Source organism: Scyliorhinus canicula, chromosome 9, assembly GCF_902713615.1.
Source record: "Scyliorhinus canicula chromosome 9, sScyCan1.1, whole genome shotgun sequence".
Classification (NCBI taxonomy): Eukaryota; Metazoa; Chordata; class Chondrichthyes; order Carcharhiniformes; family Scyliorhinidae; genus Scyliorhinus; species Scyliorhinus canicula.
This window is the reverse complement of record NC_052154.1, coordinates 118814817-118958995: the sequence shown is the minus strand read 5'-3', so window position 1 is coordinate 118958995 and position 144179 is coordinate 118814817.

The following is a 144179-nucleotide window of genomic DNA, read 5'->3' as shown; positions in this document are numbered from 1 at the left end:
AAGTCATTTCAAAACACATATTCAGCATGACACAGCATAATTCATTTCAAGACAGTACAACATTAAGATACACAATTTAACATAAACACAAAAACCATGATAAAACAAACACTTTTCACCAAGCTAATAAATACATATCTCAAGACAGTGTCCAAAGACAGGGCAGGCTCCATGGCAATGGCACAGTAACCTAAAGGTGTTATTGTCCTCAGCAAGAATCCAGTTCAAGCTTGCGATAACAGCACAGAATCGCATTCCAGAATACATACAAGAATTCATTTATGAAAAATTTCAAGTTAATGTTGCACGTTAAAGACAGACAGCTAATCATCAAATCAAACTTGTTTGATTCTAACACAAACAAATTAGGATTTCATAGGGGTGTAGCTAGATGGCTAAAGACAGATATGATTTAGTATAACCGTGATAGATCGTACGGCCATTTTCCATTCATGAATCAATCTATACTTTGACTTTACTATTTGCTGTCTTTCTGTGATTCATATTTCACTTTCTGACTGACTTTTGAAGTTATTGCAAGCTGTTTGCCATAAGCAAGAAAATTATTTCTGTATTATCTGAAAGTTAAATTGTCTACAAGATTGCTTCTCTTGAGTCCTTTGCTAGCTGGACTTATTAGAGAATAAGACTTTAAATGATTCTCAATTGTAATCAATAAAGACAAATAAAACGATTCTTATTTGCACCTGAGAAGTGTTAACTCAAATTTTTACTGAGTTTTAGTGATCGCAACTGCTCCTAAATCTGCATGATGGTAGATCTCTACAATTTGATACAAGACTTGATAAATGCATAAATATGCCCAAGTAGAAAGCCTATTGTAGCCATCTGGGATGACCACTTACAAAGTAAATATGGATACTTGCAAAGACTCAAGGGAAATATGGCCAATACAGAATTCAGGCAAACCCAGAGCCTAAATGTATATTTGCTAACAGAGAATCAAACAGTATCGAAACCCCTAGCCGATTTGCATTCTTATGGCCCATTTTTCCAGGACAAAGAACTGGTACTCAGGTATCAGATACAATTCCAGACACATTGGCACCACTCTCTTCACCCAGGATGCCCAAACAGCCAAGGTCAATGACTTCTCAGGACACACCCAGCCATCAAGACACCTGCCCCTTTATTGGCTCAAATCGAAGGCTGTAATCAAAGCCTGCCGAATTATTGGGTCCAAAGCTAAGGACCCCCCAAAAGAGCATGAAACCCCAAAGGATAAAGAGAGACACTGCCATGTGTTTGATCTCTTTTGGCCCTGACACACCGGCACTCTTCGGCCCGGCCTATACCTGAAGCCAACTGCAGCACCACAACCAGAAGCAAGTTCAAGATTAACGATCGCTACCAGACAGATAAGCTCAGCAGAACCAAAGTTACTTCTCCAGACCCAGCCACTCCAGATCCGAACAAAGGCCTTGTTCCTCTGTCAAAGCCAGGTGCCTGAAGTTAAGTACAGGTTGTTGTAGTGTTAGGTATAATTTAGCTTGTAGTGTTTTTATGTTGCATGTGTGAGTTAATCTTGTGTGTAAATAAACTATTATTGATCTTGAACTAACTGACTGGTTGTTGGATCTTTGATCGATACCCTGTTGAACCTTGTGGTGGTATCATCTGATACCTGGTGACTCTGAAAATCAATATCACTCAGTATTAAAAAGGGCAACCTCATTGCCTTCTCCAAGCTAAATTGGCAACATTATATTACCCTTCATTCCTTGCAATTTCTAAATTATGTGAAAAATTTAACTTTTCTTGCAAAAGACAGCACAAAAACTAATAACAGTTCTTCATTTTCCAAGCTGTGCTTCTATTTCTATTTGTAGGTAAAGTTGCCATTATCCCAGATAACCTGATGTGCCATCAATTGCACGAGAGACGAGTTGCTTTACAAAAGTTAGGCTTTAATAAACTAGAACTTAGCCCTGCGGTTGCCAATAAAATGGACGACCGCCGGGCGTTTGACTATTTATACCTCGACAAGGAGGCGTAGTTAACTCAGCCTCTCAACCAATCAGTCGAGAGGCACATGACCGACCAGGGCCAATGGTAAGCCGTGTTCTGCCCCAATGGCAGACAGGTATGCAAATCATATGACCACATTCACCCCTTGCGGAGAAAGAAGCCGGGCGGGGGGGGTATCAACGAGAGCCGGGGCGGGGGGGGGGGGGGGGGGGGGGGGGGGGGGGGAGAGAACTGGTGATATGAGTAGCAGCCGGGAGGACAAAAATGTTCTCTCCTTTCTTTTATCAAATTTGGGGGGCTTCCCACTGGCCCAGACAATAAGCAATATTACACAAAGTCCCAACAAAGTCCATGGAACTGTTGAAATTTAGATCGATTCGATCTGTCTTTTCGTGGCCCGTGACGTTCTGGCAGACCGCCGCAATGGAGGAGGTGACGTCAGGTCGGCCGATGGTGGTGGTTCCGCTGACATCCTGGAGTCCGGGAGCGATGGTCCTTGAATAGTCTCCGTCACCTGAGCTGGCTGTGGAGACGCCATGGATGGGGAAGGGGGAACCTGAGTGGGGCGCTGGGAGGAAAAAAACAAGGGGGGGGTCTGTGGTGGAGGGGGGCAAGGCCGCACGCCGGCGGGTGCCAGGTCCCGGAGGGAGACCGTGTCCCCCCGACCGTCGGGGTACTCCACATACGCATACTGCGGGTTAGCGTGGAGTAACTGGACTTGTTCCATCAACGGGTCGGACTTGTGCACCTGGACATGCTTCCGGAGCAAGATGGGTCTGGGGGTGACCAGCCACATCGGGAGAGGTGATCTGGAGGATGACTTCCTGGGGAAAACAAGAAGATGTTCATGAGGTGTCTGATTAGTTGTGGTACAAAGGAGTGAGTGGATAGAATGTAGGGCATCGGGGATAATCTCTTGCCATCGGGAAATAGGGAGATCTCTGGACCGGAGGGCCAGTAGTATGGTCTTCCAGATGGTACCATTCTCCCGCTCGACCTGTCCGTTACCCCGGGGGTTATAGCTGGTCGTCCTGTTAGAGGCAATGCCCCTGTTGAGCAGGAATTGATGCAGCTCGTCGCTCATAAAGGAGGACCCCCGATCGCTGTGTATGTACGTGGGGTAGCCGAACAGGGAGAAGATGGAGAGGAGGGCCTTAATGACGGCCGATGTGGTCATGTCGGGGCAGGGAATGGCGAAGGGGAAGCAGGAGAATTCGTCAATTACCGCCAGGAAGTAAATGTTGCAGTTGTTAGGGGGAAGGGGCCCCTTGAAGTCAATGCTGAGACGTTCGAAGGGGCGGGATGCTTTGATCAGGTATGCGAGCTCGGGGCGGTAGAAGTGCGGTTTGCACTCTGCGCAGATGTGGCAGTCACGGGTTACTGTCCTGACTTCCGCGATGGAGAAAGGCAGGTTGCGGGCCTTAATGAAATGGTAGAGGCGGGTCACCCCTGGATGGTAGAGGTCCGCGTGGAGGAGCGGAGGCGGTCTATCTGCGCGCTGGCGCAGGTACCGCGGGACAGGGCATCAGGAGGCTCATTGACCTTCCCAGGACGATACAAGATCTCATAGTTGTACGTGGACAACTCGATCCGCCACCGTAAGATCTTGTCATTTTTGATCTTGCCCCTTTGTGCATTATCAAACATGAAGGCTACTGACCGTTGGTCTGTGAGGAGGGTAAACCTCCTGCCGGCCAAATAGTGCCTCCAATGTCGCACCGCTTCGACTATGGCCTAGGCTTCCTTTTCCACAGAGGGGTGGCGGAGTTCGGAAGCCTGGAGAGTTCTGGAGAAGAAGGCCACGGGTCTGCCCGCTTGGTTCAGGGTGGCCGCCAGAGCAACTTCTGATGCGTCGCTCTCGACCTGGAAGGGGAGGGACTCGTCAATGGTGTGCATCGTGGCCTTTGCGATGTCCGCTTTGATGCGGCTAAAGGCCTGGCAGGCCTCTGTCGATGGCGGGAAGGTCGTGGTTTGAATGAGGGGACGGGCCTTGTCAGCGTAGTTGGGAACCCATTGGGCGTAGTAAGCGAAGAAACCCGGGCAGCGTTTGAGGGATCTGAGGGTATTGGGGAGAGGGAGTTCCATTAGGGGGCGCATGCGTTCGGGGTCGGGGCCTATCACTCCTTTACGCACTACGTAGCCGAGGATGGCGAGACAGTCGGTGTTAAACACGCACTTATCTTTATTGTATGTGAGGTTAAGGAGTTTTGCGGTTTGGAGGAATTGCTGGAGGTTGGCGTCATGGTCCTGCTGATCGTGGCCGCAGATGGTGACATTATCAAGATACGGGAACAAAGAACAAAGAACAAAGAAAATTATAGCACAGGAACAGGCCCTTCGGCCCTCCCAGCCTGCGCCGATCCAGATCCTTTATCTAGACCTGTCTCCTATTTTCCAAGGTCTACTTCCCTCTGTTCCCGCCCGTTCATATACCTGCCTCTTAAATGATGCTATCGTGCCCGCCTCTACCACCTCCGCTGGTAAAGCGTTCCAGGCACCCACCACCCTCTGTGTAAAAAACTTTCCACGCACATCTCCCTTAAACTTTCCCCCTCTCACCTTGAAATCGTGACCCGTTGTAACTGACACCCCCACTCTTGGGAAAAGCTTGTTGCTATCCACCCTGTCCATACCTCTCATAATTTTGTAGACCTCAATCAGGTCCCTCCTCAACCTCCGTCTTTCCAACGAAAACAATCCTAATCTACTCAACCTTTCTTCATAGCTAGCACCCTCCATACCAGGCAACATCCTGGTGAACCTCCTCTGCACCCTCTCCAAAGCATCCACATCCTTCTGGTAATGTGGCGACCAGAACTGCACGCAGTATTCCAAATGTGGCCGAACCAAAGTCCTATACAACTGTAACATGACATGCCAACTCTTGTACTCAATACCCCGTCCGATGAAGGCAAGCATGCTGTATGCCTTCTTGACCACTCTATCAACCTGCGTTGCCACCTTCAGGGTACAATGGACCTGAACTCCCAGATCTCTCTGTACATCAATTTTCCTCAAGACCCTTCCATTGACCATATAGTCCGCTCTTGAATTTGATCTTCCAAAATGCATCACCTCGCATTTGCCTGGATTGAACTCCATCTGCCATTTCTCTGCCCAACTCTCCAATCTATCTATATTTTGTTGTATTCTCTGACAGTCCTCCTCGCTATCTGCAACTCCACCAATCTTAGTATCATCTGCAAACTTGCTAATCAGACCACCTATACCTTCCTCCAGGTCATTTATATAGATCACAAACAGCAGTGGTCCGAGCACGGATCCCTGTGGAACACCACTAATCACCCTTCTCCATTTTGAGACACTCCCTTCCACCACTACTCTCTGTCTCCTGTTGCCCAGCCAGTTCTTTATCCATCTAGCTAGTACACCCTGAACCCCATACGACTTCACTTTTTCCATCAACCTGCCATGGGAAACCTTATCAAACGCCTTACTAAAGTCCATGTATATGACATCTACAGCCCTTCCCTCATCAATTAACTTTGTCACTTCCTCAAAGAATTCTATTAGGTTTGTAAGACATGACCTTCCCTGCACAAAACCATGCTGCCTATCACTGATAAGTCTATTTTCTTCCAGCTGTGAATAGATCCTATCCCTCAGTATCTTCTCCAACAGTTTGCCTACCACTGACATCAAACTCACAGGTCTATAATTCCCTGGATTATCCCTGCTACCCTTCTTAAACAAAGGGACAACATTAGCAATTCTCCAGTCCTCCGGGACCTCACCCGTGCTCAAGGATGCTGCAAAGATGTCTGTTAAGGCCCCAGCTATTTCAACCCTCGCTTCCGTCAGTAACCTGGGATAGATCCCATCCGGTCCTGGGGACTTGTCCACCTTAATGTCTTTTAGAATACCCAAAACTTCCCCCTTCCGTATGACAACTTGACCTAGAGTATTTAAACATCCATCCCTAGCCTCAACATCCGTCTTGTCCCTCTCCTTTGTGAATACCGATGCAAAGTACTCATTAAGAATCTCACCCATTTCCTCTGAGTCCACGCATAAATTCCCTCTTTTGTCTTTGAGTGGGCCAATCCTTTCTCTAGTTACCCTCTTGCTCCTTACATACGAATAAAAGGCTTTGGGATTTTCCTTAACCCTGTTAGCCAAAGATATTTCATGACCCCTTTTAGCCCTCTTTATTGCGCGTTTGAGATTCGTCCTACTTTTCCGATATTCCCCCAAAGCTTCATCAGTTTTGAGTTGCCTCGATCCTATGTATGCTTCCTTTTTCATCTTAGCTAGTCTCACAATTTCACCCGTCATCCATGGTTCCCTAATCTTGCCATTTCTATCTTTCATTTTCACAGGAACATGTCTGTCCTGCACCCTAATCAACCTTTCCTTAAAAGACTCCCACATTTCAAATGTGGATTTACCCTTAAACAGCTGCTCCCAATCAACATTCCCTAGCTCCTGCCGAATTTTGTTATACTCTGCCTTTCCCCAATTTAGTACTCTTCCTTTCGGACCACTCTTGTCCTTGTCCATGAGTATTCTAAAACTTACGGAATTGTGATCACTATTCCCAAAGTAATCATCGACTGAAACATCAACCACCTGGCCGGATCATTCCCCAATACCAGGTCCAGTATGGCCCCTTCCCGAGTTGGACTCTTTACATACTGCTCTAAAAAACTCTCCTGGATGCTCCTTACAAACTCTGCTCCATCTACGCCTCCAACACTACACGAATCCCATTCAATGTTGGGGAAGTTAAAATCTCCCATCACAACCACTCTACTGCTCCTACATTTTTCTATAATCTGTCTGCATATTTGTACCTCTACTTCATGCTCGCTTTTGGGAGGTCTGTAGTAAAGTCCCAACAATGTTACTGCACCCTTCCTATTTCTCAGCTCCACCCATATTGCCTCAGTGCTCGAATCCTCCATCGTGCCCTCCTTAATCACAGCTGTGATATCATCTCTGACGAGTAATGCAACTCCTCCACCCCTTCTACCTCCCTCTCTATCCCTCCTGAAGCATCTATGCCCTGGGATATTCAGTTGCCAGTGTTGCCCTTCCCTCAACCAAGTCTCAGTAATACCAATAACATCATATTCCCAGGTACTGATCCAAGCCCTAAATTCATCTGCCTTACCTGCTACACTTCTCGCATTAAAACAAATGCACCTCAGACCACCTGTCCTTTTGCGTTCATCATCTCTTCCATGTCTACTCTTCCCCTTAGTCACATTGAGTTTATTGCCTTGTACCTTACTGGCTTTAGTTGCTGCTTCTTTACTGACCTCTAACGTCCTAATCTGGATCCCATCCCCCTGCCACATTAGTTTAAAACCTCCCCAACAGTGTTAGCAAAAGCACCCCCTACGACATTGGTTCCAGTCCTGCCCAGGTGTAGACCATCCGGTTTGTAATGGTCCCACCGCCCCAGAACCGGTTCCAATGTCCCAAAAATCTGAACCCCTCCCTCCTGCACCATCTCTCAAGCCACGTATTCATTCTGACTATTCTTGAATTTCTACTCTGACTGTCCCGTGGCACTGATAGCAATCCTGAGATTACTACCTGTGAGGTCCTACTTTTTAACCTTCTCCTAACTCCCTAAATTCTGATTGTAGGACCTCGTCCCTTTTTTTACCTATATCGTTGGTGCCTATATGCACCACGACAACTGGCTGTTCACCCTCCCCCTTCAGTATGTCCTGCAGCCGATCTGAGACATCCCTGACCCGAGCACCCGGGAGGCAACATACCATTCGGGAAGGTAGCCCGTAATCCGTACTTGTCGACAATTCGGTCCATCTCCCGTTGGAAGACCGAGACCCCATTTGTGACACCAAATGGAACCCTAAGGAAGTGGTAGAGGCGCCCATCTGCCTCAAACGCGGTGTTTTTGCGGTCACTCGCGCGGAGGGGAAGCTGGTGATAAGCGGACTTAAGGTCCACAGTGGAGAAGACCTTGTATTTCGCGATATCGTTTACCATGGTGGAAATACGGGGGAGAGGATACGTGTCCAGTTGCGTAAACCGGTTGATGGTCTGGCTATAGTCGATGACCATCCGGTTTTTCTCCCCAATTCGGACCACCAGCACTTGGGCTCGCCAGGAACTGTTGCTGGCCTCAATGACCCCTTCCGTCAGCAACCTCTGGACCTCGGACCTGATGAAGGTCCGGTCCTGGGCGCTGAACCGTCTGCTCCGTGTCGCGACGGGTTTGCAATCGGGGGTGAGATTAGCAAACAAGGAGGGGGGTCCACTTTGAGGGACGCAAGGCTGCAGACAGTGAGGGGGGTATAGGGCCGCCGAATTGGAAGGTCAAGCTCTGCAGGTTGCATTGGAAGTCCAGTCCTAGGAGTGCCGGTGCGCAAAGGTCAGGGAGGACAAGGAATTTATAATTTTTTAAAACCTTCCCTTGGACCGTGAGGTCTGCGATGCAGCACCCGGTGATGTGGACGGAGTGCGAACCTGAGGCTAACCCGATTTTGTGTTTTACAGGATGGACAGGGAGCACGCAGCGTCTTACTGTGGCAGGGTGAACGAAGCTTTCCGTGCTCCCGGAGTCCAGCAGGCAGCCCGTCTCATGGCCGTTGAGGTAGATGAGCGTCGTCGTTTTGGCGAGCGTGTGTGGACGTGACTGGTCGAGCTGAATGGCCGCGAGCCGTGGAGAAAATCCGTATTCGTCGTCGTCGTCCTAGTAGATGCTGGAAGAACCTTGCGTGCCAGTCCCGGAAGGTGGTGCCCAGGATCCGCATTTGGAGTCGGCACCCCAAGATGGCGACGGCCAGGACCCGCACGTGGAGTCGGGGCCCCAAGATGGCGGCGCCCAGGTCCCGCACGTGGAGTCAGCGCCCCAAGATGGCGGCCCCCAGGACCCGCACGTGGAGTCGGCACCCCAAGATGGCAGCGCCCAGGACCCACACGTGGAGTCGGCGCCCCAAGATGGCGGCGCCCGTGGGGCCCTCGTGGTTGCTGGGGGCGGGGCTAGCGGTGCCGGCGGGCCGATTGGAGCGGCTGCGAGCGGGGGAAGCGAGGCGCGCAGGCCAGGCGCGGGGGCCCGGGGGCGGCGAGCTGAGAGGAGCGCGGTGCGCTGGAGGGGCCCCGAGGAGAGAGAGAGGCGAGCAGGCCAGGCGCGGGGGCCCGGCGGCGGGGGTGTTGCGCGGCGGTCAGGAGGGGACCGGGAGGGCCCGGAGGAGCGAGAGGGGCGTGCAGGTCGGGCGCCGGGGCCCGGGGGTGGGGGGGGGGAGTGTTGCGCGGCGGTTAGGAGGGGACCGGGAGGGCCCGGAGAAGCGAGAGAGGCACGCAGGTCGGGTGCCGGAGCCCGGGGGGGAAAGAGAGGCGCGGCGACCAGGAGGGGACCGGGAGGAGATAGAGAGTCGCGCAGGCCGGGCGCAGGGGCCCGGGGGCGGGGGGGGAGAGAGTTGCGCGGTGGCTAGGAGGTGACCGAGAGGGCCAGGAGGAGCGAGGGAGGCGCACAGGCCGGGCGCAGGGGCCCAGGGGCGGGGGGGGAGAGTCGTGCGGCGCTCTGGAGGGGACTGAGAGGGCCTGGAGGAGAGAGAGAGGCGCACAGGCCGGGCGCAGGGGCCCGCGGGCGGGGGGGGAGAATGTTGCATGGCGTCCAGAGGACCCGCAGCCACCATTTTGGCCTGGCAGACAGTGGAGAAGTGGCCCTTCTTCCCACAGCTCTTACAGAGGGCGGGGCGGGCTAGGCAGCGCGGGCGAGGGTGTTTCACGAACCCGCAAAAGTAGCAGCGGGGCCCCTTGGCCTTGTCTGGGCGTCCCGCGGCGCAGGCCTGAGGGACGTCGGGAGCGGCAGATGGCGGTGGGGAAGCGTGCCAGGTGGCCCGGCTGGGGTCATAGGCGCGGACGTTTTGATCGGCGACCTCCAGGGAGGTGGAGAGAGTCCGTGCCTCAGTTAAGCTGAGGTCGTCTCTCTCCAGCATCCGCTGGCGGATAGCGGGGGACTGCATCCCAGCCACGTAAGCGTCTCTGATCAGTAGTTCCATGTGCTCCGTAGCTGAGACTGCGAGGCAGGAGCAATTCCTCCCCAGGATAGCGAGGGCCTGGTAATATTGGTTTAGTGACTCACCGGGGAGCTGTTGTCTGGTGGCCAGCAGATGTCGGGCGAATACCCTGTTGACTGGTTTAATGAATTGTCCATTCAGCTTTAGTATTGCTGCATCATAATCCTTTTCCTCCTTGATTATCGCGTAGGCGTCGATACCCACGCTGGAGTGGAGGACGTGCAGCTTCTGTGCCCCGGTGAGGGGGCTGGTTGCAGATTCCAGGTATCCTTCGAGGCATGTCAGCCAATGTTGAAAAAGTTCTGCAGAGTTCGGAGTTTGCGGGCTTATGCGGAGGCATTCGGGCTTGATCCGGAACTCCATCTTCAAAAATCTAGTTTATTAAATTGATGTGCCATCAATTGCACGAGAGACGAGTTGCTTTACAAAAGTTAGGCTTTAATAAACTAGAACTTAGCCCTGCGGTTGTCTACAATAAAATGGACGACCGCCGGGCGTTTGACTATTTATACCTCGGCAAGGAGGCGTGGTTAACTCAGCCTCTCGACCAATCGGTCGAGAGGCACATGACCGACCAGGGCCAATGGTAAGCCGTGTTCTGCCCCAATGGCAGACAGGTATGCAAATCATATCACTACATAACCAAAGGCAGCTTTCCCCTTTGATAGGGAGAACTGACTAGTGGTTATTTAATCTGAGGATCAAAACATCTCAGGCAAGGGGCAAGGTTGAGAAGGTGGGGCCTTCGTGAGTAACCTTAATATCAACTGATAGCAAAATGCATTCATTTACAACGCACAAAAGTTAATTTTCCTGTGCACCAAGGCTCGGTAAGGCATGCTACATCATTAAAGCACATTTAAACACACTGTAACCTTTGCTCTGTGCAAATATCAAATGTAAACTTCAAAAGCTAACAACACTCATCAGAGCCACTCGATCTTTACATGCACCTGGCTGTTCCCACTAAGAATTTGGGAGCAATTATTTCTTGCATTGCTGACTTTAAGCAGAGCAAATATTGCGCAGACGTCTGAGGCAACATATTAACAAAAATCTCTTGTTTTGACTCCGTACCAGCTTTCTGTCACAGTAACTGCTTTCTTTGCTGTGCAAATTGTGGCTTTAACGAAATTGTCTGAGCTTTAGGAAATGATTGCTCTTTTTATTTTGGCCATTGCAATCCCAGCTCGCCCTGCTAAAGCTGAACTTTAACTTAACTGTGCACAGGATTTTGTGTCTGATAATGTGTAGAAAGTCAGTTGATTTTCACAAGATGCGTGCCAATGGATAACTCACTCCTTTTTGATTATTTCTGAAGTTCCTTTGTCTGTTTAAAAACAGAGAAACCTATCTCACACTTCCTGGTTTCTTTCAATCCTCAGGATTATTTTTGCATGGGCAGATGTTCTAGCCTTCGCCTTTGCTGATTGCTCGTAGGTGGGTCCTATTGGGGTGGAGGTCAGATTCTCCCCCCGTGCCTCAGTGTGGCTGGGGATCGAATGGCGTTCCTGGGCGGGATTCTCCGAGCCCCGTGCTGGGCTGGAGAATCGCCGCAACCGCGCCACGCGCCCCAACGCCTGCACGTGATTCTCCGAGGAGCGGAGAATCAACGCCATTTACACCGGCGTGTTTGGCGCAGCGCCAGTCGCAGGCCGCTATCCGCGGCCAGGCCGTCGATTCTCCGGCCTTGATCGGCCGAGCGGCCATGCGGAAACGGCACTGTCCCGCCGGCACTGCTTGTAGCCGGCGGGAACTCTGCACCCAGGGTCGGTGGGCGGCCTGTAGGGGTGTGGGGGAGGGGGGCTCCTTCACCGGGGGGGGCCTCCGATGGGGTCTGGCCCACGATCTGGGCCCACCGATCGGCGGGCTGGCTTCTCCAGTCCCGGCACCATTTTGTTATGCGACCGGCCCCTGAACCCCACGTCATGTTGCGTTGGGGCTGGCGTGTTGAGGAAGTCCCCTACGCATGCACGGGTTCGCGCGGCGACACTGCGCATGCGTGCATTGGCGCAGCACCCAGTTGGTGCCGGAAAGGGAAGCTGGAGCGGCATGAACCGCTCCAGTGCCATGCTGGCCCTATGGGGGCCAGAATCGGTAGTACCCGCGCCCGTTTTGCGCCGTCTCATGATGGCGCGGACACTCTGTCTCCATTTTGGAGAATCCCGCCCACTGTATTTGGAGAAGGTGAAATTTGTTTTGGGGGGGGGGGGGGGAGTGAGGGGTTCCACAAGAGATAGGGTTCATTTGTATCACATTTTAAAGAGCTGGCGACCATCAACTGTGAAGAGAGAGGAGGGGGTAAAGTGGGACTTTTGTTTTAGGTTAATGGGGGGTGGAGGCTGCTGTTGGGGCTTGTGTTGCTTTTGCTTTGTTATGTTGTGTATTTAAAAATTTAAAATATTTAAAAAACGTGAATAAAAATATTTTCTAAAAAATAATTATTTAACTCTTCAACTTTTGCTTTTGTTCGCTTTTTCTCTACCTCCAACCCAACAGGCTCCCTCCACCTGTTTGGGTTATATCTTCCCATGTTGAGGAAGTATAAAAGCCAATAGATACAAGAATTGGGGAGGTGTATAAAAGGGTTTGTCGGCGCATTATCATTAATTTCACGAGGCTGCTCAAGGTCAAGATGTAACCCAAATTTCAGTGTTTTTTTTTACGACACTCGATTTCTCTATCCCTGTTCTCTACTCGGCCAATCCAAAGTTCCGAGAGACAAATTTCTCTCTGATCGCGTGTCAATTTAATTCTTAAGGCTAACCTCGCAAGACTCAGCACATATTGACCCTAGCTAACTGATTGAAGGTCAGTTCCTCCATCCAACTCAAAATGCTGGTTGCCCATTGAGGCAAATTATGGGAGGGAAGTACATTTCCACAGAAACAAATGATATTGAAATTTTTGTTGGCATTCAGATTTTGAAAATATCTCTCCCCTGTGCTACTCTTTGTCATTAAGCAGAATGAAACAGGGAACAAAACAACAAGCAGTAATATGTGTAATAAGTGGTCAGAGGTGGAGTTGGCACATCATTTGGGACATTCTTGAACATCCAGACAAAGTTGCATGACTTGCCAACCAAAGGATCTGGCAGAAAAATGAGTGGCAACTTCAAAATGCCTGACACAGCTGGCACCACGACACAATCAAAAAAAGCTGACAGACTAAAGAAATAGCCTAATTATGGGCATTTGCATGATGACATGGAGTAAGACTGGAAATGCACTGGGACATGGTTAAAACTATGGGCGTGATTTAATGCAAAATGTTCAAAGTATAATTCTGGGTTCGATTGGCAGGGTATTTTTCGACGGCCACAATGGCGAGATCACAGCCCATATTTAATGGCACAGTGCAAAAAGGAGCCTCCATGTGCTTCTCTCTATTACTGGCTGTCTTGCTGTCTGATTTGCCAGACTCGTGCTTCAACGTCTCACCGCTAACAAGGGGGAGCTGCTTTTGAATGCTCCCTCACCACTCACTCTCAATCAAGACACAAGCATGGCAAAGGTCTCTGAATTAACAATCCAGTGACAATACCTCTATGCCACCACCTCCCCTCAACCCATAGATCACTGGCTGAAAACTCGCACCCTCACCACATCTGAACTACATGCTTGCCCCTCAGAAACCTCCGACACTCATCAGGATCCACCAGCACAACCCTTCATGTCCAGGTGTGGCGCCCGCACATGCCACCTGCTACAGATGGTCCCTCAGCCCATCAAGCATACAGCTCACAGCTCACAATGCTCTCTCTTTGTCACCGCAGGAGAAGATAGCCCATAATAAGCGGAAAGGGCCAAGATGGGGGGGGGGAAGGTGGGGGGGGGCAGAATACCAGAGATTTGAGTCCTCATCCCCTATGAGAAACAGGCTCTGGAAATTACGGGATTGACTGAGGAGAGAGCAGTCACCGACAGCAAGATTAGCCTGCGCTGCTGAGGTGAGGATCCATTGCCCCCCCATCAGGGAGGAGGAAGCACTGGAGGCCAGCCTGGGACCTGCCAACAAGGAGATGACTGCAGTCTCCAGTTCTTCTGCATTCCCCCTCCTGACATCAGTACATCTCAAGGGCAGCACACAGAACAGGGAGGCACGACGATGCCAGTGACACCTGTAACTCGGCCAGGGCCCCCTTCGGCTCCAGGTCCTCCAGAGGACGTCCGCTAAGGGCATCAAGGCCGCAGGGCACAGAAAACAGCAGGCTGTTTGCAGCTGTGATGTGCATTCTGGGGCCACACCTAGACATTGTACTGGACCACGAAAGATCAAGAAGAGAGAGGATCACTGAGTGGGTGCTATCTGTAGCTAGGGGAAATGGAAAGGTCAATTGTTCACCACTAAAACATGCGACACCTGATACATGTGAAACATCTGTCAGGTTAATCTTCACAGTAGGCTGGCCTGCACTCCCACCCCCTGTTGCCCTCTGCTCCCCCGCCCCCTGGGCACAATGGTCCAAGATGAAACACTCCTGATTCAGACCCTATTCAGAGGATGGGTGTGAGCGTGCTGTCAGCAGAAAGGCAAGAGTCAGACTTAAATTGAGGAACACCAGAGCTTTCCTCACAGCGAGTGAACAATTCTCTCCTTGTGTAGTGAGGAGGGCAATGGAGGGGGAGGAAGGAGGGAAATGGGGGGAAGGAGGGATTGGGGGGGAGGGGGGAGCTGACAGACAAAGCTTCATCCTATGAACATTGGTTGAGGATGAGGGCCTTCCTGGGCATGCTGGCCCCTTGACGCCGCCTGTCCTCCACCCTCAGGCACTTCCTACGGGTCCTCCCTGACCTCATCCTCCATCCCCTCCTGGTCCTCCTCCTCTTCCTCACGCTTGGCTGCATGTCCTTCCTCCTCCTCCAGAATGTCACCCCCCTGCTCTGGCAGAGACGGGAGACCCTTTGGGGGGTGTACTGCAGGACACCACCAGATCGGTCCAGGCATCGGAACCGCATTTTGAGCAGTCTGATGCATCGGTCAGTGACAGCACAGCTGGCAGCGTGGGCATCGTTATATCGGGTGTTCTGCCTCAGTCTCCGACCTCCGCAAGAGCATCATCAGCCAGGACATCAGCGGGTGCCCCTTATCCCCCAACAGTCACTCCGCCATCCAGGAGTGGTCCTCAAAGATGCTGGGGATCTCCGAATATCCCAGGATGTGGCTGCCATGCACATGGTCTGGGAAGCATGCACACACATGCATGATCCAGAGGTGGTAGTCGCACACAATTTGAACATTGAGGGAGTGGAACCCCTTTCTGTTAATGAAGGGTACTCCCTTATACCCGGTGTGCGCAACACAACATGCATGCCATCAATTAGCCCCTGGACATGGGGCATCCCGGCAATGATGGAGAATCCTGCTGCCTCGGCATCATGTTGGGCCTGGTCAATGTTAAAGTTTATATAGTTTGCTGTCCAACAATCAGGGCATCCCTGACCACACAGATGCACTTGTGAGCTGCAGCTTGTGGGTTGCATAGATGTTCAGGGGATGTGGCACAGGTGCTGCACTCATTGTTGAGACAGAGTGTCCTGTGGCACATGCTGTCCGTCATCTCCTCGAAAGACCAATGATGCCTGTACAGCTTGAGCCATCATTGGCGTCCCCCTCTGGGTTCCTCCTCGGCCTGATGGCCGGACGGGTCTTCAGGGTGTGCAGCGGCCCCCTGCACATGGTATGTTGCTTCCAGCCTATGCCGACGCTGCTGCCTACCCTGGTGCCACCTGCCGGCGAGAGCAGCTTCGGCGGCACTGAAATTCCCATATCTGTAAGAAATTGGAGGAAAGAGACCAACAATTAGTTAGGGCTCCCACCCTGGGACCCTCAAAACCCCACCCTTAAGTGTCCTGCCTTTTCTCAGAGTGACACTCATCGAGCCAGTTGTACTGGAAAATCGTGCTCTGCACACTCACCTCTGACCACAGCTGGAACCCCTAGACCCCATACCTCTGCTGGGGACACTAGGAAGGCTGTGCTCAGGTGCCCTCTCCTGATCCACACACTTACCCTCTGGTTACTAGGATATCCCCAGTGCCGAAGCCCAGCTCTTGAATGTTTGATTGTTGGCTGCTGCCTCTATGGTGCCTACACTTCTAGAGTTCAGGCAAATTGTTCAGGCTTCCAAGTTTGATTGAAATGTGATGAAATAATCATTGTCTGAGACATGCCGGGATTCTCCGACCCGGCGCCAGGTCGGAGAATCGGCAGGGGGGGGGGGGGGGGGGCGCGCGAATCACAGCAGCCCCCCCCCAGCGATTCTCCGGGCCCCGATGTGGCGAGTGGCCGACAGGTTTGGCCGAGTCCCACCGGCATGGGTTACTCAGGTCCCACATGGTGTGAACTGGAAGGTGCATCTGTGGGGGCTGTCCTGGAGAGGGGGGGGGGGGATCCGACTCCAGGGGGGGCCCCATGGTGGCCTGGCCGCGATCGGGGCCTACCGATCGGCGGGCGGGATTGTTCCTTTGGGGCCTATTTTACTCCGCTCCGGGCCCCTGAAGGACTCCGCCATATTGCCCGGTGGCCGGTGCGGAGAAGGGAACCACCGCACATGTGCCGAAATAAGCCGGCCATAACGCGCATGCGTGGAAATACGCCGGCTGTTCCGCTCCGGCTGGAGTTGCGGGGACCACTCCGGCACTAACCTTGCCCCCTAGGAAGGGGAGCATTCTCCATTATCAGGGACTGTTGACACCGGAGTGGTTGGCGCCGCTTTTCACGCCAGCGTGGGGAAATAGCCCCATTATTGGAGAATCCTGCCCAAGGTGCGTGGACCTATGATCATAGAATCTACAGTGCAGAAGGAGGCCATTCAGCCCATCGAGTCTGCACCGGCTCTTGGAAAGAGCACCCTATCCAAACCCACATCTCCACCTTATCCCCATAACCCAGTAACCCCACCCAACACTAAGGGCAATTTTGGACACTAAGGGCAATTTATCATGGCCAAGCCACCCAACCTGCACATCTTTGGACTATGGGAGGAAACCGGAGTACCCGGAGGAAACCCACGCACACATGGGGAGGATGTGCTGACTCCGCACAGATAGTGACCCAAGCCGGAATCGAACCTGGTACCCTGGAGCTGTTAAGCAATTGTGCTATTCACAATGCTACCGTGCTGTCCATTTTTATTCAAGCCATTTGAGTAATATTTTATTGGCAAAAATGATCAAAAGTAACAAAGATTTGAAAATCAACTATGTGACATTCCACGTTATCACACTAACCATTAAACAAGGAAATGTCACCGTTCCATATTGGTACCGCTACAATGCCAAATCAGCTCATTTTCACAAAGAAAAACATGGTATTCCCCCTCATAGGTTCCTCAACAGAAATGGAGGATACGTCTGAGAATGTGTTAGCCTGTCCAGAGCTTTGTTGTAGAAATGATCTGCCATAGAATCATGGAATTATAGAATTCCTACAGTGCGGAAGGAGGCCATTTGGCCCATCAGGTCAGCACTGGTCCCTGCTCCGATAAAGCACCCTACCTAGGCCCAATCCCCCGCCCTATCCCTGTAACCCCACCTATGCTTTAGATACTAAGGAGCAATTTAGCGTGGCCAATTCACCTAACCTGCACATCTTTGTCCATCAACGTGTTACTTGCAAGATCCACGTATCAGTGCCATTCTCCATCCAGGAGCTGCAGCTGTGCAGGCCCTCCCACACAGCCCAATCTGATCGGAACCAAATCTGGCATCCACATATTCCACTGGCGCTCATGGTGCAGTTGAACATCCTTGACTTTTTTGTATCAATGGTTTTATTGGGTTTTTGAACAAAGTATATTTACCGTTATGTACACAAAGTAGAATACATATATATATATATATGTACATGGAAGAGAAGGAAACATGCACAAAAACAAAGCAAACAACAACAACAAAAAAGTTAGAATAAAATAACTGGTAGGGTATTATGTGCTAGCTCAACAACAACAGCTCTGTCCAATTGGTAATATTGTTTTTAGCACATAGTAGGCATCTGTTTGTGGGGAAGGGGGAAACTGGTGGGGTACATACATATTTGGGTGCCGGGGATGCAATTACAGAACAATTACAGAGGGAAATTCGCGAATGGATCTTGTGTTGGTGTTGTCGCTTGCTTCTCCCGGGTGGGTTTCGCTGTCGTTGTCGTCTCGTGATCACCTCCGCTTCAGCCGTCCGTCCCGTCTTTCGCCCAGATTTGCTTTGTTCTCTGCTCCTGTAGATGCCAAGTTTGTTATTGTTTCCCGTACCCTCCTTCCTGCTGTCATTCCCCTGCCTCCCCCCCCCACCCCACTGGTTCCCCTCTATTGTTCCCAATCTCCTCCCTCTTCTCCCCTCCCCCCCCTTCTGCCCCCTTCCCCCCCCCCCCCCCCCCCCCCCCTTCTCCTGTGGTTCCCACTTTCTTTTCTCTTAGGTTTAGCTGCTATCTCCCCCCCCCCCCCCCTTCCAGGTCTATCCCTCCCTCCCTTGCCTCGGCTACTTTCCTCTGATACTTGGCTACCTGGCTATTCTTCTACATCTTCGTTGGCCACAAACAGGTCCCGGAAAAATTGGGTGAATGGTTCCCATGTTCTGTGGAAGCCATCGTCTGACCCTCGGACGGTGAATTTGATTTTCTCCATTTGGAGAGATTCCGAGAGGTCGGACAGCCAGTCTGCAGCTTTGGGTGGTGCTGCTGACCGCCAGCCGAACAGGATTCTATGGCAGGCGTTCAGGGAGACAAAGGTAAGGGCGTCCGCCCTCCTCTTCAGGAATAGATCTGGCTGGTCTGATACCCTGAAGACCGCCACTTTCGGTCATGGCTCCACCCTCATCCCCACCACTTTGGACATTGCCTCGAAGAAGACTGTCCAGTACCCCACAAGTCTGGGGCAAGACCAGAACATGTGGGTGTGGTTGGCCGGGCCTCCTTGGCACCGTTCACATCTATCATCCACCTCCAGGAAGAAGCTATTCATACGAGTTCTTGTTAAATGGGCTCTATGTACCACTTTTAGTTGTGTCACTCTGAGCCTTGCGCACGTGGAGGTGGAGTTGACCCTATGCAGTTCTTCGCTCCAGAGTCCACACCCTATTGCAATCCCCAGGTCTTCCTCCCATTTCTTTCTTGCTGCGTCCAGTACGGTGTCGTCCCTTTCTACCAGTCGGTCATACATGTCATTACAGTTTCCTCTCTCTAATATGCTTGCATCCAGTAACTTTTCCAGTAATGTCTGCCGTGGCTGTTATGGGTACGTCCTTGTCTCCTTTTGTAGGAAGCTTTTGTGTTGCAGGTACCTTAGCTCGTTCCCCCTGGCTAGCTGGAATTTCTCTGTCAGTTGGTAGAATTGTACGTTTGGGAGGGCTAGCCCCACTCCTGGATTTTGTTTTTTGTCGGACCTTTTTTGGGATCCTAGCATTCTTCCCCCCTATACGAACGCCATGATTAGTTTGTCTGGTGCTTTGAAATAAGCCTTGGAGATGTAGATCGGAATGGATCTATGTAGGAAGTGGTACCTGGGCAGCACATTCATTTTGATCATCTGGACTCTCCCCGCGAGGGTGAGTGGGAGTATGTTCCATCTTTGCAGGTCCTTTTTTACTTCCTCTGTCAGACTGGTGAGGTTCCATTTGTGGATCTCTTTTCAGTCATGGGCTATTTGGATCCCCAGGTAGCGAAATTTGTGTCGGGCTTATTTAAACATCAGTCCCGTTAGTGCTGCCCCCCCGCCCCCCCCCCCCCCCCCCCCCCCCCCCTACTTGTGGGTGTACCGGGAAGATCTAGAGGTTGAATGTCTTGTTAAGAGGAAGAAGGAGACTTATGTAAGGCTGAAGAAACAAGGTTCAGACAGGGCGCTGGAGGGATACAAAATAGCCAGGAGCGAACTGAAGAAAGGGATTAGGAGAGCTAAGAGAGGGCATGAAAAATCTTTGGCAGGTAGGATCAAGGAAAACCCCAAGGCCTTTTACACATATGTGCGAAATATGAGAATGACTAGAGCGAGGGTAGGTCCGATCAAGGACAGTAGCGGGAGATTGTGTATTGAGTCTGAAGAGATAGGAGAGGTCTTGAACAAGTATTTTTCTTCAGTATTTACAAACGAGAGGGGCCATATTGTTGGAGAGGACAGTGTGAAACAGACTGATAAGCTCGAGGAGATACTTGTTAGGAAGGAAGATGTGTTGGGCGTTTTGAAAAACTTGAGGATAGACAAGTCCCCCGGGCCTGACGGGATATATCCAAGGATTCTATGGGAAGCAAGAAATGAAATTGCAGAGCCGTTGGCAATGATCTTTTCGTCCTCGCTGTCAACAGGGGTGGTACCAGAGGATTGGAGAGTGGCGAATGTCGTGCCCCTGTTCAAAAAAGGAAATAGGGAATTACAGGCCAGTTAGTCTTACTTCGGTGGTAGGCAAAGTAATGAAAAGGGTACTGAGGGATAGGATTTCTGAGCATCTGGAAAGACATTGCTTGATTAGGGATAGTCAGCACGGATTTGTGAGGGGTAGGTCTTGCCTTACAAATCTTATTGACTTCTTTGAAGAGGTGACCAAGCATGTGGATGAAGGTAAAGCAGTGGATGTAGTGTACATGGATTTTAGTAAGGCATTTGATAAGGTTCCCCATTGTAGGCTTGTACAGAAAGTAAGGAGGCATGGGGTAGTGGGAAATTTGGCCAGTTGGATAACAAACTGGCTAACCGATAGAAGACAGAGAGTGGTGGTGGATGGTAAATATTCATCCTGGAACCTGGAACAGTCCAAAGATGTGCAGGTTGGGTGGATTGGCCATGATAAATTGCCCTTAGTGTCCAAAATTCTATGATTAACCTGGGACAAAAGTTCGGCACAACATCGTGGGCCGAAGGGCCTGTTCTGTGCTGTATTTCTCTATCTATCTTGCTTTTGCTCATGTTGAGTTTGAAGCCCGAGAAGGCGCCAAACTCTTTCAGGAGCGCGATGATTCCGTCCATGCTGCTTTGTGGGTCTGAAATGTAGAGGAGTAGATCATCTGCATAGAGTGAGACTCTGTGCTCTCTGCCTCCCCTTCGGATCCCCCTCCAGCTTTTTGCTGCTCTGAGAGCAATTGCTAATGGGTCAATCGCTAGAGCGAACAGCAGCAGGGACAGTGGGCATCCTGTCTGGTGCCCCTGTGCAGCTGGAAGTATCGGGAGTTGGTGTTGTTGGTCCGTACGCTCGCGCCATGGGAGCGTTGTATAGGAGTTTTACCCAGGAGGTGAACCTTGTTCCAAGCCTGAACCGCTCCAGTACCTCTATGAGGTATTTCCATTTGACCCTGCGTCTAGGGAGACAATCACCTCTGACCCAGAGGGGGTCATTATCACATTTAGCAGGCACCTGATGTTCCAGGTCAGCTGCCTACCTTTGACAAAACCTGTCTGGTCCTGTGCGACCACCTCTGGTACGCAGTCTTCTAGCCTTTTGGCTAGGATTTTGGCCAGTATTTTCGCATCTGCATTCAGCAATGAGATAGGTCTGTATGACCCACATTCTGTTGGGTCTTTATCTTTCTTAGGTATCAGCGAGATTGAGGCCTGTGCTAGCATAGGTGGCAGTGTGCCCCTCGCTAGCGAGTCTGTGAACATCTCCCGCAGGTGCGGGGTCAGTGCAGTCATAATTTTCTTGTAGAAGTCCACCGGGAACCCGTCTGGTCCCGGCGCCTTCCCCGCCTGCATGGAGCTAATGCTCTCCATGATCTCTCCCAGTGTTAGTGGTCCTTCCAGGCCTTGTTTTCTGCCCTCCCCCAGGACTGGTATGTCCAGTCCATCAAGGAACCGTTTCATCCCAGATTCCCCCATTGTGGGCTCTGAGGTGTACAGTCCTTGGTAGAAGGCCTTGAAGGTTTTGTTAATCTTTTCTGGTTCTGTTTCTAATGTGCCTCTGGTATCCCTGATTTGTGCAATTTCTCTGGTGGCTGCCTCCTTTCTCAGCTGGTGTGCCAACAGGCAGCTGGCTTTGTCTCTATGTTTGTATAGGGTCCCACGTGCCTGGCAGAGTTGGTGCACTGCTTTCCTGGTGGAGAGCAGATCAAAGTTCCTTTGTAGCTCTTTCCTCTCTGCCAGGAGCTCCACGGTCGGGGCCTTGGAGTATTTACGGTCTACTTCCAGTATGGAGTCGACCAGCTGCTGCCAAGCCGCCCTTTCCTCCCTAGCTCTTCGAGCTTTGAAAGCGATAATTTCGACTTCCAGTGTGTTTAATCTGCGGTGACGTGCCAGTTATATGCAGCACTCACCAAACCAGCAACAAAAATGTCAGCAATCTGGGAAAGCATTTCTTCAATGGCGTCATCAGGTGGCCCATTCAGATCAATGTCGCGCACCAGGTCCCGCAGTGTCTTCTTGCCTCAAACCGGATTGCCTTCTGGACCCATACGTTACCCTCAGCCTGGTGTTCCAAGACCTAGGTATCTTGGAAAAAATTGTCCTTCTTTCCTGCCACAGAAAAGGAAGGAAAAGCAGGTTCCAGATATTTGCGACCACCAGCAGGAGAAAGCAGCAAACGCAACCTGGAGCTGTGAAGTGCTCTCACAACTAACAAGGCCAATTCCTCATTAACAATAGCCTTCAGCTGTCAAAGGGAGTTAAAGTAGAATCAAGTACAGGGCTCTATCCTGGAAATGTTTGCTAGGACAGACAGGCAGCAACTTTAAATACATGAAAAAAATGGGAATAGAGAGATACGGACCCCGGAAGTGCAGACGGTTTTAGCTTAGACAGGCATCATGATTGGTGCTACTGTGCTGATCTTTGTATCTTTGTAGCTTTATAATGGTCATTGCCCCTGTTATGGGTATCCACAATACTTAAAGATGGCTTGAAGACTTCACAGATGAAACGCCCATCCTCCCTCTCCCAATCCCCCCCGCTGGCCCCTTGCGTGACCCTGGCCTGGAACGGCTTCAGCGCCCCCGACCATGCCTTGTTCCCCCAGTCCCACAGCAACCCCCCTTCCCTCCCAATTCCAGATTTTTATTGAATACCACCTGCCATCGTGGGATTCGGAGCCTGGTCCCCAGAGCATTATCCTGGGTCTCTGCATCACTCGCCCAGTGATAATACCACTGTTTCCCATTTCTGAATGTTGACTAGACTAGAGGAACCTAATCAGCCTGCTGTGCAACACAGGAAATAGTACTTGCAGTGAGTGACAATAGCAGATGAAATTGACCACCTGCATACAATATTCCTCTATCTCCTATTTTACAGGAGGGGTTGGCCTATTTAAAATAAGTGGTTCATGCTCTCTATTGAAGTCGAAGACAAAGGCAGGTGTTAAGCCTTCATCTGCTGTTACCGTAGACTGGAATTTCAGGCCCATGTTGCTGTTTTGATATTGATTTGAAGGTTTATATTCTTGCACTGAAACTGACTGTTACACATTGCAATTCATTGAATTAAAAAAATGCACGAAAACACAGTTTTCTGGAATGGAGTTGTTCTGCGCCCTCAGTAGACCTGATTAACTACATCCTGTCTTGAGTTTGCAATCTAATCTAATGTTATTGATTATTGATGTCGCTATCAATGTGTCTGTATAGGTTGTCTTTCCCGGGTTATTGCATGTTAGCAAAAGGGTCATCCCAACACAAGCTGATAAACAAACCGCAAGCCATCTTCAAACTTATAGAATGGAGCCTGGCACAAAACTCCCCTTGAACAGGCAGATCATCTGCATTATACATTGTAATAAGCTGCTAAATATAGGGACCTTAGTACAATTCCTTAAGTGAAGCAAAATTCTTCACCATTCTAACCCCTGCTTCCTATTTTATTTCCAAACCTTGGCAATTCTACAAATGCAATCAACAAATGTATTCTACAAATACAAGAACAATCAAGTAAAGCCACTTAATGTATGCATAGCCTCGTTATCTGAAAATAAGCATATGTAACCAGGCTTAAAGAAAGCAAACCTTCAGCTAAGAGAACTGTCAAATGCGTTTCAGAAAGTTTATTTGATGAACATATATAGTAAGCATGTGTGTGAAAGATGTCACAGTCTTCGAGGACTTTAGGCTGCATCCCCTTTTGAGAGGGAGCTGGTGGTAATTTAACCTGAGGGTCACCACACACACCTCAGGCGAGGAGCAAGGTTGAGAAAACGGGGCCTTCAAGAATTACGTCAGCCAACACAGGAATTGAACCCACATTGTTGGCATAGCTCCACATCACATACCAGCCGTCCAGTTAACTGAGCTAATCAACGTTGATTAGCAAGCTAAAATACTACATTTCAGCAGCATCTTATTTCTAACTTCTTTTGCAAGTAAGAAATGCAAAATAAAGTTGACTATATTTGCAACTCTCAGAAACCGTCAGCTCATCTGTTAACATTTCTGCACCGAGTTCACGTACAATCAGCATTGGAAGAAAGTTACATTTGATTGATTGCCTCTAATCTTTCCAATCATTCATCTGATCTAATAGTTGAAAAAAGTGCTGTTTTGTTCCTTGCAAAATCACTGACAGGATGTTGACCATCAGCTTCAAAGGTTAGTGGTTGCCTCATGTGATAGTTTTTACAGTGTTGTAATATGAGATGCACTTGATCGTTTGGAAATCATCAGATCATTGTTGTGACAAACTAGATAATAATCTCGATAATAATCTTTATTATTTTCACTCGTAGGTTTACATTAACACTGCAATGAAGTTACTGTGAAAATCTCCTAGTCACCACACTGTTCGAGTACGCTGGGAGAATTCAGGATGTCCAATTCACCTAACAAGCACATCTTTTGGAATTTGTCAAATAAGGTATCAGATCCTCAGCAGAAACAGCTTCTTGTTGATGGAACGCCTTCCATCTCTGACCTGTGCAAAGAATATCAATGGTCTCCCTGCTTCCAACCCTGTGAGCTGGAGTCTCCGTCCCAGGATGCCCAGAAAGCTTTCCCCGATGGAAAGGAGATTTGGGTGTCGGGGCATAATCAGGAGCAGCGACAGACTCCAACCCGAATGTAATGCTCCAACTACCTCACTGGCAGTATGAACGAGATCCAAGCCACACGCACGTCAGCAGGAGCAATTAGCAGGCCCAGCATCCTATGCTCCACCCTCACGTGATTCCCGGACCCTGTGGCCAGGAATCATGTGGGCACATTTCACTTGTGGTGTCTACAATCGTGGTCCATGGTGTCGGGACCATCCAAGCCGATCTGAGGCCCAATCCCCTTCCGCACGACAAGTCGGCCCCTGAACCCTCGTACCTCCGCACAGCAGCCCCCAACTCTTGGATCACAAAATCACAGAACTTACAGTGGTAAGGGAGACCATTCGGCCCATCGTGCCTGCACTGGCCCTTGGAAAGAGCCCCCTACCCAAGCCCACATCTCCACCCTCCCCATAACCCAGTAAACCCACTCAACCTTTTTGAACACTAAGAGCAATTTAGCATGGCCAATCCACCTAACCTACACGTCTTTGGACTGTGGGAGGAAACCGGAGCACCTGGAAGAAACCCACGCAGACACGGGGAGAACGTGCAGACTCCACACAGACAGTGACCCAAGCCGGGAATCGAACCTGGGACCCTGGAGCTGTGAAACAACTGTGCTAACCACTATGCTACTCAGTTGCCCCCCCATCCCCAAATATTGAGGTGGCCCAACCCGCTCCCCCCCAGGCACTCTGTATTAGGAAGACCCCCTCCCCCCAGAGGGTCACCTCTGATAGGGGGTCTCCCTCAGGGACCACTGTGATAGGGAGACACCCCACTGGGACCCCTGTGAAAGGGACCGATTTGTGGTGCGGGAGGGATGCCGGCCACGGCACCTCGCGATCGGGCCGTCCGCTCAAGATGGCGAAAGAATAGCGGGATTTCCTGAGAATCCCTCGTGTTCCAGGCCATGCATAAATTTGCATGACGTGGATTACTGGATTGCATCCCGCTTCACAACTGCAAGCGGATTGTAAAACTGGTGCAATTCAGCTCCGGCGGGAGAATATAGGGTGGCCTATTCCAGCCGTGCCCGCCTGGTGAGCAGAAATTCCCGCGCGAGGTTAAGGGAACTTTACATGGTCCCCATCCCGTCAGTGACGATATTGTGGCAGCGCGGCCAAAAAATCCAGCCCATAGTCTCCCAAACAGAGAATCCTGCCTTTATTTTCTGCATCTACTTAGCTGATATTAGGATTGGCGAAGAAACAAATTACAAATACAATTACAAGTCGCACTCAAATGGCTTTCCACAGATTGTCATGAGTGACAATGGTCCACATTTCAGTTGTCAGGAATGGAGGGAATTTGCACAGAAGTACGATTTCAAACATATCACATCCAGTCTTTTATATCCACAGTCAAATCTGAGAAAGGTGTACAAATTGTGAAGCAGTTACTAAAATCGATCGACAGCCAGGGTGATAGCACTCAACTTGGGCAGCATGGTAGCACAAGTGGATAGCACTATGGCTTTACAGCGCCAGGGTCCCAGGTTTGATTCCCCGCTGGGTCACTGTCTGTGCGGAGTCTGCACATTCTCCCTGTGTCTGCGTGGGTTTCCTCCAGGTGCTCCGGTTTCCTCCCACAGTTCAAAGACGTGCAAGTTAGATGGATTGGCCATGATAAATTGCCCTTAGTGACCAAAAAGGTTAGGAGGGGTGATTGGGTTAAGGGGATAGGGTGGAAGTGAGGGATTAAGTGGGTCGGTGCAGACTCGATGGGCCGAATGGCCTCCTTCTGCACTGTATGTTCTATGTAAATGTTACGTTCTAGCGCGTTGTAATGATTGAGTCAGTGCACCAGAAAACGTTTACTTCATGACTAGTTCAGATTTATTAAATTACAATAACATGGGAAGGAAATCAATACTAATACCACTAAACTGTTGATAACTGTAATATGCGAGCTGATACAAAACCCGACTATCCACGATGACTCCTAACTCCAGACTCCTGGAGACTGCAGTATCATGTGGTACATCTTTACTGCCACTTGCTGGTTGGATGTCTGACGTATTAACATACAGATTTGCTTTTGCATTTCATTACATCCCCTTTCCTTTAGATTTTAACAAAATTAATCTTTTAAACCAATTATCATACAGATGATATGCATAACAATTCCAATCATTTACAATTTCAATGTCCATTACAGATTCAGTCTGTCCGGCTTCTTTCATTGTCTGATAGACCTTCTAAGCTTTTGTTGATTTGCTGAATCTGTTTGGCATTCAAGTGGTTTGGAAGATGTTTCTAGTGATACTACCTTACTGTGTGTATCTTCAGATTGTTCACTTTCTTCTTGTTTAGGTTGCATTGGTTTGGATAGACAGAGACTGTCACATACATCATCTGCTGGCAATGAAGTAACAGGTTGCTGAATCTTTAACAAAGCTCTCCTGTTCCTTTGGAGTACTTGTCCTTGTTTTGTGATGACATATACGACTTTGGACCTATCTTTTGCATGACTTTCGCACATTTCGACCAGCCATCAGGATCCTCCACCCTAACTGTCATTGTGTTCTAAAGGTTGTAGATACTTGGTTGACCTGTCATAGCATCTCTTCTGCTTCTTCTATTGAGACTTCAGTTGATTTGTTATTTTACGACTGGTTGGCTGATTTGAAAGATATGGCACCATTGTTCTTATCTTTTGATTCATCAATAACTGAGATGGTGATAAACCATTGCTCAATGGTGATGCTCGATAACTGAGCAATGCCAGATGTGCATCACCCTGGCTGTCCATCGATTTTTTTTAGTCACTGCTTCACAATTTGTACACCTTTCTCTGCTTTGACTGGGGATATAAAGGACTGGCTGTGATATGTTTGAAATCGTACTTCTGTGCAAATTCCCTCCATTCCTGACAACTGAAATATGGACCATTGTCACTCATGACAATCTGTGGAAAGCCATTACGAGCAAAGATGTGGGGATGCCAGCGTTGGACTGGGGTGGGCACAGTAAGATGGCTTACAACACCAGCTTAAATGCAACAGGTTTGTTTGGACTCACTAGCTTTTGGAGCGCTGATCCTTCATCAGGTGGATGAAGATGTGGGTTCCACAACCTCATAAAGACTTTGCCTACATATGTGATTATGGAACCCAGCTCTTCATTCACCTGATGAAAGAGCTGCATTACGAGCAAAGATAGCCTTAGTGATGACACACCTGGCTGATGAGCTGGATAACTCAGCGCTTCAGGAAAGTTGGAAAAGTAGTCTATGACCAACAAATATTGTAATTGTAATAATCTTTATTGTTCACAAGTAGGCTTACATTAACATTGCAATTAAGTTACTGTGAAAAGCCCCTAGTTGCCAAATTCCGGCGTCTGTTCGGGTACACAGAGGGAGAATTCAGAATGTCCAAATTACCTAACAACATGTCTTTCGGGACTTGTAGGAGGAAACCGGAACACCCAGAGGAATCCCACGCGGACACGGGGAGAATGTGTAGACTCCACACAGACACTGATCCAAGCCGGGAATTGAACCTGGTACCCTGGCGCCGTGAAGCCATAATGCTAACCACTATGAAATATTATTTTCCTTCAAGATAAAACAAATCTATCCCTACTTTCTGCCATGGAAGTGTCACTATGTCGCCCATCTGCATTGGCTCCTTCATTTGTCCATGTTGAAATTTTTGACATGTCGCACATTCCTCTACCATCCTTTGCATATCCTTGTTGATCCCTGCCCAATATAACATGGCTTGTGCTCTTCTTTTACACTTGTCAATTCCAAGGTGGTCCTCATGCATTTTTTGTAAAATTTCAGCTCGCATAGACTGTGGTATTACTATTGTTTGTTGCCGTAGTAGGAATCCATTAGCTACACTTAGTTCCACTCAAATACTGTGATACTTTGAGATTCTTGATTATCATTTGCAGAACTTCATCCTTTTTGGTTTCCCGATTATTAGCTTTGATTTTTAAATAGACACCGGCAGTGTCTCTTTATCAGATTCACATGCACTTGCACATCTTCTTCAATATGCTTTTCTTCCAGCACAGCTGTAGCGCATGTGCAACTACAATGTGCTCGCCTGGAGTGCAAATGAGATCAAAAGCACTGCTGGATCTTCACCATCATTCTCTGGATACGTGGTGACACCTCACTTCATTGTTTTCTGACAAAGGCTACGAATGGTCTGTGATCTGTTTCTACCAGAAATGTTGGTAGGCCATGCACAATAGCTATGAAACTTTTCCAAGCCATTAACTAGTCTGAGACATTCCTTCTCAATTTGAGCAAACCGACATTCAGAATTGGTCATGGACCTAGATGGATAGGCAACTGGCTTCCAATCCTCTCCATCTTCCTGCTGTAACAACACTGCACCTAACCCATCTTTCGACGTATCCGTCAAAATTTTCGTTTCTTGGTTGGGTCAAAATTTTTTAGCACTGGAGCAGTTGTCAAAGCTGTCTTCAGAGTCAGCCATTCTTGCTCATGCTTCTCTAACCATTCAAAAGTATTCATCTTCTTTCTAACTTCTCTCAGGCATGTTGCCTTGGCTGACAAATTGCCTATAAAGTTGATCATTCCTAATATCCTCAGAACTCCTTTCTTGTTTGTTGGTCGTGGCATTGCCTGTATCTTTACTTGATCGGGTTGTACGCCTTGATCAGACAACTTGTCCCCCAGAAACGTGATTTCTTTAACTCCAAATTGACACTTGGTTTGTTCAACTTGAGCCCATACTTCCTAATACAGCAGAGTAGTTTGATGAGCCTGTCATTGTGTTCTTCCTTCATAGAACCCAGACTATAATAGCATCAACATACACATGAACTTCTTCAATATCTTCCACAATGTGCGCTATTACCTTGTGAAAGATTTCAGATGTGGATATTATCACAAACGGCATTTGAAAAAACAGTAACGCCCAAATGGAGTGTTAAATGTATGCAATTCGTACTCTCCTCATTCAATTTGAGTTGACAAAAACCCTGCGATGCATCCAGTTTACTGAAGCATTTCGCACCTAATATTTCGCTCGTAATTTCTTCACATTTTGGCATCGGATAATGTTCTCGCTTAATGTTGACATTGAAGTCTTTCGGATCCATGCAGATCTTTAAATCATTATTGCGTTTCTTCATGCACACCATTGAATTTACCCAAATTGTTGGTTCTTCTGTTCTGGGCCAGGGTTTAGAGAACCCCTAAGTGTATCATGGAGTTCACCTGACCCACAAATTTTAATGGATTATGGTATGAGGAGCACGCGGCCCACTCTACAGGTGTGGTACAGCAGAAATGGAAAAGTAATTTCTTAAAGAAAAACAATGTTTATTCTATGAACTCAAGTTAACCTTTTTAAAACATACAGTGATCATCTTAGCAACCATTAATTCAAATACAACCCCCAAAGACTACAACACTAAGTAATCCTTTAAGCTTTCCTTTTAACATCCATAAGACTTAAAAACACCTTTTAACAGAAAGCCATCAGGCTTAACTTCACTACTGAGAACAGCTACCATGTTGAAATCAGCGAATGGACATTCATAAGCTTGCAGAGTCATACACATCCTGCTGTGATTGCAGCTTCTCCAAAACTAAAATGAAACCAAACCCACCCTGTCGCAAAAAGCCTAAAGCGAAAGTAAAAAGCTGACAGACAGCCCAGCTCCACCCACTCTCTGACATTACTGCAGTAATAAACACCTATTTCTTAAAGATACTCTCACTACAGATATTTACATACACACCCATTTATAAACACCGATTTCTTAAAGGTACTCTCACATGACACTTCAATTTTCTTAATCACCCCCAGATCCGTCATTCTATCAAGTTCAGCTTTCAGCCAATCCTTTAATGGTGCTGGTACTCTCCTTGGAGTATGTATAATGGGTTGCGCATCATATTTCAGTTGAATTCGATAAGTAAATGGCAAAACAACGAAACCTTGAAAAATTTCTGGAAATGCTTGTACTATTGAATCCACCGATGTACTGTGTGTAGTCAAAATACAATCAGTGCTGTATACTCTTTTGATTAATTCAAGTGTTTCACAAGCTTCCACATCAGTAACAATTCACGATCTGTGGCTACAATTGAAAATTTCACTTTATGGATTCTATCTTTGACCTGAACTTCAAGTTCTCACACGCCTGGACATTAATTCATTGACCATTGTAATGTTTTAATAATACCGGTCTGTTCAAAATCTTGTGTTTAATTCTCATCGCTTCAATATCCAAGATACTCATAAGATTGTCTTTCGCTCCTGTCTCGAGTCTGAGATTTATCAACATTTGATTCATTAGTAAAGCATTTATCCAGTTATTTTATTTATTTATTTATTTATTCATTAAAAATTTTTTTTAGAGTACACAATTATTTTTTTTCCAATTAAGGGGCAATTTAGCATGGCCAATCCACCTAACTTGCACATCTTTGGGTTGTGGGGATGAAACCCACGCAGACATGGGGAGAATGTGCAAACTCCACACGGACAGTGACCCAGGACCGGGATTCGAACCTGGGTCCTCAGCGCTGCAGTCCCAGTGCTAACCACTGTGCCACATGTTGCCCCAGTTATCTTTATTCATAACCAAAACTTCATTATCCTCGCTTCTGATTTTCGTCAAAGACTTTTTACTTTGCTTGGTTACATTGGGCCTGTCTTCATTGGAGGTAACATCTATGAAAAAATGTATCTTCTAAATTAATTTTGTCAACAGCATTTATAGATTTTTGCACTTTGATTGTCTTGCTAGAAAAACACTGCTTAGCAATATGGTTTTTGCCTTTACACGTCGCACAAATTTTGCCAAAGGCAGGACATTGCCTCTGCAAGTGCCTATTTCCACCTGCTTAAACAAAATGGTGGTGTCTGACAATCACTTAAAATGGCCACCACAGTTGAGACCATATTTTCCTTTTGGGTGTGTCTTTTTGCTTCATTCTTGATTTTTGCGCCTAAACTTCTCATGTTTAATGTGTTAATTTGCTGTGCAGCTAACTTGCTGGCATGGCAAATTTTTATTGCATCTTCAAGCTGGAGCTCATTTTCCCTCAAAAGACATTCATGTACTTTATCGCTTTTTATGCCAAATACAATTTGATCTCTGATCATTGATGACTGTAATGTGGCAAAATTACAAGTCTGAGCCTTTAATTTTAAATCTGTGAGAAAACTGTGAATGACTCGTCTGCCTGCTGCGTGCATGTTCTGGAAATGTACATTTCAAAGGTTTTGTTCTTCGGGGTACAATGACCATCAAACTTTTTAACAACGGCATCAAAGTTTTCTCTTGCTTTCAAATACAAATGTATTAAAAATGTTGATTGCCCGTGAACCTACTATAGTGAGCAGCAATGCTAATCTTCGCTCATCATTCTGTGCCTGTAAACTTCGAGTCGCTACATATAAGGTAAAATGCTACTTAAAAGCGTGCCAACTTGCATCTACGTTATCAGTGATATGAAGACTTTATGGTGTTTTCAAACTATTCATCTTGTACTTGGGTGACCAGTTGAGCATTGAGATTAGAATAGAATAGAATAGAATAGAACAGTACAGCACAGAACAGGCCCTTCGTCCCTCGATGTTCTGCCGAGCAATGATTACCCTACTCAAACCCACGTATCCACCCTATACCCGTAACCCATCAACCCCCCCCCTTAACCTTACTTTTTAGGACACTACGGGCAATTTAGCATGGCCAATCCACCTAACCCGCACATCTTTGGACTGTGGGAGGAAACCGGAGCACCTGGAGGAAACCCACGCACACACGGGGAGGACGTGCAGACTCCACACAGACAGTGACCTAGCCGGGAATCGAACCTGGGACCCTGGAGCTGTGAAGCATTTATGCTAACCACCATGCTACCGTGCTGCCCATTGTCATGTTATTCACCCTGCTAACTGATATATACACCTTGACTGTTACTACAGTTGTCACCAGTGGAAAGAGGCAGAGTGCTGATGCCTCGTGTGCTTTATAGTGGGAAACCCCCCTCTAGTGTTCTGCCTGGTGATTGGTTGTGTACTGGGTGTCTGTCACTGCCTGTCTGTATCTCATTATGTGCATGAGTACATATCATGTCAGAGATGTGCTCTTTCAATGCTCTTCATTTGTTAGTAGATTTTCTTGTAGTTCTTTTTCCTAATTCGTCACTTTTGATTTTCAATCAGTACATCTGGTACCATGTTACGTTCTAGTGCATTTCTATCATTGAGTCCGTGCACCAGATAATGTCCAGTTCGTGACTAGTTAAGATTTATTAAATTACAATAATGTGGTAGGAAAACAGTACTAATACTGCTAAACTACGAACTGTTGATAACTATAATATGAGAGTGTCCTGATTCCTTTTTGTCGTTTGTTTATGTTAAGCTGCAGACTGATGTTTGGGGATTTGTGGGAGGATGGGATCGTTGTTATTGATATGGAGATTGACATTGCATTCATTACTGATTTGTGTTTATTATTGGGTGTAAATTTGGGAGAAAATGTGAAAAAGGGGGAGATTAAAATACTTAAAAAAAAACTATAATACAGGCTAATACAAAACATGACTATCCACGACGACTCCTAACTCCAGGCTCCTCAAGGCTGCAGTATCACTTGGTACATCACTACTGCCACCTGCTGGTTGGAGGTCTGACATGTTAACATACAGAATTGCTCATGCATATCATTACATCAAACATGGAATCAACTCCGACAATTGAACTTTACAGGGTCAGCTTAATCGATAATTAAAAGAATTGCAGCCATCCAAGGATTAAAACGTGTTGCACCCAAACACAGCTGGAAGAAGCAAAATGGGAAAGGAAGTGTCTGAGGGCCAATGAAAGGAGCTGCTCTACAAAATGCTAACTGAAGTAATGTCATTTTATAAACAATGTTGGAATTATCCATAGCACTCTATTGTTCTTGGGCAATACTTGAGTTCAGTAATTCAATGTGTACTGGCTGCAGTGATAGTTAAACTGTGCTTTTTTAAATATTATGAAGCAATGGGCGTGATTCAGTGGCCTCCCTGCGCTCAAGTGAGAGCGCTACAAGGCCGGTGAATAGCGGGAGAGGCGAAAAATGAGAACCATGCCGGGCGCCAAACCGTTTGCGATGCAACCGGCCTGCGTAGGCGAAATCAGCATCCTGCCATAGCGTGGCGAGAAATCAATAATCACCACTTGGTTCCATACAATTAACGGGAGCCACTCCATATCCAACGGCCTCCCATGGTCCACCAGCCTACCCAGCAAATGGTCACACTGGTGCCGATTAGTACTCCTTTTTAAAAACGCATGGCTGAAGGCTATTGCTAATAGGGAATTGGCAATCGTGGTTAAGTGAGCACTTCACTCATCCCAAGTGCATTCCCGTGGGTGAGCAAGCTATTTAGCATGTGGGAATCATTTCCCAGCATCCCAATCAGACCGTGATGCCTGGACACTGTGCCTGAACATTATGGGAGGCAAAACCACACACGCAGTAGTCAACATCTGAACATCCCGGGGATGCGTCCCAGCCCTGGGGACATGTCTACAGCCAGAGGATGGTGACTGCAACAGGGAGGGGACCAATGTCCAGTTCACGTAACATCATGTGGGCGTGTCAGGGGCCCCCTCATGGGGGTGTGTGTATGGGCAGGGCATTCCAGGTGTGGCGGAGGGCAATTAATGGGGGAATGGAGATTATCGGGGTGGAAGACATCGCTGGTTGTCAGTCCAACACTCTCTTCCAATTCCTTACACATATTGAACAGTATGGACGATATTCTGGACCCTGCAGAATTTGCCTTACTGGTGCTGCTGGCAGGCTGGGTGGCCAGGCGGCAGAGAAGGTGACGGCAGCAGCAGTGTTGACAGAGGCTCGAAGTGGCAATCCAAGTGCAGGGCCATGCCCATATCCTGAGTGCCCGACTGCCCATCAGGCTGGGGTGAGACCCAGAGGGGGAGGCCCGCGACGGCCCAGGGTGTACAGGTTTCGCTGGTCTTTTGAGCAAATGATGACACTGCCTCATCACGCAAACGGTGCGGCACCTGTGTCAAGTCGTTGCCGACTTGCCAGCATGAGTCGGAGGAGGAGGACATCCACTCTCGGTGGCTGTCATGGTCACCGCAGTCTTGAACCTTTATGCCTCGAGATCACTCCAGGGCTCGAGAAGGGACTCGTGTGACATTTCTCAGGTTGCAGCCCACAGGTGCATCCAACAGGTCATGGATACCCTGTTTGCCCAGACAGGGGAATTATGTAAAGCTTGACATGGATCAAGCCCAACAAGATGCCGGGGCAGGATGATTCTCCACCGTCGCCAGGTAAAGGGGGTAGTAGACGGCACGCATGTCACCTTGTGCTCACCGGGCCGTCCTGGAGTGCCCTACATTAACAGGAAAGTGTTCCACTCCCTGAACATTCAGCCCATTTGTGAACTTAGGATCATGCATGTTCCCAGGGAGTGTGCTCAATGGCTACATCCTGAGGGAGTCAGACATCCCCGGCCTCTTCAAGGACCACCCCGGGATGGCCGGCTGGCTGCTGGGGGGGGGGGGGGGGGGGGGGGGGGGGGGGGGGGGGGGGGTCGGGGGGGGGTAAGAGGTATGACCCGGCTAATGATGGCAGTAGGGAGGCCGGTGACTGATGCAGATCCGAGAAAACGAAGCCCATGAGGCCGTCCGGGCTGTCACTTAGCGGTGCACCGGACTGCTCAAAATGTGGTTCTGATGTCTCGACTGTTCCAGTGGTGTCTTGCATCTCTCTCTCTCTCTCTCTCTCCCCCCCAGCCTCCCCCCCACCCCCCGAGGGCCATCTGCTCTGTGGTGGTCTGCTGACACAGCAGAGGGTCGATGTGCTGGAGGTGGAGGATGAAGAACTTGTAGTCACCTCTGAGGAGGAGGGTAAGGATGAAGATGACGAGGAGGTGCCGGACCAGCAAGGGCCAGAGGATGATCCCGGGGAGAGGTAGAACAGGACCCCCTTGCTTACAGAGATGGGTCATGCTTTGGAGGTCGGCCACATTGGGGAACAAAGTGACAGAGATGTCATACTGGCTGTGTTGAAGGTCTTTTAATGTATCTCACATAAGTGTCTACCACTGCCCCATGGTGCCATCCCACTCACCCCCCCATAGCCTCACACCCCACAACCTTGCCCTCCAGTAGTGCAGCCTACCACCAATCAATATTTTTATTTTATAGGCTACAGCCTAAATCCTGTGTGTAAAAATTTAACTGTCCCTTACATGGTACATTTAATGTTGTCAAATCTAGTTGATGGTTTCTCTTGTACAACTTCCTATCTCCAACCACCCTCCCCTCACACTCTCATCATTTATCATTCGACATGCCATTCTTAAGATGATTTGCCTTCCCACACAACTGGAACACATCTAGACGCTTTTTACATACAGTCAAGAATCAGCCAGTCTGTCAGGTATTAGCTGCGGCTCAGTATTAACACTCTTACTTGCAGCTTCTTGAGATGTATTAGAGCATGGGCCTTACACTAAAAATCTGTCGACCAGCCTGCCCCACACAGCACTGCCCAAAGGCAACTTACATTTTGGGGGGCTGTGCACTCTCCCAGAATCTTTGCAGGGCCCCCATGTCACAGACCATCCTCTGGTGATGTGGTGACCCACCCCACATGATGTCAAGACGCAACCCAAATGACATCAAACCCCACCCCCAATGACTTCACTGCACTTCTGACATCAAACCCCACCCCCTCAGCTGACACAATGTGATCTGCCTTGGCCTCTGCTCTCGCCGGTCCCGTTGCCCATCCCTCCTCACTCACTTTTTTTTATAAATATTTGTATTGAATTTCACAATTGTACACTGTACAGGAGGTGATTGAAATTATTATTATTTACAATTTACAATTTACATATTTTTCCGGCGGGCGATTAGGGAAACAAAAGCAAGGGCATCGGCCCTCTTCCCAATATATAGTTATATAATTCTGGTTGGTCCGATACCCCAAAGACTGCCACTTTCGGGCACAGCGCTACCCTCACCCACACAACCTTAGACATCGCCTCGAAGAAGGCTGTCCAGAAGCCGATAAGCCTGAACAGGCCCAGAACATGTAGGAGTGGTTGGTCGGGAAGAACCTGCTCGTTCGGGTTCTGGTTAGGTGCGCTTTGTGCACCACTTGAAACTGTGTGAGGCTTCGCTTTGCGCAGGAGGAGGTGGAGTTGGCGCTACTTAGTGCTTTGCTCCAGAGTCCCCACCCTGGATTCTGAGAAGACCCCAAACTCTTCCAGAAGCTTCATGATTTCCTTCAAGCTGTTCTGCGGGTCCACGATGTAGGTCATCCGCGTACAGTGAGACTCTGTGCTCTCTGACTCCTCTTCGGATACCCTTCCAACCTCTCACATCTCGCAGGGTGATCACCAGGGGTTCAATTGCCAGGGCGAACAGGAGCGGACACAGCGGGCAATTTTGCCTTGTGCCTCTGTGCAACTGGAAGTATTCAGAGCTGGTGTTGTTGGGCCGAACACTCACCTTGGAGGCGTTGTACAGGAGTTTCACCCATGAGGCGAACCCCGTCCCTGGCCCAAACTGATCCAGTATCTCTATAAGGTTCTCCCATTCGACTAATGTTCTCTCCCTGGATGGGGTCTGTATCATATTCAGCAGCTGTCTGATGTTCGTAGTTAGCTGCCTACCCTTGACAAAGTCCGCCTGTCCCTCTGCGACCACTTCTGGTACGCAGTTCTCCAGTCTCTTGGTCATGACTTTTGCGAATATTTTCGCATCCACGTTAAGCGACGAAATGGGTCTATTTGATGCACATTCCGTCGAGCCTGTATCTTTTTTGGGTATCAGTGATATAGTGGCCTGTGTTAGCGTGGGAGGCAGGGTGCCCCTTGCTAGTGAGTCTGCAAACATCTCCCGTAGGTGTGGGGGCCAGGGCTGCTGGGGATTTTTTATATAAGTCCACGATGAACTCATTGGGTCCCGGCACATTCCCCGCTGCATGTAGCTGATACCCTCCATGACCTTACCCTGTCCTATTGATGCTTCACTCCCCCCGCCTGTCCTCCCCCATGACTGGCATCTCCAGATCATCGATGAACCGTTTTATCCCCGCGATCCTGTCGGGGGGCTCAGAGGCGTACAGTCCCCGGTGGAAGGCCTGAAATGCATATTGACCTTTTTTGGTTTGGCTACCTGTCTGCCTCTGTTGTCTTTTACCTGGGGTATTTCCCGCGTGGTTGCCTGCTTTCTCAGCTGGTGAGCCAACAGGTGGCCAGCCTTCTCTCCGTGTTCATAAAAGGTCCTCTGTGTCTGGCGGAGTTGGGCACTGCCTTCCTGGTGGAGAGCAGGTTCAAGACCATTGGTAGCTTTTCCTCTCCACCAGACGCTCTACGCTCAGGGCCTCAGAGTATCTTCTGTCAGCCTCCAGGATGGAGTCGATCAGTTGTTGCCCATTCGCCCTCTCCTCCATGTCTCTACCTTAATCACTGCCTTCAGTGCCTCCCAGAACATGAAAGGTGAGATTTCCCCATTCTGGTTGTGAGTAACGTACTCGCCTATGGCCTGTGATGTTTTCTGGCAGATGACCTTGTCGGTCAAGAGGTCCGTGTCCAACCTCCATAGGGGCATTGGACATGACCTGTCTCCAACCTCATACCCATGGAATGTGGAGCGTGGTCGGAGATGACTATCACGGAATATTCCTCTCTTACTATTTCTGGAAGAACCGATTTCCCCACTGCAAAGAATTTGATGTGGGTGTATACCTTTTGTATTGGTGAGAAGAACGGGAATTACTTCTCATCTGGGTGCAGGAACAGCCATGGGTCCACAGCCCCCATCTGGGTGCAGGAACAGCCATGGGTCCACAGCCCCCATCTGGGTGCAGGAACTGCCATGGGTCCACAGCCCCCATCTGCGCCATGAACAATCGCAGTTCCCTAGCTATGCCTTTCCTTTTCCCCGTTCTGAGGTTTGATCGGTCTGTCAGTGGGTCTTGTACACAGTTAAAGTACCCCCCCACCCCCATAACCTCACAACTGCATTCCTCTGTGGCGACAAGGCCACAATCCTGTCGCTTTGATCCATTGATGCTTTTTCCAGCTCTAGGAACGTCTTTCCCCGAGATTCCAGTTTCTCACCGTCTGCATGCCGACCACCTACCACCTTGACCACCACCTGGATCTCCACTTTTATCTCTCATCGGCAACAGGTCCTTTATTAGGAAAGTCTTCCTTCCATCTGCAGGCGGCGGGGGGGGGGGGGGGCGGCGGGGGGGGCGCGGAGGCATTGTTCGGATCATCGGATGCAACTGCTCAGCACATCACCATCACCGGAAGTCACCCTCCTCACTCTCAGCCCTGGTCTCAGGTCGAGTTGTCCCGCTGCTGCCTGAACACAACGCTGGTGCGAACCTGGTCCTCGCACCTCCCGACTGCTCACCTCTCACTCAGGTCGCCAGGCCTTGAGACATGATGCCCACGTGTGCTCCTGGCCTCCGGTAGAGTTGCCCCACTGTTCCCTGGAAACCATACCAGCGTTTGCCTGGCCCTTGCACCTCCCGTGTTCTCACCTCTCATTCGGGTGGCCAGGCCTTGAGCCTCGCGCCCATTTGTGCTCCTGACTGGCTGCCTAGTTGGTGCTAGCTTTATCTGAACTGTTCTGATCTGGCCTCTGTTCTTTCTTTAGTTTGTTGGTTGCCCACTCTCCTCAGCTCTGGCCTGGAGGTTGTGAGTTACTCCAGTGCCCCCTTCGACAGCCATTGGCTAGCACATCCTTCGCAGTCCTCTCTGAAGGCCTTACAGGGTCGCACCATGATGGAAGGTCGGCGAGCTCACTTTTGCCTCAGTCTGCTGGGCCCGATTGTCAGAACTCTACTTGCAGCTTCACTAAAGGAATGTCCTGAAACTTCACACCAGACAATCAGGAGATCCATCTGAAATACTCCACCACCTCTCTGCGTCTGGGACAGTGTTTCCCCACTCTCAGGGGACTCCAACAATCAAAGCCTAATGTTGATCTGTATTACCTACTGATAGTCTCAAAATATTTGAATGAACCTATCAGCAAATTCAGAGGTACCTGGCTCTGATTGGTGCTTCCACTCCACAGCCACCTCTCAATATGGAGCTTGCCCACTGGCAGGGTCTCTGCATTGTTGCGCTGTGTGATTCATTGCAATTCTGTCTCTGGCACTGCCCACACGGTTATCAAAACCCGTGATGATGCTTTGGACAATGTGGACCACTTTCCGTATCTTGAGAGCCTAATGTCAACAAGGGCAGACATCGATAATGAGGTTCGACGTCATGTTCAGTGTGCCAGCACAGCCTTTGGTCACTGCAGGAAGAGAATGTTTGAAGACCAGGATCTCAGACCCAACCCCACCCTCCTATATGGCTCAGAGATATGGACTATGTACAACAGGCACCTCAAAACCCTGGAGAAGTATCACCAGCACTGCACCTGCAACATCCTGCAAATCCATTGGCAGGATTGATGGAGCCATCAATTCATGAGACACGTGCTTTCAGATATGAACAGTGGTTTTAATCTACTTACTTCAGAGCCAGCCTGTTACTCGTTGAACTCACGATGAACTCAGGTTAGCTCTGGACACGGTTATTTATACAGCAGTCTAGGGGGAGGAGTCATGGGCGGAGCCAAGGGTGGAGCACTGTACAAACTCCTGAGCATTCCCAGAGCTACTCCCCCTAGTGGTCGGATAATGCTACTGTGCTTACAATAGTATTGGTAAATACAGTGTGATTTACCAAGTTACATTCACCACATTCACCCCCTGCAAAAAAATCAAGTCCGGCGGGGGTGGTGCTCTACAAAGTAAGTCTGTCCGGTGGTCGAACTGTCCGCTGTGATCTGTGGAGCACCGGGGTTGCAGCCTCTTGCGGTGGCTGGATGGGTGTTGTGTGCTGGGGTACAATGGCGGACTCCAGGGAGGGTTGTGTCCGAGCTTCATACTCTGCTGGTTCGACCGGGGACTGGGGGCGCTGGGGGCTCGCCGGCACGGGTGTACGGAACTGGTGGAGCGAGCTTGTGGGCTCGGGAGCGCGAGGGGGCGGCAGCATGGGGTGTAGGGTGAGGGGTCCTTCTGTGGGGGCAGAGGGGGCGCTGGATCCGGTGGGTGCCAGATCCCGGAGGGATACTGTGTCCTGGCGGGCGTCAGGGAACTCGACGAAGGCGTACTGGGGGTTGGAATGGAGCAGGCGCACCTTCTCAACAAGGGGGTCGGTTTTGTGCTCCCTGACGTGTTTCCTCAGGAGTACCGGGCCCGGTGTCCTCAGCCATGCCGGAAGTGAGACCCCCGTGGTAGTGCCCCTGGAAAAAATGAAGAGCCTCTCGTGAGGGGTCTGATTGGTCGCTGTGCATAGGAGGGACCTAACAGCGTGGAGCGCGTCTGGGAGGACTTCCTGCCACTCGGAGACTTGGAGTTTTCTAGACCGGAGGTTCAGTAGGACGGTCTTCCAGACCGTCGCATTCTCCCTCTCCACCTGCCCGTTCCCCCTGGGGTTGTAGCTGGTAGTCCTGCTCGAGGCAATGCCCTTGTCGAGCAGGTACTGACGCAGCTCGTCGCTCACGAACCCCAGTCGCTGTGTCCGTAGCTGGGGAAACCAAACAGGGTGAAGATACTATGCAGGGCCCTAATGGCTGTGTGGGAGGTCATGTCGGGGCACGGGATCGCAAATGGGAAACGGGAGAACTCATCTACGACGTTTAGAAAGTAAACATTCTTGTTAGTTGAGGGGAGTGGCCCTTTGAAATCAATCGCGAGGCGTTCAAAAGGCCTAGAAGCCTTGACCAGGTGGGCCCTGTCTGGTCTATAGAAGTGCGGTTTGCACTCCGCACAGATCGGGCAGTCCCTGGTGACCGCTTTTACCTCCTCGTTGGAGAAAGGCAGGTTTCAGGCTCTGATGTAATGGGCGAGCCGGGTGACCCCCGGGTGGCAGAGGTCGTTGTGGATCACTTTCAGTCGGTCAATCTGCGCGCTGGCGCAAGTCCTGCGTATAGGGCATCCGGAGGCTCGTTGAGCTTCCCGGGTCGATACTTAATATCGTAATTATAGGTAGAGAGTTCGATCCTCCACTGAAGAATCTTATCATTTTTTATTTTGCCCCTTTGTGAGTTATCAAACATAAAGGCAACCGATCGTTGGTCGGTGATGAGGGTCAACCTCCTATCTGCGAGGTAGTGCCTCCAGTAACGAATAGCCTCCACAATGGCTTGTGCTTCTTTCTCGACTGAGGAGTGTCAGAGTTCTGAAGCGGAAAGGGTAGGGGAGAAAAATGCGACTGGTCTCCCTGCCTGATTTAGTGTGGCTACTAGAGCTACCTCTGAGGCGTCGCTCTCAACCTGGAATGGAGTGGATTTATCCACCGCCCACATGGCCGCTTTGGCGATGTCCTCCTTGATGCAGTTGAAGGCCTGGCGTGCCTCAGCTGACATGGGAAATCGTGTGGCCTTAAAGAGTGAGCAGGCTTTGTCCACATATTGAGGGACCCACTGGGCGTAGTAGGGGAAGAAGCCCAAGCACCGTTTGAGGGCCTTGGGGCAATGGGGGAGGGGGAGTTCTAAGATGCGGTCATGCGGTCCGGGTCTGGGCCCAGGACTCCGTTTTCCACGACGTAGCCGAGGATGGCCAGTCTGTTAGTGCGGAAAACGCATTTCTCTTTGTTGTAGGTGATGTTTAATTTCTGTGCCGTCTGGAAAAAACGGTGGAGGTTGGCGTCGTGGTCCTGCTGGTCATAGCTGCAGATGGTGACATTGTCCAAGTACGGAAACGTGGCCCGCAGCCCGTACTGGTCCACCATTCGGTCCATTGCTCGTTGGAACACCGAGACCCCATTAGTGACGCCGAAGGGGACCCAGAGGAAATGGAAGAGGCGGCCATCGGCCCCGAATGCCGTGTAGTGGCGGTCCTCCGGGCGGATTGGGAGCTGGTGGTATGCAGACTTCAGATCCACCGTGGAAAAGAGCCGGTACTGGGCGATCTGGTTTACCATGTCTGCAATCCTGGGGAGGGGATACGTGTCGAGGAGCGTAAATCTATTTATGGTCTGACTATAGTCGACAACCACGCGGAATTTTCCCCCGGTCTTAACGACCACCACCTGAGCTCTCCAGGGACTGTTGCTGGCCTCTATGATCCCCTCACTGAGAAGCCTTCGGACCTCCGATCTGATAAATACCCTATCCTGCAGGCTGTATCGCCCGCTACGAGTGGCTACGGGTTTACAGTCCTTTGTGAGATTGGCGAAGAGAGGAGTTGGGGAGATTCGCAGCGTAGCGAGGCTGCAGATAGTGAGTGGAGGCAGGGGCCTGCCGAAGCTGAGGGTGAGGCTCTTAAGATTACATTGAAAATCTAGGCCTAATAAGAGTGGCGCGCAGAGTTCGGGCAAGACGTAGAGTTGGAACTTTGCATAGCTAGCGCCTCGGATTGAGTGCCGCGGCGGTACGCCCCTGGATCTGGACAGAGTGGGAGCCTGAAGCGAGAGAGATAGTTTGCCGCACGGGGAAAACGGGGAGCGAACAGCGTCTTACCAGATCTGGGTGTATGAAGCTCTCAGTACTCCCGGAGTCGAAAAGGCATGGTGTGCTGTACCCGTTGATTTGGACCTCTGCCATCGAGTTTCGCAGATGCTTCGGGCGCGATTGGTCCAGAGTGACTGCGCTGAGTTGCGGGGAGTCGGCGGCTCGATCAGCTGTGCTGGAGTGGCCCCTTGATGACTGCCCTCTGAGTTCATAGTCGTACTCATCCGATGAGTTGTCCGAGCGTGGAGATGCAGGTCGGACCCGTGGATCGTACGTGGCGGGCGGCGAGGAAGATGGCGTCCAAGATGGTGGCCCCCATGAGTCGCACGTGGCCGGCCGCGTGGTGGAGGTTTTCCAAGATGGCGGCCCCCATGGATTGAACGTGGCGGGAGGGGGCTGGGCATAGGCCGCAGCGTTTCGGGCCCCACAGGCCTGCGGGTGTGGGGAGCGATTACTTTGTGCCGCTGGGGAGTTGGAAGCTGGGGCCCTTTTTGCGAGGCACACTCTCGTGTAGTGGCCTTTCCACCCGCAGCTGCTGCAGGTCGCGTTGCGGGCTGGGCAGTGCTGTTGCGGGTGCTGATTCTGGCCGCAGAAATGGCAGGCTGGAGCAGCATAGTGGCTGGCTGGAGCAGTATAGTGGCTGGCTGGGGCAGCATGGTGGCTGGGCGGCCGCGTGGCACAGGCCTGGGGGAGTCGCTGGTCGGGGGCCCATGATTGGGTCGCAGGGTCCGTGGGGAACGAGGTGAGGCTGCGGAAAGAGACCTCCATTGTGGTAGCAATTTCCGCAGTTGTTTATAAGTCTTGGGGCCCCTTTTCCAGCAGTCGTTGGCGCACATAATTAGACCTGAGGCCCGCTACAAAAACGTCGCGTACAGCAATTTCTCTATGTTCAGCCGCGGTAACCGCTTGATAGTTACAGTCATTTGATAAATTATTGAGCTCTCTTAGAAATTCGGCGAGTGATTCTGTAGGCCGTTGGCGGCGAGTCGTGAACACATGGCGTACGTAAACTTCGTTAATGGGCCTTACATACATCTTATCGAGTATCGCTAGCGCTGCAGTATATGAACCGGCCGAGTTTAGTTGCGTAGAGATTCTGTGGCTCACCCTCCCGTGCAGTAGACTTAACTTCTGTTCCTCAGTTGTTTCGGCTGTGCTTGCTTCTGCCAGGTAGGCCTTAAAACACCGCAGCCAGTGGGAGAAGATTTCTTTTGCCTCTGCATCCTGTGGGTCGAGTTCCAGGCGTCCAGGCTTGAGGGCTGATTCCATGATCGATCCTGACTGTTCTTAAGTAGATTAAATTGATGGAACCATCAATTCACGAGACACGTGCTTTCAGATATGAACAGTGGTTTTAATCTACTTCCTTCAGAGCCAGCCTGTTACCCGTTTAACTCACGATGAACTCAGGCTGGCTCTGGACACGGTTATTTATACAGCAGTCTAGGGGGAGGAGTCGTGGGCGGAGCCAAGGGTGGAGCCCTGTACAAACTCCTGAGCATTCCCAGAGCTACTCCCCCTAGTAGTCGGATAACGCTACTCCGCTTACAATAGTATTGGTAAATGCAGTGTGAATTAACAAGTTACATTCACCACAAGGATCGGCGCACCAACATCTGTGTTTTTGTTCAGGACAACATCCCCAGCATCAAAGCATTAGTAACACTCAATCAGCTCCACTGGCTGAGCCACAACGTCTGCATGCCTGATGCGAGACTCACGAAACAAGCACTCTACTCTGACCTTCAACACAGCAAATCAGCCCCAGGAGGGCAGAGAAAATGCTTCAAGGACACCCCCAAGGCTTCCGTGAACAAATTACCCATCAACACCTTGGAATCCCTGGCCCAAGACCGCCTGAAGTGGAGGAAAAGCATCTGGGAAGAACCGGAACACCTTGAGTTTCATCGCTGTTAGCAAGCTGAAGCCAAGAATCTCCAGCAAAAGGACCATGTGGCGACCTGCACATTCCCCCCACCCAATCCTACAGCCACTGTCTGCGCCACCTGTGACAGAGACTGTAGGTTGCACACTGGACTTGTTAGCCACCTGAGAACTCATTTTTAGTGTCGAAGCCAGTCACTCTCCACTCCCAGGGACTGTCTAAGAAGAACGTTCAAGTCCCACAAAACTAGTTTGACACATTCAGGAACAACATGGAATCATGGAATCATAGAATTTACAATGCAGAAGGAGGCCATTCGGCCCATTCAAGTCTTCACTGGCCCTTGGAAACAGCACCCCACTTAAGCCCACACCTCCACCCTATCCCCGTAACCCAATAGCCCCACCTAACCCTTTGGACACTGGGGCAATTTAGCATGGCCAATCCACCTAACCTGCAGATCTTTGGACTATGGGAGGAAACCGGAGTAGCGGGAGCAAACCATGCAGACACGGGGAGAAAATGCAAACTCCACACAGACAGTCACTCGAAGCCGGAATTGAACCCAGGTCCCTGGAGCTGTGAGCCAGCAGTGTTTACCACTGTGCCACCGTGCCACCCCTTCTTTGGATACCATATTCAATCAGGTTTGACTGCCCTCGCAGGAGGCATTAAAACCGCCATGTAATTATTTCCACGTTCTCCCTGTAGCTGACTCGAACACAGATGATCTGACCATTTACTTCATTGCTGCTTGAGGGACTTTGTACTCCATAAATTGACCACCACATTTACTACATTACATAGGTACCACAAAGCAATTAATGCCCCTATAGGCATCAAAGGTCACATTTATTTTATTTTTAATTCGGGTTATTAGACAAGTGTCTCTTAGCCAGTTTCGGACTACTTAAACTGCCTCTCTCAACTTGACAGCAGAAGAAAAGCCTAGATCAGTGATGTACTGGGTCAATGATTCTGCCATTGACATATGAGAGACAGAGTTAGTAGCATAAATCTGTAGAACACGATATCTTAGTTTTGGTGAATCTGAGAAGAAACAGCACCAAGAGGCGGCTGTACGTTTATATACGTTTTAGGAGGACACAAGAGTAGGTGTACTGTATATCGAGTTCCATTCCTTAAAATTGAACAGACAAATCATCACTTTTTTGAAATGTTATTGAGCAATGCAGTAAAGGGTAGCCTTTGTACTTTATCAGACTGGGCATTAGACATTCCCAGACTTGCTCATGCAGCTCTGTCTGAATCTCGCGCGCCACTCCCACAGCTACTAGAATAAACCATCTGTTTGTTATCAAACGGAAACTCCTTTTTGTTGCCATGGTCCCCACCCACATGCCTCTGAGGGATAAGATTCAATCAAATTCTTCAAATTACACATGAAAGAAAGTTCACATGACAGAAGTAGGTGAACAGAACGTCTTCAATTCCAGTCAGGCGGTGTGGTGGTGGGGGGGGTGGTTGAGCTCTTGCATCATTTTGTGTTATTGCTCATTTTGGTTACATAGAAATATGAGCAGATAAGTAAAACTTCCTGCTGCTGGCGTTAATTATTCCTGTTTAACCGTACCATACACATTTCTGAGGGTGAGTTGCAAAATGCCTTTCTTTTGGCACTGATTGCCTCCTCAGTCGTGAAGCGCAGTTAAATTGTTTCCTGCAGATTCGATTCCTGTAGAAGAAGAACAACAAAGCTCTTACAAACCTCGGCCAACCCCCACACCTTTCCATATCAGCATTTTTTTACAGTGCCCTACCCCTGACAATTGGCAAAACTGCTGAGATGCTCACACAGTGACATCTGTTCCTATTTAAATAATTAACTACCATCGAGGCACCACCCAGTGAAAATGCAGATGTCCCTAACTTTCTACGGAAGGTGTACACTGCTTTTCAACTGGCTTCTGTGAGCTCACCGTAGCAACCGTTGGTTGCCAGCTTATATTTCAAATTCCCCAGGTAAACTCTTGAACTAAGTTGTTACCAAGGCAACGTGCATTGCTCAGCACTTTACTATATTTGCATATAGACGGCGCTGCAATCATACAATCTGTCATGTACCAACATTAATATTCTAGGTGTAAATTCAAATTAATTATTGTCGTTTTTTAAATAAAAACAGAGGAACCCGCGTGACGGTGATTCATGCGGACTCAAAACCTGAGCTCTGTTTTCTCTCCCCACAGTTGCTTTAATTTTCTAGCATTTTTTCTGTTTTTGAAAGCACTGGCTGCAACACATTTGTTAAAGTACCTCTTGTTGCCCATTCTTGCCACAAGTTCTTCCCATAGCCATATAGCAAACTTTTCAGGGCAGGAGGATGCCCTGAACTGCCCCTGGAAGTAAGGGAAGCCAGGGGACTTTGAAGATGATGGCTGTCGCTGCACACTGCACCAAGCTCTAACTCCAGACTTCCTTCCCATATCCATAGAGAATAAATGCGACTGAAATCATTAAGAGCCTGCTCTGTGTCTATCCATCCCAGCATATAAGGTTCAATTGAGGTATGAGAGAAAGTGAACACTCAGTGGCAGCATATGGCCCACCATATTTTGCACTTTGAGAATTCCTGTCCAAGCTTAGTGGATGCTCTTTCAAATTATAGGTCTGATGTGCCAGCTACTGAACTCAGATGTCATGTCCTGCATGGGCTTCCAGGCAATGTGAGCAAGTCAGTGAGCTTGCAAGATGTGCCAAATCATAGTGTAGTCAAGAAGGCATACGGCATGCTTGTCTTCATTGGCCAGGCAATTAGTATAAGAATTGGCAAGTCATGTTGCAGCTGTATAGTGTCTTGTTATGCTCTTGGCGTAGCATAAGCTGCTTCCTTGATGTTCACTCTGACAAAGGAAGGTTCAGACGTGGAGATAACTTCAACGCGTTTATTAAACTATTTACAATTTTCCTACTCGGATTCGCCTCTACTGTTAATCCTTTTATAGCTACTCAGACTGACGAACCAGTCTGCTGCAATCCACGTGGTGGGTGTGATGTTGAATCAACCCTGTGTCTGTACTCACTGAGTGTCTCCACTGGAAGGAGGAAGATCATGTGTGCTGTGTCCTTTATATATGGGTTGGTGTAATCCCCCCCCCCCCCCCCCGTGGTAGTGTCACCTCTGTGTGTATGGTGAATGCCCATTGCTCGTGTCCTATCTTACTGACCTATTAGTTGAGTATCTGTCATGTCTCTGGTGCTCCCTCTAGTGTCTAGCTAGTCTACATGTACTTACATTAACCCCTTGTGTATCTACAGTGATGCATATCACTACATATAGAACTTTAGTTAGGCCACACTTGGAGTATAGTGTTCAATTCTGGTCGCCACACTACCAGAAGGATGTGGAGGCTTTAGAGAGGGTGCAGAAGAGATTTATCAGGATGTTGCCTGGTATGGAGGGCATTAGCTATGAGGAGCGGTTGAATAAACTCGGTTTGTTCTCACTAGAACGACGGAGGTTGAAGGGTTACCTGATAGAGGTCTACAGAATTATGAGGGACATAAACAGAGTGGATAGTCAGAGGCTTTTTCCCAGGGTAGAGGGGTCAATTACTCGGGGGCATAGGGGGGCATAGGTTTAAGGTGCGAGGGGCAAGATTTAGAGAAGATGTACGAGGTAAGTGTTTTACACAAAGGGTAGTGGGTGCCTGGAACTCGCTGCTGGAGGAGGTGGTGGAAGCAGGGACGATAGTGACATTTAAGGAGCATCTTGACAAATACATGAATAGGATGGGAATAGAGGGATACGGACCCAGGAAGTGTAGAAGATTTGAGTTTAAACACGCAGTATGGTCGGCACAGGCTTGGAGGGCCGAAGGGCCTGTTCCTGTGCTGTACTTTTCTTTCTTCTTTGCTCTTTTGATTGTTTGCATGAAGATGTAAGCTAGGTACAAATGGAATCTATGAGCTTCTGATGCATAGTGAGATGCTTAGATCAATATACCACAGATCCCCTTAGGTGAAGCTATAAAGGTCATTTACAATTTTTAAAGGCTATTAAAGGAGAATTTGCATGGCACTCTATTGCTACTTTTATTGAGAATTATGGATTCAAAGAGTTGTGCCTGAAGCTAACATTAATAAATCTATAACTTCTAATTTATTTGCCCTTTATGACTTTCACGTTATACCAGTGACTCAATTTCAAAGTTCTTTATTGGCAGTAAAATACAATAGGACAACATAGGCACAAGTGAAAGGCACTTTGGAAAGTAATTGGCCCAACTCCTCCAATATCTGGATGATTGGAGGTTGGACATAAGTTGGGAGATGCGGGTCAGTACCTTGTGGAAATCCTGGCACACAAACATGTGCTGAAATTGCCTGGGAACTTTAAACTCCTGATGGGCTGATTTGCACCCAGGGAATGCTCCAGGAATGTATCCAATACTGAGCTCAGCATCAGAAATGGGGTTTCCCTGTATACATAGAATTTACAGTGCAGAAGGAGGCCATTCGGCCCATCGAGTCTGCACCAGCTCTTGGAAAGAGCATCCTACCCAAGGTCAACACCTCCACCCTATCCCCATAACCCAGTAACCCCACCCAACACTAAGGGCAATTTTGGACACTAAGGGCAATTTAGCATGGCCAATCCACGTAACCTGCACATCTTTGGACTGTGGGAGGAAACCGGAGCACCAGGAGGAAACCCACGCACACACGGGGAGGATGTGCAGACTCCGCACAGACAGTGACCCAAGCCGGAATCGAACCTGGGACCCTGGAGCTGTGAAGCGATTGTGCTATCTACAATGCTACCGTGCTGCCCAGTGGGCATACATATCCTGGAAATGTTATTATGGTCAATGCTTGGTTATCTCAATGATTAGTCAGTGCAAACTACAACTACAGGGGATGGTTTAGCTCACCAGGCTAAATCACTGGCTTTTAAAGCAGATCAAGCAGGTCAGCAGCACGGTTCGATTCCCGTACCAGCCTCCCCGGACAGGCGCCGGAATGTGGCAACTAGGGACTTTTCACAGTAACTTCATTGAAGCCTACTTGTGACAATAAGTGATTTTCATTTTTTCATTTCATCACTCAACTGACTCCACTACCCCAACTGCCCATATACCACTCCCAATTACCCGATACAAATGCTCGCCAGATCTGACCCGATCATCCTCTCATCCATTCCACTATTCATCCATTCCTCCATTCATCCATTCCTCCATTCATCCATTTAACCATTCATCCATTCCTCCATTCATCCATTTAACCATTCATCCATTCCTCCATTCATCCATTCATCCATTTAACCATTCATCCATTCCTCCATTCATCCATTTAACCATTCATCCATTCCTCCATTCATCCATTCATTCATTTAACCATTCATCCATTCCTCCATTCATCCATTCATCCATTTAACCATTCATCCATTCCTCCATTCATCCTTTTAACCATTCATCCATTCCTCCATTCATCCTCTTACCCACTCATCCATTCCTCCACTCATCCATTCACCCACTCATCCATTCCTCCATTCATCCATTTAACCATTCATCCATTCCTCCACTCATCCTGTTACCCACTCATCCATTCACCCACTCATCCATTCCTCCACTCATCCATTTAACCATTCACCATTCCTCCACTCATCCATTCACCCACTCATCCATTCCTCCACTCGTTCTCTTACCCACTCATCCATTCCTCCACTCATCCATTAAACCATTCATCCATTCCTCCACTCATCCATTCCCCCGCTCATCCTCTTACATACTCCATTACCTCACTAATCCTCTTACGCACTCATCCATTTCCCCACTCATCTATTCCCCCTCTCATCCATTCCCCCACTGCTCCATTCTCCTACTCCTCCATTCTCCCAATTATCCATTCCCCCACTCCTCCATTCCCAGATCAACCATTCCTCCACTCACCACTTACCCACTCATCCGTTCCTTCACTCATCCATTTAACCATTCATCCATTCCTCCACTCATCCATTCCCCCACTCATCCATTCCTCCACTCATCCATTCACCCACTCAACTTCTTACAGACTCATCCATTCCCCCACTCGTCCATTCCCCCACTCATCCATTCCCACGCCCATCCATTCCCCCACTCATCCATTCCCACGCTCATCCATTCCCCCACTCATCCATTCCCATGTTCATCCATTTCCCCACTCATCCTCTTACATACTCCTCCATTACCCCTCTAATCCTGTTATGCACTCATCCATTCCCCCACTCATCCATTCCCCTGCTCCTCCATTCCCCCACTCCTCCATTCCCCCACTCATCCATTCCCCCACTCCTCCATTCCCCCACTCATCCATTCCCCCATTCATCCATTCCCCCACTCCCCCATTCATCCATTCCCCCACTCATCCATTCCCCACTCCCCCATTCCCCCACTCATCCATTCCCCCACTCATCCATTCCCACACTCATCCATTCCCACACTCATCCATTCCCCCACTCCCCCATACCCCCATTCATCCATTCCCACACTCATCCATTCCCCTGCTCCTCCATTCCCCCACTCATTCATTCCCCCACTCATCCATTCCCCCACTCCCCCATACCCCCATTCATCCATTCCCCCACTCATCCATTCCCCCACTCCTCTATTCCCCCACTCATCCATTCCCCCATTCATCCATTCCCCCACACCCCCATTCCCCCACTCATCCATTCCCCCACTCATCCATTCCCCCACTCCTCCATTTCCCCACTCCTCCATTCCTCCACTCCTCCATTCCCCCACTCCTCCATCCCCCCCACTCCTCCATCCCCCCACTCCTCCATTCCCTCACTCCTTCATCCCCCACTCCTCCATCCCCCACTCCTCCATCCCCCAGTCCTTCATCCCCCCCACTCCTCCATTCCCCCGCTCCTCCATTGCCCCGCTCCTCCATTCCCAGCACATCCATTCCCCCACTCCTCCATTCCCCCACTTCTCCATTCCCCCACTCCTCCATTCTCAGCTCATCCATTCCCCCACTCGTCCATTCCCAGCACATCCATTCCCCCACTCATCCATTCCCCCACTCATTCATTCCCCTACTCATCCATTCCCCCACTCATCCATTCCCCCACTCAGCTATTCCACCACTCCTCCATTCCCCCACTCCTCCATCCCCCCACTCCTCCATCCCACCACTCCTCCATTCCCCCACTCCTCCATTCCACCACTCATCCATTCCCCCATTCATCCATTCCCCCACTCCCCCATTCCCCATTCATCCATTCCCCCACTCATCCATTCCCCCACTCCCCCATTCCCCCACTCATCCATTCCCCCACTCATCCATTCCCACACTCATCCATTCCCACACTCATCTATTCCCCCACTCCCCCATACCCCCATTCATCCATTCCCACACTCATCCATTCCCCTGCTCCTCCATTCCCCCACTCATTCATTCCCCCACTCATCCATTCCCCCACTCCCCCATTCCCCCATTCATCCATTCCCCCACTCATCCATTCCCCCACTCCTCCATTCCCCGACTCATCCATTCCCCCATTCATCCATTCCCCACACCCCCATTCCCCCACTCATCCATTCCCCCACTCATCCATTCCCCCACTCCTCCATTTCCCCACTCCTCCATTCCTCCACTCCTCCATTCCCCCACTCCTCCATCCCCCCACTCCTCCATCCCCCCACTCCTCCATTCCCCCACTCCTTCATCCCCCACTCCTCCATCCCCCACTCCTCCATCCCCCCAGTCCTTCATCCCCCCCACTCCTCCATTCCCCCGCTCCTCCATTGCCCCGCTCCTCCATTCCCAGCACATCCATTCCCCCACTCCTCCATTCCCCCACTTCTCCATTCCCCCACTCCTCCATTCTCAGCTCATCCATTCCCCCACTCGTCCATTCCCAGCACATCCATTCCCCCACTCATCCATTCCCTCACTCATTCATTCCCCTACTCATCCATTCCCCCACTCATCCATTCCCCCACTCAGCTATTCCACCACTCCTCCATTCCCCCACTCCTCCATCCCCCCACTCCTCCATCCCACCACTCCTCCATTCCCCCACTCCTCCATTCCACCACTCATCCATTCCACCACTCATCCATTCCACCACTCTTCCATTCCCAGATCGTCCATTCCCCCACTCCTCCATCCCCCCACTCCTCCATTCCCCCACTCCTCCATTCCAACACTCATCCATTCCACCACTCATCCATTCCACCACTCTTCCATTCCCAGATTGTCCATTCCCCCACTCCTCCATTCCCCCGCTCCTCCATTCCCCCACTCCTCCATTCCCCTACTCCTCCATTCCCCCACTCATCCATTCCCCCACTCATCCATTTCCAGCACATCCATTCTCCCACTCCTAAATTCTCAGCTCATCCATTCCCCCACTCCTCCATTCCCCCACTCATCCATTCCCCCACTCCTCCATTCCCCCACTCATCCATTCCCAGCACATCGATTCCCCCACTCATCGATTCCCAGCACATCCATTCCCCCACTCCTCCATTCCGACCTCATCCATTCCCCCACTCATCAATCGGCCTTTCACAATACTCCGGCCCCTCCAAAGCGGCGTACGCGCATAGGACGTCACGGCATGTATTGGCGGCCTCAGGATATTGCCTGAGGCCCACCCCGATGCTCCGCCCCCGACCGGCCAACTGCCCGACGGCTTGAGTCTCTCATGGTCTCACCCGTCAGGAATTTGGCATGGCAGCTGCGGACTCAGTCCAGCACCGCCATAGTCTGGGGGAGGGTTGATCCGCGGGCAGTGGGGACATTATTCAGGGCTGGGAGCACTGTGGGGGGTTGTCCCATGCGCGCGAGCCGGCCAAAGGGGTGGACTATTTCACGGGTCGGCGAGTAGCCGCCACCATGTAGCACGGCGAGGTTGCTGTAGGCTGCCACCGTGTGCGTTCACGGATCCGGCAATTCTTCGAAGCGTATCGGCATCTGGAACCAGGTGCTCTACTCTGCGGTCCTGCTAGACCTCAGCAAAACGGGGAATCAGTTTTGTGGCAGATTTTCCACATCCATGTTTATGAGAGAAATGGGCCTTTAAGACCCACATTCCAGTGAGTCCTCCACTTTTTAGGGATCAACGCGATCAATGACTGCACCAATGTAGCTCCCCCTTTACCACCACCTCACTAAATATACCCAACAAGTTGGGGACCAACTCCATCGCGCAAACTGCTTATAAAATTCCATCGGAAAGCCATCCAGCCCCGGTGCATGCCTTTCCCAACCTCCAAATCCGGGAACACCAACCCATCCAGGAACCGGCCCATATCCACCGCCTCCCCCACCAGCTTGGCCCTATGCAACCCCTTGTAGAAAGCCTTAAGCACCTCGCTTGTATCTCTAGTTCCGACACCACCTTCCCCCTCTCCACCCTCACCTGCAGAATTTCCCTTGATGGTTCCTTATGCTGCAGTAGACAACTCGCCTTCTCCCCATACTCATACTGTACTCCCTTGCCCCACACAGATGTCCCACCGCCCCACCCATCATCAACTGGTCAAACCCCCTCTGCAATTCCTTCCTTTCTGCCAACAACTTCTTCGTGGGGAGCCACCAACTACCTCCTGTCTACCTCAATGATCTCATCCAGTGAGGAATTCCGGTGTTGGCTATGGAACGAGTGTTTGCACATTTTGTGGCTCCCGCTCAAGATGAATTTTGTTGGTCCTTCTCCACCCGTATGGGTTTTTATTTTAGTGCGAATGGTGTGCGAGCGTCCGGGGAAGGCAATACTCCTCCGGTAGGTCGGTGTATGGATCAGAAGATGAGAAGTGCAAGAGAGAGCAGATGGAGCAGGATAGTTTTGTGGTGTTCCACAGGTCAAGGTAGCGGAGGTCAAGGGGGCAGCATTGCCCACCCAGTGGTCGACGGAGCAACTGATGGAGTTTTAAATTAATAAGTTCCAGCAGCAGAGGAAGGAGGCACTGGAAGACCTAGTTAGGGTGGTGGAGGTGCTCAGAGCAGCAATTGAGAAAGTGGGGCAGAGGTCAGAGGCTCTGGGCCTGGCGATACAGGAGGTGGAAGAGGCGGTGAGGGAACATGAGGAGTGGATGGCCTCACTGGTGGCAGTGTTGGGGTTGGTGGTAGACAGCCAGAAGAGGCTGTGACAGAATTTGAGGATAGTTGGGATGCCCGAGGGCATCGAGGGAGCAGAGGCCGCCAAATATGTGGCAAGGATGCTGCAGCAGTTGATTGGGGAGAGGGCCTCTGATCAGCCCCTCGAGGTGGATCGGGCACACAGGGCGCTGAGGAGGCGGCTACAGTTGGGGGAGCCGCCGAGGGAGATGGAGATGCGGTTGCACCGCTTCTTCGCCAAGGAAAAGATTTTGCAGTGGGCGAGGCAGACCAGGAGGTGCACCCAGGAAGGGAGTGAACTGCAGATCTATCAGGACCTGGGTGCAGAGCTGGCAATGAGGAAAGCCATGTTCAAGTGGGTAAAGGCTGCCCTTTTCAAGAAGGGAATGAAGTTTGAAGTTCATACCCTGCCCGCTTGTGGGTGACACACCAGAAACAAGAGTTTTATTTTGACTCGCCGGAGGAGGTGATGGACTTTATGAGAGACCATTGACAGGGAGGAGTGTGAGAACACTCAACTTTGGAGAGGAGCTTTGTGTTTTTGGTAGTATGTTTGGGGTGATAGTCTGGCGTGGGTTTCGATAGGGGACCGGCGATGGTGAGTGTGCCTTTTGTTCTTCTTTGTCTGTTGGTGGTTGAGAAAGGGGCAGGGGGGATTGGAGGGGAATGGGGAGATTAGAGACCTTTGGCATGGGCACCATGACATCTGGGTGGGCTAGTTAACAGAAATGAAGTGAGGGGTCATCAGGAGGAAGGCGTGGGGAGGGTTGGGGGGGGAGTGGCACTGGTTCCTTTGTTTTGGGGGGGATGGGGGGGTTGTTGACATGGGTGTGGTTGGTGTGGCGCAGTGGGGAAGGGAGAGATGGCGGTTGGCATCCGAAGGGGTACGTAATGCAGGTCAGGGGCTGGCCCAAGAAAGGATATGGTTGATCGGCAGGGGAGGGGGGCTGGGAGACCCCCTAACCAGACTGGTCATGTGGAATGTGCGAGGGTTGAATGGGCCGGTTAAACGGTTGTGTGCATCTGAGGAATCTGAAGGCGGATGTGTCGTTTTTATAGGAGACACACCTGAAGTTGGGGATTAGACAAGACTGAGAAAGGCTGCATTAACCTTTCTATAGTCCACTCACAACCATAGAGTCCCGTCCGGTTTCGGTACCATCACTATGGGTGAGCTTCATTAGTTGCAACCCACTTCAATTATGCCATTTTTAAGCATACTCTCAATTTCCTTGTGAACCTGTGCCAATTTTAAAGGGTTAAGTCCATATGGATGTTGTTTAATTGGAAAAGCATTTCCCACATCTACATCACGTATAGGCATTTGAGTACTTCCCAACTTATCTCCATAAACTTGCCCGTGTGATATCAGTAACTCTTTCAGGTCAGTTTATTTTTCCGCTGGAAGGTAACTCAACAATTTATCCTAATTTTTAAGAACATCCTCGTTTTCCAATTTAATTTGAGGGATGTCAAATTCAAAGTCATCTGGACTCGGTTCTTTACTTTGAGTTAGAATCATTAAAACCTCTCCTTCCCTTTCAAAGTACCTTTTAAGCATATTCGCATGACACACTTGGTGAGTCTTCCTTCTATCTGGCGTTCTTACCACATAATTCACCTCACTTAATTTCCTTTCAATCTGATAAAGTCCACAAAACCTTGCTTTTAAAAGTTCACCTTCCACTGATAATAATACTAAAACGTTATCTCCACTGGCAAAACTACGAACTTTTGCTTTCTTATCCGCCACCCGTTTCATCACAGGTTGTGCAACCTTGAAATGTTGTCTCACCAATTCCCCTGCTCTATCTCGTTAATTGTTCCCTAAAATTTGACACATGGTCCAATAATGTAAGTTCTGACTGCTCACTCACCAATTTTTCCTTAATCAATTTAAGTGGTCCTCTTACTTCATGACCAAAAATTAGTTCAAAAGGACAGAATTTTGTTGACTCATTTGGTGCATCCCTGATTGCAAACAGTATGAATGGAATTTGTTTATCCCAATCCTCTGGATAATCTTGACAATAAGCCCTCGACATTGTCTTTAATGTCTGTTGCCACCTTTCTAACGCTCCCTGCGATTCTGGATGGTACGCAGTTGATATAAATTGTTTTATTTCTAAACTATCCATAACTTCTTTGAATAACCTTGAGGTAAAATTTGATCCTTGATCTGATTGTATTTCTATGGGTAGTCCATATCTAGTAAAGAATTTAAGTAACTCCTCCACGATCTTTCATACTGGAATGGCCTCTGGAAACCTAGTAGACACATCCATTATAGTCAAAAGATATTGATTCCCACTTTTTGTTTCAGGAAGCGGTCCGACACAATCAATTAGGACCCTTGTAAAAGGTTCCTCAAATGCTGGAATGGGTATTAAGGGCATTAGTTTTATCACTGCTTGAGGTTTCCCTATCACTTGACATGTGTGACATGATCAACAAAATTTAACTACATCTTTATGTAGTCCAAGCCAATAAAAATGTTTTGTATTTTAGCTTGAATTTTCCTTACTCCTAAATGATTTCCCACTGGTATCTCATGTGTAAACGTAACACCTCCTTTCTATACCCTACTGGCAATACCACTTGATGAACTTCTGCCAACTTTTCATCCTCCTGCATATGTAAAGGTCTACATTTTCTCATCAAGACATCATTTTTATGGTAATAACATTCTAGTATAAACTCAGATTCCTCTTCCGTGTATGTTTTCTGACACATTTGTTTTATTTCTATATCTTTCTGTTGTAACTCCGCCAATTTTCCTGAACTAAAATTATCCGCCTCATCCACCACCTGTTATTGTTCTTTTCCAACCATCTGATCAAAAATCGTTTCTGATAATTGAACTTCAACTTTATCTTCAGTCTTTGATTTCTCCTCTTGTCTTAACCTGTGACTTTGCGACCTTGTTACTATACAATCTGGAAAAATCCCAGGATATTGTCCTTCAACACTTCAGTTGTCTGATTTTCCACTGGCTTATCAACCACAGTCGGCATTACTCCCACCCGCGATCCAGCTATAACATTACCCAAGATAAACTGTATTCCTGGACAAGATCATTTCTCTATTACTCCTACTACCACTTCACCACTCTTCACTGGACTTTCCAACCTTACCTTATATAATGGAACACTACTCTTCTCACCCTGAATTCCACATATTACCAAATTTTCTGGCAATATTCCTCCCAAACTACATAACTCCTCATCTCTTACCATCAAAGATTGACTAGCTCCCGTATCTCTTAAAATTGTGACTTCTTTACTTACTCCTCCTGTTACACCTGAGTAAACTTTACCCACACAAGTAAATTCTTTAAAGTGGTCCGGCACCTTCTAATCAATCACCTCTTGTTCAGGCTGTACTATCTTTTGCACCTCCTTCACTTCACTTGGGTTTTTCTTTACCACTTTCTTTACCACGACTGTGCTCGGGAGGGGACTGGCCCGCAATCGATGCCCACCGATCGTCGGGCCGGTGTCCAAATCGGACGCACTATTTCCCCTCCGCCGCCCCGCAAGATCAAGCCGCCACGTCTTGCGGGCGGCTGAGGGGAAAGATGGCCACTGCGCATGCCTGGGTTCGTGCCGTCAGCGTCATGACGTCAGCCGCGTGTGCGCGGGTTGGAGCCGGCCAACCTGCGCATGCGCGGCTGATGTCATTAGGTGCGCCGGCCACGTTCCAGATACCTCCTCTGATAGTGATGCAAACACTTCACTGGTCCTATCTACCAGCTTTGTTTGAATTAGTAATACCTACATGTCTGTGGCCATTTCATTTGTTTAGCCACCTTCTCAAATGAAATTAAAAAAGCTTCTACCTCCTTCTCATCAAACCTTGGCAATGCTTGGACATATTTAAATAGATCTCCACCAAGCCTTCGACTCTGACGCTCTTTCTTTTAATCCTCATCACTACCCTCAAACTGTACATTTCCCTTTACATCCAGCAATTTTAACTAACTGTCATGTTTCATGGCCATTTTCTCAAGTTCAAACCCTCTCTCTTTTTCCCTTTCCTCTCTCTCTTTTTCCCTGATCTGTACCTCCCTTTCTCTTTCTTGTTGTTGTGCTAGGGCTATTATTTATTTTTCCCTCATTTCATATTCAAGCTGCTTTAATCCTTTTTCATGTTCAAGTTGTTTAATCTGTAACTGAATTTTTGACATTTCTAATTAGTTAGACTGTGTCTCGGGCAATTTTAAATGCTTAGCTACCACTGTAAATACCTCTTCTTTTCGTACGCTGTCAGGTAACATTAACTGCAATGTTTTTTCCAAATCTAAGAGCTCTTTTTAGTCTCTGTTCGTAAGGTACAAACACAAATATGCTCACCCTTCATTGTCTTTAAGTTTACTAAGCCAACCCAATCACGAAAAATAGACTTTTATCCCATGAGCCCCCAATTTATTATGGGCCAGGGTTTAGAGAACACCAAAGTATATCATGGAGTTCACCTAACCCACAACTTTGAACAGAGTTTGGTTCAGGGGATCACAAGGCCCACTTTACAGGTGTGATGCAACAGAGATCTAAAGTATTTTTTAAACAAAAAGAATGTTTATCCTTTGAATTCAGTTAACAATTTATAACACACAGTAAACATCTTACCAACTACCAACACTGATACTCCCCCCAAATACTCTATAGGTAACTCTTAGTAACTTTCTTAACAACATCCATGAGTCAAACCCCTTTTTAACAAAGACAATAGGTTTGCATTCCTTGCAGAAACAGGAAATACTTTGAAATCATCAAGTGAGCTGGGGGCATTCTTTAGAGAGAGAGAGAGAGAGAGACCAAAAACACACCTCCTTGGTTTGAATGCAGCTCTCCAACTGAAAACGAAAACAAGACACAAAGCAGCTTCCAGCTCAAAACGAAAGTAAAAAGAGCGAGGGCCGAGCTCCACCCACACACTGACATCACTGCAGCCACTTGAGAAGACAAACATTTCTTAAAGTGATATTCCCAAGACAGGAGGATGAGTATTTATGGAGATCTCTGTGTGGAGGATGAGTGTTTATGGAGAGCTCTGTTTGGAGGATGAGTGTTTATGGAGAGCTCTGTGTGGAGGATGAGTTTTTATGGAGAGGTCTGTGTAGGGGATGAGTGTCAATGGAGAAATCTGTGTGAAGGATGAGTGTCTGAGGAGAGCTCAATGTCGAGGATGAGGGTTTATGGAGAGGTCTGTGTAGGGGATGAGTGTCTATGGAGAGCTCCCTGTGGAGATTGAGTTTTTATGAAGAGTTCTGTGTGGAGGGTGAGTGTCCATGAAGAGGTCTGTGTGGAGGATGAGTGTCTATGGAGAGCTCCGTGTAGGGATGAATGTTTATGGAGAGCTCCGTGTGAAGGATGAGTGTTTATGGAGAGTTCTGTGTGGAGGATGAGTGTTTATGGAGAGGTCTGTGTAGGGGATGAGTGTTTGTGGAGAGCTCTGTGTGGAAGATGAGTGTTTATGGATAGCTGTGTGTGAAGGATGAGTGTTTATGGAGAGGCCTGTGTGGAGGATGAGGGTTTATGGAGAGCTCCATGTGGAGAATGAGTGTTTATGAAGAGTTCTGTGTGGAGGAAGAGTGTCTACGGAGAGCTCCATGTAGGGGATGAGTCTTTATGGAGACCTCTGAGTGGAGGATGAGCATTTATGGAGAGCTCTGTGTGGAGGATGGGTCTTTATGGAGAGCTCTGTGTGGAGGATGAGTGTTTATGAAGAGGTCAATATGGAGGATGAGTGTTTATGGAGAGCTCTGTGTGGAGGATGAGTCTTTATGGAGAGCTCTGTGTGAAGGATGAGTGTCTATGGAGAGCTCTGTGTGGAGGATGAGTCTTTATGGAGAGCTCTGTGTGAAGGATGAGTGTCTATGGAGAGCTCTGTGTGGAGGATGAGTTTTTATGGAGAGCTCTGTGTGAAGGATGAGTGTCTATGGAGAGCTCTGTGTGGAGGATGAGTTTTTATGGAGAGCTCTGTGTGAAGGATGAGTGTCTATGGAGAGCTCTGTGTGAAGGATGAGGGTTTATGAAGAGTTCTGTGTGGAGGATGAGTGTTTATGGAGAGCTCTGTGTGAAGGATGAGTTTTTATGGAGAGCTCTGTGTGAAGGATGAGGGTTTATGAAGAGTTCTGTGTGGAGGATGAGTGTCTATGGAGAGCTCCGTGTAGGGGATGAGTCTTTATGGAGACCTCTGAGTGGAGGATGAGCATTTATGGAGAAGTCTGTGTGGAGGATGAGTGTTTATGGAGAGCTTCATGTGGAGAATGAGTGTCCATGAAGACCTCTGTGTGGAGTTTGAGTGTTCATGCAGAGCTCCCTGATGAGGATGAGTCTCCATGGAGAGGTCAATGTGGAGTATGAGTGCTTATGGAGAACTCCATGTTGAGGATGAGTGTCAATGGAGAGCTCTGTGTGGAGGATAATTGTCTGTGGAGCGCTCTGTGTGAAGGATGAGTGTCTGAGGAGAACTCCATGTGGAGGATGAGTGCCTATGGAGAGCTCCGTTTAGAGAACTGTGGATGAAAAACTGAACAAACAGCAAAGATCACTTAGTGACAAAAATGTAATGCTTGGGAGAAGGTATGGAGGAGGGTTTCTGATGTGAGGTGTTCCGGAGGGGGAACGCCTCCACCTCGTGTGCGAGCTTGAGGCTGATACAGCTGAAGCTGGTATATAGAGCACACCTTACAAAGACGAGGATGAGCCGGCTCTTTGAGGAGGCAGAAGATGTGTGTGAACGTTGCGGGGGAGGGCCGGCAAACCACGTTCATATGTTTTGGTCCTGTCCAAAGCTGGAGGATTACTGGAAGGAGGTTTTTCGGGTAATCTCTAAAGTGGTGCACGTGAAACTGGACCCGAGCCCTCGGGAGGCCATATTGGGGTTGTCGGACCAGCTGGGGTTGGAAACGGGTGCAGTGGTAGATGTTGTAGCCTTCGACTCGTTGATCGGATCCTGTTCGGGTGGAGATCAACCTCTCCACCCTGTGCCCTGAAATGGCGAGTGGGCCTGCTGGAATTCTTGACTCTTGGGAAGGTCAAATGTGAACTGAATGAAATGAAATGAAAATGACTTATTGTCACGAGTAGGCTTCAATGAAGTTACTGTGAAAAGCCCCTAGTCGCCACATTCCGGCGCCTGTTCAGAGAGGCTGGTACGGGAATTGAACTGTGCTGCTGGCCTGCCTTGGTCTGCTTTAAAAGCCAGCGATTGAGCCCAGTGTGCTAAACCAGCCCCTGAGGGGAAGGATGGAGGGGTTCTACAATTCATGGGCATTATTCATTATGCACTTTCGACAATTGGATCACACCGAACATTAGTGGGGGGGGAGACTGAGAGAGTTGGGGGGAGGGGGACTGTGTGTGTTAATGGTGACTATGGGTGATTCCTGATTCCTTTTTGTCATTTGTTTATATTAACATGCAGACTAATGTTTGGGGGTTTGGTGGGAGGATGGGATTGTCATAATTGATATGGGCATTGACATTGCATTCGTTACTGATTGTTGTTTATTGTTGGGTGTAGATTTGGGAGAAAATGTGAAAAAGGAGGAGAATAAAAATATTTTTAAAAATCCAATGCTCCAATAAGAGGAGCTGCTCAGGACAGAGTACCCTGAGAGAGACTCACGGGAGGGATGATCTAATTCTAAAAACCAGGATGTAGAAGTGGTTTGGGCAGAGTTGAAAAATTATAATGGCAAAAATTTGCTTATGAGGTTGATAGACAGGCCCCCAAACAGTAACCACACAGTATCATAAGGTATAAAGGAAGAAATAATGGGAGGTTGTTATAAATGGATGATGATAATAATGGGGTATTTTAATTTACAGTGTGGAGAAATCAGCTGGGCAAAGGTAGCCTAGATGTGGAATTAATTCAATAATTTTGGGATGGTTTCTTGGAACAGGGCGTTCTACTAGCAGTCAAGGAGCCGGCGAAATTAGACCTGGTATTACATGATGAGATAGGAATTAACTAATGACCTCAAGGTGAAAGCGCTCTGAGGTAGCAGCAATAATAATGTGATTGAATTTTAAATTTGTTTGAAGTTGAGAAGAGTAGGCCTAAGATGCGTATTTTAAACTTAAATGAGGGCAACTATGAGGGCATGGAAGAAGAGTTAGCTAAAGTGAACTGGCGAATGAGGGATAGGTCAGTAGAGAGTCAGTGGCTGCGATTGAAAAGTATATTTCAGAATACATAGAATAGATACATTCCAAAAAGAATGAAAAATTCCATCCCTGGTTAATGATGGTAACAAACTTAAAGAAAAAGCACATAATTGGGAAAAGATGGTAACTGGTCAAAAGATTGGACAGAATATTTTAAAAAATTGCTAAAAGATTATTGAGGAGAGAAACATTAGAGCATGAGAGAAAACTAGCAAGAAATAGAAAGACAGATAGTAAGAGTTTTATAGCTAATATGGGGGAACCTGGAACTTGGGGTCATTGATTAAAAATAAGGGGTTGCTCTTTAAGACAGAAATGAGGAGACATTTTTTCTCTCAGAGGATTGTGAGTCTTTATAATTCTCTTCCTCAAAAGGCGGCGAGAATCGAGTCACTGAATGACTTTAAGGCAGGATGTGGAGATGCCGGCGTTAGACTGGGGTGAGCACAATAAGAAGTCTTACAACACCAGGTTAAAGTCCAACAGGTTTGATTCAAACACGAGCTTTCGGAGCACTGCTCCTTCCTCAGGTGAGAGGAAATTTAAAATTTAAGGCAGGAGTAGAGAGATTCTTGATAAGCAATGGGGTGAATTGTTATGTGGGTGGGTGAGTGTGTGGAGTTGACATTCCAATCAGGTCCACGATGATCTTATTGAATGGCAGAGGGGGTTTAAGGGGCCGAGTTGCCTGCTTCTAATTCTAATTGGTATGTTTGCATTTTCGGATGAGCAAGTTAGTCAGAGAGACGGCTCTGAGGGCAACGGGAAGCAGCATAAAGTCAGTCTCTGAGCAAGCAGTTGAAAGCATGGCAACCATCCCAGTGAAACCTGAATTTGGACATGAGCGTGACTATAAACGCACAATAGAACTAAAGAGAGCTGGATTCAAGGTGCACAGCTGTCTGTCTGACCTGAATGACAAAGGCATTACTGTATTACTTCACAGAAAAAAATGCCAAACCCAATTGCTGCATTGGGATCAGTTTTGGGGATCTGTAGGGACAGAGTGCAGTTTGGAAATCAGGAGCTGGAGAATGATGTTTGAGGTGTAAGGAACGGTGACAGTTTCTTTAATAAATTATACTGTTGTAGGTGGGAGCAGAAGTTTTAATTGTAATGTGGAGTAAGACAAACGAGACCCACTTAACTGTGAATAAAGTTTTGACTCCAACACTATTGATGTGTGGTTCTTCACTAGTAGCTATGAGGGAGTAAGGTTAAGGACATTGTTAACTCAAACTATTAAATGTTGCTGTTCTTATGCATTCTTTTCAAATATGTACTGGCTAGCATGAATGGATTGCACAACTAAGGGTCTCTATTATACTTATGCTGGCAGTTTTGCTCCAATGCTTTCCTTCATGTCAATGAAAAAGTAGTGTGTGTTGCATTATTGTGTTTTTGCTGAGTGCCATGTAGTGTTATGAGTTTGTCAGTGGTATCTCATTCATGAGACCTTGAGACTTTTATGTTTAGACATGAACAGTTTATTGTTTATCTTGAATTATTTGCAGTTCCCAGTTACTGTCATGCATGGTGCTGTCTCCATGCGGGTTGTTTCCAGAATGATCTCTCCGAGTCCATTACAATGCGACCATGTCATACCGTGGGCAGTGCGATTTCAGTCCCACATTAACACTTACTCTGGTGTTCATTCTGTACTTTAAAGAGCTAGTTGCTGTCAGCTGCTGGAGAGGGGTGGGCCTTCTGGTCTGGGGGTTTTGGTGTCTCTTTGGGTTTGTTTTTCTTCTTTTACTGTTTTGTACTTATCAAAAAAGGTTTCATAAAACTATTTTTACAAAAACACTTGCTGCGGTGAGCACCTTTTCATTGCAGGCACATAATACATCCCTCTTAATTCTCAGAAAGTTTCCTCCCTTCCAACAGATTATAACTATTTTCAGTACAATCTTTACTTGCTATCCCTTCTCCCCCATTTCAAGTCTTGGACTTCATAAATTTTGACAATCTTGAGTCTTGACAATTCCTCTGCACCTTGGTCTGTCACATGTGGAAGAATGGTGTGTCTGATACTTTGATACTGATACTTTGCTATCGGCATTTGATTCGCTTCTTGCACTCCTTCAAGTCGTGTTTCTCTTTATTAGCAACTCGCCTGTTTTTTTTTGACACTGTGGCAGTCTGCTGTTCCTTCCAAGGGGAGTGTGCATTCCGTTCATTCCAAGAGTGGCCTTGAATTTTCTTTTTCCATGGTCATAGAAGATCATAGAATTTACAGTGCAGAAGGAGGCCACTCGGCCCATCGAGTCTGCACCGGCTCTTGGAAAGAGCACCCTATCCAAGGTCAACACCTCCACCCTATCCCCATAACCCAGTTACCCCACCCAACACTAAGGGCAATTTTGGACACTAAGGGCAATTTATCATGGCCAATCCACCTAACCAGCTCATCTTTGGACTGTGGGAGGAAACCGGAGCACCCGGAGGAAACCCACGCACACACGGGGAGGATGTGCAGACTCCGCACAGACAGTGACCCAAGCCGGGAATCGAACCTGGGACCCTGGAGCTGTGAAGCAATCGTGCTATCCACATTGCTACCGTGCTGCCCCCAAGTTTCACAGTTTCAGCCAAACATTTGTTTGCCGTTTTATTTTCAGATAGTTTTGCAAGTTTATGAATCATTCATTCAGCTCAATGGTTTTCAGTGCATCTGAGATGTCCAGTGCTTTTTCTCCTACTCATGCTCCACGGTCAGATTTACAGTTTCCAGTCTAATTTCTGTCTTTTCCTTCTCTGTCTGCAGCTTGGAAAATGGCTTCTCCTTTCAGTGTCTTCTTTGCCATTCAGCTGCTTCTTCAGCACTTCAGCCTCTTTCTTGTAGCTTTTGGCTTCCTCCTGGAATATGGAACATGATAGAATTATCTATGCCAGCTGGCTACTCAGTTTGTTCAGTGATGTTAAATTAATGTTGCTCTTCTTCATAATTTTCCCAAAGAATAGTCTTTGTTCTGAGGTATTATCATCATGTGTGAAGGTCATTCAACGGATTTCCTTTCCTTTGTGAAGTTCACTTGCTTCAACTTGAGCATTCCTGTAATTCAGTACAGTCTACTCACGTTTCTCCTACTGCACTTCCATTCTGTTGTTAAAGGCAGTCTTCATTTCTTCATGTTGCTGAATGGTTTCGCAACCCTTTTGCCATTTGATCTTGAAGGACAATCAACTGTTCTTTCAAGAAATTATTTTCTTGTTGAACTCTTGCCAACTCGCTCTGGGTTTCAGCGCATCATTTTGTTGCAATTGATCATTTGAGTACAGCTTTTTCTGAAGTAATATTCAACATCCATTTTAGCTCCTGCTTTTCCATGGCTACATATTGATTCTTCAAGGAATCTTTCAGAGTCACAATGTCTTTGCATGCCTTTTCTGCCTGGCTGTTGTGCCTGGCTGTACATCTTGTTATTTTCCAAACTCCTGGTTTGATTTTCCAACTGTGGAATTGTGGGCCCATATTTCCTCCTGGTAATTTTGGGTCATCTCTGAAATTTGTTGGTTCAAATATTGAGTAGCTTGGTTAATTAAAGACTTTAGTTTATCATGCGTTTTGAAAGATGGAGGGCTCGATCTAACCAAATTGGAACAGAATCCTGTGACGAGCGCATTTAGCTGGGTATTTCCCGGTGGTTGCAGTGGTGATGCCCTGGGAGATGCCCCCAAGTGCCGTTGTGTTTGGTCCTCGTTTGTGGGAACCAGCACTGAATGGCGTTCGTCCAGTCTTCAAGGTGAAGGGGTTATATCGCAACACTTTGGATAAATCATGGGAGAGTATATTAGAGTGAGACTAGCTGTCTCACTCTAATATGCAGATTTGCCCGATAGTGATCCCACCCACAATGGGCAGGATTCAGATCGCGACGTCCTCAAGATTGCATAGATTTCGCGAGGCATGGTGAGCCAAGTAGATCCCAGAAGAGGGATCGCGTGGCATCTACTGGCTGCGCTGCCTTTCGGGCGCAATGTGGCGGCTAGATTGCGCCCACAGACTCAACTGTAATCTTATGCTTCAAATCTTCCTGTTCAGTTCTAATGTGAACATTTTCCTGTAGAACTGCATCATTTACTTTTTGATGTTTAGCTTCTTTTGTGTTAAATCAGACAGTTTTTCTTCATGTACAGCCATCACTGCCATGTGCTGTTACAGTTTGGGTATCATTAATTGAAAAGAGGAGGTGATGGTGCAGTGATATTGTCATTGGATTGGCAATCCAGAGACCCAGAGGGACCCAGAATCAAATCCCATCATGGCAGATGGTGAAATTTGAATTCATTCAAAATATCTGGAATAAAAGTCTAATATGGCCATGAAACCAATATTTAAACATTTTGGTTCACTAATGCCTCTGCTCACTAACTTGGCCTCAGAAATGACCTAACAAGCCACTCAGTTCAAAGGCAGTCAGTGATACTCACATCTCATGAATTAAAAAAAATTCCAATGTACAGTTTCACTCTTTTGACATAAAATTAAAAACATGACTGATGCTTGTTTCACAGATGTTTATATGATTTGTACCAATTACTCATTGAAGATGTTATATGTTGGGAATATGTATTTGGAGTCAGTATGTTGGTAAATCAGTATGCTGGTAAAAGCTGCAATCAATGGAACCACAGGGTTCTTTTATGCTGTTGGCTGGTTTCCACAAAGAATTAGTTCTATATAGATAAAAGCAAATTACTGCGGACGCTGGAATCTGAAATGAAAGGTAAAATGCCGGAAAATGTCAGCAAGTCAGGCAGCATCTGTAGGGAGAGAAAAGAGCTAACGTTTCGAGTCCGACGACTCTTTGTCAAAGCTCTATATAGAAGGCATCTATATCAGTTACCTGTTTTATGCATCCATGTATTGTCAGCTGAGAGAATTGATGGCTTTTCCCTCTTGCAGCATAAAAGTTCAAGCTAGTTGATCAGCCTGAGAGTCACTAACAATACTCCCAGTCTGCAATTTGTCTTATGATTTGGCTTTAAGAGACTCGATCAAGTAAAAATTGGTCTTGAGTCCGAATGCAAAACGGAATGCATCATACTATCTGCCCCTTACACATCACACCCAATAATTAGTTTCACTTCCCTTAACAGCACTGAATAAGAAGTAGAGTGATTAACAGATGGCGGACGCAATACTTCCTAGGGATTTCCACCCAGATATTTTGACTATTTAATTCCTCCAGAGTCAATCTCCCTACACCCAAGGTATGTCAAGGCAGGTGTGTCTTATGACCGTGTATGATTGTGTAAGGATGGGCGTGCTATGATTGCCTCGGGTGTAAACACACCCCTCACCTTCTCCGATCCTGTTTGTTCCCTGCAAAGCTGAGAAATATAGTGATATATATTTAGCAGAAACCCCTTGGCATTAAGCATAACATTGCTGCATTAAACTGTGCTGGGGAAACAGCTCCTGGTGATAGACAGAGATTTGACTAATAGCAAAACATCACTTTGATAGAAAAAATGGAAACAATATATTTTAAAATTACCATAAGGTGGACGGCACAGTGGTTAGCACTACTGCCTCACAGCGCCGAGGACACGGGTTCGATCCCGGCCTCGGGTCACTGACCGTATGAAGTCTGCACATTCTCACCGTGTCTCCATCGGTCTCACCCCCACAACCCAAAAATGTGCATGGTACAAAGAACAAACAAAGAAAATTACAGCACAGGAACAGGCCCTTTGGCCCTCCCAGCCTGCGCCGATCCAGATCCTTTATCTAAACCTGTCGCCTATTTTCCAAGGATCTACTTCCCTCTGTTCCCCACCCGTTCATATATCTGTCTAGATGCATCTTAAAAGAAGATGCTATCTAGCCAGCCTCTACCACTTCCGCTGGCAAAGCGTTCCAGGCACCCACCACCCTCTGCATAAAAAACTTTCCACGCACATCTCCCTTAAACTTTCCCCCTCTCACCTTGAAATCGTGACCCCTTGTAATTGACACCCCCATTCTAGGAAAAAGCTTGTTGCTCTCCACCCTGTCCATACCTCTCATAATTCTGTAGACCTCAATCAGGTCCCCCTCAACCTCTGACTTTCCAACGAAAACAATCCTAATCTACTCAACCTTTCTTCATAGCTTGCACCATCCAGACCAGGCAACATCCTGGTGAACCTCCTTTGCACCCTCTCTAAAGCATCCACATCCTTCTGGTAATGTGGCGACCAGAACTGCACGCAGTATTCCAAATGTGGCCTAACCAAAGTCATATACAACTGTAACATGACCTGCCAATCTTGTAACCAATACCCCGTTCAATGAAGGCAAGCATGCTGTATGCCTTCTTGACCACTCTATCGACCTGCGTTGCCACCTCAGGTTACAATGGACCTGAACTCCCAGATCTCTCTGTACATCAATTTTCCCCAGGACACTTCCATTGACCGTATAGTCCGCTCTTGAATTAGATCTTCCAAAATGCATCACCTCGCATTTGCCTGGATTGAACCCCATCTGCCATTTCTCTGGCCAACTCTCCAATCTATCTATATTTTGCTGTATTCTCTGACAGTCCTCCTTGCTGTCTGCAACTCCACCAATCTTACTATCATCTGCAAACTTGCTAATCAGACCACCTATACCTTCCTCCAGATCATTTATGTATATCCCAAACAACAGTGGTCCGAGCACGGATCCCTGTGGAACACCACTAGTCACCTTTCTCCATTTTGAGATACTCCCTTCCACCACTACTCTATGTCTCCTGTTGCCCAGTCAGTTCTTTATCCATCTAGCTAGTACACCCTGAACCCCATACAACTTCACTTTTTCCATCAACCTGCCATGGGAAACTTTATCAAATGCCTTTCTGAAGTCCATGTATGACATCCACAGCATTTCCCTCAGCAATTAACTTTGTCACTTCCTCAAAGAATTCTATTAGGTTTGTCAGACATGACCTTCCCTTCATAAAACCATGCTGCCTATCACTGATAAGTCTTTTTTCTTCCAAATGTTAGGTGGATTCCAACTGTAGGTGGATTGGTCGTGCTAAATTGCTCTATAATTGAAAAAAAGTTATCAACTAGTGCAGGCAAGCAAACTGTTTTCCCCTTACCTATGCAAAAGAAACTCACCTTAAAATCAAATGACAAAATAGCTGTAGGGCCAGCTCAGTGTGCAAGGTGCTGAAAGATCGTTGCATTCTCCCAGGGTTATAAAAAGGACATTTCATTTAAATATTTTTTGTGTGCTCAATGAAGGGCTGGCAGACTGTCAGCTCCTTGCATCCCTCGTGCTGTCACTCCAGTTTAATGAATGTTCAGTGCCTCAGCAAGCAGTTGGCTTAATAGTTTGCATGACCAACATTGCGGGCCCAGCTTATACAGTCACACAAGCAGCACTGGACAATGCATCAGAGGATTGGCACTACACAGAATTACAAAGTATGGGCAATGTTGGTTTTAATTACAGAACAGTATATTGAATTTAACATGCAGTTAGAGGTCCATGTTATTGTTTGTGGATCGCATGAGCTTCCTCCAACGTTAATTCGTCAGATCTATCTGAATATCCTTCTATTTCCTTCTCCCTCATGTTCTTATCTACAGCTGACCCTTAAATTCATCTATGTTCATCGCCTCAATCACTTCATGTGGTATGGAGTGCCACGTTCTCACCAATCTCGAAGTAAAGAAGCTTTTATTGAATCCCTTATAGGTTTCTTTATGGCCATCCAATATTTATGGACTTAAGTTTTGGACTCACAATTAAATTGGAAATTGTGGAGATTTTCCACAGGGCATTAGGTAGGTTGGGGGGGGGGCAAAATGAAAAAAGGCCCAAATTTGGGCGCCGGGATTGCAATGTTTGATTACATTGTGTCTCTTCCTAATAAGGCAGCTAACACAACAAAGTGATTTCAGCATGCAGCCCAGCACAGGACATGCTGCTGATCAGTCGCACATTCCACAGTGAGCCTATGTGCTTGTCTAGCACAACATACAGCTAGTCTGGACCTTTTAACAGCAGCCTACCCCTCTGAGCGACACTGTACTCATGCATTAGTGGCTGCTATAACTGTCTGTAGAATGAAAGAACAGCAAATGAAGCATCAAACAGAGAAAGGCTCCTAGCGTTTCTGATGTAGTGCTGGAGGCATTGGTGATTGAGATGGAAAGAAGAAAACACAATATGTTGCTGCAGTAGGCCAGGAGTCCGTCTGGGCGGTGATTCTCAAACTTTTAATCAGGGGACCATTGAGCTGGGGCAAAAGTCCATGCACTGCAGCTACTGCTTCTACCCCACTTGTTTTCGCTTGGCACCACAATAAAAAAACACATCAGAATTGTGGGATGTCTGGTGCTTTCCCGATGAGACACCAATGATGTCTGGCTCCAAACCTCACCTCTGGCCAGACTCCAAGTTCAGCTCGTTCCTCCTGTTAGTTTTCAGTCCCTCAAATGGCGGAAATCTAATTTCACTGTTATGTTGTCGGAAATGGCAGCAAAGATTGGGAATGAACACAATGGTCAGAAACATAAAACTTGCTTTTAAGATGGATCTCTCCTTAGCTCTGACCTACCCCTGACCTTCTACTCTGCTCCACCTTCTCCCACTATATAAACCATCATATTTCTACCCTTCTTCAGCTCTGAAAAAGAGCCATATGCACTCAGAATGTTAACTCTGTTTCTCTCTCCACAGATGCTGCTAGACCTGCTGAGTATATCCAGCAGTTTCTCTTTTTTTCACACAGTTTTTACTTGCTCTGATGACAACTCATGCCATGCACATGTTATGGGTCAGGGTTTAGAAACTCTAAAGTATATTATGAAGTCCACCTGACCTAACCTTTATGTTGAATTTGGCTAGGATGAGCACAAGAGCCTTCCCTTCAGGTGTGATTAAACAGTCTTCCTAGACATTTTAATCAAAATAAGCTTTATTCTAAGAACTTATATAAACACACAACAAGATTTTTTATCAATAACAAACATAAAGACACCAAACAGCTATAATAATCTATGTATAACACTTAATGAATCCCCCCTTAACTGTTCCAATTCAAATACAAAATTGCATAAACCAAAAACCCCTTTTCAAGTGTGTGGCCCAGCACTCTGCATTCTCACTGAATAAGACTGGCTTTCCTGAGATTCTAACCCCATCTCACCAGCAGGTTTAAATCCTTCCAGAAAGCAAACTATATCTTTTAAGTAGGTAGCTATAATCAATGTTTTTTTTTACTGGAACAACTCTTTAAAATGAAAATAGAGAGAGACAGGCCAAAACACTTATTTTTTCTGTTTGTAGTCCACAGCAGTTGAAACTGAAAGGGAAAGTAAAACAAACCTCACAGCCACAGCTCAGCTCCACCCATAAAATGACATAATTGAAGCCATGTAATAAGACAAAACCTTTCTTAAAGGGCACTCCCATGACACACATAGGAGCCAGTCTGATTGTATGATGTTGCATGAATGATGGGGATGAGCTTGATACAATCTATAGCTTCCGTTGTGCAGTTGCGCTTCAGTGACTTGCATATTAGATCAGCCCATGCACCACCTGGTGGACGCACGCAGACCATTCACACTTTGAGACCCAAGTTATGCTGACGTACCTTGAGAAGGGAATAGGAGCAGATAACCAGGGAGGCCAATTACTGGAGCTTGGCACAAAGGGCGTAAATGCAGTGCCAAAGAAAATGTCCTTACATTAAAGAGCATCTTTTATCCATCTCCACCAACACCTCCTGCTGCTCAACGTACAGCCCCATCACTCAACGTCGGCAATCGAATATCATGCCTAACATCCAGCTGTTTCACCTTATCCTCACGCACATACCAATGCTGCCTGTCTCTTCACAGTGATGCTGACCCGCTTCACTCTCCTCCCGGTCTGCTTCACAGTGATGCCTACCTGCTACCCTCTCCTCCTGGTCTGCTTCACAGTGATGCTGACCTGCTTCACTCTCCTCCCGGTCTCTTCACAGTGATGCTGACCTGCTTCACTCTCCTCCGGTCTGCTTCACAGTGATGCCTACCTGCTACCCTCTCCTCCTGGTCTGCTTCACAGTGATGCTGACCTGCTTCACTCTCCTCCCGGTCTCTTCACAGTGATGCTGACCTGCTACCCTCTACTCCCGGTCTCTTCACAGTGATGCTGACCTGCTACCCTCTCCTCCTGGTCTGCTTCACAGTGATGCTGACCTGCTACCCTCTCCTCCCGGTCTGCTTCAAAGTGATGCTGACCTGATACTCTCGCCTCCTGGTCTGCTTCACAGTGATGCTGACCTGCTTCACTCACCTCTTGGTCTCTTCACAGTGATGCTGACCTGCTTCACTCTCCTCCCGGTCTGCTTCACAGTGATGCTGTCCTGCTTCACTCTCCTCCCAGTCTGCTTCACAGCGATGCTGACCTGCTTCACTCTCCTGGTCTCTTCACATTGATGCTGACTTGCTTCACTCTCCTCCTGACTGCTTCACAGTGATGCTAACTGATGTATTGCGAGGCAAACAACGAGGCAGTGTTAAATTACAATGGTGATTTGTTTAGCTAAGAAGAACTTTATACATAGAACAGTACAACTACAACACAGGTCCTGTTCCCTCCCTCCCAAGCTAAGTCTGACCAAACCGCAACAGCCCAGTCTGCGCCCAAACACTTGATAGGCTTACGTTCTCCCATTCCGTTCTCGTAGGCTAAGGACCTGTCATGTGGCCCATGAAGAACCATCCCTTAAAGGGTCCAAGCTACCACATTCCTCCCCTCTGTAAGTTCCCTTACATATCCATGAAATACAAAAACAGAACAACTTGTACAAACAAAGGGATCCAACGATCACTCTGCAACCCCTCAGGAGAACCCTGTCCTCAGGATCATCCTTCAGTGGGTTGGTGCAGCCCAAATAGCCCCTTCTTCACTAGAGGGATTTTATGATCTTGGATTCTATGCTGACCTGATTCACTCTCCTGCTGGTGTGTTCCCCGTGATGCTGACCTGCTTCACCCTACTTCCGGTCTCTTCCCCATGATGCTGACCTACTTCACTCTCCTCCCGGTCTGCTTCACAGTAATGCTGACCTGCTTCACTCTCCTCCCAGTCTGTTTCACAGTGATGCTGACCTACTTCACTCTCCTCCCAGTCTGCTTCACAGTGATGCTGTCCTGCTTCACTCTCCTCCTGGTCTGTTTCACAGTGATGCTGACCTGCTTCACTCTCCTCCCAGTCTGCTTCACAGTGATGCTGACCTACTTCACTCTCCTCCCAGTCTGCTTCACAGTGATGCTGTCCTGCTTCACTCTCCTCCTGGTCTGTTTCACAGTGATGCTGACCTGCTTCACTCTCCTCCTGGTCTGCTTCACAGTGATGCTGACCTACTTCACTCTCCTCCCAGTCTGCTTCACAGTGATTCTGACCTACTTCACTCTCCTCCCAGTCTGCTTCACAGTGATTCTGACCTGCTTCACTCTCCTCCCAGTCTCTTCACAGTGATTCTGACCTGCTTCACTCTCCTCCTGGTCTGTTTCACAGTGATGCTGACCTGCTTCACTCTCCTCCCAGTCTCTTCACAGTGATTCTGACCTGCTTCACTCTCCTCCCAGTCTCTTCACAGTGATCCTGACCTGCTTCACTCTCCTCCCAGTCTCTTCACAATGATGCTGACCTGCTTCATACTCTTCCTTGTCTCTTAATAGGATGTCCTACATGAGCGCCATGGATCAGATCTTTGATGCGTTTCACTCTGAGACAAGTAGTTCTCTCACACATCACAAATTTGATAGCATCCATTACATGGGATTACTTTGGCTCTTCGAGTTCTATGCTATGACCACTCTTGTGGAGTTCTGCCTTTTCTCTCAACTCTTTTTACCTTTTATCCACATCTTCATGCTCTAACTCCAGTTCCTTACTTCCTGGTGACCGTTGTACTATTTTTACTGACCTTAGTAGATTTCCTAGCTCCTTCCATTTGTTTCATAGCACTTGTTGTTTTTTTTTTCTTCGGTTTGATATAACTGGGTTGCTTCTAATTTAGATTAGGGACATAAACGTTGACCATGTTTCTGTTTGTTGTAGTTCTTGGCGAAGTTTATCAAACTCTTTTTTTATTCACCCTTATTCTTCTGCAGTGGTTTGACTTACTTTCTGACTGATTGTAGCTTTATCATTTGCTTTTGGTTTATTGCTAAAACTTTCGAAGAATTATCGTTACAATGCAAAAGAATGGGAAGCAAATACGTCTTGCTTACTTTCAGCTCTTCTTTTAGTCAATTACGGTCTTTCGGTACACTCCTTCTGGGGCCGTAGAGAGCTCTCCTTCTGGGGCCCATCTGCGGCCTCCATCTGGGGCTCATCGCTGCCCTCCTTCTGGACAGTCTTTCATTACTTACTCTGAGTCTGGCATTGCCTCTTCCTTGAAGTCTTCTTTGCTTCCTTTGAGGTCTTCATTGCCTCTGTTGCTTATGGACCTCCTTTTCATAGTTGCCCTCCATCTGGGGTCTTCTCTGATTTTCCTGTCCCTTGTCTATTTTTTTGTTGCATTAAATGTTGCGCAATTCTAAATGCATTACCTCTTTAAGGCTGTCAACATTTTTTATTATAAATGTTTTTTTTAATATAAATGTATTTTTATTGGGTTTTTGAACAAGGTATAATTACCGTTATGTACACAGGATAAGAAACATATATATATATATACACACACATATATAGAAGAGAAGGGCACACCCAAACATACCAAAGAGAAGAAAATAGTACATAGTAAAAAAAAAACAATAAAAAATGAAATAGAATTGGTATTGTGCACCAGCTCGACAGCGGCAGCTCTGTACACCTGGGGGGGGGGGGGGGGGGGGGGGATTGGGAAGGCAGATATACATCTGGGTGCCGGGGAGATAATTACAGTGTGCGATACTTGGCTGTGTTTCGTGTCATTGTCACCTGCTTCTCCCGGACGGATCTCACTGCCGTCTCGCGCTCGCCTCCGCTTCTGCTGCTCCTCCCGTCCTCTGTCTTTATTTTCCTTGTTCCCCGCTCCTGGAGATGTCATGCACATTTTGGTATCCCGTGCCTTCCTTCCGGCTCCCATTTCCCTGCCCCCCCCTCCCATCTCGCTGGTTCCCCTCTCTTGTTCCCCCCCCCTCCACAGTTCACCTTTCTTTCCTCAGGTTTAGCTGTAGTTACCTTAGCTCGTTCCCACTGGCAAGCTGAAATTTCTCTGTCAGTTCGTCCAGTGTTGCGATCCTGCCGTCCGTGTATAGGTCCCTGACTGTCAGTGTCCCTCCGTCCTGCCCCCACCTTTTGAAGGTGGCGTCAGTCAGTGCTGGTGTGAACCTATGGTTGTTGCAGATGGGAGCTTTGTCTGACATTTTGGTCAGGCCAAATTGCTGTTGCAGTTGGTTCCAGGATTGGAGGGTGGCTGTCACCACTGGGCTGCTGGAGTGTTTTTTCGGTGGGGATGGGAGTGCTGCCATGGCGAGGGCCCGGAGGGAGGTCCCCACGCAGGAGGTCTCCTCCGCGCGCACCCACTAGGCCTCTGGCTCCTTGATCCATCTCCTTATTCGCTCGGCCGTCACCGCTCAGTGGTCGAATTGTAGGTTTGGGAGGGCTAGCCCCCCACTGGATTTTGTTTTTTGTAGGACCTTCTTTGGGATCCTAGCATAGGATCCCCCCCCCTCCCCCCCCCTCCCCCCCCACCCCATACGAACGCCATGATTAGTTTGTCCAGTGCTTTGAAAAAGGCCTTGGGGATGTAGATCGGAATGGATCTAAACAGGAAGAGGAACCTGGGCAGTACATTCATTTTGATCGTCTGGACTCTCCCCGCGAGGGAGAGTGGGAGTGTGTTCCATCTTTGCAGGTCCTTTTTTACTTCCTCCGTCAGACTGGTGAGGTTCCATTTGTGGATCCCTTTCCAGTCATGGGCGGGTTTACTGGGAGGATCTCGCTTTTGCTCATGTTGAGTTTGTAGCCCGAGAAGGCTCCAAACGCTTTCAGGATGGCAATGATTCCGTCCATGCTGCTCTGTGGGTCCGAGATGTAGAGGAGCAGGTCATCTGCATAGAGTGAGACTCTGTGCTCTCTGCCTCCCTTTCGGATCCCCCTCCAATTTTGTGCTGCCCTGAGCGCGATTGCTAGTGGTTCGATCGCTGGGGCGAACAGCAGCGGGGACAGTGGGCATCCTTGTCTGGTGCCCCTGTGCAGTTGGAAGTTTAGGGAGTTGGTATTGTTGGTCCGTACGCTTGCCATGGGAGCATTGTATAGGAGCTTTACCCAGGAGGTGAACCCTGCTCCAAGCCCGAACCGCTCCAGTACCTCTCTGAGGTATTTCCATTCGACTCTGTCGAAGGCCTTTTCTGCGTCCAGAGAGACGATCACCTCTTGTGTTCTCTCCCCGGAGGGGGTTAGTATCACGTCCAGCAGGCGCCTGATGTTCGAGGTAAGCTGTCTACCTTTGAAGAAGCCCCTCTGGTCCTCTGTGACCACCTCAGGTACACAGTCTTCTAGCCTTTTGGCTAGGATTTTGGCCAGTATTTTGGCATCTGCGTTCAGCAGTGAGATGGGTCTGTATGACCCACATTCCGTTGGGTCTTTGTCTTTCTTAGGTATCGAGATTGAGGCCTGTGCTAACGTGGATGGCAGTGTGCCCCTAGCCAGCGAGTCTGTGAACATCTCCCACAGGTGTGGGGCCAGCACTATCCTATCGCGAATTGTTTGTAGAAGTCCGCCGGGAATCCGTCTGGTCCCGGCGCCTTCCCCGTCTGCATGGACCTAATGCTGTCCATGATCTCTCCCAGTGTTAGTGGTGCTTCCAAGCCCCATTTTCTGCCCTCCCCCACGACTGGAATGTCCAGTCCATCAAGGAACTGTTTCATCCCAGACTCCCCCCTTGGGGGCTCTGAGGTGTTCAGCTCTTGGTAGAAGGCCTTGAAGGTTTTGTTAATCCTCTCTGGTTCTGTTTCCAACGTGCCTCCGGTACCCCTGATTTGTTCAATTTCTCTGGTGGCTGCCTGCTTTCTCAGCTGGTGTGCCAACAGGTGGCTGGCTTTGTCTCTGTGTTCATACAGGGCCCCGCGTGCCTGGCGGAGTTGTTGCACTGCTTTCCTGGTGGAGAGCAGGTCAAAGTTCCTTTGTAGCTCTTTCCTCTCCGCCAGGAGCTCTACGGTCGGGGCCTCGGACCAGTATGGAGTCGACCAGCTGCTGTCTAGCCACCCTTTTCTCCCTATCTCCTCGCGCTTTGAAAGTGATGATTTCCCCTCTCAGTATGGCCTTTAGTGCTTCCCAGAACGTGGAGGGTGAGACCTCCCCGTTTTGGTTGTTCTCCGTGTACTCTGCTATGGCCCGCGCTATCCTTTCGTTGAAGGCCTTGTCAGATAGTAAGGCACTGTCCAACCTTCATGTGGGGCGCTGGGCCCTGCCCATCTCTAGCCGCACGTCCATGTAATGTGGAGCGTGGTCTGATATCACAATTGCGGAGTATTCCACTTTGTCTATCCCTGGACGCACCGTTTTCCCCACCACAAAGAAGTCAATTCTGGTGTATACATTGTGTACTGGGGAGAAGAAAGAGAATTCCTTCTCCCCCAGGTGAGCGAATCTCCAGGGGTCCACTGCTCCCATCTGCTCCATAAAGTGACCGAGTTCCCTTGCCATGCTTGAGGGTTTTCCCCGTTTTGGGGTTTGATCTGTCCGTCTTTGGATCCTGTACACAGTTGAAGTCCCCCCCCCCCATTATTAGTCGATGCGTCGCTATGTCAGGGATTTCTGCCATGGTCTTCTTGATGAAGCTCGTGTCGTCTCAGTTGGGTGCGTACATGTTGACTAGTACCACCGGTGCCCCATTCAGGGGGAATGGGACAACTCATCGCCGCCGACTCATCGCCGCCGACTCATCGCCGCCGACTCATCGCCGCCGACTCATCGCCAGCCCAACTCATCACCAGCCAACTCATCCCCAGCCCAATAAAAACAGTACAGTCAACAGACTTCTTAACAGCGCTCTGGAGTGAATGGAATCTATTTAAACAATTTAAACCTATAGAAAACAAAGGACATTTTAACATTTTTTTCAGTAAATTGACTCTATTTAAACGTGCCCAATATAAAAACGATTGTATTTAACCAGAGACGGACGGAAAACACAATACAAAAAACAGTAACTTACAATTAACAGCGTCGATTTCAATAGAGCCCTACAGTAAACAGTCAACTGTAAACAGTCAACTGACCAAATCTGAACCTAATCAATTTCATATTTGTCGCTCGCATGTTCCATAACCCTGGTGTTTGTCAATTTCAGCTATTCAGACGAAAAGCACAAAATTATATGTGGCAGGTGCGAATATACATATAATTATGTTGTGTAATGGACATAAGTAAGGACAAGCTTTTTTCTACAAAGCACCGTGAGTATTTCGCCAAACCTTGCAGTGTGACAGAAATCTTTATTAAATTCTACCTCTCAAACCAGAAATTTCTCATTGTATCTGATTTGTATTGGAGTGTCTGTCTCAGCCGACCAGTGGTAAAATGCAGTTTAGATGAATTTTTCCGTCCGTCTCTGGTTAAATACAATCGTTTTTATATTGGGCACTTTTTAAATAGAGTCAATTTACTGAAAAATATGTTAAAATGTCCTTTGTTTTCTATAGGTTTAAATTGTTTAAATAGATTCCATTCACTCCAGAGCGCTGTTAAGAAGCCTGGTGTCTGTACTGTTTTTATTGGGCTGGCGATGAGTTGGGCTGGCGATGAGTCGGCGGCGATGAGTCGGCGGCGATGAGTTGTCCTAGACCCCATTCAGGGCCCCACTGGCCATGACGTACCGTCCCCCCGGGTCCGTAACTGTCTTTGTCGCCGTAAACATCGTCCTCTTGCCGATCAATAACGCCACCCCCCTGGCCCTTATCCCATAGCAGGAATGGTAGATTTGTCCCACCCAGCCCTTTCTTACCCGCAGTCGATCCTGCTCTCTCAGGTGTGTCTCTTGGAGGAAGACTATGTCGGCCCTCATATTTCTTAGGTGGGTGAGGACTCTGGATCGCTTCACTGGGCCGTTGAGTCCTCTTACGTTCCAGGTGACTATCCTGGTGGGGGGCTTCTGCCCCCTCGCTCCTGTGGGATTAACCATACTTACCTGGTGGACGTGCCCCTGCCCTCCGGGGTTCCCCTTTGTTAGGGGGCCGTCCAGGATGGCCGCTGTCACTGCTCTCTCCATGCAGTCGGGTCCCTGCCCTCCGGGGTTCCCCTTTGTTAGGGGGCCGTCCAGGATGGCCGCTGTCACTACTCTCTCCATGCAGTCGGGTCCCTGCCCTCCGGGGTTCCCCTTTGTTAGGGGGCCGTCCAGGACGGCCGCTGTCACTGCTCTCTCCATGCACTCGGGTCCCTGCCCTCCAGGGTTTCCCTTTGTTAGGGGGCCGTCCAGGATGGCCGCTGTCACTGCTCTCTCCATGCGGTCGGGTCCCTGCGCTCCGGGGTTCCCCTTTGTTAGGGGGCCGTCCAGGATGGCCGCTGTCACTGCTCTCTCCATGCGGTCGGGCCCCTGCGCTCCGGGGTTTCCCTTTGTTAGGGGGCCGTCCAGGACGGTTACTGTCACTGCTCTCTCCATGCAGTCGGGTCCCTGCCCTCCGGGGTTCCCCTTTGTTAGGGGGCCGTCCAGGATGGCCACTGTCACTGCTCTCTCCATGCGGTCGGGTCCCTGCGCTCCGGGGTTCCCCTTTGTTAGGGGGCCGTCCAGGATGGCCACTGTCACTGCTCTCTCCATGCGGTCGGGTCCCTGCGCTCCGGGGTTTCCCTTTGTCCCGGGGGCACCCGCCATGGCCGCCCACTGTGCGTCCGCCACGCGGGTAGTCCCCTGCACTCTGGGGTCTCCCTTTGCCCAGAGACCGTACTGGGTGGGTGCTTGCAGCGATTCCTTGTTTCGAGCCCTTGGTTGTGGCACTTTGTAGCCCTGTTCCTTTTCTAGCCTCGTTTGTCCCTCCTTCCCTGTGTCTCCCCTCCCCAGTCTCTCGCTCCCTGTGTACCCCCCGCCCCCGGTCTCTCCCTTTTCCCTCCTCCCCCGTATACCCCTCCTTTGTCCCTCTTTCCCCTGTTCCTGTCCCCGTTTGCTCTCCCGACTCTGATGGGTGGTCCCCCCCATCCCCTGCCTGGCGCCTTCCTCCCTGTTGGGGGCGCACTGGCGCCCTACTTTGTTGCGTTCCCCTGGCGCTAGCTTTCCTGCTAATACGGTGGCCCCCCTCTCGGGAGTTACTGTCTCGCTTCTCTCCTGCCTGGCCTCTGCGGCTTTCTGCCCGCTTTTCCCCAATCCTACCCTGCACCCCTCTCGCTTGCTCTCCCTTCTCCACTACTCTTGTTCCCTCGTGCTTGGGCCTGGTCTCCCACCTGGAGCGGTCCCTCGGGCAGTGGTTTGCTCTTTGTTCAGGGTGCTCTTGCCGTGGCGGGGCGGGGGGGCCTGGCATTGCCTCACCCCTCCCCACCCCCCGTCGGCGTGTTGTTGCCCCTTGCCAGGGGCCCCTCATCCCTACCCTCGCTGGTGGTTTTCTAGCCCGTGTTCCTCGACAAACTTGTTTGTCTCAGCGGGGGCTGTAAAGAAGTATTCTCTTTCTTGGTATGTCACCCAGAGTTTCGCTGGGTACAGCATACCAAAACGCACTCTGCTCCTGTGAAGAGCTGCTTTCGCTCTATTGAACTCTGCCCGTCTCCTGGCTAGATCTGCCCCAATATCCTCATAAATTCTAATGGCGTGTCCTTCCCATTTGCAGGCTCTATTTTTCCTGGCCCACCGCAGGATTGTTTCCCTCTTGCGGTGCCGGTGCAGTTTGGCTATGACTGCTCTCGGTTGTTCCCCTGCCTTGGGCTTCGGGCGCAGCGACCGATGTGCTCTGTCCATTTCTGGTGGGTTGGGAAAGGTTTTCCTCCCCACTAAGTTGCCCAGCATCTCGGCCACGTATGCAGTGGGGTTTCTACCCTCGATCCCCTCTGGCAGGCCCACTATCCTGACATTTTGCCTTCTCGAGCGGTTTTCCTGGTCATCTACTCTGCCCTTCAGGCTCCCCTGTGCTGTGCCCAGTCTCGCCACCTCCTTCTCCAGGGCCGTGACCCGGTCGCTCATGTCAGTTGCTGCTTTCTCCAGCTCCTTAATGGTCGCCCCCTGGGCTTCCAGTTTCTCCCCTTGGGCATCCAATTTCTCCTCAAACCTGGCCAGGGCCTGCTGCACCTCTGTCAGGGCCCTGGCCACTGCTGCCTGCACTGCAGCCTCTATGTCTGCCTTGTTTACCTGCTGATGTTCCCTCGGCGCCTCGGTAAAGGCTGCCTTCCAGTTCCAGCTCCCCCCTGGCCTCGAGAGTGCACCTGTCTGTCCAGCTCTTTATGATGTGCCGATACGTCCGTTCTGCCACTTCGTGTGCTGATTCGCTCGTCTGAACTGGCTCGCCCATTGCCCCGTTTGCTTTTGGTGCCCCTTCTCCCTCTGCTTTGGCTCCCTTCTGGCATTTTTTCTCCCCCTTCCCTTTCTTCTTTTCTTCTCCCCTTGTTTTTCTTTTCCCCCCTTTTCCGCCCCCTATTTTTTTTTTGTTTCTTCCCTTTTTCTTCTCTCCTCCCTTCTTTCCTTTACCACTTTATTTTTTCTCTTTTATAAAACTCTGCTCAGGTGGGCTTGTTTTGGGTGAGAGAAAAAGAGTGCAAAAAGAGGAAATAAAAATAATATCCCCCCCCCCTCTCTTTAAAAGTTTTCTTTTCAGAGTTTTGTTTTTGCAAAAGTTCTTTTTTCCTTCCTTTTCCCTCACTCACCCAGGGTCGAGAGAGAGAGAGCGAGAGAGGCCTCTTTGTTCTTGCCTCATGGTGGTCACTGCCGGTTGGGGGGAGGGGGTCGGTCCCCGCTGCTTGGTCCGGGCTGCCGCTCGTTGCACCGTACGCTCTCTTGGTGGGGGTGGTTGGGTCGTTGGTTGCTCCTCCGTTCCCTCCTCTCTGCAGGTTCGGCCCCGCTTCAGTCCGGGCCACTGCTCCGATCCTAGCCTGCGCTCTGGTACCGTGTGTGTGTGTTGGGGGGGGGGGAGGGGGGTTTGTTGTCGCTGCTGCTGCCACCGGATCGCTCCGCTGCCGAGGGCCCGGTTCCCGCTGCCACCGATTTCGCAGGGCTTTGAATTTTTTCCCCCCCTCCTCCCGTTGCGGAGACCCCCTGGAAAAAAGCCCCGACCTCGTTGACCTGCGGGAGCCCCTTTTTTTGTGACCGCTCCGCTCGCCAACCGGAAGTCGACCTCCATCAACATTTTTTTTAACTGCCATTGCTGCCATTTCTCTCTGAATTTATCCCACAAGTTTAGAGTTTCAGCAGGAAACTGCAGCTCCTCCTTTTTGGATCCATTTTATTGCTAACTTTTTGTTTTTTGGGGTGGATGATTTTGTAATATCTCACACAAAGCACATGGGACGGGTTTGATGATAGTGTAGCTCGAGCAGTATACACTGCCCCGTTACTACAGAGCGGGGTCTGTTGTATATAAGGGTAGCCTGGCTGGAACAGGCCTGCAGAGAGAAAGAACCGGTGATGCCTAACTGGCTCCTGTGTGCATGTACATACAGGTTTCTGTTGTGAATAAAACAGCACTTTATTTTTATTTGACTGATTCGTTGCCTTTACTAAAGATTTCTTCAATGATTTCTGCAGCTTTTCCATTTTTTCGAGCTGGCTGGAAAGTCAGGGGCCCACAGAATGGGTAGGGGCATTGTTTTTCAGCAGGTTTCACCTTCTGTTTCTTCTCTCCTTGTTTTAATATGGATTTTTAAAAATCAATTTCACTAGTGGCACCTGTCTGTCCAGTTGGGAGAACTTCATTTAAAAAACTTCTTCACTTATTTCCTTCTCTTTTCTTTTTAGCAGATAGAGGACATTTCTTCTCCCCATAACTCCAGAACATCTCTGCTGGAAATCTCTGAGTGCAGGTATCTCTCTCCCCCTGTACCACCTGCTGGTTCTGTTCAGATCGGGAGACCTGCAATAACTCCCCGAGGCTTCTCTTCGTCTTTTTATCTCGCACGGTGCAGAGGCGGAGAATGTGGCGTCAGACCCGCGATCGGGTCCGACGCCTTCCCACGATTCTCCGCGGACCGGAGAATCGCCGACAGTCACGCGTGCGCAGTCGACGCGGTGCCGGTCGGGGGCCATTGAAAGAGGCCCCCCGATTCTCAGCTGGCAGCTGGCCGAGGTTCCCACCGACGTGGTTCACTCGTGGTTCCAGCTGGTGGGGGCTCGGAGTGGCGGCTGTGGACCCAGTCTATGGCCTCCCTGGTGGGGGGCGGGGGTCCATCACGGGAGGGGGGGCGGCGGCTGGAGGGGGCTCCAGGATGGCTAGGCTCGCAATCGGGAGCCACCAATCGGCAGGGGCACGTGATCTGAGGTGGGGGGGGGCCTATATTGTTGGGGCCGGCTTGTGTGGGTCCCAACCGGCCGGAAGTGTATCGGCAGCCGGAGCTGCGTGGAATACTCCGGGGCTCTACAAGACCCCTTCCAAACGGAGAATCACTCTGGACTTTCTCAGGTGTGGGGACATAGCCCCATTTTCAGAGAATTCCGCTCTCTGCCTTCCAGTTCTTCTTTTTAAATCTGGACCACAGCTCTTTTTCAGCTCAGTACATCTTCTCATTTCAAACAGTCCTGTCCTTTTTCATTTAAGTCTCTCTGCGGCTCAGGTTTTATCCCTTTTGCTCCTGAAGGCAGCATGGTAACATAGTGGTTAGCATAGTTGCTTCACAGCTCCAGAGTTCCAGGTTTGATTCCCGGCATGGATCACTGTGTGGAATCTGCACGTTCTCCCCCTGTCTGCTTGGGTTTCGTCCGGGTGCTCTGGTTTCCTCCCACAGTCCAAAGGTGTGCAGGTTAGGTAGATTGGCCATGCCTAATTGCCCTTAGTGTCTGATGTACCATCAATTGGACGCAAGACACGATGAAGATCCAAACTGTGGCTTTAATCAGCTAGTTGTTAGCCCGGTGGTCGACTACAGAGAAAGGCCGACCGGCGGGAAACCTGGGTACTGGACCAATTGGTGAGCAGTCACATGACTAGTCCCAGCCAATCAGACGAGAGGCACATGACCAGCCAGAGCCAATGGGAAACCAATGCTCTGCAACAATGGCAGTGCTCCCACTCATATCACCACATTCACCCCTTGTGGAGAAAGAAGGCGGGGGGGTGTGTGTGTGAGGGGAAGAGAGAGGGGGGGTCCGAGGATTGGTGGTATGAGTAGAGATAATCGAAGATATGGGCTGCCCACTGGCGCGTGGCAAAATTAACAATACTACATACTACATTAGGATGAAAAAAAAATTACAATAGAGTCCAATAAGGTCCCATGGTTGCATCAGATGGAGACGATCAGCCTGTCGGGTGCCCGTGATGTTCTGCTGGACCATCGCAGTGGAGCCGGTGACGTCAGGCCGATGGTCGTCCTTGCTTCCGGGAGCGTCGGCCATAGATGTGTCTCCATACCCCAGGCCGGTGGTGGAGACGCTGTAATCAGGGAAGCGGGGGTATATGCACTGGGTCGTGGGGGCGCGGGGGGGGGGGGGGGGGGGGGGGGGTGTGTTGATGGAAGAGGAGAAGGCCGCACGCCAGCGGGTGCCAGGTCCTGGAGCGAGACCGTATCCTGCCGACCGTCGGGATACTCCACGTACGCATACTGCGGGTTGGTGTGGAGTAACTGGACTCGCTCAACCAACAGGTCGGACTTGTGCACCCGCACATGTTTCCGGAGCAAGATGGGCCCGGGGGTGGCCAGCCAGGTCAGGAGAGGGGATCCTGAGGACGACTTCCTGGGGAAGACAAGAAGACGTTCATGAGGTGTTTGATTAGTGGTAGTACAGAGGAGAGACCGGATTGAATGGAAGGCGTCGGGGATGACCTCTTGCCAATGGGGGATAGAGAGATCTCTGGACTGTAGGGCCAGCAGGATGGGCTTCCAAATGGTGCCATTCTCCTGCTCGACCTCACCGTTACCCCGGGGGTTATAACTGGTCGTCCTGCTAGAGGCTATGCCCCTGCTGAGCAGGAATTGACGCAGTTCGTCACTCATGAAGGAGGACCCCCGGTCGCTGTGGATGTACGCGGGGTAACCGAACAGGGAGAAGATGGATAGGAGGGCCTTTATGACGGTTGTTGTGGTCATGTCGGGACAGGGAATGGTGAAAGGGAAGCGGGAGTTCTCGTCGATAACACTCAAGAAATATGTGTTACAGTGGTTGGAGGGGAGGGGACCCTTGAAGACTATACTGAGACGTTCAAAGGGGCAGGGATGCCTTGATCAGATGCGCTCGTTTGGGGCGGTAGAAGTGCGGTTTGCACTCGGCGCAGATGTGGCAGTCCCTGGTGATGGTCCTGACTTCCTCAACGGAGTAGGGCAGGTTGCGGGTCTTAATAAAATGGTAAAAACGGGTGACCCCTGGATGGCAGAGGTCCGTGTGGAGGGAGCGGAGGGGGTCAATCTGCGCGCTGGCGCAGGTACCGCGGGATAGGGCATCGGGAGGCTCGTTGAGCTTCCCAGAACAATATAAGATATCGTAGTTGTACGTGGACAACTCGATCCGCCACCGCAAGATCTTGTCGTTCTTGATCTTGCCCCTCTGTGCATTATCAAACATGAAAGCTACTGACCGTTGGTCTGTGAGGAGGGTGAAACCTCCTGCCGGCCAGATAGTGCCTCCAATATCGCACAGCTTCGACTATGGCCTGTGCCTCCTTTTCCACCGTGGAGTGGCGGATTTCGGAAGCGTGGAGGGTTCGTGAGAAGAAGGCCACGGGTCTGCCCGCTTGGTTCAGGGTGGCCGCCAGAGCTACGTCAGACGCGTCGCTCTCGACCTGGAATGGGAGGGACTCGTCGATAGCATGCATCGTGGCCGTTGCGATATCCTCTTTGATGCGGCTAAAGGCATGGCGGGCCTCCATCGACAGGGGAAAGGAGGCGGACTGGATGAGGGGACAGGCTTTGTCGGCGTAATTGGGGACCCACTGGGCGTAATAGGAGAAGAAGCCCAGGCAGCGTTTGAGGGCTTTGAGGGAGTTGGGGAGAGGGAGTTCCATCAGGGGGCGCATGCGTTTGGGGTCGGGGCCTATCACTCCGTTACGCACTACGTAGCCGAGGATGGCTAGACGGTCGGTGCTAAACACGCACTTATCCTTATTGTAGGTTAAATTAAGGAGTTTTGCGGTACAGAGGAATTTTTGAAGGTTGATGTCATGGCCCTGCTGGTCGTGGCCGCAGATGGTGACGTTATCGAGATACGGGAAGGTAGCCCGTAACCCATGCTTGTCGACCATTCGGTCCATTTCCCATTGGAAGACCGAGACCCCATTTGTGACACCGAATGGAATCCTGAGGAAGTGGTAGAGGTGCCCATCTGCCTCGAACGCGGTGTACTTGTGGTCACTTGCGCGGATGGGGAGCTGGTGGTAGGCGGACTTAAGGTCCACCGTGGAAAAGACTGCATTTCGCGATCCTGTTAACCAGGTCGGAAATACGGGGGCGAGGATACGCGTCCAGCTGCGTAAACCTGTTGATGGTCTGACTGTAATCAATGACCATCCGGTTTTTCTTCCCAGTCCAAACTACCAGCACTTGGGCTCGCCAGGGACTGTTGCTGGCCTCGATAACTCCTTCCTTAAGGAGTCGCCTCTGGACCTCGGACCCGATGAAGGTCCGGTCCTGGGCACTGTATCGTCTGCTCCGAGTGGCGACAGGTTTACAATCTGGGGTGAGATTAGCAAACAAGGAAGGGGGGTCCACTTTGAGGGACGCGAGGCTGCAGACAGTAAGGGGGGGAATAGGACCGCCGAATTGGAAGGTTAAGCTCTGCAGGTTGCACTGGAAATCCAGGTCCAAGAGTGCTGGAGCGCATAGACAGGGGAGAATGAGGAGTTTGAAGTTTTTGAAAACCCTCCCTTGGACCGTGAGGTCCGCTATGCAGCACCCGGTGATTTGGACGGAGTGCGAACCCGAGGCCAATTCGATTTTATGCTTAACTGGGTGGATGGGGAGCGCGCAGCGTCTTACCGTGTCGGGGTGGACGAAACTTTCCGTGCTCCCGGAGTCCAGTAGGCATTTCGTCTTGTGTCCATTGAGCTGGATCGTTGTCGTAGTCTTGGCGAGCGTGCGTGGTCACGACTGGTAGAGTGTAATGGAAGCCAGTCGTGGCGAGAGTTCCAGGTCATCCTCGGTGGCAGAGTAATCGCTGGCAGGGCCTTCCGTGTTGGCCCAAGATGGCTGCGCCCAGGCCCCGCATGTGGCGTCCGGACCCAAGATGGCAGCGCCCGTGGGAACCTCGTGGCGGCTGGGGGCAGTGTCAGTGGTGTCTGCGGGCCGGTCGGGGCAGCCGGGAGCGGGGGCAAGGAGGCAGGCCGGAGAGGTTGGTGCTGGGCGCAGAGCCCTGGGGGGGCCCGGGGGGAGCGATCCGCGGTCGCTGCGCAGAACAGCAGCGACCGACATGGTGTGGCAGACCACCGCAGAGTGGCCTTTCTTCCCGCAGCTCTTACACAGTGCGGAGCGGGCCGGGCAGCGCGGGCGGGGGTGTTTAGATAGGCCACAAAAATAGCAGCGGGGCCCGATAGCTTGTCGGAGTGTCCCGCTGCGCAGGCCTGGGGAGGGGGGGGGGGGGCGGGGTCAGCGGAGGACGGGGGTGGCGTGTGCCACGAGGTCCAGGGGGTGCTGCGTGGCTGGGGGCGTATGCGCGGGCATTCAGCTCGGTGACCTCCAGGGAGGTTGCAAGGGTCCGTGCCTCAGCTAGGCTGAGGGCGTTCTTCTCCAGCAATCGTTGGCGGATAGAGGAGGATTGCATGCCGGCAACGTAAGCGTGTCTAATTAAAAGTTCCATGTGCTCAGTCGCCGAAACTTGGGGACAGGCGCACATTCTCCCTAGAGCAGTGAGGGCCTGGTAGAATTCTCGAGTGACTCACCAGGGAACTGCTGTCTAGTCGTCAGGAGATGCCGTGTGTATACTTCGTTGACCGGCCGGAGAAATTGTCCTTTCAGGATATCCATGGCCGTCCTCAATCATTGAATATACCGCCGTGCCCACGCACGAGTGGAGGATGTGGAGTTTCTGCTCCTTGGTGGGTTTGCTGGCTGCAGTTGTCAGATAACTGTTGAAACATGCCTGCCAGTGTTAAAAGATCGCAGACGCATTTGAGGCATGCGGGCTGGTGCGGAGGCAGTCAGGCTTGATGCGTAGCTCCATTCCAAAATTCTAGCTGATTAAATTGATGTACCATCAATTGGACGAGAGACACGATGAATATCCAAATTGTGGCTTTAATCAGCTAGTTGTTAGCCCGGTGGTCGACTGCAGAGAAAGGCCGACCGCCGGGAAACCTCGGAGGCGGGGTCTACTTGCCTCTCAACCAATTGGTGAGCAGTCACATGACTAGTCCCAGCCAATCAGACGAGAGGCAAATGACCAGCCAGAGCCAATGGGAAACCAATGCTCTGCACCAATGGCAGTGCTCCCACTCATATCACCAGTGTCCAAAGAGATTAGGCGGGGTTGCTGGGTTACGGGGATAGGGATGCGTGGGCTTGGGTGGGCGCTTTCCAGGGGCCGGTGAAGAATCGATGGGCCGAATGGCCTCCTTCTGCAATGTAAATTCAAAGAATCTCTTTATTTTAATTTCACTAACTCACTCTGTTCCCATTGGTTCTCAGTAAGGTGGCCCTCTTCTGCTGCACTGACTTAAAGAGGCACACACCACTATCACTACATTTTTCCTTTTAGGCAAAGTTGTGGTCAACTTTGTTTGTTTTTTAAAATATTCTCATCCTCAAAGGCACCTGTTGGAACCAACAATTCTACGGACACGTGCTTGTAGGATTAGAATAGCGGTTTTAATACACTCACAACAGAGCCAGCCGGTTAGCCATTGAACTTTCAGTGAACTGGCTAGTTGACCATGTGGCACTGATCTTTATACAGCAGCTCCAGGGGGAGGAGTCCTGGGCGGAACCAAGGGAGAAGCCCAGTGCAATTCTCGAGCATTCCCAGAGCTACTCCCCCTGGTGGTCAGGTAGTGCAACTGCACTTACAATGTAGGCACATGTATATACAGATTATAATCTGGTGTGAATCACATTCACCACATTCACCCCCTGTGAAAAAAATTGAGTCCAGCGGTAGTGGTGGCTCACACAGTTAGTCTGTCTGGTGGACGAATTGTTCGTTTCGATCTGCGGAGCACCGGGTTTGCAGCCTCTTGCGGTGGCTGGGTGGGTGCTGAGAGCTGGGGTACGATGGCAGACTCCGGGGCGGGTCTCATCCGAACTTTATACACCTCTGGCTCGACCGGAGACTGGGGGCGCTGGGGGCGGGCTGGTTCTGGCGCGTGGAACCAGTGGGGTGAGCTTGCAGAATCGGGGGCGCGAGGGGGCGGCAGCATAGGGAACGGGGTAAGGGGTTCCTCAGTGGGGGTGGGGGGGGCTGGATCCAGCAGGTGCCAGGTCCCGAAGGGATACTGTGTCCTGGCGACCGTCCGGGAACTCCACGAATGCGTACTGGGCGTTGGAATGGAGGAGGTGCACCTTTTCAACAAGGGGGTCAGTTTTGTGCCCCCTGACGTGCTTCCTCAGGAGGACCGGGCATGGTGTCCTCAGCCACGCCAGAAGTGAGACTCCCGTGGTAGTGCCCCTAGAACAATTGAAGAGTCGCCCGTGAGGGGTTTGATTTGTAGCTGTACAGAGGAGGGATCTGATTGCGTGGAGCACCCTGGGAGGACTTCTTGCCATTGGGAGACTTGGAGTTTTCTAGACCGGAGGGTCAGTAGGACGTTCTTCCAGACCGTCGCGTTCTCCCTCTCCACCGGTCCGTTCCCCCTGGGGTTGTAGCTGGTAGTCCTGCTCGAGGCGATGCCCTTGTCGAGCAGGTACTGACGCAGTTCGTCGCTCATAAAGGACGAACCCCGGTCGCTGTGCACGTAGCTGGGGAAACCGAACAGGGTGAAGACACTACGCAGGGCCCTAATGACTGTGCGGGAGGTCATATCAGGGCATGGAATAGCAAAAGGGAATTGGGAGAACTCATCGATGATGTTGAGGAAATAAATGTTCTTGTTAGTGGAGGGGAGTGGCTCTTTGAAATCGATCACAAGGCGTTCAAAGGGCCTAGAAGTCTTGACTGGGTGGGCCCTGTCTGGTCTATAGAAGTGCGGTTTGGACTCCGCACAGATCCGGCAGTCCCTGGTGACCGCTTTTACGTCCTCATTGGAGAAAGGCAGGTTTCGGGCTCTGATGTAGTGGGCGAGCCGGGTGACCCCTGGATGGCAGAGGTCCACATGGATGGCTTTCAGACAGCTGATCTGCGCGCTGGCGCTTGTCCCGCGGGATAGGGCATCCGAGGGCTCGTTGAGCTTCCCCGGTCAATATTTAATATCGTAACTATAGGTGGAGAGTTCGATCCTCCGCCAAAGGATTTTATCATTTTTTATTTTGCCCTTTTGCGAGTTGTCAAACATAAAGGCAACCGATCGTTGGTCGGTGATGAGGGTGAACCTCCTACCTGCGAGGTAGTGCCTCCAGTGATGAACAGCCTCCACGATGGCTTGTGCTTCCTTCTCGACTCAGCAGTGTCGGAGTTCTGAAGTGGATAGGGTACGGGTGAAAAATGCAACGGGCCTCCCTGCCTGATTTAAAGTGGCTGCTAGAGCTACCTCTGAGGCGTCACTCTCAACCTGAAAGGGAGTGGATTCATCCACCGCCCGCATGGCTGCTTTGGCGATGTCCTCCTTGATGCCGTCGAAGGCCTGGCGTGCCTCGGCTGACAGGGGAAATCGTGTGGCCTTAAAGAGTGGGCGGGCTTTGTCCGCATATTGAGGGACCCACTGGGCGTAGTATGAGAAGAACCCCAAGCACCGTTTGAGGGCCTTGGGGCAATGAGGGAGGGGGAGTTCTAAGAGGGGGCGCATGCGGTCCGGGTCTGGGCCCAGGACTCCGTTCTCCATGACATAGCCAAGGATGGCCAGTCTGTTTGTGCGGAAAACGCATTTCACCTTGTTATAAGTGAGATTTAATTTCTGTGCCGTTTGGAGAAAATGGTGGAGGTTGGCGTTGTGGTCCTGCTGGTCATAGCTGCAGATGGTAACATTGTCCAGATACGGAAACGTGGCCCGCAGCCCGTACTGGTCTACCATTCGGTCCATTGCTCGTTGGAACACCGAAACCCCGTTAGTGACGCCGAAGGGAGCCCGGAGGAAATGGAAGAGGCGGCCATCGGCCTCGAATGTCATGTAGTGGCGGTCCTCCGGGCGGATTGGGAGCTGGTGGTGTGCAGACTTCAGATCCACCGTGGAAAATAGCCGATATTGGGCGATCTGATTAACCATGTCTGCAATTCTGGGGAGGGGATACGCATCTGGGAGCGTAAAGCGATTTATGGTCTGGCTATAGTCGACGACCATGCAAAAGTTTTCCCCGGTCTTGACGACCACCACCTGAGCTCTCCAGGGACTATTACTGGCCTCTATGATCCCCTCACTGAGCAGATAAAGACCCTATCCTTTAGGCTGTATCTCCTGCTGCGATTAGCTACTGGCTTGCAATCTGGAGTGAGATTGGTGAAGAGCGGAGGGGGGGAGATGCGCAGCGTGGTTAGGCTGCAGATAGTGAGTGGGGGCAGGGGCCCACCGAAGCTGAGGGTGAGGCTCTTGAGGTTGCGGCCTAATAAGAGTGGCGTGCAGAGGTCGGGCAGGACATAAAGTTTAAATTTAGAATAACTAGCACCTCGAATTGTGAGCGTAGCAACGGTGCGTCCTTGGATTTGGACTGAGTGGGAGCCCGAAGCGAGGGCGATAGTTTGGCTTACCGGAAAAATAGAAAGCGAACAGCGTCTTACCAGCTCTGGATGTATAAAGCTCTCGGTGCTCCCGGAGTCAAAGAGGCATGGCGTGCTGTACCCGTTGATCTGGACCTCCGCCATCGAACTCCGTAGGTGCTTGGGGCAGGATTGATCCAGGGTGACTGCGCTGAGTTGCGAGTAGTCGGCGGCTCGATCAGCTGTGCTGGAGTGGCCCCGTGATGACTGCCCTCTGAGTTCGTAGTCGTCGAGGTGAGTCTCAGAGTTTGAAGGGGATGGATCCCAAGATGGCCACCCCCATGAGTCACACATGGCCGGCCGCATGGAGATGGATTGTCAAGATGGCCACCCCCATGAGTCACACATGGCCGGCTGCATGGAGAAGATTGCCAAGATGGCCACACCCATGAGTCGCACATGTCGGGTGGGGGCGGAGTCGGCATACAGACTGCAGCATTTCGGGGCCTGCAGGCCTGTGAATTCAGGGAATGAGTGCTTTGAACCGTGGGAGGATTAGAGGCTGGGGCTTTCTTCGCCAGTCACACTCTGGCATAGTGTCTTTTTCGCCCGCAGCTGCTGCAGGTCGCGGATCGGGCTGGGCAGTGCTGCCGCGGGTGCTGGCTTTGGCCACAGAAATGGCAGGCTGGGGCAGCTGAGTAGCTGGCTGGAGCAGCTGAGTAGCTGGCTGGGGCAGCAGAGTACCTGGCTGGGGCAGCAGAGTAACTGGCTGGGGCAGCAGAGTAACTGGCTTTGGCAGCGCGGTAGCTGGGGGGCCGTGCGGCACAGGCTGGGGGGGACTGTTGGTCGGGGGTCCACGATGAGGTTGCGGGGTCCGCAGGAAATGAGGTGAGTCTGCGGAAGGAAACTTCCATAGTGGTAGCAGCCTCCACAGTAGTATCTAAGTCCTGGGCCCCCTTTTCTAGCAGTCTTTGGCGCACAAAGTTAGACCTAAGGCCCGCCACGAAAACGTCCCGCACAGCAAGCTCCCTATGTTCAGCCGCGGTAACGGCTTGATAATTATAGTCATTGGAAAGATTGTTCAATTCCCATACAAACTCGGCTAGCGTTTCTGTAGGCCGCTGACGGCGAGTCGTAAACATGTGGCGTGCATAAACCTCGTTAATGGGCCTAACGTACATTTTGTCCAATATTGCCAGCGCTGCGGTGTAAGAACCGGCCGGATTCAGCTGTGTGGAGATTCTGTGGCTTACCCCCGCGTGCAGTAGGCTGAGTTTTTGTTCCTCCGTTGTTCCGGCGGTGCTGGCTTCTGCCAGGTCGGCTTTAAAACATCTCAGCCAGTGGGGAAAAAATTTCCTTAGCCTTTGCATCCTCTGGGTCGAGTTCTAGGCGTCCAGGCTTGAGGGCTGCTTCCATGATTTCTTTGACTGTTTCCTGAGTATATTAAATTGTTGGAACCAACAATTCTACGGACACGTGCTTGTAGGAATAGAATAGTGGTTTCAATATACTCACAACAGAGCCAGCCGGTTAGCCATTGAACTTTTGGTGAACTGGCCAGCTGACCATGTGGCACTGATCTTTATACAGCAGCTCCAGGGGGAGGAGTGTTGGGCGGAACCAAGGGAGAAGCCCAGTACAATTCTCGAGCATTCCCAGAGCTACTCCCCCTGGTGGTCAGGTAGTGCAACTGCACTTACAATATAGGCACATGTATATACAGATTATAATCCAGTGTGAATCACATTCACCACAGCACCCAATGCCTAATCGAGAGGTGTGACATTGGGAAGGTTGCGCCTGCTGAAAGGCAGTGCCACCGTCCATTCTGAGGGCCCCGTCTCCTCCCCTCCCCCGTGATCCACACCCTGTGATTCACATCCTGCCATCCTGCAGGCCTCGGGTGGCAGTCACGCCTGCAGCAGCCACCACCTCCCCCGATGACACTGCCATGAATAGAGCTACTATCTTCTGATTGGTCGGCAGCTGTCAGTAGGTGAAACTTTTGTCCCCTCGGTCTTTGATCCTGGGAAAGACTCACCACTGTTCAGTTATGTGCCTGATTTCAGGTGCTTTCCCGAAAAGAAGGCATGACAATAGCCAACACACAAAAAATAAAAATCACCTCCTAAGGACCAAGATAAAATGAAGTTTGAATGCCTGTGAAGGGCCAGGGAGGACTGTAGCGGGGCAAGGTGAGGGTACGAGGGGAATCCAAATCACATTGGGGCAGAACAACTGGCCTGACCAATATTTAGGTTACATATTCACACCACTGTGTAAATAATCACATTTCTTACCCTCAGAGGACATGGGAAAACAACATTACTAACATTTTGCCTGGATGTGTAATTTGACCCAGCCTGTAATGTAGAGTAATTCAAGTTCTCTGCAATGTGTAATTTGATTTAGTCATTGTTAAGAAGGCTAGGGAGGGGCAGCATGGTGGTTAGCACTGCTACCTCATGCCGCCGAGGAGCCGGGTTCGATACCAGCCCCAGGTCTCTGCCCATGTGGAGTTTGCACATTCTCCCCGTGTCTGCATGGGTCTCAACCCCACAACGCAAAGATGTGCAGAGTAGGTGGATTGGTCACACTGAATTGCCCCTTCATTGGAAAAAAAATATTGGGTACACTGAATTTATTTTTTAAAAGGCTCGGGAGTTCAGAGAGCATGTGGTGGGAACACTCGCTAGAGTCCAGAGGAAGCACAGAGTAAACACCACCAAATTCAGAGTATCCACAGTGCTAACATGGGAAAATTGAGATGCAAAATGTAAATATTCTGGTGTTCAGAGAATACAGACCACTGACGCTAACAGGGAATACAGAGTGGGGGAGCTCAGATTACAGAGTGCTAACATTGCCAACAGCACTATCAGATTCAGAGAAAACTATAAACAGCAAACTAGGTTTAGAGAACACAATGTGCGAACAATACAACAAGTACTAACAGGTTCATGAACACAGTGCTAATACTAGCAACGACAATACTTGGTTCATGAACACACAGTGCTAATACTAGCAACGACAATACTTGGTTCATGAACACACAGTGGTAACATGACCAACAATACACTAGGTTCAGAGAACACACAATGCTAACACTGCCAATAGCACTACTAGGCTCAGAGAACACACGGTGCTAACATGACCAGCAGCACTAATGGTTTTGGAGAACACACAGTGTTAACATTAGCAACAGCACTACTGGTTTCAGAGAACACACAGTGCTAACACTATCAACAGCACAATGTGGTTCAGAGAACACACAGTGCTAACTCTACCAACAACACTGCTGGGTTCAGAGAACACGCAGTGCTAACAGTACAAACAGCACTACGGGGTTCAGAGGGCACACAGTGTTAACACTTACCAACAGCACTACGGGGTTCAGAGGTTCCAGGTAAATTTCTCGAAATCAATTGCTCGAAAGCTAATTGCTCGAAGTCAGTTGCAGGTATGCTGATGGAACATTTAAAACTGTGCCCTCGATTTTTGCTCAATTGTATACAATACATGGTGTGACTGCTACCTAACAAGACTGAAGAAATGTATAGGAAGTTCCTGATGGCTTTAAAAGAAAAAATCCCTATATTCCAGCCATTGACAATAATGATTGATTTTGAAATGGCCATGGTTAAGGCCATAGAACAAGAATTTCCAATGTCTAAATGTCGTGGGTGTTTTTTTCATTTTTGTTAAACCCTTTATAGAAAAATTCAAGGAAGTGGCTTAAAGCTTATATACGACACCAATGCCGAATTTGCTTTTAAAGCTCGTCTCTTATCTGCATTGGCATTTATACCGATACCCAATGTTGTGGCAACATTTGAATCTTTAACTGAAAATGAGATTTTTCCAGATGAACTTCAAGGAGTAGTGGATTACTTTGAAGATACGTGGATTGGTCGGCTGTATAGACACAACCGTAGACGTACTCCTATATTTAAACATGAAATGTGGAACTGTTTCGATTACGTCAAAGAAGGATTGCCAAAAACGAACAATTCTATTGAGGGATGGCACAACAGTTTCCAACATCAACTAAGTGCTTGTCATCCGTCGATTTGGAAGTTTATAGATGGCTTAAAGCAAGAGCAAAGTTTACACGAGTTGCAAATCGAACAATTTGTAGGAGGTGTGAGTACAGCTGGGAGCAGAAAAAAATACCGTGACTGCGCACAACGATTACAGGATATTGTATCAAAATATAACGAAACGGGAAATGTAGAAGAATATTTAAGAAGTGTTGCACACAATATTGCATACTAATGGAGTAGCCAACATATATTGGCAATCCTGAATTTTAAATTTATTTTTTTATAACTAAAATCTTTTAAACTTTTTATAATTTGTAAAGACTAATAAAATTATGAATTGTAATTGTTGGTATTATTTATTGAACCAATTAATTGTTTTTTTATTAGTTGCTTTTTTATGTAATGAACCTTGTTCATCTTGGGTATACCTTTTTTGAAGTACTGCTTTTCGAGCAATCTATCATTCGATCAATTGATAGTTCGAGAAATAATTTTTCGATCAACTGACTTCGAGCAATTAGCTTTTAGCAATTGATTTCGAGAAATTTACCGGATACCGGGTTCAGAGACCACACAGTGCAACCACTAGCAACAGCACTACTGGGTTCAGAGAACACACAGTGCAAGCACTAGCAACAGCACTACTGGGTTCAGAGAACACACAGTGCAAACACTAGCAACAGCACTACTGGGTTCAGAGAACACACAGTGCAAACACTAGCAACAGCACTACTGGGTTCAGAGAACACACAGTGCAAACACTAGCAACAGCACTACTGGGTTCAGAGAACACACAGTGCAAACACTAGCAACAGCACTACTGGGTTCAGAGAACACACAGTGCTGACACGAGCAACAACACTACTGAGTTCAGAGAACACACAGTGCTGACACTATCAACAGCACTACTGAGTTCAGAGACCACACAGTGCTAACACTAGCAACAGCACTACTGGGTTCAGAGAACACACAGTGCAAACACTAGCAACAGCACTACTGGGTTCAGAGAACACACAGTGCAAACACTAGCAACAGCACTACTGGGTTCAGAGAACACACAGTGCTGACACGAGCAACAACACTACTGAGTTCAGAGAACACACAGTGCTGACACTATCAACAGCACTACTGAGTTCAGAGACCACACAGTGCAAACACTAGCAACAGCACTACTGGGTTCAGAGAACACACAGTGCTGACACGAGCAACAACACTACTGAGTTCAGAGAACACACAGTGCTAACACTATCAACAGCACTACTGGGTTCAGAGACCACACAGTGCAAACACTATCAACAGCACTACTGAGTTCAGAGAACACACAGTGCTAACACTCAGCAACAGCACTACTGGGTTCAGAGAACACACATGATGACACGAGCAAAAACACTACTGAGTTCAGAGACCACACAGTGCAAACACTAGCAACAGCACTACTGGGTTCAGAGAACACACAGTGCAAACACTAGCAACAGCACTACTGGGTTCAGAGAACACACAGTGCTGACACGAGCAACAACACTACTGAGTTCAGAGAACACACAGTGCTAACACTATCAACAGCACTACTGAGTTCAGAGAACACACAGTGCTAACACTATCAACAGCACTACTGAGTTCAGAGAACACACAGTGCTAACACTAGCAACAGCAATACCATGTTCATATTAACCAACATTCAGTCCTGGATGAGCAGAAACTCCTTGAATCAAACAGGTTTAAAAGTTAGTCACGGGCTAGTACTCTCCAGCCCTCACTCCTCAGTGACAGTTTTTCGAGTGACGAGTAATGGCCGACGGCTGGTTCTCCATGTTTTCCATGGCATACCGGACGTACCACTGGGGAAATCGGCAGTCAATGGCAGCCTGTCTCCGCCGCTGGAAAATTCACCGCAGGGGTGGGAAGGCGTGGGTGAAAAGTCCCATCCATTGTTCTTGATCCCGGCTGTAAATTTGTTCACCAGTCACTCACTCCATCCATCTCCCTTGTAACTGTGTGAGATTAAACCAGTCTGTTCACAATTGTTAATAAGCTGGCATTTCCATCTTATATTCATACAATCACCATCATTGCAGGAAGTGTGGCATTGTGGTAATATTACTAGACTAGTAATCCATAGGCCCCGGATAATGATCTGGGAACAGAGGTTCAAATTCCACTCTGACAGCTTCTGGAATTTGAATTTAATTAAAATCTATAATTAAAAGCTCGCCTGACTACTATCAATAATGATAATTCTGAGACCTTTAAAACTCATCTGGTTCCCGGTTGACTCTTATAATGCCTTCTGAAATGGCACAGCAGGCCACTCACCTGCATCCAAAACTGTTACAATGCTTGAAAGGAATGAAAACAGACTGCTCATGATGACAAACTAAGCCCTGTTGACCTTGCAAAGTACTCCTGTCAACATCTGATGGTTTGTGCCAAATCTGGGAGAGCTGGCCCTCAGGCTAGTCAAGCAACATAGTCATATTCATGGAATCATATCTTTTAGATAATGTCCCACAGACTCCAGCATCATCGTCCCACTGAGCAGAGGGCATTGCTCTGGGAGTCCTCAACATTGTCTCTGGACCCCATGAACTCTCATAGCATCAGGCCAAATATGGGAAAGGAAACCAATGATTACCACCTCCCCCCCCCCCCCCCCCCCACACACACCAACCCCCAAACACACACACACACCCCTTCAGCAGATGAAACAGGGCACCTCCATGTTGAACACCGATTGGAAGAAGTACTGAGGGTGGTATTAATTAATAAATGTATCCTTGGGTCTCGTTCTTCAATGTCCATCACCAAGAATGGCTTGGGTTAAATGGGTTGCCACTGATGTTAAAACAGAAAATTAGAAAATCCAGTTTATTGTTCAACAGAAAACCAGCACTTCCATTAAATACTGAATGATTTTTCAGGAGTGAATTTTAATGGAAGCTATTTGATTTTTAAGTGTGTAAAACTGCATATGCACAGGAAAAAATTGAGTACATAGAGAGGAACATATTAAAAACAGCTGGCTGCACAAATAAGATATTTCTTTACAGTGCCTGCTTTAGCCAGTAAAAATTCACACCTCTCCTGTAGCTAAAACTCAATGTTGTGCAGAGCTAAAGACCAGAAAAAGTGCTGGACCCTTTCGATATTATTTTCCAACTGGCCACAAAGACAAATGGCCGGGATTCTCCATTTGACTAAGTGCTGACGCCAGGACTGAACCACCAGTGTTCTATGTTCACGAACATGGTGCCCGTTCCAATTCAGGTCCTGTTAATGGGCCAGCAATAGCGGCACGTAGAACTTGTGCAATTCCAATGCATGCCGACCCTCACCCCAGCCAAGATGATGACATAGGGGCTGTTTAGCACAGGGCTAAATCACTGGCTTTGAAAGAAGACCAAGGCAGGCCAGCAGCACGGTTCAATTCCCGTACCAACCTCCCCGAACTGGTGCCGGAATGTGGCGACGAGGGGCTTTTCACAGTAACTTCATTTGAGGCCTACTTGTGACAATAAGCGATTTTAATTTCATTTCATTTCATTGGTTAAACTGGAGCATGCCCATCCCGTTGATGGGTTGGTTGGAGCCAGAGGGTACCCAGGGGGTGCCCTGGGAGGACACCCATATGAATCGTGGAGCTAAGTTCCCAGTGGGCAGTCAGCGGCATGCACAGCCGGATTGCTGCCTTGCAGGCTGCGTCAATGGTGGTCTGTGCCTGTCCACCCCGACCCCATGACCACCTCCTGACCAATGCCCACTACTCCCCCCGGCCAGCGGCACAACTGTCAGCACACTATAATGATGTAGCGCACATTTCGAACCTCCTCTCTCACTCCCTCAGCAGCCACAGTGCATGTTTCCCCAATTTGAAATACCCCAAGTGAACCTCAACATCTTCCCATGTCTGTGTGGGTCTCAACCTCACAACCTAAAAGATGTGCAGGGTAGGTAGATTGGCCACGCTAAATTGCCCTTTGATTGGAATAAAGAATTGGGCACTATAAATTACTGGAAAAAAGATTTTAAAAAACTGAGACCCCCATTACCACCTTAAACATTTACTCCCACACTCATGCACCATGACTATAGTGCATCTATATGAAACACTGCAGCAACTTGCCAAGGCGTGTTTGACAACTCTAACCCACTTCTATCCCTCGAGGGATGCTGCCAGCAGGTACATCCGAACATCACAACCTGTAAATCCCTCTGCAAGTCCCGCATCATCCACTATATCACCATTCCTTCATTGCAACTGAGTCAAGGGCGGAATTCTCCGGCCATTGGGATTCTCTGTTCCTGGTGGCAGCACAACCCCGCCCATGGGTTCCCCACCGGCATGGGGTGGTTTCAATGGGAAATCCCATTCACAAGCATCAGGAAGAGAGAATCATGCCACCAGTGAACGTCACACTGCCAAGAAACACAAAGCTGAGGGACCGGAACATCCAGCCCAAGATCCTGGAACTCCATCCTCAGCAGCATTGTGGGTAGATCTACACTTACTGCAGTGGTTCAAAAATGCAGCTCACCACTACTTTCTCAAGCCTAATTAGGGATGGGCAACAAATGCTCTTGCCAACAATGTCCACACCCATGAATAAGTATATTTTAAAAATTGTTTATTTCCTTTACATGCCAATGTCTGTTTTAAACTCTTTCTATAAAAAAGCCTTGAGAAGGTAGCAGATGACAATATACAGCATTGTCATTCTGTGTAAGCTGTTTGTGGAGAAAACTCCCAGTACATCCCTCACTCTGCCTCCCTTCTGAATCCAATGAACATGGTCACATTTTGTGTCTGGAAGGTTTTATTTATGACTTAATGCAAGGCTCACTAGTTGTTCACAGATTCTTCAGTCATATTTTGGCAGAAGCATTACTGATAAATGACAGCGAACAGAATTTGTGGCAATGAGTACTTTCGGTGGCACAGTGGTTCACACTGCTGCCTTTCAGCTCCAGGAATCCGGATTTGATTCCAGCCTTAGGCGACTGTGTGGAGTTTACACTTTCCTCCTGTGTCTGCGTGGATTCCCTCTGGGTGTTCCGGTTTTCTCCCACAATCCTAGGATGTGCAGGCTAGGTGGACTGGCCAAGATAAATTGACCCTTATGTCCAAACGTTAGGTCGGGTTACAGGGTTACGGGGATAGGGCAGGGGAATGGGCCTAAGTAGGTGCCCTTTAGGAGGGTAGGAATTCTATGAAAGGTAATTAAGTATTTGTTTTTTTTGTTTAAAACAACGTGAAGCATGACATTTTGATCTCTTCCTGAAATACCAAATGCTTTTTTGCATCAATCAATATATTTATTTAACACATATGTGGTGTGTAAGAAGAACTAATTTATACAAAAGCTGAAATAAAAACAGAAAATACTCAGACAGTTAGGCAACATTTAGAGATAGAGTTGGCGTTTCAGGTTGATCACCCTTTATTGAAGTTCTTACGAAAGATCACTGACCTGAAATGTCCAATATTTTCTGTAATTTATTTATTGCTGCCATCAGTGGGTACTGTACAGCAAACACTTTGATGAATTCAACCTGCCATAGAGCTGCCCATGGACAAGCTCCAAGATTGAACCAGCTCATTGATGGGAAGGGACGGTCACTTTAGCCACATGATCCTTTAGTAGAATTCCAATTTCCAACCATCTCTCACAGAGCTGTCCCTTAGGATGTATCCAGGAGAAAGTGAGGAACAAGCTCTGGTGTCAAATAACAGAGGAGAATTCAATACAGTACTGAAGTGTGCGCTGATCTCCCTTGCAGGAGTCAATGAACAGGCCTCTCATCGTGACACTCTTCCCCACGTGCTTCGGCCTCCAAAGTGGCTGAGACCAATCTTCCCCACCTGTCAGATGGTTGTCTGAATTTCAGCATGACATTGAGCAAGGAGCATGCGTACTGTACTTCCTGGGAAACTTACCTTAGTTGCATGTTAGATAAAGGACTCATGTACTGTGTGCCAGGTTAAATTATGTAAGTTGATCTACGCATATCAGAAGGACTGCTACATTATTCTTGACATAATTTCAGTAATTATAATACAAGTTTTGTGGTGCGGAGTTAACTACATTTGAAAGTTCCCTGGCCTGTGTTAAAAGCTGCCTTGTGATAGAGAGGACTTCAACACATTTTTATCATACATAGTTTAATATTTATCAAGACATATGTTTGGTTACCGCTAGCTTGCTTTCCACAAACAATCTGCTCTGCTGTTTAAAATATCATTTAAGGAGCATTTAGGGCAGCACGGTAGCACAGTGGTTAGCACAATTGCTTCACAGCTCCAGGGTCCCAGGTTCGATTCCCGGCTTGGGTCACTGCCTGTGCGGAGTCTGCACGTTCTCCCCGTGTCTGCATAGGTTTCCTCCGGGTGCTCCGGTTTCCTCCCACAGTCCAAAGATGTGCAGGTTAGGTGGATTGGCCATGCCAAATTGTCCTCAGTGTCCAAAATTGCCCTTAGTGTTGGGTGGGGTTATTGGGTTATGGGGATTGGGTGGAGATGTGGGGTTGGGTAGTGTGCTCTTTCCAAGAGCTGGTGCAGACTCGATGGGCCAAATGGCCTACTTCTGCACTGTAAATTCTAAATTCTATGAAATTCCAAAGCAAGGCTTCCTTTGCCAAATCTTTCCACAGGCAACTGACCCCAAAATCTATCAAATACAACATAAATGGGCAGTAGTCTCTTTTCTGAAGTTGAGGGAACAATTGTTTTGAGAAATAAAGAACCTGCACTTATCTGACTTTTTCTACAGGCATTCTAAAGAGATTCACAACCAAGAAACGACCTTTGAAATTTCATCTCAGTTTATGTGTTGTAAAGAACAGCACAAGCAGTGAATGAATGATCTGACAACAGGGCTTTGGTTGTGTTGTTTAAGGGTGACCGATGACAGGACGCTAGAGAATTTTGCTGCTCTGCTGTAGAATAATATCAGAGGATACTTTGAGGCCACCTGGAAAGGCAGATGTCCCTGTTTTAATGTCACCTCTGACAATACAAGGCTCTCTTGCTCATGCAGTGACGTGCTGAGTTGGTTTATGATCTCAGGCCTGTTATGCAACTTGGACCCACTACCTTCTGACTCATAAGTAAGAAGACTGGGCTGTCACAAGTTGATAAAACTTGTTTCCACTCAACTGAATGGACTAGCTTGTTTGCACTATGGAAAGTATAATTTTTTAATATACACAGTTAAACCTTTATTATCTAGTCGGCCGGGGGGAAATGGGCGATGCCGGCTAATCATAAATGTCAGTTAACGAAGAGTTCCATTTACCAATGGAATGAAGTGTATCATGCACTAATATGTAAAAAAAAAAACAGTGCGCTGGATTCTCTGATTTTGAGGCTATGTCCCCACGCCGGCGTGGGAACAGTGGCGTTTTACAACAGAACAAATGGTGTAAAACGCCCACCGATCCTCCGTTTGGCTGGGAGTTAGCATGCCAGCAGCGTAGAGTACCCGGCTCTAACTGCCAATACGGCCAGAGAATTGCCGGGTCCGTGGCAGCGCATGCACTTGGCGTTGGCCTGCAGCGGCTGCGCCATGCTATATGGCGCCCGGCCGTTCGCGGACCTGGCCCGCGAAATAGTCCCTGCCTTTGGCCGGCTCACGTGCCCCCAGCCTTTGATAATGCCCCCTCTGCCCGTGGATCAGCCCTCTCCCGACTGTGGCGGCGCTGGACTGAGTCTGCAGCCGCCACACCGAGTTTCTGACGGATGAAACCACACGTGACCGACGCCGTCGGGAACTTGGCTGGTCGGGGACGGAGCATCGGGGGGGCAGGCCTCAGGCAATGTCCTGAGGTCGTCGATATGTCGCGCACGTACTCTCTGAGTATGTCGCTTTGGAGGGGGAGGAGAATCATGAAAGTGGCGCCGCCCCCGATTTGGTGGGGAACTGTGATTCTCCGGACGATCGCCAAGCGTGATTTTGGTGTCGGCGACCGGAGAATCCAGCCCAGCATTTTACTTCTAACAAGGGTATTAAAATGTAAATTAAAGTATAAAATAATAAAGTAATTGCTTCTGGTTGCTAAAGTGATGATTTGTATCAGGGGAACAGCAGGAATTCTGGTTATTTGAGAATTATAGTAATTTTAAAAATTAATTCATGGGATGTGGGCACCGCAGGTTGGACCCTTGATTCATAGCATTGCTATGAATGTGGAGCCACATGCAGGCTAGACTAGATAACGATAGGTAGGTTTTTACAGCAGTGGTTCCATGGACATCATTAGACTTTTAATTCCAGATTTTTATTGAATTCAAATTTGACCCTGAGTCCCGCAGAGCATTACCCTGGGTCTGTGGATTACTAGTCCAGTGACAATACCACTATGCCACTGCCTCCACCCATAGCAGGCTTCAAACTGAAAGCGTACAAGAAATACTCCACCCGAGCAGATGGCATCCCCTGTGCTTTACGTCCCACGGATCTTTTTCAGCCAAATGCAATTGCAAGAGATGTACATTACTTTATCCCGAGTTGAACCTCTAAGTATATTTCAGACAGCTGTGCTCCAGTTCATCAGTTCTTTCATGGCCACTGAGATACCGACTGAAGACATCATGAGTACATCAGAATCTGGTGAATAAATTACATTTAAAAAAATGAAATGAAAATCACTTGTTGTCACAAGTAGGCTTCAAATGAAGTTACTGCGAAAAGCCCCTAGTCTTCACATTCCAGCACCTGTTCGGGGAGGCTGGTATGGGAATTGAACCGCGCTGCTGGCCTGCCTTGGTCTGCTTTCAAAGCCAGCAATTTAGCCCAGTGTGCTAAACCAGCCCCATTACTGGGCTCTGCTCAAAGTTTAACATCAAATTTTTCAACTCTCGCTAGTTAACGGGAGTGAAGTGGGGGGTTATCAGGAGGAAAGTGTGGGGAGGGGGGAATAGGCTGGTTCTCTGTTTAGGTGTGGGGGAGGGTTGCTGACATGGGTGTGGTTGGTGTGGGGCAGTTGAGAAGGGAGAGATGGTGGCAGACACCTTGGGGTGGGGCCCGGAAGACCGAATGACGCTGACCGAGGGGAGCTGGCTAAAAAAGGGCTATGGCTGATCAGCAGGCGAGGCGGGCAGCCCTTCTCCCCCCCCAACCCCCCACCCCCTCCACACCGACCAGGCTGGTTACTTGGAAAGTGCGAGGACGGAATGGGCTGGTTAAACGATTGACTGTTTCCGTGCACTTGAGGAGCTTGAGGACAGACTTTGTGTTCCTGCAGAAGGCGCACCTGAAGTTGGGCGATCTGGGGCGAAATTCTCCGACCCCCAGCAGAGTCGGAGAATCGCCTGGGGCCGCCTAAAATCCCGCCCCCGCCGTGGCAGAGATTCTCTGCCACCCGGGAAGTGGCGGTGGCGGGAATCACGCCACACCGATCAGCGAGGCCCCTGTGGTGATTCTCCGGCCCGGATGGGCCAAAGTCCCGCCGCTGGGAGGCCTCTACCGCCGCCGAGGTTTGAACTACCTCTAACGGCGGGGTCAGCGGCGCGAGCGGGCCCCGGGGTCCTGGGGGGGGGGGGGGGGGCGATCGAATCCCGGGGGGTTCGAACGACCGGCAAAAGCCTTTCGTCCAGCCCCGCTGCCAGGGGCGCCGGTTTTTTGCGCCAGTCTTCTGGTGCCAACCGCTCCGGCGCGGGGCTGGCCCCCAAAGGTGGGGAATTCTCCCCACCTTTGGGGGCCAGCCCAGCGCCAGAGCTGAATTCTCCCCACCTTTGGGGAGGCCCGACCCCTGAGTGGACCCATGGAGGTTTGGGAGGCCGAGGGCGAAGGAGGTTTCGTACTTTTCGCATGTGCACCCGGTGTACTCTCAAATCGATGTCCTTGTGACGGATAAGACGCTGTTGGCAGGTGTGGCAGACTCGGAATATTTGAGATCTTGATTTCTGACCACACTCCGCACTGGATGGATTTGCTAGTAGCACAGGGGGAGGCCCAACAGCCGCAGTGGAAGATGGATGAGGGGTTGTTGCCGGATGAGGGGGTGTGTGAGAGGGTGACGGCCGCCATCCAAGTTTATGTTGAGCGAAATGACTGGGGAGGTCACAGTGCTGTAGGAGGCAGTTAAGGTGGTAGTTAGGGGCGGATTTATTTTGATCTGAGCGAATAGGGAGAGGGTAGAATGGAAGGAGAGAGCAAGGCTGGTAGATGAGATTTTTCAGCGTGGGTGTGAAGTACTTGATGGCACCAGAGAAAGGGTTGTTAAAGGAGAGAGACAGAGGCTCCAGATGGAGTTTGGGTTAGTGTCCACGGAGAAGGCGGTAGGGAAATTGCAGAAGGGCAGTGTACGAGTACGGGGAAAAGGCGTGTCGTATACTGCCCCACCAGCTGAGGAAGCAGGCAGGGGTGAGGAAGATTGGTAGGGTATGGGTTGAGAGGGCAAGGTGGTGTCGGACCCGGAGGGGGTAAATGTGGTATCTGAGAACTTCTCCAGAAGGCTGAACGAGTCGGAGCTGCCGCCTGAGGAGTTGGGGCCCCTATTATTGAGGATACATGATGAAGTTATGGAAAGGGGAGGATTGCGTGCCAGGGGTGATAGGGGAGGTCCAGATGGGATTTGTAAAGAAGCAGCAATTGTTGGTGAATGTGCATAGGCTGTTTAATGTTATTATGATGCCCTTGGAGGGGCAGGAGGTAGAAGTGGTAGTAGCACTGGATGCAGAGAGGCTTTTGATCGAGTGGAATGGGTGTGTTAATCGGAGGTGCTGGGTAGGTTCAGATTTGGCCAGGGGTTCGTGGTTCAGCTGCTGTACAGAGCGCCGCTAGTGAGAATCCAGATGAACAGTAAGAGCTTAGGGTACTTCGGGCTGCATTGGGGGACGAGACAGCAATGTCCACCCTTTTCTTTCCTCTGCTTTGGCAATAAAGCTGCTGGCAATGGCACTTAGGGAGTTGAGGGGTTGGAAAGGGATAGAGCTGTAAGCAGATGATTTTTGTTGTATATCTCGGACCTGGTGGGAAACTTGGAAAGGATCATGGAGATCTTGAGGCAATTTGTCGGTGTTCAGGCCTAAATTGAACATGGACGAGTGAGGTATTTATGATTAATGCTAGAGGGCAGGAGAGGAGGTGAGGGGAGTTGCCGTGGTCGAGCATGGTTTCAGTATCTGGGAATGGTTTCTGATGGCGCAGATTTGGGTGCAGCTTCACAAATTGAACCTAGCACAGCTGGTGGAGGGAATGAAGAAGGACTTCAAGGAGGTGAGATGTGCTGGTGCTGTCACTGACTGGGCACGTGCAGATGGTTTAAATGGCAGTGCTGCCCAGGTATTTTATGTGTACCAGAACCTCCCTACTTTTGTCCCCAAATCGTTTGTTAGGAAGGTAAAGGGGATAATTTCGGGAGTTGTTTGGGGAGGGAAGACCCCACGGGTGGTGTGCATGTTTTTGGAATAGATGGGCGATGGGGTTCCCGAGTTTGATGAATTATTTTGCAGTCTGGAGGAGTTGGAGGAAACGTACGAGCTGCCCAAAGGGAATCGTTTCCGATACCTGCAGGTGAGGGATTTTGCAAAGAGAGAGGTGCCATCCTTCCTGGAACTGCTGCCTCTGATGTTGCAGGACAAGTTGTCGGAGGATGATTCTGGGGAGGGGAGAGTGTTGGACATCTACAGTGAGTTGATGGTGAGGGAGGGCGCTCCGGTGGAGGAGATCAAGCATAAACGGGAGGGGTTGGGTGGGGAGGTTCGGGCCAGGACATGGGCTGAGGCCCTGCAGAGGGTGAATGTGTTCTCATCGTGTGCGAGGTTACGTCTCATCTAGTTGAAGGTGGTGCACAGGGCCCACATGACGGTTGTGAGGATGAGCCATTTTTTTTGCAGGACTGGAGGATAGACGTGGATGGTGGCGGGGGCCCCCTCACATCACATCCACATGTTCTGGGCATGTCCGAGGTTGAGGAGGTTCTAGCAGGATGTGATGTCGGAGATTCTGGGTGTGGGGGTGGCCCTGAGCCCGGAGATGGTGATATTTAGTGTGTCCGCAGATCCGAGGTGGGGAGTGAGGCCGACGTATTGGTCTTTGCCTCGCTGATAGCCCAGAGATAGATCTAGTTGTACTGTCGGAAGCCGCTGAATGGGTGGGTGAGTGACCTGGCACAATTCCTGCATTTGGAGAAGGTCAAGTTCACCTTGCGGGGATCGGAGGAGGGGTTCACCTGGAGGTGGAAACCATTTATTGATTTCTTCAAGGTGAACTGAGGGGTGGGCATTGTGTGTGTGTGTGTGTGTGGAGGAGGGGTGCAGGCGGGCGAGATAAGGGAGGAAAATGAGGAAGCTGGGGTGCATTGGGCTGTCAGTATCCGAGTATGGTGGGGGCCTGTATTTTCTGTTCACATTGATGTTTGGTCTTCTGAGATTTTCATGTAGATATGTAAAATGCTTTTGAAATTTTTTTTAAAAGTAATTTTCCAATTCTCTTTTAGGCTCTGCAAAATTTTGCAGAATGCTATATTGTCCAATCTTGCTGATATTGCTTTTTTAATGTAACAGGCCTGTTCTGAGGTTTATAGACTAAATCATAGCTGAAAAGAATATTTCTCACATATCATTCCAAAGTCTAGGAGATTGTGAAAGGGCTCATGATACATCCCGCAAGTTAAGGACAGTTCAATGGGTTATCTTTGATCTTTGAGCAATATTTCAGAGCAGATATTGCTGAATAGGAATACACCTTGATTCATGAGAAATCAGGGCTCAATTTCAGGTGTGACACTTGAAGCAACACAAAAGAAATTTCTGAGTAATGTTCAAAGCCATGATTCTCCTTTGTGAACTCCACCCACTGAACGAAAGTGGGGAGCGTGTAGTGATGATGTGATCAGTCTCAACTTTTACAAGTGCTTGCTGCCAACATTCACTATTTGAGCCCAGTGTCAACATACTGTCCATAGGTAGACCTTCATTCCCTATTATGTAAAACTTAACTTTATACTTCAGGGCGATACAACATATACATGTACAACTGGGATTTTTCATGCTAGCAGTAAAGGTTACCTGATGGATTCTTCTCACCCATTCACTGAATCATTTGATGGACCTTGTGCACCATTTGCCATGACCTCCAAGGACTCCCAACATGCTGGTCCTTGTCCGGACTGGCTTTTATACAAGATAATCAAGAGTCTCAGCTAGGCAGGCCGCTGCCCACTAGTGGGGAAAGCTCATATTCCACGAGTCCCACGGGAAGATCAATTATGGTATCCTTGTGCACCACGTGAAGGTTACTACATGGAGGAAATCCCAACAGACCAGTAATCAAAATTAATACTTTATTTGGATGGATGGAATGTGAAAGACAAAGACTTCACTCACTGTTTAGAGAGAATAGAAGAACAAAGAAGAAGCAGTAAACTCGATAATGTTGGCACATTTTATTAAAGGCAACTATACAATCTTAAAGAAGTTATAGGTTGGTGCTTATATTCTTAGAGATCAAAATATGTGCAGGTCAGGTGGATTGGCCATGCTAATTTTCCCTTAGTGTCCAAAGATGTGCAGGTTAGGTGGGGTTACAGGGAGTCAACTTAAGACTATAAAACTGAAATTAGGGCACTTGCAAATTCCGGATCCCTATTTTACAGCTATATCCTTCAACAACCAAAGCACCATTAGTCTCAGGGTAGTTAGGACATTCTTCGGACATGGGTGTCAGTGACAAAGCCAGCATTTATTGCCCTTCCCTCATTATTCTTTAGAAATTGGTGATGTACCTTTTTCTTGAACCCTGGTGGGATGACTGAGCCAATGATCCTGACTCCTTTTGTAATGAGAAGTAATTTCTTCAGCCAGAGGATGGTGAATCTGTGGAACTCTTTGCCGCAGAAGGCTGTGGAGGTCAAGTCACTGAGTGTATTTAAGACAGAGATAGATTATTGATTAATAAGGGGATCAGGAGTATGGGGAGAAGGCAGGAGAATGGGAATGAGAAACATATCAGCGATGATTGAATGGTGGAGCTGACTCGATTGGCTGAATGGCCTAATTCTGCTCCTATGTCGTATGGTCTTATGGAGTGCTGTGCATTCCAAACCTTTGACCAGGCCACATACTAAGACCATGTTCATCGCCTTACAGGAACATCAACCGTATGGCCTGGCCCAGCCACTGGCAGTGTCTCATTGCCCACCCTCGGTATGACCTATGGAGGGTTATCTACTCGCTCATCCCAAATGGCCATGGTCAACTGAATGGTTCTGTCCACTTTGAGAGGGGGGGGCGGGGGTAATGAATCCTGGCTGTCAGATGTTGTGGTCCCGGCAGAGAAGTGGGCCCAATGCTTCTTGATCAGGAGCAGCCAAGCTTTGAGCCCTGAACACTGAGGATTCCTGTCATTTCTTGACTTTGACACTGTGGGTAGCTGACATTGTTAAGGGTTAACTCTTGATGGCCAATTTTTCTTTCATTTTAAAAATTATTTTCTTAAAGTTTCAAAGCCGATGCTCAGAATGGACAGGGCAAGCCCTTAATCCATCTCCTTGCTTGCTCCGAAAACCAATTCAAATTGAATCCAATTCATGGTCCCCACAAAAGGAACATACAAGATTCAAGTTGACAAGAACAGGCATTGCACCTGATCGCAGGCTTGATCTGATGCTTGACTGAGCTGAAAGGTAACTCTTGATGGCCAATTAGTTTGATGAGCATTAGTCTCAGTAATGTTAGAGGGCTCAATTGCTTTCTTCTTCTGAAGGGGGCAGAGTTAATTCTCACACTTCTTAGTCAGGCTTCATAATTCAGGGATCTCATTGCTGTCATGCCTCAACACTTAAACCTCCTGGATGCTTCTTCATAGGTTGAGGCCACCCACCGGGTTGGGCACCATGTTGCTTTCTCTCTTGGGCTCTCATCCAATCAATACATTAGGCATGGCTCCTTGACTCACATCACACCCATCCCCCCCATCCCGTGTGCCCGACATCCACCTCTGCCTAGACCCCCATGCCACTGATAACAGACTTACACAGTACTAAAAATGTACACACACAGCACTGAAAGCAGACTTCAGGACCACTGACATCAACTGCGATCCCCTTTATGCCCCTGACAGCTGCCCTCCTCTTTTTCTCACACTTAGCCCCCCCTGCCCACAGACCACCCTCCCCCACCCCCGAACACCCCTGACCCCAACCCTGATGCCGACGTGACATCACGCCTGATTGGTGGAAGGGTCTATGAATGCTGGAGATACGATATTAACCCCGCTAAGTAGATGCTAATGGACTACATTTCATTGTGAATCACGTCTGTGCCCTTCCTGGGTGTGACTCTGATCACGTCATTGGAGAGGGCCTGGAAGATCATGTTTCAAAATCTTGCTGATACAAATCCTGTTCTTGGTCTCTCGCGATATTTAGCCGCCACGACAGCTGACTGGCCCTCTAACGGGTGACTCAGTAACAATGAAGGAATGGCAAAATGTGTCCAAATTGTAAAGGGTGTGTAAATTGAATGAGCTGATGATATTATCAAAGAACCCATAGAACTGCTACAGTGCACCAGGAGGCCATTCGGCCCATCGGGTCTATGCCGATCCTCTGAAAGAGCACTCCAGCTAGGCCCACCCCACACCCTACCCCCATAACCCCATGCATTGATCATGGTCAATTCATCTGACCTGCATATTATTTGACACGAAGGAGTCATTCAGTACGGTCAATCCACCTAACCTGCACATCTTTGGACTGTGAGAGGAAACCGGAGCACCCGGAGGAAACCCATGCAGACACAGAGAGAAAGTGCAAACTCAAACAGACACCCAAGGCCAGAATTGAATCCAGGTCCCTGGCACTGTGAGGCAGCAGTGCTAACCACTGTGCCACTATGCCTCCATTCTCATACACTTACTGCCCTTGTCCCTCTGGATCAGTCATTTTCAAACTCAGGGTCACAGGCTGGTATCGGGAGGGTCATGGACTATCTGTCACCATTCCCGATCACGGGAAGAAGTGCTCAACTTCTTTTAAAAATGTCGGCCGCGACCGGCTTTCAGGATACTGGCAGTCCCGTGCAAGCATTCCACCTTAGCAGTACCAGGCCCAGAGCCAGCGTGGCAAATCCCCTCCTCCTGACATCAGCGCACTGACCCAGGAGTAGATTCTTTTTCAAAATCAATGGAGTCTTCTTTCCAGATTGACAGGGAGCATGTCATGTGCCATTACTCTGACATCATGGGTGCGAGAGAGATTCCTCCATTTTGTAGATGCCAGCAGTGCTGCTTTGAGCTCCAGGGCCTCTGGTGAACAACCCATTGAGAAGAAGCTGAAATCAGGAACAAAGCAGTATAAAGAAGTTTTTTTGAGATATGGGTTTATTAATTCTGCGAATGCAATCAGGATGCAAAGCACGTGTTATTTGCAGGGCACTACTGGCAAATAAAAGATAAAACACTTCAAAGGCATTTGAAGACTAAGCATGGCAAGTTCGCAGACAATCCTCTTGATTCTTTTTCAAAGAATGCAGTGAGAACTTATATCATCAGCTGAACATTGAATGACAAAGCAAGAGAGATTGTGAGGGCCAAGCACATTCACCTGTCATATTAAGATTTGTAAAAATGGTGGGTCATGAAGTTCATGCGGTGTGGATCCCAAAGTTCGGGCGGCGTGGGTCGCGAAGGTCGGTAGGCATGGGTCCCAAAGTATGACCAGTTGGTGAAAATGGGTCCCGGGCAGAAGTTTTGAAAAACACTGCTCTGCATGGTTATGGTTATGGATTTGGGAGGTTTTTGACAGTTGTGGACTTTCTGGCACTTTCCACATAATAATAATAATCACCTTTTATTGTCACAAGTATGAAGTTACTGTGAAAAGCCCCTGTCGCCACATTCCAGCGCCTGTTCGGGTAAACTGGTACAGCAACCTGTGGAAAATGGGTCAACATTCAAACTGTTAATTGACAGTTCGTTGAAGCTGTTGGCCTTTTGTCAACCATCATGAAAGTCACACCCACAAACTGTCATGCAGGATAGTTTTATATACACCCTGTGTACAGTGTGACATTGGTAGTGTGAGTCATAAACCCACCCCTTTAATCCAATTGCTCACAACCAAACCCAATTTTCAAGCCAATTATGACTTAAAAGTAATCCTTGTTCCTGTCTAATTCTAGTTTCTTTCATGTTACTGATGGCAGGTAAGTGAGGTATAAAGACACAAACTAAGTTTGATTTGGAGTTACCAAGGTATCTACATTCATTCTGGCAAAGCATTTTGAGTAAATAATTAATTAGAAAACACCATTTACATTTTTGTTCAATTATATGTAGGAATCATGACCGCCAACTGCTGGGGAAATCCTGAGGAGGGAATCATAGTATTTACAGTGCAGAAGGAGGCCATTTGGCCCATTGAGTCTATACCAGCTCTTGGATAGAGCACCCTACCTAAGCCCATACCTCCGCCCTAACCCTACACCTCCACCCTATCCCTGTAACCCCACCTAACCTTTTTTTTGGATACTAAGGGCAATTTAGCATAGTCAATTGACCTAATCCTTGGACTGTGGAAGGAAACCAGAACACCCGGAGGAAATCCACGCGCACACAGAGAGAACATGTAGACTCTGCCCAGACAGTGACCCAAGCCGGGAATCGAACCTAGGACCCTGGAGTTGTAAAACAACTGTGCTAACCACTGTGCTACCGCACTGCCCACACGCAAATGGGGCAAACACCAGGATATTCATAGGTAATCAGAAAGAAAATGATTCTTTGTTGTTTGGGACATGACTAAAATTCAAGAAAACAAGGAAAAGACTAATGTAAACCTCAGAAGAATGTACACAATCCAGGAATTCCATTTTGGTGGGCCTCGATGGAAATTCCAGAAGAGGCAGGAGAAAACGGACTGGATTCTCTGTCGATGAAATCCTCCATTTCGTCAGTAGTGTACCCACGCCTGCAGATTTCCTGATGGTGTGGGGGGCCTACAATAGGAAGCCCCATTGGCTGGCTGGCGGGATGGAGGATCTCGCGGGGACGGGCTGCACCAGAAAACGGGTACGGTGGGCCGGAGAATTCGCCCAACTTCTTTTTGAGAAAAAGTTCAAATGGAGAATGTTTTACTTCGAAAAAAATTAAACATCCAGCAGCTAAAACATTTATTTAACAACATAGCTTGTTTTCCTGACTACCCACTTTTTTTCTGTTTTAATGATTTTAAAATATTGTGTTGATATACTTTGGAAGTTTCTATTCATACGCTCTTTTTGCAGCTCTTATTATCTGCTTTGTCACTCTCTGCAGTTCATGGTATTATTCCAATTTGCCTGGATCTGTGATTTATTTCACATGTTTTTTCTTTTTGTTTTAATGTCGCCTCTTAGCTCTTTAAGTTAACCATGGTTCTGGCAAGCAAATTTTCCCCTAAGTGGCATAAACCTATCATATTAAATTATTTTTGGATCCCTTTAACTGATTTTCCTTAATTTTACCCATCAGACCCCTGGAGTACTGTGTACAGTTTTGTTCCCCTTCCCTTAGAAAGGATAGTATTTCATTGAGGGAGTGTAGCAAAGGTTCACCAAGCTTGTTCCGGGGATTTCTATGAAGAGAAATTGGGCAAACTGGGCCTGTATTCTCTGGAGTTTCAAACAATGAGAGGCCATCTCATTGAAACCAACAAAATACTTAAAGGATTAGAGAGGGTTGAACCATGGAGCACAATTTCAAAATATAAGGGAAGCCACTTCGGACTGAGATGAGGAGAAATGTCTTTACACAGAGGATTGGGAATCTTTGGAACTATCTAACCCTAGAGGGCTGTGGAAGCTCAGTCGTTGAGTATGTTCCAGATAGAGATTGATTGATTTCTGATTCAAAATAACTTAAAGGGTTATGGAACCAGTGGATGTAAAAGGCATTGAAGCCTTGATCAGCCATGATCGTATTAAATGGCAGAGCAGGCTTGACAGGCTGAATGGGTTACACCGGTTCTATGTACCTGCTCAGTTTACTGTGGACAGTGACAAAAACAGAAAATACTTGAAAATCTCAGCAGGTCTGACAGTATCTGGGAGAGGGCACAGAGCTAACATTTCAAATCAGGATGACTCTTTCAGAGTTTGAGTGAACTGGAAATAGAATGAGATTTATCCTGGAGTGGGGCTGGTGGAGCAGTGGGGTGGATCGAGGGCCGGCAACAGGTGGAGGCCAGGGAGAGATTGACAACGATGTCATGGACAAAAAGACAAAGGGAATGTAAGTGGTGGTGATCAAGGCTGAGAACGGAGCTGATAATGGCGCATTAAGGGATCAGAATGTGTTAATGACAGAACAAAGGTAAACAGTGTGTCAAAGGACAACATGGAACAGGGCCAAAATGGCCCTAATGGGGTGGAGGGTAGAGGAGTCGGTGGTAAAGGAAAAACGGATTGATGAAAGAGATGAAAACGAATTGATAGAAATAAAAATAGGATGAAGGTGGAGGAGAGAGTTCACACACTGAAGTTGTTGAACTCAATGTTAAGTTTGGAAGATTATAACGTGCCTAATTAGATGATGAGGAGCTGTTTTTCTCTTTGCACTGTGCTTCACTGAAGCACTGCAGCAGGCCAAGGATGGACATGTGGACATGAGAATAAGATGATGTGTTCAAAATGACAAGCGACAGGTAGGTCTGGGTCCTGCTTGCGGACGGACCAAAGGTGTTCTGCAAAGTGATCACCCAGTCTGCGTTTAGTCTCTCCAATGTGGAGTAGACAGCATTGGGAGCAGTGAATGCAGTAGGCCAATTGAAGGAGGTGCACATGAACTGTTGCCTCACCTGAAAAGAGTGTTTCGGCCCCTGGATGGTGAGCAAGGAGGAGGTAAAGCGGCGGGTGTTGCACCCTCTGCGATTGCATGGGAGGGTGTTGTGGGAAGAGGGTGAGGTGTCGGGGGTGATGGAGGAGAGGACCAGGATATCCTGGAGGGAACGGTCTCTGTGGATTGCTGATGGGGGGGAGTTTGGTGGAGGATTCATGTTGGAGTTGATGGAATTCGCGGAGGATGATTCTTTGAATGCGGAGGCTGGTGGGGTGAAAAGTGAGGACAAGGGGGGAAAGGGGTGAGAGCAGAGGTGTGGGAAATGGGTCTGACATGGTTGAAAGCCCCGTTGATCACTCTGGGTGGCAAACCATGATTGAGGAAGAAGGAAGACATGTCAGCAGCACCATTTTAGAAACAGATGCAACAGAGGCAAAGAAGGAACTGGAAGAATGGGATGGAGTCCTCAAAGTAGTCGAGGGAACTGTTGGAGTCGGTGGGTTTGTAATGGATATTAGTGGACAATCTGTCCCCAGAGGTGGAGATAGAGAGGTCAAGGAAGGGAAGTGTCAGAGATGGATGATGTGTTGGTGATTAAACAATGGAAATGGAAAGTGAAATTGATACATTTGCGTGAGAAATATGAGAATGACTAGAGCGAGGGTAGGTCCGATCAAGGGCAGTAGCCGGAGATTGTGTATTGAGTCTGAAGAGATATGAGAGGTCTTGAACGAGTACTTTTCTTCAGTATTTACAAACGAGAGGGGCCATATTGTTGGAGAGGGCAGTGTGAAACAGACTGGTAAGCTTTAGGAGGTACGTGTTAGGAAGGAAGATGTGTTGGGCGTTTTGAAAAACTTGAGGATAGACAAGTCCCCCAAGCCTGACAGGATATATCCAAGGATTCTATGGGAAGCAAGAAATGAAATTGCAGAGCAGTTGGCAATGATCTTTTCGTCCTCACTGTCAATAGGGGTGGTACCAGGGAATTGGAGAGTGGAGAGTGGCGAATGTCGTGCCCCTGTTCAAAAAAGGGAATAGGGATAACCCAGGGAATTACAGGCCAGTTAGTTTTACTTCGGTGGTAGGCAAAGTAATGGAAAGGGTACTGAGGGATAGGATTTCTGAGCATCTGGAAAGACACTGCTTGATTAGGGATAGTCAGCACGGATTTGTGAGGGGTAGGTCTTGCCTTACAAGTCTTGTTGACTTCTTTGAGGAGGTGACCAAGCATGTGGATGAAGGTAAAGCAGTGGATGTAGTGTACATGGATTTTAGTAAGGCATCTGATAAGGTTCCCCATGGTAGGCTTATGCAGAAAGTAAGGAGGCATGGGATAGTGGGAAATTTGGCCAGTTGGATATCGAACTGGCTAACCGATAGAAGTCAGAGAGTGGTGGTGGATGGTAAACATTCAGCCTGGAGCCCAGTTACCAGTGGCGTAACGCAGGGATCAGTTCTGGGTCCTCTGCTGTTTGTGATTTTCATTAATGACTTGGATGAGGGAGTTGAAGAGTGGGTCAGTAAATTTGCAGATGATACGAAGATTGGTGGCGTTGTGGATAGTGAGGAGGGCTGTTGTCGGCTGCAAAGAGACATAGATAGGATGCAGAGCTGGGCTGAGAAGTGGCAGATGGAATTTAACCCTGACAAGTGTGAGGTTGTCCATTTTGGAAGGACAAATATGAATGCGGAATACAGGGTTAACGGTAGGGTTCTTGGCAATGTAGGGGAGCAGAGAGATCTTGGGGTCTACGTTCACAGATCTTTGAAAGTTGCCACTCAAGTGGATAGAGCCATGAAGAAGGCCTATGGTGTGCTGGCGTTCATTAGCAGAGGGATTTAATTTAAGAGCCGTGAGGTGATGATGCAGCTGTACAAAACCTTGGTAAGGCCACATTTGGAGACTGTGTGCAGTTCTGGTCACCTCATTTTAGGAAGGATGTGGAAGCTTTGGAAAAGGTGCAAAGGAGATTTACCAGGATGTTGCGTGGAATGGAGAGTAGGTCTTACGAGGAAAGGTTGAGGGTGCTAGGCCTTTTCTCATTAGAACGGAGAAGAATGAGGGGCGACTTGATAGAGGTTTATAAGATGATCAGGGGAATAGATAGAGTAGACAGTCAGAGACATTTTCCCCGGGTGGAACAAACCATTACAAGGGGACATAAATTTAAGGTAAATGGTGGAAGATATAGGGGGGATGTCAGAGGTAGGTTCTTTACCCAGAGAGTAGTGGGGGCATGGAATGCACTGCCTGTGGAAGTAGTTGAGTCGGAAACGTTAGGGACCTTCAAGTGGCTATTGGATAGGTAAATGGATTATGGTAGAATAATGGAGTGTAGATTAATTTGTTCTTAAGGGCAGCACAGTAGCATTGTGGATAGCAGAATTGCTTCATAGCTCCAGGGTCCCAAGTTCGATTTTGGCTTGGGTCACTGTCTGTGTGGAGTCTGCAGTTCCTCCCCGTGTGTGCGTGGGTTTCCTGCGGGTGCTCCGGTTTCCTCCCACAATCTAAAGATTTGCAGATTGGGTGGATTGGCCATGATAAATTGCCCTTAGTGTCCAAAATTCTATGATTTATGATTAACCTAGGACAAAGTTTCGGCACAACATCGTGGGCCAAAGGGCCTGTTCTGTGCTGTATTTCTCTATCTATCTATCTATTTTTTCAGATCCAGACATGAACATGACGCGGCACCGATGCGGCAACGAAAGAGATGCCGGAGGGGTCCGCAGTAGGACTAGAACAAGGAATGTCCCACATACCCCATAAAGAGACAGGCAAAACTGGGATCCATGCAGATACCCATTGCCACATCCTTGGCTCGGATAAAGTAAGAAAAGTTAAAGGAGAAATTGTTTAGTGAATAGACAAATTCAGCCAGACAGGGGAGAATGGTGGAAGATGGGGTTGTTCAGGCCTCTGTTCAAGCAAGAAACAGAGAATCCCAAGACCATAAGACCATAAGACATAGGAGCAGAATTAGGCCACTCGGCCCATCGAGTCTGCTTCGCCATTCAATCACGGCTGATATTTTCTCATCCCCATTCTCCTGTAAGACCATAAGACATAGAAGCAGAATTAGGACCCTCAAATCATCCTGGTGGGGAATGGAGGTACAGAAGGATTAGACATCCAAGCTAAAGATGAGGCAGATAGTGCTGGGTAACTGTAAGTTGTTCATATGGCGTAGGCCAGGGCACCAGAGGAATCGCGGATGAAGGTGGGAAGATACTGGATAAGAGGGGAGAGTATGGAGTCAAGATAGGAAGAAATGGCAACGATGGCTTGATGCTCGCTGGTGGGGTCATGGTCTATGACAGTGGTTTCCAAACTTTTCAGTAACACAGCACAATACTTCAATAAAACAAACAAATCCATGGCACACCCACTTTTTCAACTGAATCTATTGCTCATGTGGAATCCATAATATCCTGTTTCTTAGTGAATGACGTAAGTCGATGGAGACAGGATGATGGAGGTAACCTTCTCGGGAATGCACTTGTCTGTAAACTACCCTAACCTCCAAGGGTAAAGGAGAGATAATTATGTAAAAGAAAGATTGAAATACCTTGCTTTCTATTGGTCCGTTTGCCCTGTTTTCTATTGTCTAGATTTACTGTCCTTTCATTGGCTTAAAATGAAAGTTTAACTGCGATATTATTGGGGTGTGACATTCAAATGAAGGATTAGACTGCGTCTGTGATTCTATTGGTTAACAGAGCTATAACTATTTCGGCTTCGCTGGACTCAGACAGAGTGATGCAGTGAACTTAACTGTGTTGCTCTCCTTGTGCACAAGTCAATAAAGATTGATTAAAGAGTATCTCGTGTATGCCTTGCAATAATTTTGACACTCATAAACGTCACAATCATTATGGTTACAGTTTTACTAGAGTGGAATACAGGCCCAGTTTTTCCAATCTCTCTTCATAGGTCAGTCCCGCCTTCTCCAGAACAGGTCTGTTGAACTTTCATTGATTTCCCTCTATGGTACATAGAACAGTACAGCACAGAACAGGCCCTTTGGCCCTCGATGTTGTGCCGAGCAATGATCACCCTAACGCATCCACCATATACCAGTAACCCCCATGATTAACCTTATTTTTTAGGACACTAAGGGCAATTTAGCATGGCCAATCCACCTAACCCGCACATCTTTTGGACTGTGGGAGGAAACCGGAGCACCCGGAGGAAACCCATGCACACACGGGGAGGACGTGCAGACTCCGCACAGACAGTGACCCAGCCGGGAATCGAACCTGGGACCCTGGAGCTGTGAAGCATTTATGCTAACCACCATGCTACCGTGCTGCCACGATAGTAATATTTTTTCTGAGATAAGGGGACTAAACTGCACACAGTACTCCAGATGGGGTCTAACCAAGCCCCTATAAAATCACAGCAAGATTTCACTATTCCTGTACTCAAATCCTCTAAGAGCTAGCATTCCATTAGCCTTACAAAGAGCTTGCTGCATGGTGTCTGCTAGCATCATGGTGCTGCTCATACCATTCGTGTGAATGATATCCCCATGGGTTTTCCTCTGACTCCAGCAATAAGTCTAAGTGCAAGGGCCCTCTCTGGTCAGTTAACGCTGAGGACAGTCTCCAATATTTCTTGGGCTACATATACTTGATCTTGGCCGAGTGAATGGCTCCTGTGAGGACCATTCCAGCGTGGAACCGGTGGCACAAATGACCCTCCCACCGCCCTACTTCCGTGCCATGAAGGCTCTGTACAAACAAGGATCAGGAGTAGATCATTGCAGTCTGCTCTGCCACTTTAAAATTCTGATGTCAACATTGACAGTGGACACTGCCGGTTGGCGTGCCATCTGCTGTTGACCCCCACTGGGTTCCCCCTCCAGAAGATTTACGGGCATCCACATCCTGTGGGAATGGGGGCTTGTGGGAGGGGGGGGGGCTCTTAGTGTCATTCATCTTGTGGATGCCCCCCTCCCTGGTTGTGATATCTGCCCTGTTACCTCCTCCCCTGTCTGTTCATTGGAATCTGCCTCCAATACCTCAACCCCACCTCCCATCGCTCATGTTGGTATCTCCCCAGCCCTGCTCAATCTTCAATTCCAGAACCTTTACTGTACGTTTTTGTAGCTCAAATAACAAGAACTAGTTCTAAATGTCATCGACTGCAGCAATTAAGAGGTTTTGAGGGCAGCCATCCATCATTATTTTAGCTCAGTTGAAACGCAATATAATACCAAAGCAAGAAGAGTGTAACTAAACAAACCTCCATGCTGTTAAACAAAAAAAACTCCTATTTCATCATTAGCAAGTTACTCGCTAAATCACAATGCAATACTGCAGCAAGTCCAACTGTTGTGAACTGCAGTAACTGGTTAACCCCTTATTAACCGGAGTTTGATAAGCGAGTTCTGGAGTGGCAGGGAATGGAGTCATGTGGGGGGGAGGGGGGTTTGTGTGGAAGAGAAACGGAGACTCCGAATGCCCAACGTTACACTCAAAAGCCAGCACGAATGCCCGATGAGCCACCAGTAAGGTGGGAGTTGGAGGTACTGCGTGTACCCATTGAACCTTGGTATTAAAGTATGCACCCACCACAGCAGGCCATGACACACAGTTCTCAAGGCACAAGTAGGAGGAAGTGTTTGAGAGTTGGCGCTCAGAGGTCAGTACGCCATTTCATTTTAACTGTCTTTTACCATTTCTTTCTTCACCCACCTTTGCTTCCCCTTTCTCCCCTGTGCTTCCCCCTTCCCCTCCCCCCACATCTACATCTGTCGCAGTTTACCCTCAGATGCTAGTTTCTACCCTTGTCGGCGGGTTTGATGAAAAAGTCAGGGTTGGATCTGAGAGAGCAAAGTGCAGCAAGTTCAGAAGGTGACAGGTTAGAGTGGGTGAGAGGAGCAGAGAAAGAGAGATTGTCGATGTCATGCAGACAGATCTCAATAAAAAGATCAAGAGCAGCTAAGCGGCCAGAGATAGGGATCCAGGTGGATGGAGAATTCTGGAGGTGGGTGAAAGGATCTGTGACTCCAGCCTCCACAGTAATTTGCTTTTATTAATGTGGACAGTCTCTGTTTCATCACATTCAATTCGCTCATACCAAAACCTAAAATCTGAGTATTAATTTTTTCCTTTTAAAACAATTCCATTGAACTTGATCATATTATGATCACTATTTGTTAAATATTCATGCACGTTTTGGCTGTTAACTAAATCTGGCTCATAGCTCATTACTAAATCCAACATAGCGTGTTCCCCTCTTCTAGAACAGTTTGATTCTATAACACCTCGATGCAGAAAGCTATTCTGGAAACACTCAAGAAATTCACTGGGCGTGATTCTCCGCACTCATGTCGGTTCGGAGAATAGCAGGCCGCGCAAATTTTCACGGCGACGCCGGTCCGACGCCCTCCCGCTATTCTCCGAACCCCGCACAAACTACACGTCGGCATTCCCGGCAAAGGCCTCGAATGCCCCCCCGACACGACCAGAATCGCTACTTATTGGCCCCCCGCTATTCTCCGGCCCGGATGGGCCGAAGTCCCGACGTCATCACGCACTGTTTTCACGCCGGCCAACACACCTGCTTTTCAAGTTCATCAACCAGTCGTGCTGGCTGATGAGAGCTTCGAGGAGGTGAGCGCACCGCTCAGCGCACAGCTCAGCGCACTGCTGGAGTCTGGCCACAATGGGGCATCCCCGAGAACAGGAGGGGGTCCAGAGCGGGGGGGGGGGGAATGTGGGAGACGGAGGGGGGAGTGTGGGAGACGGAGGGGGGAGTGGGGGAGACGGAGGGGGGAGTGGGGGAGACTGAGGGGGGAGTCGGAGGGGGGAGTGGGGGAGACGGAGGGGGGAGACGGAGGGTGAGTGGGGGAGACTGAGGGGGCGACAGAGGGGGGAGTGGGGGAGACGGAGGGGGGAGTGGGGGAGACGGAGGAGGAGATGGAGGGGGGAGTGGGGGAGACTGAGAGGGGATATGGGGGAGACGGAGGGGGAGACGGAGGGGGCAGTGGGGGCGACTGAGGGGGGAGACGGAGGGGGGAGTGGGGGAGACGGAGGAGGAGATGGAGGGGGGAGTGGGGGAGACTGAGAGGGGATATGGGGGAGACGGAGGGGGGAGACGGAGGGGGGAGTGGGGGCGACTGAGGGGGGAAACGGAGGGGGGAGTGGGGGAGACGGAGGGGGAGTGGGGGAGACTGAGGGGGGAGACGGAGGGGGGAGTGGGGAAGACGGAGAGGGGAGATGGAGGAGGGAGTGGGGGAGACTGAGGGGGGAGTGGGGGAGACGGAGGGGGGAGGCGGAGGGGGAGTGGGGGAGACTGAAGGGGAGACGGAGTGGGGAGACGGAGGGGGGAGACGGAGGGGGGAGTGGGGGAGACTGAGGGGGGGAGTGGGGGAGACGGAGGGGGAGACGGAGGGGGGAGTGGGGGAGACTGAGGGGGGAGACGGAGGGGAGAGTGGAGGAGATGGAGGGGGGAGATGGAGGGGGAGTGGGGGAGACTTAGGGGGGAGACGGAGGGGGGAGTGGGGGAGACGGAGGGGGGAGTGGGTGAGACGGAGGGGGGGGGAGTGGGAGTGGGGGGGGTGGGGTAGGGAGAGAGTGAGCGAGTGACCCGTCCAACCCCGGTTACAAAATGTCTGCCACCATGCCATGGCGTGACGGTCACGAGGACAAGGCCGCTGTTTGCCCTGTGGCTTACGGACACAGGCCACTGACGCACCGGTGAAGAGGACGTAGTTTTTTTTTTTATAAATGTTTTTATTCAGTTTTCATATTTTATATTGAACAAATTACAAATTGTTAGGAGAGAGAGAAAAAAAAAACAAACACGCAAAAATTAACATACATATTTACAGGTAAGCATCTTCGTAATAGTAACCGCGCCCCCCCCCCCCCCCCCCCCCCCCCCTCAACATGTTTATTTAGTTTGGTTTTGGGCCTTAGCTAGCCATCGAACCCCCGTAACGAACCTGTAGCCCCCCCCCCCCCCCCCTCCCGCTACCTTCCCCCGACTATTCTTCCTCTTGTACATTGGCCACAAATAGGTCCCGGAACAGTTGCATGAATGGCTCCCACGTTCTGTGGAAGCCGTCGTCCGACCCTCGGATGGCAAATTTGATTTTCTCCATTTGGAGAGATTCCGAGAGGTCGGACAGCCAGTCCGCAGCTCTGGGCGGTGCTGCTGACCGCCAGCCAAACAGGATTCTACGGCGGGCGATCAGGGAGGCAAAGGCAAGGGCGTCCGCCCTCCTCCCCAGGAATAGATCTGGCTGTTCTGAAACCCCGAAGACCGCCACTTTCGGGCATGGCTCCACCCTCACTCCCACCACTTTGGGCATAACCTCGAAGAAGGCTGTCCAGTACTCCACGAGTCTGGGGCAAGACCAGAACATGTGGGCGTGGTTGGCCGGGCCTCTTTGGCACCGTTCACATCTGTCTTCCACCTCCGGGAAGAACCTACTCATACGGGTTCTTGTTAAGTGGGCTCTATGTACCACTTTTAGTTGCGTCAGGCTGAGCCTTGCGCACGTGGAGGTGGAGTTGACCCTATGCAGTGCTTCGCTCCAGAGTCCCCACCCTATCTCCATCCCCAGGTCGTCCTCCCATTTCCTCCTTGTTGCGTCCAGTACGGTGTCGTCCCTATCTACCAGTCGGTCATACATGTCACTACAGTTCCCTTTCTCTAGGATACTTGCGTCCAGTAGGTCTTCCAGTAGTGTCTGTCGTGGCGGTTGTGGGTACGTCCTTGTCTCCTTTCGTAGGAAGTTTTTGAGCTGCAGGTACCGTAGCTCGTTCCCCCCAGCTAGCTGAAATTTCTCTGTCAGTTCGTCCAGTGTTGCGATCCTGTCGTCCGTGTATAGGTCCCTGACTGTCAGTGTCCCCCCGTCCTGCCTCCACCTTTTGAAGGTGGCGTCGGTCAGTGCTGGTTTGAACCTATGGTTGTTGCAGATGGGAGCCCTGTTCGACATTTTGGTCAGGCCAAGTTGCTGCCGCAGTTGGTTCCAGGATTGGAGGGTGGCTGTCACCACTGGGCTGCTGGAGTGTTTTTTGGGTGGGGATGGGAGTGCTGCCGTGGCGAGGGCCCGGAGGGAGGTTCCCATGCAGGAGGCCTCCTCCGCACGCACCCACTCAGCTTCTGGCTCCTGGATCCATCCCCTTACTCGCTCGGCTGTTGCTGCCCAGTGGTAGAATTGTAGATTCGGGAGGGCTAACCCTCCCCTGGTTTTTGTTTTTTTGTAAGACCTTCTTTGGGATCCTAGCATTTTTACCCCCCCATACGAACGCCATGATGAGTTTGTCCAGCGCTTTGAAAAAGGCCTTGGGGATGTAGATCGGAATGGATCTAAACAGGAAGAGGAACCTGGGCAGTACGTTCATTTTGATCGTCTGAACTCTCCCCGCGAGGGAGAGCGGGAGTGTGTTCCATCTTTGCAGGTCCTTTTTAACTTCCTCCATCAGGCTGGTGAGGTTCCATTTGTGGATCCCTTTCCAGTCATGGGCTATTTGGATCCCCAGGTAGCGGAATTTATGTTGGGCTTGTTTGAACGGCAGCCCCTTTAGTGCTGCCAAGAGGACGTAGTTAACTGCCCGTTGGATGCAGAAAGTGACCAGGGGTTAGGCTGCCCGCATTTCAGCAGCGCGACCAGGCCACCGGGACACACAGGTATCCCGTGGCAGGCGGCTGCCGAGGTGTCAACTAACCTCCGTCTAACATGTCCCGTTTCTCTGCCCCCCCCACCACCCTTCTGTAGGTTAGCACAATGTCTGTGAACAGAACGGCTATGTTCTGCGCAGTGGTTGGGGCCGCTGCACTGCATTTGGAGATGCAGCAGCATCCACAGCCACAACCCGCAGTGGATGCAGGGTCAGCTGCAGCAGCAGAGGGAAGGGCCGAGGAGTTGCCAGTCGTCGAGCAGCATGGGGGGGGGAGGAGGAGGAGGAGGGGAAGGAGGAGAGAGTGAGGGTGCAGCCACAGCGCCAGAGGCGACGACCAAAGCCGAGGGTGTACCGTGCCCGGATCTCTTTACTAACAATGACGGACATCACCTGCAGGAGGAGACTCCGGCTGAGTAGGCGGACGGTGATACATATCTGTCACCTCGTGGCGCACCTCGCCCCACGTGGAACGGGGGGAGGACACGCGATCCCGGTTGCCATCAAGGTGACGGTCGCTCTTAACTTCTATGCAACCGGCTCCTTCCAGTCTCCGAGCGGGGACCTCTCCGGGATCTCCCAGTCATCGGTCCACAGGTGTATCCGGGATGTGACCGACGCCCTCTATGCCATCGTGGACCGCTACATCACCTTTCCCGAGGACCGAGCAAGTCAAGACTCATGAGCTCGTGGATTTGCCAGCGTGGCCGGGATACCGATGGTGCAGGGGGCAATCGATTGTGTTCACGTCCCCATGCGCCCGCCTGCAGGGGACAGGGAGGTGTTCACAAACAGAAGGGGGACATATTCCATGAATATCCAGGTGGTATGCGACACCCACATGAGGATCATGAACGTCTGTGCAAGGTTCCCAGGGAGTGTGCATGACTCCTACATACTGGCGCAGTCGTACATCCCTGCGATGTTTGAGGGGCGTCCCCCCCGGCTGAGGGACTGGTTGCTAGGCGACAGGGGTTATCCGCTGAGGTCTTGGCTGATGACGCCCATACGGAGGCCTCAGACCAATGCAGAAACACGATACAACGAGGCCCATGCAGCAACCAGGGGTGTGGTGCAGCGCTGCCTTGGCCTCCTGAAGATGAGATTCAGGTGCCTGGACCGCTCCGGAGGGGCTCTGCAGTACCAGCCCGACAGGGTCGCTCGCATTGTTGTGGTCTGCTGTGCGCTGCACAACATCGCGATGCAGAGGGGAGATGACCTGCTGCAGGAGGCGGAGGGAGAAGCCAGTGGCAGTGGTGCCACCACAGAGGAGGAGGAGGAGGAGGCTGGCAGAGTGGCGGGCGCAGCACGCAGACACGACCCAGGTGCTGGTGAAGTCCAGGAGGCGGCACGACGGACCCGGCGAGGACGGGGGGCACGCAACGCCTTGGTGGCAGCACGGTTCACGCGTCGCATGTGACATCCCCGCTGAACACCAAACCACCACCTGCATCGCTAGTCGTGCAGAGGGTCAACACACAACTGCCACCACCACAGCCCCCCCTCCCCCCCACCCCCTCTCAGTGTACACTGCTCCACTTAGACATCACCCTTACCACTTAGAAGCAGTCTCAATACATACCAAGCTGAAAAACTGTCTCTTCCTGTACGTAAACAAATTTGTCCCTTTCTTAAAACAAAGACAAGATAATGATATGAAACTCCAGTCCCCTAAAAGTCAGCAAGGTGACGCCATTGTAACGATTATTACTTATGTTTTACTTTCGGTCAAATTCCTGACCAAGTTGTATTCATGTTATCTTGATCGTATAATGTATAAAAATCGCCTTATTCTTCTGTAATATCGCAGACTTGGGACGGACCAAGCAGTTTGTAATTGACTGTCTTCCGACTTCAAGTCTCAGCCATTACTGCCAGCAGTCAGTTCTAATTTGTAAATAAAGTTCAGTTTTACTTACCTAATGAATGCTGTTTGAATTTCTCTATCACAGTCAAGAAGCAGGGAGAATATTGAATACGACATTTGGCGCTGCGAGCAGGGTTTTGGCGCTGCGAGAAAAAATCCAATATCCTGAAGTGAGCTTCCATTAGGGACTGAGAAAAAGTGATCAAGGCCACGACCGGAGTACAGAGACAGACGCCGGCACAAGGTATGATTCACCTTGGTCTCTCTCTCGGATCTGTGCTGCGACCCCTCATCCCTGTCGGAAGTAACTAAACAGGTGACGGTTCTCGAATCTAAATTTGACTGTGAGTACATTTTTTTTGTGTAATTAGCCGCAGGTCAGGGACCTTGTTGATCTCGTTTTTCATCCGCATCAGATTTATACAGGCTGTCAATAAGTTTGGGGTCAGGGACCCTGTCAGTAATTTTTTGGGGTCAGGGACCCTGTCAGTAATTTTTTGGGGTCAGGAACCCTGTCAATAATTTTTTCGGGTCAGGAACCCTGTCAGTAATTTTTTGGGGTCAAGGACCCACCAATTTGATTTGGTACCAGAAAGTTTGTTTGAGTGCATTTTTTTTGCCTGGGGCACAACTTACTGACATTAGGCGACAAACTTTAGACAAAGCTGGAGCAATTCCCCTCTATTTTTCATGTGTTTAGAAAAAAAACAGTCCATTTAGCGCAACAAACAATCACTATTTATGAGTTTGAGAGATAAAGCCCGCAAAAGAGATATTGATGCTTGTGTGAATGGTAAAGCGAAGAATTGGGAGAGTTTAAAATTGTAATGTGAGCTTTGGGATAGAAAACAGTCAAAACACTAAAAAAGCAATCTGGCAATAACAAATCTCCTGCCGGCAGAAAAGTAGGACTGGCCAATCAGATTATAGGAAAGGAGGATCCTCCCAGTTGCTCTGGCATGCCGATGTTCCCCTATTCAGGCGATATGGAAGAGGAGGAGGATTTGAACCCTGGACCCCACCTTCATTTTGCACTCCCCAATCCTACAATTCCACTGCCCCAAGTCCTGACTCCCACTTCTGATCCCATTACCAATGAAACTCCTGCTAACGTATCCCCCTTAGCGACACGCACTTGGTCACAGACGCAAGCCGTAAATATCGAACAACCATTCTCTACGGAAGACATGATAATTGACTAAAAGGTGTTGATTAAAAGATCCATAACAAGGGAATTATGGAAGTGAAGTTAATGAGTTACCAATTTAGAAGCATGCTGGCAATAATGACTAAAGTTTAAATTGCTTTTGAACGAAATTTAGTAGATCAGATGATGTAAACTGACTACTGCTTGGAATGTTGTACTGGCCTTATTAAGATAACAAGTGGTTCTTCTGAAGGACAACAAAATGCATACACGAATTGTTTTTAACCTAATGGCAAAACATTCATAATTCCTCTTGCAAATGTTCCCAAGCTTTTCAAAGTTGTTCAGTTCACACTATATCAGTTTAAAAGAAAGTACCTTTACAAATAAGAGTAATTGAAATATGAATACATTTTTAGATTGCGTGAAAAGACATAAATGGCATCACGCCAAGTTCTCCGCCCCTTAGATTCTGCAGGAAACATTAACCATTTCAGCAGACAGTTGGTCTTTTTTGAATTGACAAAGAAAAAATACTTCTCAAAAAATAGCTAATGCCTCTAAAATTAATCAGTGCAAATTGACTTAAATGGAATAACACAGATAAAGTTTTCGAAGGAGAATGAAAACTTTTTGTTTAAAATTTGTCCCCAAGGACAAGGGCTGAATCCAAGAGAGAGAAAGAGAGACAGAGGAAGGGATTGAAGGAGAGAGAGAGACAGGGACAGAGACAGGGACAGAGACAGGAACTGTTAGAGACAGCGAAAGTTGAGAGAGCGAAAGAGAGCGAGTCAGGGAGAGGCAGAGATGGGGAGGTAGGCAGATAAAGAGAAAGAGCAACAAGAGTTCCAAAGACAGACAGAGTTATGTAGAGAGGGAGAGAGATAGAAAGAGAGAGAAGGAAAGAATTCATATTTCATTTTTCAGACTTTGACTTTAAAAATTATGTTTCAAGCTGTGATTATTTGAAAGAGGTAAAGAGATATCGATGCCAACATGGTCCTTGTTATTACCTGAAACCTTCGCGATAAAAGGTTCCCGTTAACTTTGTAAGGCGGGTGACATAGAATCTTTACAGTGTCACCTTCGAGCTGTTAATTGGTTTGTACGGAGCGCGATTACTCCGTGATTTAAATTATAATCTCCTGCAGATGCGAATAACTCTGCTTAATAATACATAAACAGGGCAAAAAGCGTGCGGACCCTGACATAAAACATCACACACGTAATTTCCTTAATCAAATTGTTAAAATTGTAATCGGAAGGACCATCTGGCATCAGACAAAGGGTGCAATGGGTAAAACTTTAGATACAACTTTTGAAAATGGTAGCGTACTGCAAACGCTGTGTGAACAATACTGGGGGGAACTAAAGACCTATCAACAGTAATAGAAGCTCAACAAGTGATTTGGGAAAATAATAGGGGGTCAACTGCTAAAATGTTAGTTGCTCAATGGAGGGAATATTGTCCAAAATTGAAGGATGCCTCCTTGTTAGCCAGCTGGCAGGATAAAGAATTAAAATTGGGTATAGAATTGACAGGTCTTGAAAACGGAATGCACATATGGGAAAAGAACCAAGTTAGGCTATCCACCTTGATCAGAAAGGGGCTAAAACACTCCATTAGTTTTTGTTCAGGAATATCTGAGGATAACAAATCTCCCAAAATGAAAAAAGGGGAGCAAAGTCAATACAAGATTACGGTTAGGAACTTAACAATGGATTCTTGTCTAAAATAACTTCAGATCGTTTCAGGCCGTCCAGATAGACTTGACGGTGGTTCAGTTCATTTGAAATAAAAAGAAATATTAAACATCCAGTAATGTCTCTTTCCAAAAAAACTGGTTAAATAGCAAATATTGAAAATTGACTATTCATAGCCCTCTCGCAGGAAAGATGTACCTCAACTAGCGACACCTGACCTTATTAGGCAGACAGACACTGTAAATTCGGAGCGGTAATACAGTGCATTGATAATGGAATGTTTATAGAACTGTCTCAAATACGAGGTCACCAGCTGCAGAATTTAATAACTTCTGAGCCTGCGCCTGATTGCTCTCTGTTCTATGCTGGCAGCTAACGTTAACCCTGAGTACCACTGTTTAAAAAAATAAAAATCTAAAAACTGCAGGAAGTCTTACAAAAGATTAATGACACTTGGGCACAGCTATTAAAACACCCGATAGAGTCCAGATGAGAGAATATAGTGACCCAAGCCTTGATAACGGCATTACCATATCACCTATCCCGCAGGCCCAGCTTCGAAACTTTCCCCTATTCACTACTCCACAGTGGTGGTCGATTGATTTTGATTCCCTCACACTTTTCACCTCCCTTAGATATTGCCAATCCACATGTCACTCTTCGCTACATACAGGATGCTCGCCCGATTTGGAGAGCATTTACCAAGACAAAAGAAGGGTCTGCCTTTCTTGTCGATTTACCCCACAGCCTACGGCGTCAGTCGAGACTTGTGTCACCCCACGTGACCCTTTCTGTCAACGAAGGCTACAGTGCCAAGTCCTTGGGATTTCTGGCAGCTGCACTAAGAGGACAAGCTGATCCTTTCCTTAATGGTAGTCAAACCCTACCGCAGGCACTTTAGAATATTTTAAACGCCCATTTGTCCACATTGGCACACTGCACCATCATCATTCAACCCAATCTACGACTCCTGAACTACCCGCAGATTTATGGGCAGCCTCCAAACACGAAGTTGGTCTCACTAATGTCCCTCCTGTTGTTATTAAAATCAAACCTGACATGCCCTTGCCCTCAATTTCACAGCACCCTTTGCGGCCCGAGGCTGATAAAGGAGTCTCAGTTATGATTCAATTGTTCCTTCAACAGGGAATTTTGATACCGTGCCAATCGCCCTGTAATACCCCTATTCTTCCACTTCCTAAGATAGGAAGACCATCCGAATGGCGTTTGGTCACTCCCAGTTAGCGACATTAGCACCTCCTGGTGGCTCCACCATCATTCAATATGTTGATGACTTACTCCTTGCCAGCCCTGATTTCATCGCTAACCAGCGTGACACCGTTTACCTGCTCATCCGTCTCCATTCATGGGGATATGTGATCCCGCCCGCTAAAGTTCATAAAGACCAACGACAAGTCAAATTTTTGGGTGTCCTAATAAGTGCTACTGATCGCTCCCTTACTCAAGAACGCATTACACCTATATTGCAGACCCCATTTCCTACATCACCCAAGCAGGTGCGAGCCTTTTTATGATTAGTGAACTTTTGCAGACAATGGATTCCGAATGTTACTGTACATACTAAAGATTTAACTCCGTACTCCTCTCAAAATGCTCCTCTTAAGTTTGAACTACCTGATTCAGCAAAGCAATCTTTTGTTACTCTGAAAAACGCCCTGGCTACCGCCCCAGCAGTAGGACGACCTATGTATGACAGACCCTTTCAGCTGTATGTTAATGTTCTTGATAAATGTGCCACTGGTGTTCTTACACAAGAACACGGTGACCGGCGTCGTCCGGTCGCCTACTATTCTACCAAATTAGATCCTGTAGCTTGCGGTCTATCTCCCTGCGCCCAAATTCTTACTGCTGTCCATTTGTTAGTCCAGGCAGCCTCTAATCTGACCCTTCACCAGCCAGTACAAGTGCATACTTCACATTCTATCGTGGCTCTCCTAACGTCTCAGCAAACCCAGCATCTGACTCAAGCGCGCTTGAGCCGCTATGAGGTTTCACTATTGCAAAACCCCTACCTCTCTTTTCATTATTGTTCAACCTTAAATCCTGCTGTGTTCCTCGAACAGCCCCCCGATAACCTTGAGGACCCGCCACACGATTGTTTGCTTCGGAATCACTTCCTCACCGCACCTCGCCCGGATTTAACAGACAGGCCTATTGAAAATCCAGATTTAATTTTTTATGTTGATGGCAGTTCTTCCATTTCCCCATTTGGCATCCCACAGTCGGGATATGCTGTGGTAACCGACACTGACGTGCAGGAAGCAGCAGCCTGCCAGACCCCTGTCTCTGCACAAAAAGCTGAGCTATTCGCCCTAACTCGAGCATATATTTTGGCCACAGACAAAAGTACTAATGTTTACACTGATTCTAGGTATGCCTTTGGAGTGACCCATATTTCGGCCGCCTCTTGCAACAGTGTGGTTTTCTCACCTCTGCGGGCACTCCCATTCAAAATGCTCTTTGGGTTAAAAATCTCCTCGATGTTATTCAGCTTCCCCGTCAATTGGCAGTTATTAAATGCGTTGCGCACACGAAGGGTGAGACTCCTGTTCAATTAGGAAATACCCGTGCTGATTCAGCTGCTAAAGCTGCAGCGTCATCGCCCTCTTTAATTGTTCCCAGTGGGGCTAATCAGGCTTTAAACCAGGTACCTGCATTGCGGACGAAGGGCATGCCAGAGATAGCTGAAGTTCAAAATTTACAGAGGGACGCCTCTGATTCTGAGCGAACACTATGGAAGTCAATGGGGTGTTCGCACTCCTTGACACGAGACCTCTGGCTGACTCCAGTTGGTCAAGTTTGTATTCCGAATTCTTTATTGCCGTTACTTGTTGATTATTTGCATTCTTGTACCCATCTTGGCAAGGAGGGAGTGGTACAGCTACTCCTACAAACTTGGTGGCACCCAGATTTGAATACAGCAGCGCAAACGCGGCTGGATCGATGCGTCATTTGCATGAAACATAATAAGAGTAAAGGTATTAAATGCCCTCCGGGAACCACCCCCTTGCCAGATGGTCCTTTTGCTTGTATACAGCTTGATTTTATTGAATTGCCAAAAGCACAGTGCTATAAATATTGTTTAGTAATAATCGATGTGTTTAGTAAATGGATTGAAGCCTTCCCCACCACTAATTGTACGGCACATACAGTAGTGAAGTTGTTGTTAACGGAAGTCATTCCTCGTTTTGGGGTACCCAAAATGGTGAGCTCAGACAATGGGCCACATTTTGTAGCTCGGATCAATACTGAATTGTGCAAAGCCCTTGTAATTAAACAGCAACTGCTCTGCGCGTATCACCCGCAGGCAGCAGGAATTCTGGAAAGAGCCAACGGGACTTTAAAAGAAAAATGATCTAAATTAACTGAAGAAACTGGGTTAAATTGGCTAAAAGTATTACCCTTGGCACTGTTTCACATGCGAGTGACTCCCCATTGGCGGACCGGACTGTCAGCTGCAGAGATAGTCTATGGTCGGCCAATGAGGACTCCCTGGGATGCCCATGAAAAACCCCTAGAGGGAGTAGACCGCCATGTGATGGGGGAACAAATGCAGAATTATTTGAAGCAATTAACATTTTCTTTGAAGTTTCTTCACTCACAGGTAAAACAGGCACATCTCCCAGTAACAACAGGGACAGCCGTCCCTCGATATCCAGTGGTCAAACCCGGAGACCTCGTGTTGGTAAAAAACTGGGACAGAAAGAAACTAGGACAACGCTGGAGCGGACCATTCCTCGTATTACTGACGACGCCAACTTCGGTCAAACTTGAAGGACGTGCCAGTTGGATACATCTATCCGACTGCAAGAAGATAGTCTCCAACCCAGACGAGAACACAGGATGAAGATCTTCAGTATAATTTTTGGACTTTCTGGACTACTTAACCTTAATGGCCACTCGGTAGTAAAAAAACGAACTAAACGAGACCTGCCTTCCATTACCTATTTACATATGTCATATCTTTACGCCGAAAAATTGAATATTAGCAAGTGTTGGGTTTGTACCCACATCCCCGTCCATTCGAGGGGAAGGAATACCTCTCCAATCTCTCCCCTTTCATACCGCAGACAGTTGAATGGATTTTACGACAAAATCAAACAGGCATCAGGGGAGATAGGGGGAATATGAAAATATGGAGATCTGCTGGCTATGACATGACTAAATTTTCAGCTTCGTATCAACCTAACTATAATCATGCCCTGACTCCACACTCCCTCACTGTCCACTCATATAACGTTCAAGGTTCCATATGTTTTAATAAATCAGGGAAAGGAAAGTTAATGGGGCAAAGTAGGTGCAACCTTACAATTGACTGGAAAAAACCGGTACCAGGCATATCCAACAAGGGCATGTTTAACTGTGATTGGTCCAGGGTATGGAATGTAACCTCTAACAGTTCATGGGGACAGACATCCCCAATCCCCTGGATGATATCAGCTGATGATTTTACAGCCTACAATGGAACCTATTTCATATGAAAATGAAATGAAAATCGCTTATTGTCACGAGTAGGCTTCAATGAAGTTACTGTGAAAAGCCCCTAGTCGCCACATTCCGGCGCCTGTCTGGGGAGGCTGGTACGGGAATCGAACCGTGCTTGGTCTGCTTTAAAAGCCAGCGGTTTAGCCGAGTGAGCTAAACCAGCCCCATGCGGCACTAAAGCATATCCGTGGCTCCCCATTGATTGGACAGGATCCTGCTTTTTGGGATATGTCATACCCCAAATGCATCACCGACCCACCCTTAAGCACTCCCCCTCACAAGCAAAAAGAACAATTTCTAAAATGGAAAATGGAACAATTCCTTATGATGGCCTTTCCCTTGTACGGAATGGGCAAGGCATCCAACGAACTGATCTACATGGCCTCAGCATTGGAACATCTGGCAAACGTAACGGCAACAAAAGCCAGGGACACTGGACAGGCACTGGCCGAGGTCTCAGCTGAGCTAGTGGCTGTCCGGACCGTGGCATTACAAAATCGACTGGCTTTGGATTATCTGTTAGCCTCGCAGGGAGGAACGTGCACTATCGTAGGCCAAGAGTGCTGTACTTACATTCCAGATGGCTCTGAAAATATCACTAACCTGGCCGACCATATTAAGAAACAGGATGCTCAAATTCAAGAAATTGGCAGCGAATTTCACGACTATAACCCGCCGGGTTGGCTAGGGTGGTTGGGTCATGGATTATTAAGGCCTTTATTCTACTTCTACTAATGCTACTAGGGATAGGATTGCTTGCCTGCTTGTGTAAATGCATTTTCAAACGAATCATGGATATACCTATTTAGCTAGTTGTCATGATATGACAAAAGGGGGGAGTGTGGTATTGTGTGAAGCAAATAATGGCATGATGGGAAAACTAGTCAAGTCTTCTTGGTACAATTGAATTTAAACTGATTTCATATAACCTAAGGCACAGATACAAAATATACAGATACAGCCGAGGTCAACATGACCTGAGAACTGGGTGACTCTGAAATTCTAGATAAGGCTTGTTCGTCATGAACCTAGAAGCAGTCTCAATACATACCAAGCTGAAAAACTGTCTCTTCCTGTACGTAAACAAATTTGTCCCTTTCTTAAAACAAAGACAAGATAATGATATGAAACTCCAGTCCCCTAAAGGTCAGCAAGGTGACGCCATTGTAACGATTATTACTTATGTTTTACTTTCGATCAAATTCCTGACCAAGTTGTATTCATGTTATCTTGATCCTATAATGTATAAAAATCGCCTTATTCTTCTGTAATATCGCAGACTTGGGACGGACCAAGCAGTTTGTATTTGACTGCCTTCCAACTTCAAGTCTCAGCCATTACTGCTAGCAGTCAGTTCTAATTTGTAAATAAAGTTCAGTTTTGCTTACCTAATGAATGCTGTTTGAATTTCTCTATCACAGTCAAGAAGCGGGGAGAATATTGAATACGACACAGGTGCCCTAGCCCCTACAACTAAACTGTGCCCTTCACCCGTGCCAACTTACTCAGTGTCTATCTTTGTTGCCTTACGGGCCCCACCACTACGTCTAAGTGATTCCCCAGATGATACAGCAGGAGTGGAGGAGGACTGCTGCGAATCGCCCCCTTCCACTTGTTTCTCCTTCGGCAAGCGTTTCCTGGGGCGACCAGGCCTTGATGGGCCAGGCTGCTCTGCGAGCGTCTCGGGTGATGTTGTGCCACCCTGCTCTGCCTGCTGCCCACCCGATGCACCAGGGATGGGACAGGGGGAGGCCGAGAATTCCGGGATGTCCCGTGATGGAGTTAATGGGACGGGCCCTGAAACCTCCTCCTCCCTCGGGGAGCCAGGTGGCTCCCGGGCCTCACTTTGGGACAGAGGTGCGAGCGGGGAGGTGCCCCGTGCCACCGACACCTGGCGCTGCCAGTCCTGGAGGCCTGCAACGGTATCCACCAGGATCCGAAGGTTTGCAGAGATGGAGTCCAGTGAGTTAGACATTCCCGCCAGGGACTGTGCGATCTCAACCTGTGAGTGCACGACACCATCCAGCACGTGTGTCAGGCGGTTGATGCTCTCCGCGACTGACTGCTGCGACTGGGCCATGACCTGCTGAGACTCGGCCAAGGCCCGCAGCGCACCAGCAATGTCGTTTTGGCTCTGGCGCATTGCTGCCTGTGAGAGGGCAACCCTGTACAGGGCCGAGGATGACGCCTGCACGTGAAGCCCAACGTCTTGCATAACCTGACCCATGGCCGAAACCGTTTCACCCATTGCCTCCACCGCGGATGCCACCCGTGCGGTGTCGGCCTGGGTTTCTGCCATGAGCGGCACCACTCCCTGCTCGTGGACGCGGTTCGACTCCTCTAACAGCGTCTGCAGAGTCTGGAAGACAGCCCTCATCCCGTCATTGTGTCCCTGGGTTTCTTGATGCATTGGCTGCGCGGGTGGGTTGAGAAAGTCCAGGAACTCTGAAAACGTCTGGGAGCCAGCTGCATGCTGGGCCTGGCCTCTGCCAGTCCGGGCCCTCGGCTGCTCCGACCTCCACCTGCTGTACCTGCTCAGCTGTGATGCGACCCAAACTGTGACCCAGGAGCCTCATCACTAAATAGGCCAGCCGGGGTGAGTGTCTCTGGGATGGTGGATGGTCTGGGAGAAAGCTGTGCCGCAATCTCGAGGTCGTCTTGGGTGGACGCCTCCTCTATGTCATCGGCCCGCTGAGAGGCCGCAGGGTGTTCGCGGGCCATTTCTTTATCTAGCGGTGTTGCCGCCCTCTGGGCGTCCTGCTCCACAGATTCTGTTGGGGAGGATGGGACTCCCCGCTGATCAGGCACCCTCTGTCGTGCGGCCCTGGGTGAGTTGGGGGCAGATGCCTGTGTCCGTCTGGAGCCAGACGGCCCTGGTCGTTCGGCATCACGTCCTAGGGAAGAGAATGAAACGGGTTATTTAGAGACGCTCGGCCGGGCGCTGGACAGTCCCAGTGGGCAGAGTGTGAAGGGACAGAGGATGGGGGAGGTATCCCAGTGGGCAGGGTGTGTGAAGGGACAGAGGATGGGGGAGGTATCCCAGTGGGCAGGGTGTGTGAAGGGACAGAGGATGGGGGAGGTATCCCAGTGGGCAGGGTGTGTGAAGGGACAGAGGATGGGGGAGGGGGGGTGTTTATCATGCAGGGTTGTCTCACTTGTTGCAGCTCCGCCAACCTCGCATTGCGCGATCTCCCGAGTAGCAGATCCGCCAACAAGGTCCAGGGCCCTCTGCTCAAAAGTGGTGAGGGGCCGCAGGATGGGCGAACCCCCTCCCGTCTTGTTCCGCTCACGGGTGTTGTGAGCGGTCTTGTCCTGTTGGGGGAGGGGGTATAGGTATATTATTACAATACGGCAGGTATCAGCAGTCCGTTCAGATACTGGTACAGTTTGGGGGTCAAGTTGTAATAAGACGATTGCATCTCTCCACGGGGGCCAGAGCGCTGGGTCTGTGACAGCTTTGTGAACCACCCTCAACTTACTCTGCCACAATCCACCTCCACCCCCGTGCCAGGGGGGGAGGTGGGTGATTAAGTAAAGGGGGGGAGGGATGGTTGTGACCCGGGGGCACCCTCTTGGCACTTACCCTGGCAGCCCTGGTGAGGTCGTGCATCTTCTTCCGACACTGGTCAGCTGAACGAGGGGTCTGCCCCACAGCACTGACGGCAGCAGCAACCTCACGCCAGGCCTGGCGCACTGCGCTGTCAGGGTGGCGATGCCCTCTACGCGGGCAGATGATGCCCCTCCTCTGCACAATGGAATTGAGCAGCATCTCCACATCAGCCTCCACAAATCGCGGGGCTGCTCTCCTCAGCTCCGACATCTTGGCCTACAGTTTCTGTGCTCGCCCGCGCCTTTTTGCATGGCGTGAGGTTGCTGCTGCCGTCAGTGCTGTGCGGTGAGGAAGATGGCGTCCAATATGGCGGCCCCCATGACTTGGACATGGCCGGCTGCGCGGGGGAGGATTGCCAAGATGGCGGTCCCCATGAGTCGCACGTGTCGGGCGGAGGCGGAGTCGGCAGACACGCTGCAGCATTATGGGGTCTGCGGGCCTGCGAGTTGGGGGGGTGAGTGCTCTGGACTGCGGGGGAGGTAGAAAGTTTTGATTTAGCCAGGCAGAGTCGGGCATAGTGTCCTTTGCGACCGCAGCTGCCGCAGGTCGCGTTGCGGGCCGGCAGTGCTGCCGTGGGTGTTGGGGCTGGCCACAAGAATGGCACGCTGGTGCTCCATAGTGGGTGGGTGGCCGCGCGGCGCAGGCCTGGGGCAGTCGCTGGTCGGGGGCCCACGATGGGGTTGCTTGGTCTGCGGGGAAGGAGTTCAGACTGTGGAACACGACCTCCATAGTCGTTGCCAACTCTACAGTGTCCTCCAAGTTCTGGGCCCCTTTTTCAAGTAGTCGCTGGCGCACATAGTTAGACATGAGCCGTGCAACGTATACATCACGGACAGCGAGTTCCATGTGTTGGGAGGCCGTTACAGCCTGAAAATTGCAGTCCTGAGCAAGGGCTTTTAAGTCGCGTAAGAAGTCTTCCAGAGACTCTGCTGGCTGCGGGTCGTGAAAATGTGCCGCGCGTAGACCTCGTTAATCGGCCACATGTACAATCGGTCGAGCATAGCCAGTGCCTCCGTATATGAGGTGGTACAATTGAGTTGCGTAGAGATACGATGGCTCACCCATGTGTGCAGTAGCCACAGTTTTCTAAGACTATTAAATTGATGTGACCATCAATTCACTAGAGACACGATTGGAAGTAAACTGGTTTTAATAGTCTTACAACTGAGCCTGCCTGTGACCAGAAGAACTGAGTGCAGGCTCACGGCTGCAGCACTTTTTATTCCGGTAGTGGGAGGGGCCATGGGCGGAGCCATGGGCGGAGCCAATGGTGGAGCTCAGTACAAGCTCCTCATCTCCCCCTATGGGCAGAGTCATGCAACGGCTCACATACAGAACCCACAAGGACATAATACAATGCAATGCAATACAGTGTGAATTACAATACAGTATGAATTCACCACATTTGTAATGTTTAACTATTTACAGATCCAATGTATGGCCATACATGGAACTTCTTCATGCAGGAAAGATGCTTGCTTAGAGGATTCTGTTTCTAGAATGCCCCTCCAGAGTTTCTTACCATGTGACTCTATACATCATACCATGGATGCTGCTAGTCTCCGGTCACACATTAACACAAGCATCTTTGCTTTACAATGGCGTGCATACACACATCATAACAATACCGGGGTCAGCAAGGCCAAGGGGCATCAGAGACCTCATGCTCACCCTACACATTAGCTTGTCTCCTAAACCAAATAAATTTAAGGATACAGAAAGAAACAGGATGAACATGGTATGAATGTCAGAGATGGAAATAGGGTGAATTAGAATCAAATTAGATATAGAAAGGGAAATAAAGAGAACAAAAGAAAGATTGGATTGCGAATGGAAAAGTAAGAAACATAGGAAATGTTAAATTTAAAATTTAAATCCTTTAGAAATAATTTATTACCTTCAAGACTGAGTCTCAACAGTTTCAACTGTTCGCTTTCTAAGCCTCCAAGGTTAAGTTTCAGATCAAGCCCATAAATCACATCATTAACAAGATTTATATGACATGAATTACAAGCCCTTTATGGCTATCATGAGATTCATTTAAATTAATGATGCAAATCTAGCTGCTTCATATTGCATAAGGAAGCTCATGAAAAGAGGAGGGGCAGGATTCTCTCAGAAACTAAGTGTTGATGCTGGCACTGAATCGGTGCACTGCTACAAGTAAATTGGTGCTGGTCCCAGAGTAATGCAGGATCCGTTAATGGGCTAGTACCGGCGCCACGTGAAATATGATCGATTCCAGTGAAAAATGGTGTCTGATTCATCAGGGTCGCCGCTCGAGAGGTTGACAAGCATATTAGCACTCCACTCCCCATACACTCATCCCAGCCAATAAGCTGGCAGCACGAAGAGCGGCACCCCAGTTCGCGGGCACCAAGCTGGAGACACTACAGGACGTCGTGGAGGGGAGGCGGCTGCCCACCGCCGGGCATCAGACCTGGGCACAGATGGCAGAGGCTGTGCGCCCCATCACCAGGACCGGCCATCAGTGCCGAAAGAAGCTGCATAACCATCACAGTGCGGCCAGGGTGAGTAGGCAGCACTGTGCCCCTGACACCAACCCCCTCCCACACACCCATAATCCCCCACCCCACTCCCACATTGAGGGCAACGGAACCCCACCCGCCAGCAGTATGCTCGCTCCCAACCCCGAACCATGTGCCAACACCCATATCGGCCGCCATGGCTGGGTGCACTGGCCACAAAGGCCACCAGCTGTCCATCCACTGTGCTGCCTGCGTCCGACTGTCTAACACTGTGTGTTTTCGGTCTCCCCCCCACCATCATCCTCTCCCCTCTACCCTGCCCCCAGGAGAAGGTGTCGCATTGCCACAGGGAGAGACAGAAGACCAGAGTGGGACCGCCAGACCTACGGTCACTCACCGCAGTGGAGTGCCGGGCACCACCCTGGTCAGGGGGCCCTGGGAGACACGTGACAATAAACAGATCCAATCTGATATGTTGCACTGTCCCCATGCTCAGCCGGAGTCTTCGATGGCTTGCCCGGCCTGGCAGGTCCTCGACTGACAGACGCTGCTGGTACACACAAGGCCTCATGCGGCACCTCCTCTCCTTCCTCTTCCTCCTCGGCTTGTTCGGCGGTCGGCTCTCCATCCTCACCGGCTGCCTCCTGTTCCTCTGGGGCAGGCTCCACTGCTGCAGGGTTTCCCTTGAGCAGTTCCAACTCGTACAGCTTCAGTGCATCCCCCAGGACTGCAGCGGCCAGGGTGAAGGCCACCATTGCTAGTTGGATTCCAAAGTCCATTGTCTGCATGGTGTGGCGCTAACAATTGTACACAAAGACTCGAGTGCAGTACAAGAGAGGCTTTATTACAGTGAGATGCTATTCCTCCGGCGGCAGCTGTAGAATGGCATCTCAGTGTAACTTACGAATATTTATACTGCTCCCTGTGGGCGGAGCTAGCCAGCAGGGGCTTACCGGAGAAACCTTTAAACAAGTATGGCCATACATCCCCCTACTGCAAGCACACATATGTACAGTGGTTAGATCACCACACATGGGTGAAAGGCAGACATGTTAGCATGGTGCATACTCCCCTTGCCCATCAGGTCCAATAGGCTACATGATGGGCCTGGCCTGCATTTCACCCCTGCCCCCCACAAGTCCCTCTGCCTACACCCCACCCCCGGCCGTTCACCCTGACACTCTGCCTGCTGCACCACACTTCTGGCCTGGTCGGTGACTGACACCGCGGAGGCCTCTGGCCCCTACCCGTCTCTGCTGACAGGTGTACTGGTGGCTGGCCCTACCCATGCCAGCAGTATGCTCTGCGGCCTCCCCCGACACCGTCCTTTAAGGATTACCATGGGGGATACTCTTGGGTGGGCCATGTGATGCCCCGCCGGCGGGTGATGTCTGGTTGTGAGTGGGAGGAGTGTTGGTGGGATGGAGTGACGGGTTGTGGGGGGTGCTGGAGTGGAGGTAGGAGTTGAATTGGGTGCACCCATACTGCTGGTGTCACTGGTAGAGAGCGCAGCCACGGACCACATTGGGCATTCAGTAGGGTGTGCAACAAGATGGCCACCCTATAGGTCATGGCAATGGTGGTCCATGCCTGGACACTGCCCCTGTCCCAGGGGTCACCCCGACACCACAGCTCATCCCCTAATCATATCGAGTCTCCCCCGCTACACCCCTCCCCCCTGACCCCTGGCAGATACCTCGGTTTTTGTATGTGTGAGTGTTGGTTAAGTTACATCTGTGTTTCTATTATTCTTAGAGAGAGATACAGCAGTGGACGCTTCGCAACTGAAGACCTGTAAGGGGAATGAATCAGCTAATTGGGAACAAAATCCCACAGTAAGCGCGTTTAGCCGCGTGTTTCCTGGCATGCACAATGCCAAGAAACACTTGGCTGTGCAAAGTAACTCCTGTTGTATAAGGGACCCCAGCAGGGAATGAGTGGCCAAGGCCGCACATAGCCCCATTTTGTACACTGAGGAGCTCCACTTGCCAGACCTCGCCAGTGTAGTGAGAGATTGAAATACAATTTTTAAATGCCGTCCTGATGTCCGAGGCAACCCCGAAACCCTCCAGCC